This window comes from Typopeltis vanoorti, chromosome 9 (genome assembly GCF_054136105.1).
Source record: "Typopeltis vanoorti isolate ZY-2024b chromosome 9, IOZ_Tvanoo_1.0, whole genome shotgun sequence".
Classification (NCBI taxonomy): Eukaryota; Metazoa; Arthropoda; class Arachnida; order Uropygi; family Thelyphonidae; genus Typopeltis; species Typopeltis vanoorti.
In genome coordinates this window covers 127,267,555-127,391,459 of record NC_143557.1, presented here as the reverse complement: position 1 = coordinate 127,391,459, position 123,905 = coordinate 127,267,555, and the positions used below count along the sequence as shown (strand labels likewise).

The 123,905-nt window shown below is 34.9% G+C and overlaps 2 protein-coding genes and 1 pseudogene across 2 annotated transcripts; 2 read left to right on the top strand and 1 right to left on the bottom strand.

Annotated features, from left to right (window-relative positions):
- The first annotated feature begins 5,753 nt into the window (after positions 1 to 5,753).
- On the top strand, positions 5,754 to 8,900 carry LOC150103522 (WD repeat-containing protein 36). The gene has a single exon (XM_090397779.1). It carries the CDS (start codon positions 5,856 to 5,858, stop codon positions 8,526 to 8,528), a length of 2,673 nt encoding a protein of 890 aa, XP_090253905.1. The 5' UTR covers positions 5,754 to 5,855; the 3' UTR covers positions 8,529 to 8,900.
- A 25,090-nt stretch (positions 8,901 to 33,990) lies between these two features.
- LOC150103521 (exosome complex component RRP42-like) lies at positions 33,991 to 98,654 on the bottom strand. Its single transcript, XM_090397763.1, has 8 exons — positions 98,479 to 98,654; positions 90,974 to 91,075; positions 84,429 to 84,523; positions 82,623 to 82,788; positions 71,528 to 71,598; positions 47,660 to 47,783; positions 45,083 to 45,238; positions 33,991 to 34,222 (listed from the first exon to the last, which is right to left on the bottom strand). The coding sequence occupies exons 1-8, from the start codon at positions 98,533 to 98,535 to the stop codon at positions 34,124 to 34,126; spliced, it is 870 nt and encodes a 289-aa protein (XP_090253889.1). The 5' UTR covers positions 98,536 to 98,654; the 3' UTR covers positions 33,991 to 34,123.
- Positions 98,655 to 98,967: 313 nt separating this feature from the next.
- LOC150103520 (prefoldin subunit 2 pseudogene) lies at positions 98,968 to 99,396 on the top strand (annotated as a pseudogene).
- Positions 99,397 to 123,905: the final 24,509 nt, after the last annotated feature.

Genomic DNA, 123,905 nt, shown 5'->3' with positions numbered 1-123,905 from the left:
TAGCTTTTATGAAGAGAGTGGGATTAGCCTTCACTATTTATGTTGTTGTTACTGTTTATGAATGGGATGTTGGCATTCGATGCTGGTGATTTGTGATGTGTATATTAGTATTAATGGTATATTAACTTTGTTGGTATATTTCCCAGAGTTCGTGTTTTAATGTTCTGTAGTTATCTGTGTATTTTAAATTTCTTAGGTTGTTGAGTTGCGTGGGTATCTGACGTGATCTCACAAAAGAACCGTATGAGTAGTTGAAGGATGTAGGGATGTGAAGTGTTATTGTAGGATATGATAATAATAATAATATTTAGCAAGAACAATTATTTTTCATGTGTTATTTAAAAAAGTTTTTTTATTGTGATATAATCTACATGGGAATACTTTGCTTTCATTTTCTTTAGAAAGGATTATATATTTGAAAATAGTTTTCAATGGAATTGTTTTATATATCTATGAATATAATGATGAGTCTTTGGAGTCCCTATAGGTGTGACGTAGTAATAATAAATATAATAATAATAATGGAACCGAGTGAAGACGAGGAAGTGCTATGCTTTCAAATTTTAAAATCTGCTTACCATAAAAAAATATCAATATTCAGTTAATAAATAAATGTTTCAAAACATTACATAATTTTAATTACTTTTAGCTTCACCTCCAGTAGGTGACTTTACTCGAACTTAAGTCTATCTTTCGACGGCCTAGTGCAGAGGATGCAAATGTCACTTCCACTGAGCTGTACACTTTTTAAGTTCTCAAGTCGATCTCGGCATGGAAAAACGGATTTTTTCTTCTGGAAACTGGGGTTTTACATCCCATAAACTCAAGAAAATGCACCATACAACCCACATTATTTCAGACAGTAACATATCCTGTTAAGGTGAGGTCCCAAGAGATAGCAGCACTTCTTTGCCCATCTTTTCATCGGTTGCCGCTTATAATTAGTGGTAGTCATGGTCAGCGGTGGAGGCTGAACTGCGCACTCGGTCTCCAAAAGCTAGATAGGGTTAAAAATGCCTCGTCTACTCGCTTTAAGGCTAAAACGGTATTAGCTGATATTATGATTGCTATTCTAGTCCAATCCCCTATCTCAAAAATTTCCCAGTTTGGATGATGTAAAACAAAATCAGCTAATGCCTTTTATTCCTGTATAGGGAATAGGTGAGGCCGTTTGATCCCTCTAACGTTTGGAGACTAAGGAGAAGTTCAATCTTCACATGAAGCCAATCAGAGACTGGTCCAAGATTAGCACTTATTAGACATGGTGTCCAGTGAAGACTTTCAAGTACTGCTATTTCATGGTTCCTATTTCTAATACTATATTTAGTGTCTGAAAATAGTGTGGATTCTACGGTCAATTTTCTTTTGGTTTATAGGACGAAAAATCCATGTTTCCGGGAGAAAAACCCGCTTAAATGTCAAAGATCGACTAACTCGGGAACCAGTCGAACAACGGGTTAGTGAAAGTTCAGCTAGTTGGCGACTAGAATCGAACTAAAGACGTTCTCTCTTCTGGCGATGTAGCGCCATGGAAGGCACGTGCCACTTCCACTGAGCTACACAGGTGCTTGGATGATCTATTATATCCTATCTCTACACCATGACGAGGTACAGTAGAGGCAATAATATTATTATTATCAAATAAATAAAATAAAACAAAAAATTGATACTGAGAGGCATTTTAAGATCCCGGGGATGAGGCAAAATGTAGTGCTAACATTTTTAAGGTTGCTAGTGACATTACTTGTCACTGACAACTAGCTATAAAAAATAAAATCTTCTTTTCAACTAAAGAACTTGTGTAGCTTAGTAGAAGTGGGTTTGGACTCTATGGTGCTCAGCCGCCATAAGAAAGACCTAGGTTCAATTCTATTGGCCGACTAGAGAAACATTTTCTAAGTCTTTGTTCTACCGGTTCCCGAGTTAGTCGATCTCTGGCAATGGCAAGCGGGATTTTTCTCCGGGATCGCGGGTTTTTCGTCCGTAAATGTGAAACATATTCTTAGCTTTAGCATCATCGTTGTTCCTGCTCCTAACACTATATATTTATTGTCAGAAATAGTAGACTTTTCTTGATGGTAAGATGAAAATCTTTAGTTTTCTAAAAGAAGTCTGCTATTCGATTGCAACAAAGATCGAGTGACTTGAAAATATCTGGAGAAAAAAAAAGGTAAAAACAGTTTCATTCTAGTGAGAGACTAGAATCATTTGTAACACGCTGTTTCATTTAAAACGATAGAAGCGTTTCCATAGGCACAGGTACCTTTGTTGTTGTTGTTATTATTACAACATTCATGACAACACAATACCTTTGCATTTTTATAATTTCAATATGTCGATAAAAGCTGACAATATGCCTCAGTGCAGGTATTGCAATTAACAACAAGATGTACTTTAGAAATGCAAGTCCATCTCCAGTGGAGGACTAATACTACTGACAAAACTTTATTTTTTTTAGTTTTTAACACTTCCGTCGATTTTTGGAAAAAAGATGAAATATTGCCATTAGAATGGAAAATACCAGAATTGATTCTCATCTCGATGGATAGAATCTTTATATAGGCTCGTGTCATTGACGGAGATAGCCAATTCCAATGGAGGGGTCTTCCAGTCGATATTTGCATTTACTTGGTTTTCGCAACTATCTTCCAGACTTTCATAAAATCTCCTTATTCACTGTCACTCTTAGATTGGTTTTGTTTCATGTATCAGGCTGAGGTTCGTTTTGTTCCATTAGTAAGCAAATTATTATCGATTCGAGAAGAATATATTTAATTGAAATTCAGTATTTTGCATCTTTACAAAAATATGTTCGGGTAATTTCAATCCGATGTTTAACAGTAAAGCAAAGGGGAGAAAATGTCGAAATTATATATTCTAATATGTGTTATATGTTTTAGGTTTGAGCATTGCAGATTTCATCAAGCTAAAGTATAGATGAAATTTTATCACATTTTGAATTTATGATTGACACAAAAGACCAGCTTGATAATCATTTTTGATTCAACTGTATAGTTTATAATTTCAAAATTATGGAAGCTGTATCTGCGTGTGGAAGAAACAATAAAAGGAATGAAAAAAGTAAGTAGACTTAATTCATGGGAATTTAAAACGAATAAAACTTTAAAATATTGAGTAACATAAAAATAAAATATCATTGAATCTGTTTTGTGAGAATTGTGATATGAGTACTCGCATGCAGAAGTGGATCAAACGGGTATCAGAAATGTCTACCGACAGGGGACCAGAGCTCATTTGCACATGGAACGAGAAGTATTAAATAATATCGATACTTCGAAAATAATTGATGAATTGGCAACAGACCGATCGAGGAATAAATTTATTTAACTTTTTATTTAAAAAGTTTAATGAATGTGAGGTTCATATACTTCACATTCATGGCTCTTACTGGTGTAAAAGAAACCATAAGATCTTGAAACAAAAATATTATATGTGTTTAATTTTTTGTTATGGTTAAGCCATAGTATTTGTAGCATATTCAAATATGAACACTTTTAGGGGCTCTTATAAATTTTACTGCCAAGGGCCCCCAGCCGGTTTAATCCATACCTGGTCACATAACGGTGTAAGCATGTATATAATTTTGCCAGGTGGGTGGAGATGGTGAAATCGAATTCAGACTATGAATAGATTGGGCGAAAAGAAATCAAAACGAAAGAATTTTGCTATATGGCGAGTGCAAAAATGAAAAATCAGAGTATGATAACCTCAGTAAACAGTGTTTACTAAACACATATGGAGAAAAGTGTTGAATGCACTGGAAATAACTGAATTACTAAATAATACAGTAGAGAGACAATTATTTACAGATCCATTGCTGTTTATGAAGCTGAGATGAACCTTAATGAAAAGACGGAGATAGAAGAGGTTGGGGTATTAAAAACACTGCAAGAGCTGAATGCATCAGAGACAGAGTGATCTTGTTGGGTATATCAGCATGTGGCATAGAACAATGTGCTACACATTTAACGATGTACCACTATGGTTGTTTAACCTGAATCTTAATAAAAACACTATTCTTAGTGAGTGAAGCAGAGAATGATACACTATCATATCAAAAATTTCTATGCTTCCCCTCCATAGTAGTGGATATGACATATATCTCACATTCATGGCTCTTACTGGTGTAAAAGAAACCACACGATCTTGCAATCCTCAGAGACACATTAACAATAAAATGGACCTGTTTAAAGAGCCTTGTAACTTTCAATTTAGCACTCTCATAGAATACCACCTTGGATAGTGCGGTTGTCGCGCCTTGTCCGACTTGTTAGGTCACAAAATCACAAAGTAGGAGCCTAGTGCTGAAGTACCTTGTGCGAAATATTGCCTGTACTCAGTACAAACACTTGCCATCGAGTTCTGAAATACCTCTGCAAGCAACAGCTGCACCACACCTGTCCTCCCCTCTCCTCGGGAGCTGAAGAAAATCTTCCATGGCCGCACAGCTGTACACAAATCTACCATCATTAAGAGTAATGTACGTCAGGTGGAATAGTGTAAGGCTCGCCGCCATTATATTCAGGAGCAGTGAAAATGTGTTCCATGAAGATATCAATTACGTTTTATCATCTGGTAGCTCTACGTAACTGGTCTGAGTTTCATGGACGCCAAGCGAACTTCATTTGTCCAAATGTATTATGCCATCTGTGCAGTTTGGTGAAGGAGGCATAAAGTGATGTGAACTTTCATGGGTCAGTTGGGTCCCTTAGGTCTACTAATGGGAAATCTTAATGTTGTAGCTTATGTAATGCTATTCTAGAGAGTTCTGTGATTCCAACTTTATGGCAACATCGGCGAAGGCACTTTCCTTTATCAACACAACAACGATATCATATACAAAGCGATGTTGTGCAGAAATAGTTTGACGAGATCGGTGTTAAAGAACTTGAATGGACTGAACAGAGCCTTAATCTCAACATGAAAGAACGCGTGTGTGATGGATTAAAACGTCGATTGCGAGCTAGGCCGAATGGCCCGCCGTTACAAATGCTTTTCTTGAAGAATGAAGGGAATTTTCACAGGGATGTACCAAAATCTAGTGGAACTCAAAGAATTTCAAAGTCTGTTATAGGCAGCAAAGCGTGGACCAAAATCGAGGGAAGGTACCTGCTCTATAACTCTCCGTCTCCACCAACCATAACTACCTTCATCATCTACACCAATCCCATTTACCGCCGACCACCAACACTAGTATCTTTACAGACAATCACAGACATCCATGCCCACAGCGGGATTCGAACCCGCAGCCTTTTGGCTGGAGAGCGGATATGCTAACCACTCGGCCAACCAGGCTGGCTATTGAAATATTTTTGTTCACATAGCGTAATTCCATATGCTAGAACATATATCGGGCATTATAGACTATTCTGTAGCATACCATTATCATTAGTAGTAGGAGCAGTATTATAAACTGCAAACATCACGTCCTATGGCAGCTTCAAACATTTTGTGTGAGCTATGACTTATACTTTCTTTATGAGTTTTACTTAAATGAATGCTTCAGAATTAGCATAGTTCTCTAAAACACATAAAAAGTCACTCTAGAGTATGTTTAGAGATGTTTATTTGAAAATTTTGACAGGTTTTAGAAAAACGTTTGTAATTTTTTTTTTAATGTAACAAATGGGCGAATTAGGGCGATTTGTTTTGAATTTTAGAACTTTGGATTTTGTTTCCAGATGTCAGTTATGCTTACACGTCGTGGTGTGTTATGGTGGTGTTTTGAATGTGCTGGTTGTTTTTAAGTATTTTTTTATTCTACACAATTTACTCGTAATATACGAGGTAATGGATAAGTAATATATTATGGTATACTTCCTCTGCTGTTAACGATGACGAAATCTAGTAGGATTTTTTCTGGCTTTCAAGCTCTAGGATTTGTAAGTAACCACGTGCCACTTACTTTGCGTTATATTCAAAGGCGATCTGAAAATTTAGCAATTACAGTTGTCGGAAGATGTTTCCACACCTTTGGATGTGGAAAATTTCAGCTACTTAGTATCAGCGATCCTCATCCTGAAGATATATCCTGCATGACAGCTGATGCTTATTTAGTGTTTACCGCTTGTAAAAATAGTATTTATGCATGGAGAAGAGGAACAGAATTACAACATGTATATAAAGGACATGAAAGTGATGTTCATCTTATGTTACCGTTTGGACCTCATCTTCTTTCAGTTGATGAAGAAAGCAATTTAAGAGTATGGGATATCGCATCAGAGGACTTGTTTTTAGAATTAAATTTAGACAAGAAAAGTTTTGCTATTAGTGCAATGATGCACCCTAGTACTTACCTAAATAAAGTGTTGTTTGGTAGCAAGCAGGGTAATATGCAACTATGGAATTTGAAAACATGCAAATTAATATTTACATTTCCGGGTTGGGGAAGTTCTGTTACAGTGCTTGAGCAAGCTCCTTCAGTTGATGTAGTAGCAGTAGGACTTTCAAGTGGTGATATTTATATTCATAATATAAAATATGATGAAACTATAATGAAATTTTCTCAGGAATGGGGGCCAGTGACAGCACTTTCTTTTCGAACTGATGGTTGTCCAGTGATGACATCAGCTAGTAACATAGGTCATATTGCAATTTGGAATTTAGAAGAAAAACAACTCCACAGCCAGATTAGAAATGCACATTGTGGTGCTGTAACTGGCATGAAATTTCTACCACAAGAACCACTTATGGTTACTTCGTCTCCTGATAATAGCTTAAAAATGTGGATATTTGATATGCCAGATGGTGGTGGCAGACTTCTGCGTATTAGAGAAGGCCACAGTGCTCCACCAAATAAAATTCGCTTTCATGGAGCCAAAGGACAAAACATACTCAGTGCTGGGATAGACAGCACTCTACGTTCATTTTCTACTATTGTAGATAATCTAAATAAAAATCTTGGTCAGGCTTCATATAATAGGAAATTGGCTAAGAAGAAAGGTGTGCGAAATGACCCAGGAAAAATGCCTGCTATTACAGACTTTACAACTGAAATAACCCGTGAAAAGGAATGGGATAACATTGCTGCTTGTCACCATGGTTTGGCTTTAGTTACAACGTGGTCTTATGATAGGTGTTGTATGGGACAACATAAGTTACTGCATGAACGTTTTCATGGTGAGAGAAATGTAGTAGCTCTCTGTGTTGCTTTAAGTGCATGTGGAAATTTTGTTTTAATTGGTTATAATTGTGGTTATGTAGACAAGTACAATATTCAATCAGGAATATTTAGAGGAACTTATGGTGAGGAAAAAGCTCATTCAGGCGCTGTTAGAGGTGTAGTAATTGATGGCTTGAATCTGATTACGATAACTGGTGGAAGTGATAAAGAATTAAAGTTTTGGAAGTTTAAAGATTGTAAATTTCTTTCTTCCATAGAATTAGATAGTCCCATTTCACAAATGCTTATGCATCGAGAAAGTGCTTTAATGGCCATAGCTTTGGATAACTTTACAGTGGCTGTTGTTGATGAAGAAGCAAAGCAAATAATTCGAAGGTTTGATCACACAAGCCGTATTACAGATATGTCATTTAGTTCTGATGCTAGGTGGCTATTAACAGCAACAATGGATGCAGGTATTCGTGTCTGGGATTTACCAACTGGTGCACTCATTGATTATTTCCAAGTTTCCTCAGTGTGCAAAAGTCTTGCAATATCACCAACAGGAGAGTACCTGGCAACTATACACTCTGATGACCTTGGGATTTATCTCTGGTCTAATACAACACTTTATTCTCATGTTTCTCTACAACCTCTGCATTCCGATTTTGAACCTCATCTCCTTGAACTTCCATCTGTTTCCACAGAACAAGATAAAGAGAAGAATGAAGAAACTGATTTTGAGACCTCAGAAGAAAAAGATGGTTATGAATTTAAGTCACCTCAACAGATTTCTGATGAACTTGTTACTTTGTCGTTGTTGCCAAGTTCTCGTTGGCAAAATTTACTGCTACTTGATGTGATAAAACAAAGGAATAAGCCTAAAGAACCTCCTGCCAAACCAAAAAATGCTCCTTTCTTTTTACCAACTGTTACAGGATTGGATCCAGTGTTTGCCATCGAACATGATGTGCCCGTTAAAGAAAATAAATCAAAACTGACAGCAGTATTTAATAAACTGTCACCATTTGCAAAATTTATTTTACAGTGTTGTGAAAAAGAAGATTATGAACCAGTTTTAATTAAACTTAAGGAAATGAATGTATCAACCATAGATGTTGAAATACGGTCACTTTCTCCAGAAAACGGAGGCTCAGTTCCATTAATGTTACACTTTTTAAAAGTTCTTAATTTTGGACTGAGTTTAAATCGTGATTTTGAATTAATACAGTCTTATTTAGGTTTGTTTCTGAAAGTACACGGAGAAATAATATTATCAGAATCTGAACTTTATGAATTTTGTAAAACACTCAAAGAAAATCAGTTTAAGGCTTGGGAAAGTTTGCAGTTGAAATTTAAAACTGCTTTATGCTTAGTGAGCTATTTTAAAAGTGCTGTTTTATAATTTATGTATGTATTTATACAATGTGTAAATATAAATATGTATATATATGCATGTTTTAAATACCTATGGTATATTCAAGTTGATTGTTCCAAAGTAATATTTTAAACTTGTGATATAAATACTTGGCCCAAAAGTGCAAAATTTGTAGATGTGTATATGTGTGTATTAAGTTTTTTTTTAATTGATCTCATATGTGAGAACTCAAGATACCTATAAGCACGATGACAGCAAAAATTTATTAGCAAGAATGAAACATATTTACAGTTGTATTTAGTGAAAAAATGCATGATACTATTTTAGTATCTTGAAATAGATTCATCAGATATTCAACTTCAGAAAATAAAAAGAAAAGTATGTTGTGGGGGGGGGAGTCATATATATATATATATATATATATATATATATATATATATATATATATATATTTTAACCAGAGATATCAGTAGTTGTATGAAATTTGCATAGTCAAGAAAATTTGTGCATTCTACTTTGTCTTCATCATCATTGCTTTGACACAATTCTAATCGTTTGCTTATTTCAAAGTGAACTATTGAGACCTATTCCATGTTTGCTTTTCTCCTCCCAAGCTGTTACTGATTTCCACATGTTAATACAAATAGACATGAAATTATCTATGATTAATGCTTTGGGATTTATAAACTTATAATCGATTTACTGGTAGTTTTGTGAGATTTTTGTTTTCTCTTCTTTCTAGTGGCAGTCATTAATTGTAGGATTATTTTTGCAGCTTTCCCTCCTACTTACCTATCCACCCACGTAATTCTTTATATAATCCCTTTTAGTTGGACTTGCTTTTTCTGAATAAAACTAAACATATTTAGCCAGTGATAGAGTGAAGATTTTTCCCTCTTCAAGAAACTTGTTTTTTAATCCCTATAAAACCAGATGCATCAGCCAAAGAACACAAATGCAATATAGTATATCTTACCTTTCAGGCATTTTGACATTTAGTTTATCTGTTTATATAAAGTAAGTCAAAAATACTGGAAATAGTGTTACAAGTATTTTTAATTTTGTAATTTTTGATTCAATTAAATTCATATAACTATAAGATGAGCTGATCTTAATTCTTTTATCTCTGCATACTCACTAAAACAAATACTTTGTCTTGTTACCCAGAGTTTTTTTTTTTAAGGGGGGGGGGGGAAGGGATTCATTACTTATTTATAGATAAGATATAAACTAAGTATCATCTGTATTGCATATTTTCTGAGAATTTTGTTTCCAATTTGGAGTAGTCATGTTTAGCTTATACCTAACTGGATAAAGAGAAGTACTGCTTACTTTCCAAGATTTTCTCCTAATTTACCATGCAAACTTATATTAAAGATTTCTTTTCATATTTACACATCTACCAATCTCTTCTCTCATGAAAAGATTGCTCCTTGGGGAGGGAACGTGGAATTTTCTTTCTGTATAACTACCCTTGGGCAGTCTTATAGCATCTCTCTCACTGTATGTTTACACTAATTGAAATATTCCAAATCACATATTAAGCTATATAGTTTTCTTATGTCATTTAACTAACCTGTGCATGTCTAAATATGGTATATAACTTTCTCTGAACTTTAGTTTGTATAGTGTGGCATGAATGTATCTGGAAATGACAAGCATGTAATTTATATTCCTCCCCTCCCCCCAAAACAAAAATATATATTTCTTTTTCAAATTTCTCTGATCATTAGGATCTGATTTGGTTTTGAGAAGTCTTTCAATAATCATGTTATACTGACTTCATAATTATTCTCTTGCATAGGTTTACTTTGATGTTGAAAGCTTTTCCACTTGGTTATACTATAAATTTTAATTTATAGTATAACTTGTATTAACATATTTATACATTATTAATGTTACTAATGTACATTATTAATGTACTTATAGTATTAGCATAATAAAAGTATAGTATAACTATAGTATTAAAGATGTTTATAGTATAACCAAGTGGAAAGACTTTCGACATCTGTCTCTAATCTACAGTATTTTAGTTATAAGGTGTGATACCTTTTGACTACTCTTATCTGGCTTTCACACTGATGAGATCTCAATAAAGGTTGAAACCGGTCTAGGAAGTGGCCCTTCCCATAATGCATAGCATTATACGTGTCCGTATGAATATGTGCATTGCATTATGGGAAACTAAGGCAATTGATGCGAAGTCATTGGCCTCTATATACAAGTAGCCCAGTCTGTGAAGTGATTTCATATGCAAACTTTGTTTGCTTACACTTGGATAAAGGATGAAACCAAGAATATAACTTCTTGGCATCTTTAATTTAAGGTTTACTTTGAGGATATGGAATTCGCTAGTCAGCAGAAATGAAAGTGGTATAAAATCCTAATTATGCAAGTAATTTCTTTTAAAATAAAATATCATGTATAGACCCTGCCTTTTGTCTAAAATTAATAATATACAAAAGAAGAGAATACAATTTAAAAATACAATATTACATTTATTGACTTTGAAAAAGCATTTGATAAAGTTAAAAGAAGTATTTTATTTAACATATTAAAGCAAAGCCAAAGACCAAATAATATTCTAAAAGCTCTCATAAATATATATGAAAATAATGAAATACAAATAATATTAAATTATGAACTATCATATCTCACAGTGATAAACCTAGGAGTCCGACAGCGATGTCCCCTTTCAGCAACCCTTTTAATATTTATCTAAATTAAATAATAATAAAATGGAATAAAAATTTCCATCACGGTATTAAACTTTCTCCCACTGTGAACTTAAGCACTCTTCTTTTTGCTGATGACCAAATAATAATTACAAATTCTGAAGATAACTTACAGAAAGATAATTTAAATGAAAAAGCCAAAGATTATGAAATGATAATATCAACAGAAAAATCAAAAACGATGGCCTTTAAAGGACAAGATCCAGTAAGAACTAAAATAGTAATAGATAAGATTTTAGAACAGGTGAATTCATTTAACTACTTGGGATGCATGATTACATATGAAAATGAAAAAAATATAAACCTAAAAATTGCAAAATATTTAAAAATAACAGCTGTAATTAACTCTATATTTAAAACAAACCAGACTAAAAATATACAATACAATACATTAGCCCTACTAGTCCTATTGTATGGAAGTGAAATCTGGACAATAAAACAAAAAGACAAATGAAGATTAATAACAGCTGAAGTTTGAGACAAACTGCAAAGTACACTCTATTCGATCACAAAAGAAATGAAGAATATATGAAAGAATTAAACCAGGAATCAGTAATAGAAAAATTAAAAAATATAAACATAATGGATGTAATTTGTTGAAAGAATGAAAGAAGATTACCAAAACAAGCCTTAAATTACAAACGATTAGGAAAAAGAAAATGGACATTCTCTTAAGAAATTCGGTGATGACTTCTAAGGCTGGAACAGGCCTAAATCCTTGTAAAGCAGATGATGAAAATAAAATATCACAGAACAATATTTGGATTTGAAAATATTTGCGAACTAAAATTTGATGAACTGATAAAGTGTGAAAACCACAGAACCATGATAGAAATTGAAATAAATCTTGGATCAATAAAATAAAATAAAAAATAATTAAAAAAAAAACCCACTGGAGTTGATTAACTGTGTGTTAACTAATATTCTAAATTAATAATCTTTCTTATATATATATATATATATATAATTGGTTACTGAAATGTACTGTTAATCACCATACTAGCCATAATATGTTTATTCATCGTGTAAAACATGGATGTAATGTATGCAATTGAATTTTTTTAAAATGTGAATCCCACTCATTAAAGGCAAAGGGGACATGATAGAAACTTATAAGATATAGAAGGGATTCAAAGAAATTTTTCAATACACGATGACCAGGAAAAGAGTGTTCACCCCTGGAAGTAGTGCATGGTGAATGAGTGGAATGGATTGCCAGAGGTATATGTGAGCGCTGTGACAGTGAATTAATTTATGGAAAGGTATTATATGAATAATGGTTAGTGCAGATCTCCTGCAATAGTTTTTTCACTCCATGGAGATATCCTGTGTTTTCCTGGCCAGTTGATCTTTTATTTTTAGGCAATGAAATTCATCTCTCACCCAAGGATAATTACAAATATTTGTACCCACATGGGATTCAAAGTCACTTCTCGTTAATTGGAGAGTGAGTACATTAACCACTTGGCCAGCTAGGTTGTCAGTTGAAATAACATGGAGTTAAAGATATTTGATATCCATTATGGTTGGTTGAGCGGTTAATAATTAGCGATAATTATCTTATTGCAATAGTTATTTGTGAAAATTATATAATGGAAAGCGAGGGGTGGGGGACAATCTTTCTGAGGTGGGGGAACATGCATAAAACTGGAATTTTTTAATCTGAAGTCTTCCAGAGAAATTATGCATTTTTTTAATTATGAAACAAACCTTATCTGCTAGAATTTATTGCCCTAATAATATTTAATTATTAATAGTTCATAAGCAAAATATCCTCTCACACAGATACCCATGAAAATGTGTGAAATTCATTCCATACTGTTTATTATAATAATAACGGCCTCATTAAAAGGTATAAATGTTCTTAATTTTGCTTTTTTCTTGTACTTGTATTAGATGACCTAAACAAATTATGAAGCTTGTTTAGGTCTTATTTAATACAAATAAGGCCCTGACCAGACCACACATGGACATGTGACCAGTGTATTATGTCTTATAATTGCATGTTTTTCTTTTGGCTAGTTTGCCTGATTTCCAGGGAGAAAAAACATGAGATTTGAAGACGAAAAAATCTTGACCCCTCCATATGAGACCAACTAACTGACCTTTGTTTCTTTTTCTCTTCAAATACTCGATGGGATTCAAGCCCAGGTTTCCACCTGTTGTGATGATGGAAGGAGGCTGGAGAAGGTCCAGTACCAGGATTCTGGAATGTTGTATATGAAATAGGTTGAGAAAGTATAAATTGCAGAATTTAGTGGAATAGATAGCAAAGAGGTGATGTGATGGAAATGTAAGTTGGTGAGGGGATTTTACAGGATTAATACACAAGAATGGAAACCAAAATTGTTTATTATATTGCAGTAGCGCACTCAGGATTTAATCTTGGAGGGGGCCCAAGTTGAGTAGACGATTTGAGAATACACTACGCACTGCACTACGACCTATGACTGAGCATCTGCAATGATCACTAATTCATAAGTAGTATAGAAATAGAAGATGCGACACAACATAAATTTTTTAAAAAAATTAATTTTAATTAGGGAAAGATTTTCAGAAAATTTTCTAGTGTTTTTTTCCTTTTTCTTTGGAGGGGGCCAGGACCCCCCCCCCTTTGGGTGTACTACTGTTATATTGCAATATCTCAGTTAAAGGACCCAACTGGCAAATATTCTCAAAGAATGGTCCAATAGAAAATGAACTGTAAATTTGCACCAACCAGAATGAAGGGAAATTTTGCATGTCCATCTTTTTTCAATCCTGGTACTTGCTGAGTTGTGAGATATGCAAACCCTATGCATTTGGTGTTTACAACACCCCTGGTGATGAATTTTGGAACTATTTTTTCTCAGATATCACTCCACAAGATGCACAATGTTGTCCTACAAAGTTCTGCAGTATTTGGATCACTAGATAATGCTTCACAAATCCTTAAACAGGGATCACCTTGTATAATAAATAGAGTTAGCAGTGAATGCAAACAAATGAATAGTCTAATAAAAAAAAAAGCCCAGATGGGGCAATTTTAGCCCAAACTTTTTTTTTTTTTTTTTGAAGATCAAGAGGCAGGCAATCTCAGAAATCAATGACTGCTAACCCAAGGCTCTCGGCAATTTCAGTCATACAAGGGGGGGGGGATATACGGACAAATGCAATCCTTTCGTTTGCCTGACAACATTCGTATTATCTCCGAGATAGTATGAGTCAAGCAATCGATTTTGTTGGTTGAGGGTTAAATCTTCGTTTCAAAGAGAAATCCCTCCTTGCCTGAGCTGACGATTGCTTAGTGAATTTATTAAAATAAAATATTAGTCTATACATACGAGTATAATAACACAAACACATAATGCTTTATACCTCCTATTCTCAAATTTCTTAATATTTATACCACCAAAAATTTTTTCGGTTCTACTATTAAAATGTGTACAATCAAAATGAACTATAAAATAGTATATTAAGATGTAATTTCATTGTACTTAAATGCATCTGTAATTAAAATGTAAATATAATTAAAGTATTTGGGCCTCCATATCGACATCAATCTAAAATGGAAATCCCATACCAATTTCCTAACAAATAACTTGATATTCATAATTAATAGAAAATAGAATATGTTAAAAAATTGTGAAATCAGCATTTTTAAGATGCTTTTACTATTGGGTAAATTCCTCACTGTAATATGGTATCACCTGTTTGAGTGAAGATTATATCAATATGCTTCATCTTATTCGAAATACAAAATCAAATAATCAGAACTATAGCCATTACTAATTTCTTTGCATATTCAACTGGTAACCTGTTTGCCATTCTTAACATTTTGCTAGTACAGAAATTTCATCTATATAATTGTGTACTATATGTAAGAAAATGCACTGAAATTTTTTTTGTATATATAATGTAGACTGGTTTACACTGTGGGCAGAACTTACTGGTAGTTTCCAAAGCAAACAGAGATTGTTCACAGATCTTTTGCATACTTTGCAACAAGCAGAATATGCAGTAAATTTGCTGAATGTGATAAAGTCTGTAACTTCAGGAGAATCTTTTAGAAAAAAGTTGATACTACCTCACTGGACTAAATAACGTTGACTTATTTTAAATGCATATTTAAACCTGCTCAGACTAAATAACAGCAATCATCCTCACAGGAATTTCATCCCTTATTCCATTCCAAATTCTCAGCCACTATCCAAACATTGGTTCTCAAAAAAGTATGTCAACAGTGTAAAAGAAAACCCTCTGCTTACCACAATTGGTTCAAGACCAAAACTCCAGCTGCACTCTTTCGTATACTGCAGCTCACAACAGTTATAAAAGAACCATCACCAAGTCAGACTTTGAAAGGGCCAAATTTGCAGCATTTGGCCCTTTCCAACTCGCCTCCTGCCCAAATGGTAGTCGCTCCTTCTGGTCCTTGTCAAGGCCATTGGGTGCAACTTCTGCCCACTCAGATTTCCACCATTCTAACATCCCAATGGTACTGTAGTCACCTCACCAAAAGACAAGGTCAAATTACTTGCATCACTCTTCTCTCCCAATTTCTACATTGATGATTGGGCAAAGTTCCCTCCACGATTCCCTTCATGTCTCCTATAGTCTTCCAATAGAAAGAAATCTAACGAATATCGAATAACCTAAACACAAACAAGGCATCTGGTCCTGATGGTATCCCACCTGTTGTGTGAAAGATTGTGCCCCAAAACTAACACCTATCTTGTATTGCCTCTTCAATCTATCTTATTCTATTGGCATCTACCCTAATACATGCCAGTAGAATAAGATAGATCCTGGCCATCCCAGAGAAAGGTGATAAAAGTCAACCAAGGAACTACTGCCCAATTGCTCTTCTGTTCTTTCAAAAATTATGGAGATGATCAACCAACTCTTGAACCATCTAGATACATACCAACTAATCAATGACCTGCAGTATAGATTCCGCCACTCGCGATCTACAGCTGATCTTGTTTTCACCACCCACTTATGACCTCAGGCCATAGAGAAATTTGGTGAAACTCATGTGGTTGCCCTTGACATTTATAATACATTTGATCAGGTTTGGCACAGGGGTCTATTTAACAAAGTGCCATCCTATGGTCTGCCTTCCTCACTCTGCAACTAGGTCGTCAACTTTCTCAGTTGTCACTCACTGCATATCATGGTGGACAGTTTACTCTCCTTAGATTTCCCCACCAATGCAGTAATATCCCAGGGTTTTGCTCATTCATCCACACTCTTCCGCTTGTATATCAATTACCTGCTGTCAGACTTCCAATCTTATCCATAGATTTGCTGATGACAGTACACTCCATTTTTCTTTTCTACAAACTGGTGTTCAAGTATTAGAATCCTTGAGATCTACCACAATCAGACACCTGAACTCAGATCTCCTAGCTACATCCCAGTGGGGAAAGGGCAACCTTGTAAACTTGAATGCCAACAAAACTCAGTTCTGTCTGACCTCTAGCAAGAAAGAGCTTGCATTCCAACCCTTTACCATCAGTAATACTGAGATATCCAAACATGATCCGGTTTCTCTACTTGTACTGACCTGCACCGACCTTTCCTGGCACAACCATATTTCAACTATAGCTTCTGTAGCCACCAAAAACTTGTACTTTTTCGCAAAAGACTACTCCACATCTGCTAACTCTACAAAACCCAAATCCGCCCAGCATTGAAATAGTGCTCCGATATTTGGGATGGTGCACCAAATTCCTCTAAAATTGCTCAATTTGATCTAGAACAGGGTTTCCCAAACTGTGTTCAACGAGAAGTTCTGGAATTTGTCATTTTAGTTTTCTAAGCATTTTTCATGAATAAATATTTTATAGTGGAAATATTCTGAGGAGAATAATATTCGTGAATATGTCGAAATGCTCAGACTCAGAACGCCTAATAACATGTTTAGCAAATGTTAGTGACCAAACCGTGTATTTTTAAATGTGGAAGTATTAATGAAAAAAAAAAATCAGCTAACGCCTTTTTATTCCCGTATACGGGAGTAGGCGAGGCCATTTAGCCCTATCTAACTTTTGGAGACTAAGTGGGCAGTTCAATCTCCACTGGTACCCAATCAGAGACAGATGGCCCAAAGCTATCACTAATTAAGCGGTACGCAGTGAAGAGAGACGGCTCAAATGTGCCGCCATCTCGTGGTCCCTAACCTTAACACAATATATTTAATGTCTGAAATAATGTGGATTCTACACCGGTCGATTTTCTTGAGTTTACAGGACGAAAAACCCGAGTTTCCGGGAGGAAAAACCTGCTTGCCCGTGCCAGAGATAGACTAACTCGGGAACCGGTCGAAAAAAGGCTTAGAAAAATTTCCTCTAGTCGCCGACTAGACTCGAAATGAAGTCTTCCTTCGTGCGGCCAAGTGCGGTGGTGTGCAAACGCCACATCCACTGAGCTACACAGGCTCGGAAGTATTAATGAATTATCGTTAATTTTCACACATTAAAATCTTTCAACAATCGGGAAAGAAAATACCGCTGTTTATGACCGATCATAAAATTTGACTACAAGCCGATTACAACAATGGGCGGCGTATCCTCTGTTCTCAAAGCTGAAAGAAATAACTGTTGCAAATGTTAGTAGTGACCAATCAGCAAGGAAGTATAAAGAACATTTTTCCACTAAAATTCAAGATCAAGGAAGTCTGTATCCAGTTCTCACATCCAGTAATACTGAATACTTTCTTTGCAAGTTCGTACTGTAGGGTGAAAGTGCTTGTTTCGAAAACCGTAGTGATAGTGATAGATTTTTTAAAAGTAATAGGCCTACAGATTTAAATTTTGATATGAATAAGAGACAAGGGGCTTTGTTTAATTTTGGTATTAAGAAATCTCTTATTGAAGGTGTTTGTGATGCAACAGATAGTAGGTCTTCCACTACCAGCCTGCAAAGCGATCTCCAGGATCTGCAAAAGGAGGGGAAAACTACCAGCACACAGAAGAAAAAGTCTGCATTCACTCATAAGTACTTATAATGTAAATGTTTGGTGATCAGAATGGGAGACGTCAATGAAAATCAGCACAAATTAATTTAATGATGTTTAATTAATTAATAATTAATGACCAATTATTCATTAATAATAAAAATCAGCTAAATTAACGATTAATTATTGATACATTACAAAATAACCAAGGTGTTCTGCGAAAATTTCAGGATTTGTGAAGTGTTCCGTCGTAGGAAAAGTTTGGGAAACGCTGATCTAGAAGATGGCAATCTGGCTAATTAATGATCTCTCACACAGACGTTTGGTTTCTTCCACTTGTACAGATACTTTCATGGGACAGTGCTCTACTGAATTAGCCACTATTATTTCTCCACTCGCCTCCAAAATCATTAAAACGAGTCACTGCTAACCAACTCTTTTACAGTTCATCTTGAAACTCACTGAAACAACTTCACTGCCTCCTCTTTTATTCCATCTGCTTCTGTCCTTTGGAACAGTCTCTCCCCACCTCTGCCTTCACTAAAGATTACAACCGTCAGCTGTTCAAGCAAAATGGGAATGGACTCCTCTTTTCTATTCCTCTTACCCACACATGGCACTAACGTGCTACAGGTCCCATGGATTTTTGTATGTGAATGAGATATTAAAAAAATTATGTCTCAATTATATGGTGTATGTACATACACATGTGCCCTCATAGATACAGTCATTTAATTTTTTTAATGACCAAGGAACTACCGAAGAACGAACACTATTTCTGAAGATTACAACCGCAAATTCAAAGGAATCAGCTTGGGGCAATTTGTATAAGTGACATTTTCGAGTACAAAGCAGGTACACATTCAAATTTTCGAATCGCGCGCAATGTGGTCACATAGTAGCACTCAAGTATAAAAGGCAAAAGGCTACGCTAAATGAATTCTGTTTGAAGGAAACTCTTTTCATGAAGGAGTAAAGTTGCAAGATTGGATATCATGCAATGTCTCAAAGATATCGTTTCGTAGATGATTTCACATAATTGCTCATATTGCCAGAGTTTGAAATCGTAGAGAGTTGTATCTAGCAGCATTTCAAACCATTGGAATGTGTCCCAGACGTTTGCTGAGAAGTCGCCCTTGTTCTACGACGGAGCATGAAGGCAGATTTTTTTTATTATAAGAGCAAAACGCAATCGATGCACAACAGCAGGTCAGATTGCAAATCGGTTCGATTCATGCAAATGTACGGATATCCTGACAAACTGTGGCAAGACGTCTGCAACAACTAGGCCTATACGCCCGGAAGCCTGTAGTCTGCATCTTTTTATCCACAGCTCATCGTAGAGCACGTTTTTAGTGGTGTTGTATCCATAAAAATCGAACAAGGCACCAATGAGCTAATGTACTCTTTACAGATGAGAGTAGTTTCACTCTTTCCTCCGATTCTAGACGACATTTGATCTGGCGTGAAAGTGGCACTGCTGAACATCGCAAGAATGTTCTTCAAAGGGATATATACAGGGTGTCTCAAAAAATGTATACACACTTCAACAGCTGATAACTCACTTAATTTTCATTATTTTGCAGGTTTAACGAACTGAAAATAATGGCTGAAACCAAAGTAAGCTTTGAGGAAAGAAAATTTATCCTAAAATGCTACTGCAAGTATGAAAACGTACTGGAAGTGCAAAGAGAGTTTGCAAGAGAATTTTAATGAGATATTTCCTACGAGACTTACTATCACTCGAATAAGAGATAAATTTGAAGATGGAACTGTTCAAAATGTCCACAAGCAACGTTCAGGAACACCACGAAGAGCTATGAGACTCGCAACAGAAGAAATGTTGATTGAAACGTATCGTTAAAGTTCAAGAAAATCTGTGCGACAAGCGTCTCGTGAGATAGGAGTATCAAAATCAAGCGTCCCTCGCATGTTGAAGGGCAGTCATTGGAAAAGTTACATTCCAAGAAGAGTACATGCTCTCACCGAAGATGATCCGGATAGAAGAATGCAATCTTGTGAGTGGTACTTGAAAAAATATGAAGAGGACGCACAATTTCCAAGTCGAATTGTGTGGAGTGATGAGGCCACATTTAACCACCTTACCGGCCATTATGGATCAAATATGCATCCTCATACGCTTCGTATCCATCATATATTTCAATGTAATATCAATATTATTGCAATTTTAATATGCACTTCGCATCCATGTTTATTTCGACGTGTATATATATATATATATATATATATATATATATACGTCCTGGCCGGTAGCGTGTTTAAATTAAATGAGTCAATTAACTGGGACAATTGCACTTACTGAGCACCTGAGAATCCGCATGTTATGGAGGAACATCATGTAAATTTACCAGGAGTGAAGGTATGGTGTGAAGCTTATCAGCACATGGATTAATTGGACCATTCTTTTTCGACGGCACTGTAATTGGTGCCAATTACTTGAACTTGCTGCATGAAGCTATCATACCACGTGTTCAAGAGGACTTTGAGGATGAGGACTTTTATTTTCAACAAGATGTGGCACCCTCACACTACCATGGAGATGTGAGGGCCTATCTTGATGAGATTCTACCCAACAGATGGAATGGAAGAAGTTCTATAGAATACTCCCCCCCCCGCGTTCTCCAGACGTCACGCCAATGGACTTCTTCTTATGGGGATTTATCAAGGATAAAGTTTACACTTCAAAGCTGGCAACAGTCAATGACTTGAAAGCAGCAATCGAAAGAGAATGCGCCCAGCTACAAGACGAAATGATTCTGTGTTTGCAATTCCATTGCTGCACGTTATCAGCGGTGCCTGAAAAAGGACGGTCATCAGTTTGAATACAGATGTTGAGGGATGAAAAGCACATTTTTTTGAGACACCCTGTAATACACGGCATCTGGGGTAATGATATGGAGAGGCATTATGCTTAATTGACGCACTGAGCTACAAGTGCTGGAAAAAGGTACCGACTGGTGAACGATGTTGCAATGAAGTTCATCAACGTCATGTTTGATTGTTCTGTAGCGTACTGCTGTAGGCGAATAATTCATTTTATGGATTACAATGCCGTACCAGATTGTATACGAGCAGTGGAGGTAATTATGGAGATCGAGAATATTAATTGAATCGAGTGGCCATCATATTCCCCAGATCTCAACCCCGTATAACAATCCTAGAAGCAATAGGCAGCACACTGCTGCTCGAAATTCCCCTCCAGAAAACAAGGCATTATCCTTGTTATCCTTGCTCTGAAGGAGTGGGCCGGTTTACCTTAAGAATTGCTAGATCACTTGGTGCTAAGCATAATACATTATGAGAGTTGCATCTCACTTCGAGGTGGATATATTCCATATGGAAATGTCTTTCCGCATAGCTTTGTACATCAATTCCTTAACTGCGTCCGTTTAGAATTTGTAAATTTTGCCAAAAATGTATTATAATTTAATTTAATGCCAGTATGCCGACTATTAATCGAATCGAGTTTGGTTCAGAACCAAAACGTTGAAGAAGATGCTGGCTATAAATTTATGTCTACATTTGGCTGTAGTCATGAAACTTTTATTCATGTACATGTAAAAATGCAGTTGGTACTTAGCTTTTGGACAGAAGCATATCCTGATCTACGAATTTGCAAATAAAAGTAATAGTGGTGGATTAATAACATTAATAAAGTGTTAGAAGTTGATATTGTATTTTCGCTTCAACCTTATGGTTGGTGGGTTGCAAAATATGCTACTATACTCGGGAGACTGATTATGAAACAGGGTGGTTTCCCGTTGCTTCCTTGTTGCACCGTATTTATGACTGTAGCCACATCTTCACGGGACCGGTTTGCCTGTTTCGAGGGATGAAAAACCAGAGTTACCGGGAGAAAAAAAAATCCTCCTCCGTACGAGATAGATTAACTCACCTTTAGCCGAAAATATCTGATAAAGGTTCCTCACATGATGGACGGGAATCGAACCCAGGTCTTATCGACCAAAGGGCTATGTCTAGAAGTTGATATAATGCTGGAAAGTAAAGTATGTGATCTCATTAATTTATATAGCCAGCAAAGGTTGGTCGAGCCTCTGCTACTAATGGCTCACGCAAAAAGTTAAGCAAGTTTGAGCGCGGTTAGTAGTTGGAAGGGTGTTGGCATACTCTCTCTAGATGAGTCTTTGGAAGTGTAACATAATATGGATCAACATACCTAAAAAAACAGAACACGTTCTGGGAACAAATAAAATGTAATGTACTGTAAAAAAAAGAAAACAAAAAAAAATATACATTGCCAATAGTAGCAAGGCAAGAATTTCACAGAAAATAAGATAAAAAACAAAGCAAAAAATAACTGAACTTCACACAAAGAACACACTAGCATCTTTAAAGACTGCAGACTTACTGATGGTATCAGGTTTTTATATCCAATAAAAAAGGAATTCACTCATTTCGCTTCAGGCAATGCATCTAGAATAGACAGAATTTACATCCGTCTATCGAGGTATAACTGTTAAACCTATTCCAGTCGTCTTCAGTGATCACCACATCGAAAGCTCTTATCCCAAAAAAGGAAAATTGAAAATATTTATTAATCAGAGCTTTCCATGAGCGCCTGCGTATCTCAATGGAAGTGTTGTTTGCACTCCTTAGCGCTCGATTCTAATCGCCAACTAGAGGAACTTTTTCTAAGCTTTTTTTGACCGGTTCCCGAGTTAGTCGATCTCTAGCAAGGGCAAGCGGGATTTTCTCCCAGAAACCCCAAAAAATCGACCGAAGAACCCACACTATTTTCAGACCTTAAAAAAATGTTAGCGACCACGAGATGGCGGCACTTGTTAGCAGTCTCTTCACTGCGTGCGCTTAAATTAGAGACAGCCTTGGGCCAGCTATATCTGATTAGCTGCCAGTTGAGACTGAACTGCCTACTCAGTCTAGAAAAGTTAGATGGGACTAAAACGTCTCGTTTACTCCCTATATGGGATTAAAAGGCGTTAGCTTTTTTGTGGAAATTCAATCAAAAGCTAAGGAAAGTGAATTTAGTAAAGAAGTGGAAAAAATAATAGCAGAAACAAACAAACAAAAAAAAACTTGAAAATGCAATATGCGCATGGGAAATATTAAAATTAAATATCGAAAAGCTCAGCTATCGAAATAGGAAGTAAAATAAAGGACCGGCGGAAGAGAAAACAGGATCTAGAAAAAAAAAAAAAAAATGTAAGCCTATTCAGACAGTACAAACACAAATAAAACCAAAATATATATCAGTAGCTGATATATACTTTGCCAGTTAAAAGACAATTTATGTAAAAGCGTTTTTTATATTAAAAGACAATAAAATCCTTAAATAATAAGTTTCTTTCTTTATTTATGATTATTTATTTATCTAGTTAGTATTAAAACTTAGTGTTATTGTGCATGCTTTTAAATCTGCGAATTGACAATGTTATCATAATTTAACATATTAACTACATCGTTTTCTATAAACACTATAGATAAATCATTTAAATGAGCCTGCCCTAAACTATTTCTTAAATAATTTTTTATTCTTTTTAAGACCGTTCGCAACTAGCATTGCTTTTTGGTAAAAAAAATTTTTTTAAAGATTGTCTCTACGTTAGGCTTTTACTTTACATACTTTACTTTACAGACTCATACTTTACAAACCATCTATTATTGTTTTATACATTTGAAGACACGATATACCTTCTATGATAAATTTTATAAAATGAAATTTTATAAAAACCTAAAAATAAAAATAAATATAAACGTTCACTAAATTTTTTGAGGCCTCTCGAGACGACGAGGCCCTGGGCGCGCGCCTATTGGTTAATCCACTACTGTAGATGTGTTTAAAAAATACTGTGTGTGTATATATATATATATATATATATATATATTATTATTATTATTATTATTCCTGATACCTCCAAGGAGTCCGAAGACTCATCGCGGGAGGACACCTACAACTGTCTCTACACCTAACCTCTACTACGAATCATCTCCATCAACGCCATCTACCGCCCACCTCCAACACCACCACAACTAGTAATTTTTGTCTGTAAATTGCGTGTTCTGAAGGGCCGATTTGTATGTATGCGGGATGAAAAACCCGAGTTTCCGGGAGAAAAAACCCTGCTACCTCCGTATGAGATCAGCTAACTCACCTTCGATTGAAATCGACCAGATAAAGATTCCTCCCGTCGCGACGAGAATCGAACTTAGGCCTATTCCAATCGAAGGGCGCAATGTACCATCGTTCTTCCAATTGCGCTACGGAGGCGCAATTTATATAACAACTACAATACAAGGAAATAGAAGGTGCACGACAACAGGCACGTTTAAAAGCTGTAGGGAAGGCAAGACATCCACTGCTTGAAAGAAATAACAATTAAAAGGATGAACTGCATTATCAAGGGGAAATATTACGAAGACGCTGACTTAGTGAAGGTGTCTCACTAACAGTTTATAGCTCTTATCCACAAAAAAAAAAAAAAAAGAGCGAAACTACAACATAATAAATTGAGGTAATTTTTATCCAAATTAACTCGGAGGGCGGCAGAAGAAATTGACCTCATTAAAACTACAGAATGCAAGAATACAATAAAGCATCTCTCAACAGTTGCCTCACGGAGCAGATGGTCTAACCAGTGAATTTTATAAAAGGAAGAAATATATAACAGATACCATAACACGTCTGAGATGTGTACATAAATACTATCAATTTATCAACAGGCCATGCATATTGCACGAGCTAACAAAATAGCTCAGAGGATTACTTGGATGTTGAAGAACATATTGACAAGATAGGTAGAATTATTATCCCTCTTCATAAGGCTATGATTTGGATGCATCTTTACTCGTGTGCACAGATTTGGTCACCTGCATTTCCTGGGAATGGGAGGTGGTGGAGTATTCAGAATTCAGAAACGAGTGACCAAGCTGGTGACAGGTCTGTATGTTTCCTATGGGGTTAGATTGAGGCTGCATGGGTTGCAGCATTTAGCTGATGGGCAGTGGAGAGGAGATAAAGGGATTCTATAAGATTGACACAAAAGTAATTTTTTAATACATGGGAAGTGGAGGAGAAAAGAGATAATATTTGGAAGTTATCTAAGATCTAAGTGCCCAGGCTGGATTCTTTACTTAGAATGGTGAATGAGTGGAATGGATTGCCGAGGTGGTTGTGAGTGCCCCAACAGAAAAGGTTTAAGATGTATGACAGGTATTGTGTTATTGGATAGGGTGAGTCTTCCACAATGAGTCTTTTGACTCCATGGAGTACCCATATAAATAATAATAAACATGCATGCATTTCATGCAAAGAGTTGTATGAAAGTCTAGACATCGATAGAGCATTTGACACTGCGAGCCGTGAGTACATCTTTGAAGTAGTAAAGGAAATGGGTTTTGGAGCAAATTTTAAGAGTTGGCTGAAAGTTTTTTTATGAGAATGCAGAAAGCCGTGTAATAAATAACCCTCAACACCTTTCTAAATCAACTGCTTCATACAACAAGATGACCCTCTCTGAATGGTCCTCATCGTATTAGCACTTGAATCACAAAGTAGAGCAACACACACAAATAAATTAATTCGAGGAATATTCATGGCAAAAGTAAAGCAAAACTGTTAGCTTATGCCGATGATATAACACACCCTAGAAAGTAAAAAATCCATGGGGGAAACAATGAGAATATTGGATTCATTTGGAAAAGCCTCACCTCTTAAATTAAACCTGACAAAATATTACTGAATTATCATTCAGTATTGCAATTGGCAACTGGAAAAACACAACCTTAAAAAAAACGGCAGGAATGTCGAGAAAAAATTACTTATCAGTATTATGAATCAAAATTGTAGGCCTGGATACTTATGTAGATCAGTGGAAAGATTTGTATGAAGCAATATCCAAAAAAATTAGCAATATGCAAAGAAGATATCTTTCTATGAGAGGAAAAGCAAGATTTGTAATATGTACTTAGCCTCTTGATTGTGGTACAAAATACATATCTCATATAGTTCGCCCAGAGATTAGAGACCCTTCGACAGTTCTGCGCATGTCCCAAGAAAGGAGAATCCCAAATGGATTCTCCTTTTTTGGGAGAATCCCAAATGGATAATATATCCGTCTTCTGGGATGAGTTTATTATTACAGGTCGGAAAATTTAGCTTTTCTTTTACGACATTGTTTTTAAAGTGTAACTATTTTGCTTGTATAACAGTTGGGAAAATGTACGTAGCGTATTAACAAAATTAAAAAAAGGTATAGCATAAAACAAAAATTTAACGAAATTTATTTTTAAAAAAGTTTTCTATAAAATAAAAATAATTATACAGAAAAAAAGAAATTTTTTCAAATGAACTTAGATATTCTAAACTTACAGTTGAGAGGACTGAGACACTTTAACCGATTAATTATTTATGACTTGTGACTCTTTTAACAAACCCATACAAAAAAAAAAAAAAAAAAAAAAAAATGTTGGGAAAAAATACCATTATCAAATCCTTTTAATCTTCAGTCATCTGAATCGGTGTCCGAATCGCCATCACTTTCACTTTAACTGATCACCAAAGGTTCGCATAATTCTTCGATAATTCCGTCTCTGTCCCGATACATATTTTCCAATGAGGTGACATGAGAGCAATATTTTCTCCAGTTTTGAACTGTAATACTTGCAATCGCTTGTTCTGAAAGCTTAAAAAGTTTCGACGTGTCAATATCCCCAGTTACGTTGCGAATGAAACTTTTCACTTCTGCCCAAACATACTCAATAGCATTAAAACAAAATCAGATTTTATGAAGTATTTTCCTTAAAGTTTCTCTTTTCCAAGGAAAATTAATTTTTTCATTAAGCACAGGAATCAATTTCGGAACAGTTGGCACGCTTTTCTCGACCACGTAAAATTTGTGAATAGTTCTTATAACGTCTACATCAAAATCATTCAAAGCTACGGTTTCGATGGAATATTCTTTTGCAAGTGCTACTGAAACGTTTAACAACAGAACTTGTTGACTGTATTGGATCCATCATACAAATTAATAAAAATAAATAATGCAAAAAAAGCGACAACAAAAATCAAGCTACTAGTACAGCGACAGACAAGCACGTGATTTCGCATGTTGGCGACCAATTCTTACATCCTTCATTTCTTTCTCCCCTTCAGCATAAATCGACTATTCTTGGCAAAACGCCAAGCAGAGATCTATAAACGGTGGGTAAACTATACCACAGACAATGGGCAGATAAAATTCATAGGCTCTTTGCGACATATATATGGGATTCGTAATATGAACACCAATGTGCCGTACAAGTCTTCCACAAAACAGAACTGGAGTTCTAGGCCTAGTCAATATACAACTGCAGCAAAAGCACACAAGTCATATCACAGATATCCAATTGCTTTTCTACAAAAATGCCTTCCTGACAAAGTCATCAGCTCTCTTCCTTCAATTAAACAAACACCACCTAGAATGTTCATTGAAATGGCTGAGGGATAGCAGTTTGTGGAAGAAATTTACAGCATAGAGAAGTTACTAAATACCAAATCACTAGCAATAAAGACAAAGCTTACTAGATCCACTTTCCCTATATCTCAACACCGAGAACAAAGAAGAGGAGAGAGATCATTCCTAGTCCAGTTTTAAACAATGTATTCCGACTTCCAATGTTTCTACAAAACATTTTTCTTCAGAGTACATCATGCATATTTGTCGGCCAAAATGTGGGTTGTGGCAAAAGGCATACTGTTGGACCCTGTAACCTGTCACATTGGATTCCAATAATAAATGAAAATGTGCTATTTTGGTTACATGAGAAGTTAAGTAGAATACAAATAATCATAATAATTGTGATTATATATATATATACTATTTGGTCATACAGGTGTGACCACATGTATGAAAGAAAACATAAAATTTCATATATCACATAAAATTTTAACTAGTAGTATAAACTGGCATGTTTCGTAGCATTTAATCTTTTTTTTATTGGAAATAGTGATTCATGAATACTATTTTATTAAACTAGCAATAACCAGTGTTATCTTACTAAAACATCATTCCTCCTGTTATGAGTGTGATTCCATGAAACACAAAAACAAGGGCGAAAAATGCTGTTAATTAAATCTTTTGATTTTTTACATAAAGTGAGGTTTACTCTATTACTTTTAGCTAGTATATGTCTACCTATGCTCCAAGTTTCTGTGCTAGGAATTTTTTTCTTGTCTCAAGTTACAGAAAAACAGCTCGAGACCTTTAATAAATAACAAAGATCTGTATTTAAGTTTTGTCGATCTGGAAAAGGCATATGACAAAGTGTCAAGAGAGAAGCTATTCAATACACTACAGTTACATGGTGTCAATGTGGCATTATATCAAGCAATACTTAGTCTTTATTTGAGTTGTAAGTCAGCAGTTAGAATTAAAGGAAGTACAGGAAGATGGTTTAATGTTAAATCTGGTGTGAGAAAAGGATGTACATTATCCCCTCTGTTATTCATTATCTATTATGGATCACATTATGAAGAAAGGTGATATTAAACATCATATCAAAATTGGAGATGTTAATGTCAGCTCTTTGCTTTATGCGGACGATGTTATACTTCTAAATAAATCCGCTACAAGTCTGCATAGATATGGTATGAAGGTCATCAATAAAAAGACAAAGATAATGAAAATAGGCAGAATCGTTGAAAATGTCAACTGTGTTTTGAATGGAAAACCTGTAGAACAAGTAGAACCTGTAAAACATTTCAGCTACTTTGGCACGATTTTTAGTGAAGATGGTAAATTAAATATGGAAATAGACAACAGAATCAACAAAGCTGGTATGGTAGGAAGTCAATTGAATAAATTTATATGAAATAAGAGAAAAATTAGTCGGAACACTAAAACTGTATACAAGACGGTGTTCAAACCAGTTTTAACTTATGGATCTGAGAGCTGGGTCAGAAGTAAAACACTTGACCAAAGACTAGAGACCGCAGATATGAGAGTCCTGAGAAAGATTAGAGGCATGAACAGATGGGCATCAATGGCAATATCATATTAAAAATGAGGATGTTAGGAAAGAACGTGATATTGTCAGCAACCAGGAATGCGTTAGCAGAGCTAATTTCAGGTGGTATGGTCACTTAAACAGAATGGGAGAGGAAAGATTAGCAAAAAAGTGTTCTGTGCCAGGTTGGCAGGAAAATGACCCAGAAGAAGACCAAGATATAGGTGGATTGATACGGTACAAAGTGCCTTAGATGATAGAAATATAAGATCGATTAATGTTGGAGTCTTGACAAGTAACAGATTGATTTGGAGGAAAATTGTAGATAGGAAGTTAGCAATGATAAAAAATTTTTCATGTAGTACTATCATATTCTGTACATCCCCTTGAGGGTACATGGCAGGAATTTGATAATGACGACCTTTAATAAACAAGTGTGAAACAGAAAGATCTAATTTGTCAAAATTTCTACGTTAGAAAAATAAGTATTGTATCAAATAGATTATAGAAGATGATTAGAATTTTATTAAGGATTAATGAAATGATTTAATAATTGCAATAAGCATAGTGGTATTTTATACATCTATTTGTTTCTCTTAAATATAAAGATCAGCTAACATCTTTTATTCCCTTCAAAACATAATTATAAATTAAATAAATATATAATAAAAATAATATATTAGTTATATAATAACCATAAGTCATGCATGTGCAATGAAACGGCCACATGTAATACTTTTTTTTTATATATTAAACTTAGCCCATTCGAGTCTGTTTGCAGAATGACTCCAGGTAGTTTGTTAGTTTAACAAAATATAATGATAAATGAATAAAATAAATCACTACCAGTAGCATACAGAATTTCATGATGTAATGCATGACAAAGTTATTATTTTTCATTTTTATTTTTTAAATTTGGATCTCATTTAAATAACTTGTTGGTAAGTTAAGAATCAGACAGTTATTTCACTTTAGACCTAACTACTCCCTATAAGAGAGTAGCTAAGTCTAAAAGTGGAACGATGAGGCATTTAAAAGGTATGTGAATCAGGGGTGAGGAAAATATGGAACTTTTAAGTGTAAAAAAACAATCAAACAAACAAAAAAAAGGATGTAATTACTCTGAACAATTATTAAATTAGGTAAAACCGATGGCATAAAATTAGATGGAAGACTGCAATCAAGTGTATTTCAAAAAGGTGACATACAGCTGAGCTAGATTAGTTATTTTGGATTTATGACTGCAGCAACTCAGACTGAGGCTAGTGTTTTATGTCTATTAATTGGGTGTGCCCTAATATTGGTTTGTTTTGCAGGATGAGGCAGCTATATCATTTAGACAAAATTCTTAAACATGTAGCTAAATAACTGACGCTATTGCATAATTTAGTAAACTTCATGAAAAACAGTCAAATCCAATCAGACAACTGAAGTAGAGCCTTCATATACCAATCTAAAAAGAGAAATAAAAATGAACAAAAATTATAGAGGAATTTCTATACATAATCCCAGGGTTCCAAAAATACTCGCCCACTTGCTCCTGCAAAGTAGCATTAGAGTGAACCATCCTGTTTTACACTTTTGCATAGATCCATATCATATCATGCAAGCATTCAAAACCAAATCAGACAGAACAGATTAGTCATTCCTTATTTCCATGATATCCTATTGCTTGTATATTGTGAATGTTATTCTGGCCCATTTATGGAGTGAAAAACTTACGTTTCTGGTAGGGAAAAAAAAAAATCCTTCCACCTCTATATGAGACTGGCTAACAAACCAACAGATGAAATGCCTTGATAAGGGTTCTTTGCACTCCAGTCAGGATTTGAATGTGGGTCTTTCCAAGCAAAAGACAGTGTCAAAACTCAGAATTAGAATATTTTGTTTATTTAATAAAAAAACCTCTCTAAACAAAATATTTTAAAGAAAACATGGATGTAGTATGCCTGGTCTCTTGATGAAACTCCTATGACTTTCTGGGACATATATTAGAAGATCTTGGGCAACTAAATTTTTTGCATGGCAAGCACGGTTTTGCAAAATTTGTCATGCTCTGCATAATCTCCCAGGAAAGATTTGTGTATATTGGAGAAGAAAATAAACTTATTGTAAAAACTTGTTCTTTTCTAAACAGAGATTCACAGGAAGCTTTCAGTCTTCACTGAGATATCCTTTTATTTCATATAGAACTATTATGCCTCACCTTAAGTTCTGTCAATGTTGGCATAATGGTTATCCAGTTTGGCAATGAATTCATCTCCATGCAAAGATTAAAAAAATAAGTAAAACAAAACAAAATCTCATTAATCCATGAAATAATAATTTTCAGAGGAAAGTTGGTTTGTTCAAGATAGTCTTCATTCAACTAAATTCAATTTCATAATAGGATATTTATGCTTTCTCCCACTACCCTGTATGTTTTGTCTATCTGATAAACTTCTCTCAAAAATCTTCTTGTAATGGACAGTGCTCCTGCTCACCCCAAGGCTTGGAGAACGAGTTGGTGGAGGAGTTTGATTTTATCACAGTGAAGTTCCTATCCCCTAACATGACTCCTCTAATCCAGCCCATGGACAAGCAGGTCATTTTGAACTTTAAGAAACTCTACACCAAAGCACTGTTTCAAAGGTTTTTTTGAAGTGACCTCTGACACAGAATTCATCCTTAGACAATTCTGGAAAAATCACTTCAATATCCTCCATTGCTTAATATTCTTGACAAAGCCTAGGTGCAAGTGACTTACAGGACCATAAACTCGGTCTGGAGGAAATTGTGGCCAGAGTATGTAGCAGACAGAGACATTCAGGGCTTTGAGGCTGAGTATGTTGCTGTTGTTGTGTCTCTGGGCAAAAACATTGGCAATGCTGATGTGGAGGACCACAGGAATGAGCTCACCACAGAAGAACTAGAATTCAGAGAGCAGTAAAAGATGGTGATTGAAGAAATGTCTTCAGACAGGAAGGATTCTTAGTTCTTTGATCAAAGAAATGTGTGTGAAATGGGGAGAGTTGCAAAATTTTGTGGAAAGAGATCACCCTTTTTCGTCCATATTTTATCTATTTATTGTGTTTATTCTTTTTATGTAAGATTTTATGCATGGAGTACTGTTGTAAAGATTTAAATAAGCAATGTCTTCAGACAGGAAGGAAGGGAGGATTCTTAGTTCTTTGATCAAAGAAATGTGTGTGAAATGGGGAGAGCTGCAAAATTTTGTGGAAAGAGATCACTCTTTTTCATCCATATTTTATCTATTTATTGTGTTTATTCTTTTTATGTAAGATTTTATGCATGGAGTACTGTTGTAAAGATTTAAATAAGCAATCATCCGGGGTTTGAGAACGGATTATCCCATTTTACATTAATTCTTATGGGAAAATGATTTGTTTTCAAAAAAAATCGGTTTCTAAACAGCCTTTAGGAACAAATTATATTCGACAACTGATGTTCCACTGTAATAATAATATTCTTTATGCTTCAAGACAGATATTAATGACTGAGTTGTTTTGGAATTATGGATTAAAGGTTCCACTGTAATAATAATTTTCTTTGTGCTTCAAGACAGATATTAATGGTTGAGTTGTTTTGGAATTATGGATTAAAGCAACTAATGCTACAGCCAATGCATTAACTGCACTCCAATTTGGATAAGTCCCAAATTGCCAGCACATTCTCATTCATTCAGAAGATACCTATGAAACAGGGAGCACCATTTGAAGGTGCCAACTGGATATTAGGTGAAAAGGACTCCCAACCATATTTTGAATGGAGAAATAGAACAGCAAAACATTTCAGTTATTCATTTCTTTGCATTCCTTAAAGGCTATATGGATTCTCTTCCGAGTTATGTAGATTGAACCCTTAACCAATTCTACTATAAGAAAATAAATTAATATGAAAAACAAAAATAAAACTACAAATGCTATGAACATGAGGACTCCCAACCATATTTTGAATGGAGAAACAGAATAGCAAAACATTTCAGTTATTCAGGCACAAGTTTTAGCAAAATAGCAAACTACATATGAGAATTGATAATAGCACAAGCAATTGAGCCAGTCTAAATAAATTTCGATGGAATAATAGAGAAATTAGGTTTTATCTAACTGTATTGTTTGCTTAAACGAACAGTATACAAGACTGTGTTCGAATCAATTTTAACTTAAAGGATCTGAAAGCTGGGCTGAAAATAAAACATTTGACCAGCCCACAAATGAGAGTTCTGAGGAAACTTAAAAAGTTCTGAATAGATGACATGAACGATCAAGTTATATCAACCTTCCATCAATAACATTCAAGAAAGTGAGCAGGCCTAATTTAATCTAATGCTATCTTAATATCCTGTACATTCTCTGAGGATACATAATCAGAAATTTGTTGATAATATTTCTTCTCCTTTTTTGTTTCTGTATCCATGATTATATACAAATTGCACATTATTTTAAAATAAATAAAAAAATATATATTTTAACGATTCAATGTTTACTCAACTGAACACATTAAAATAAACAGAATTGGACAGAAGTTAGCAAGCCAAGGATTTGATGCTAGGAAAAAGATTCAGAGGAATAACAAGATGACCATACTGGAGAGAAGACAAATAACAGATTATTCTGAAAGAAAGTAGTTCATAAGAAGCAAAGTAATAATGTAAACTTAATCTGCAGCATTATCTAGTATTCTATTATATCCCCTCAAGGGTACATACATATCAGTGAAATTTTGAAACTGTGTGCATTCTTGAGTTGTTTTCTGGAACAAAATACAGTTTCTATGAGAACATGACTATTAATTCCAGATATTTTGGCCTGAAAAGACAAAATTTCTATCATGATGTGCAGAATTTCTATTTAGCACCTGAAAGAATTGCTTTATAACATGTTTATGAGATATCAAATTTTTATATAAATATTAATGAAATAACACAGTGCAACAGAAATTAATATTTTTTTTTAATTTCATTTCTATGTGAGAAATCCAATTCTTTCTTCTTTTTTTGAAGATTCCAAGTTTAACTTTTCATTCAGTATTGTATGAAGATCCATTCCAATTTCCTGTCCAGTCTAGAAATATATATAAATTACATACACTAATAAAATACAGATCTTAAAATAATCTTAAGTTTCAAATAGAATCAACTCTCACTATAGCAAACAATCAAAAAGTCCCATGGGAAAATGCAATTCTAAAAGAAATTCACTGTAACAAAGTGTTTCTGTGATCCATACAAGTTTGCTATAGCAAAAGTCAACTCCAATATTGTTTATATAACATAAGAGCCACAGAAAAAACAAAAATTTAGCTAATTAATCATCTATCAAGGTTGCACGTTATCAAGAATGGTAAAGTTGTGGTACGTTAATACTGGAGATGCATTAAGGGTTATATAATCTGGGAATGCTTATATGGTACAAAGGATCAAACCTGTACAACTTAGATCTCCAATAATCAGGCTGGTGGTCTTACAACAAAAACTGTTTACCACTTAAGAATATGGGCTAATAATAATAATAAAATTCATTGTTGGATTTCTGTTCAGATGGACTACTCATTACTAAGAAAAATTTCACTGACTATTGATAGATGAAGACAAATTGCACTGACATTTTCAGCCTGATCAAAGATACAAGAGTATACAGGAGATCTAAAATAGAAATTTTTATCATTGGTGTTGAGTTGAGTAAAAAATGAATATCTCATTGAAAAGAAAATTAATGAATAAGAACATTTTCAAAAGAATTAAATTCGAGTAACTTTCTGATAAAACCAATTGACACAGAAAATACCGACCCTGTGAAGAAGAAAGTACAGGATGAACTGTTATGATAGGTTTCACGGTATAAAAGAACACAGATGGTTAAGCAAATAACTATTTATTAACTTAAGGCTAATATTTCGCTGGTCTTACATCCAGCATCTTCAGAGCACACAACACAAAGTTTGTTACAAAGGCAAGACAACCACAATCCGGTGTAACAGTGGGGACAGTATAAGTGATTGCAGCGTGCAACACAAGACTAAAGTCCTAATATCGGGCCATCTAGGTTTAAAAAAAAAAAAAAAAAAAAAAAAAAAAAATTCCAAGTTTTGAAATAGAGTCCAAATGATAAAACATAAAAGTAATAAATATTAATTTGGTCTTAGGATGACTGTCTCCCAAATCTTTGGTAGATTTATACAGCCATACTTGTTAAGGTTTGGGGTATGTTTCAAGGCTTCTGTTGATTCCAGGAACAACCTCTCTGACTTGTAGAAGCTTCTGTGCATTACTTTTGTTTCTTTCCAATTGATCCTGTGTGCAGGGGTATCCAGAGCATGGTCTTCCAGACCCGACTTACCATAGCGAAAGTGTCGGATATATTTTTTGTGTTCACTGAGGCGGATGTCCACATTTCTTCCTGTCTGTCCGTAGTAGGCTTGATGGCAAGAACAGGGCAATTCATAGACACCAGGATGTGATAAAGGAGTGCATCTGTCCTTGGGTGAACGGATGAGAGTTGCTAATTTTTTTATAAGGCTTAAATACTGCGCGTAATTGGTGTTTGTTAAGCACCCTAGATATCTTTTCAGATGTGCCTTTAATGTATGGGATGGTGATTGTTTTGTTGTAGTCTTCTGTGGTAGATAGAGGGGATTTATGGGTAGCATTTAGTATGTTATCTATTTTACGGGGATTATAACCATTGTTTAAGAAGGTTTGACGTAGGTGAGAAAGTTCAGCAGTGAGAGCACTGTCATTGGAACAGATTGCTCTAGCTCTATGGGTTAGTGTTTTTAAGATACCATATTGTTGAGAAGGGCGATGGTGTGATTGTGTAAGTATAGAATCTCCGACTCTACAGCCAATAAAGAATTTGCTAAAGTTAAAAACCGACACCAGAAAAAATTTGAAATCCTCCAGCAACACAACGTTACACAGCGGCCGCATTTTCATCAAGATGGCGTCGTTGTGAACCTATAATCGACTACCTTATCCAAAGAGGCCACCAGTGCATTAAGTCTTGGACACAATTTTGCCGTTACTCCAAAAGATGTGCCTAAAACCAAAATAATGGCTTCCCTTGAACGTGGGATTCACGACTTGCCTCCAGCCATAGCCAATAATATTAGGCTAGACGTGGCCAATATCCTTATCCATTCTAAGCCTCCCAAAAATAACATCCCGCATAAAGAAATAATAGCTCTAAAAGAACTACGCAATAATAACCACATTACAATAACCAAATCAGACAAAGGAAACGCCACGGTAGTTATGGATACAACAGAATATGAAAGCAAACTGCATGCACTGCTCCAAGACCGGTCTACATATCAAATCACAGATCGAGATCCCACCAACTCACAAAAGAATAAGGTGTGCAAGTTACTGAACAAAATCACTTCCTGGCCTAAAGAAATTATCAAAAAACTTAAACCCATACACGTTAAAGCACCCAGAATATATGGTGCTCCAAAAATACACAAACAAGGTACACCTTTACGTCCTATTGTAGATAGTATAAACAGTCCTACATATAAACTAGCCAAACATTTAGCAAAATTACTAACCACTCACACAAACAATTCTCCCTCTTTTGTTAAAAATTCTACCCACCTAAAAAGTATTTTAGAAAACCACACCTTAAATAGTTCAGACCTAATAGTGAGTTTTGATATCACCTCATTATTCACTAATGTACCACTGATTGAAACACTTAACTTACTAAATTCACAATTTCCCCCAGATATATCCCAGCTATTTAAATTCACAGTACAGGCAGGTTATTTTACATGGAAAGGGAAAATATACAAACAGTTAGATGGGACAGCTATGGGTTCACCTCTTTCTCCCCCCTTAGCCAACTTCTACATAGAACATCTGGAAAAATTAGCTATCAACACAGACACTCTCAAACCCAGCCTCTGGCTACGCTATGTTGACGATGTGTTTGCCATTTGGCCACATGGCCCAGACACATTGAATACATTTTTAGTGCACCTAAATAGCCAGCATCCTAAAATCCACTTTACAATGAAACGAGAAGCCAATGACTGCCTGCCTTTCTTGGACACACTGATCACACGTCTTCCAGAAGGTACCTTATCATTTTCTGTTTACAGAAAACCCACACATACAGGAAGATACTTACACAAACAATCACACCATCGCCCTTCTCAACAATATGGTATCTCAAAAACACTAACCCATAGAGCTAGAGCAATCTGTTCCAATGACAGTGCTCTCACTGCTGAACTTTCTCACCTACGTCAAACCTTCTTAAAACAATGGTTATAATCCCCGTAAATTAGATAACATACTAAATGCTACCCATAAATCCCCTCTATCTACCACAGAAGACTACAACAAAACAATCACCATCCCATACATTAAAGGCACATCTGAAAATATATCTAGGGTGCTTAACAAATACCAATTACGCACAGTATTTAAACCTTATAAAAAATTAGCAACTCTCATCCGTTCACCCAAGGACAGATGCACTCCTTTATCACATCCTGGTGTCTATGAAGTGCCCTGTTCTTGCCATCAAGCCTACTACGGACAGACAGGAAGAAATGTGGACATCCGCCTCAGTGAACACAAAAAATATATCCGACACTTTCGCTATGGTAAGTCGGGTCTGGCAGACCATGCTCTGGATACCCCTGCACACAGGATCAATTGGAAAGAAACAAAAGTAATGCACAGAAGCTTCTACAAGTCAGAGAGGTTGTTCCTGGAATCAACAGAAGCCTTGAAACATACCCCAAACCTTAACAAGTACGGCTGTATAAATCTACCAAAGATTTGGGAGACAGTCATCCTAAGACCAAATTAATATTTATTACTTTTATTTTTTATCATTTGGACTCTATTTCAAAACTTGAAAAAAAATTTTTTTTTTTTTTTTTAACCTAGATGGCGCCATATTAGGACTTTTAGTCTTGTGTTGCACGCTGCAATCACTTATATTGTCCCCAGTGTTACACCAGATTGTGGTTGTCTTGCCTTTGTAACAAACTTTGTGTTGTGTGCTCTGAAGATGCTGGATATAAGACCAGCGAAATATTAGCCTTAAGTTAATAAATAGTTATTTGCTTATGTGTTCGTCCGACGTGCATTCTTTTATACCGTGAAACCTATCATAACATGTCGGACGAACACATAAGCCTATCCACGCGTACAGGATGAACTATCTGCAAGAATGGAACAATCAGAACTTCATGGTGGACAAATGGAAGTTAAAAGACATTGCATGAAAGGAAGAATAGAAATATCCTGGATATAAAATAAGCATGTCTTAGATTTCTTCTCTAGAATATAGAGAAAAAAATTTAGGAGGAGGGTCAAAGTTATGTGCAATAGTAGGTAAATAAAATTCACAGGAGGATTTGGAAAGAATATGTGGAAGATAACTATCATAAAACAGCAAAATGTTTTGAGGATTTTGTTTATTTTGCAGTCACTTTTTGCTCTGAAAATGCTAGTATTAAACTAGAGAAAATAAGCTGTTTTTAATAAACTTTGATTTATTCTTCAATGCATCTCCATGACCCCGAATTAAAATTTATTGTGCTACTTTCACTATTAGGAACAAGAGTACAAATACTGATGTGCACATCTACGTATGCATGAGAAAGATATGTCATTATCATCAATTTCCTGATAAATCTTCAAGGAGCAGGGAGGGGAAGGACTACAGAATGCTGTAGGATAATATATGAAAGTTTACATTATTATAACTTCCTGTTGACAATTTTCCTCCAAATTAATCTTATTTGTCATGACTCCAATACCATCAGATTATGACACTCCTAACTGCATCAATCCACCTAGAACTTGCTATTTTCCTGCCTTTCTGGCATCAAATACTTGTGGAAACAATGCGCAATCATGCCATCTTAGACTAGTTCAGCTCAAACATTCCTCGATGCTAACAACATTAAGTTCTTTCTTAATATCTTCACTTTTAATACGATTCTGCAGTTGACACAATCTGTTCATTCTCTTAATTAAGCAGCAGATCAAAAATTAGAAACGACAGATAATATGACATATCTGTGGTCTCTAGTTTTTGATCAAGTGCTTTATTTTTAAACCCAATTATCTATCTATCCCAATGGCTTTAACAGGCCTTTAAGGCCCACAACCTTCCAAGCATGCTTGGATTTTGTAACCGAAATACGAGGATAGAATGGTCACTCCTATGCCTCAAGGTATTCTTGGCTGTATCCCTGTGTGTTCACGGGGCCGGTTTGCCTGCTTGCAGGATGAAAAACACCAGATAAACTGGCGGGAAAAACCCTACTGCCCGCGCCCAAGACCGGCTAACTTGGCTATGGCTGAGGAAGATCCTTCAGTTCCTCACGTCTCCAACGGGAATCGAACCTAGGACACTCCTTCCCCAAGCATATGGTTGCGAAGCACAAAGCCACTAGGCTAACCGCGTGGACTTTTAACCCAATTATAGGATTCATAAATTATAGGAGGCAAGCTAGCCTCAATAGGTGCCAGTCCCAAGCCCGGATAAATGTGAGGGTTGATGTCAGGAAGGGCATCCGGTCAGAAAACTTCAGTGCCAACTCAAACTATGATTATGAGTCAAAGAGAAAATGATATAAGGGCTTACCCCTTAAGTGACGCGCAGCCGCATCGCCCTACAGCTGAGAGAAGTGGACGACGGCTACCGCATCAAGGGCGGGTGCGGTTAAAGAAGTGGCAGAATGAAGGGTGAAGTACTGGACGTGGGTAGAAGGAACGACAGGATCATGCTAATGAAACTGGGTCTTGGAGAAGAGCGGGTGGTCGTATTATGTGTATATGTCCCGCAAGTTGGTTGTACAGCAGAAGAAAAAGATGAGTTCTGGAACGTGTTAGATGAAGAAATGAGGGAATTGGAAGAAAATGAGATGGTGATTGTCGGAGGAGACTTGAACGGGCACACAGGAAGAGAGAATAGAGACTGTGAAAGGTGCATGGTGGCCACGGAGTGGGAATGATGAATGATGAGTGGTGACAGCCCAAGACAGGAAGGTGTGGAGGAGACTCATTACAAACAGTGACCCCACTTAAGTGGGAGAAGCTGCAGAAGAAGATAGGATTCATAAATTAAATTGATTTGAACAGTGTCTTCTCTATAGCTAGCTAGTATTTTGAATAAATTTTGTCTTATATATCATATGTCTTCAGTTCACTTCCCTTCATACTAGCTTTGCTTATTCTGTTCTCTATTCATATTTATTTTGCCATCTTCATTAAAAATTGTGCCTAAATAGCTGAAATGTTTTACTTGTTTGTATAGGTTTTCCACATTCCTGGCTGCATCCATAGTATAGGTCTTTTAACACATGTAAAGTTAACAAAGGCAGTCGAGTAAGAAAAAAAAAAAAAAGAAAAAAAAACGAAAGTAATAATAATAAATTTATCGAAATAGAAATAGACACTCATAAAAAAAATTTACAATAGTATGAACAATGCTAAGAGATGAAAAAATGTATTTATTAAAGTCACTAATATTTTTCTGGTTTTCTAACCAGCATCATCATCATCAAATTCCTGCCATGTACCCTCAAGGGGTGTACAGGATATGATAGTACTACATTGAAAAAAATTACATCATCATTAATTTCCTATTTACAATTTTCCTCCAAATCAGTCTGTTACTCGTCAAGACTCCAACATTATCAGATCTTATATTTCTATCGTCTAAAACACTTCAAACCAGCATCATCAAAGCACAATTATGACTGTGATAGGGACACGGCACTACACTACATAACTGAGGAAAAACTGACAACAGAACCAATGTCCTTACATAGTACCCCTCTATGAGTCAGATAAGCACAAAGTTAATTTAGAGAAGTCAGTTAAAATTTAACTTCATAGTTGATACTGATTCTGAAAATAGAATCAGTATCAGACCTCTAATAACTTCTATGAAATAAAGATGTTTTCCTCCATCTGATCCTATGTGAAGGAGTATTCAGAGCATGGTCTACAAATCCCGAATTGCCATACAGATGATTGCATATGCAATTTTTGTATACATTATCACGTATACACCTGTTAGTTCAAAATGTTTGGATTCCAACCTGAAATGTAGACTACATATTCTCTGTATAATATTCCATTTACCTCTTAAAATTATAATGTTTGAAAATCCTTTTTTTTTTCTTCTTTTGCTGGTGCTTTGTCATGGATCTTTTGCAAACTGAACACACTGAACTTGCTTCTTCTCTTCCTCTTTTATTCCATTTACCTCTGTCCTCTGGAACAACCCCATAAAGAATTTCCAAAGGGGGATGCTGTTTCCAAAGGGTCAAAGCTGTGTAACTGAGAGGAGACCTCCACATAGCCTTTAAAGGAATGTGGAGAACTGACCAGGGCTTCTGACCTAATGTCCAATCCTCACCTTCTCATGGTGTACCCTGTTGGGCATCTACCTGGATACTGAACGAAAATTTTGGGCTGGCAATTGTGTTTCAATTTTAATGGTATTTTCATGGAAGTAATATCTGTTTGAATGCAAATTGATGTTTCTTAATTAGAGAAGTAGAAGCCCAAAGTTACTTTGAGTGAATTGCCTGATTACTAGAATTTGATATATCTTGTAGTGTGTATTCTAAAGTGAAATAAATGTCCTTTGTTTTATGCATAATCACGTCCTTGCCTGAATTCAATTCACTGTACCATTCATAAAATTATTCGGATCTTAGCGGGAACCCAAGGTGATAGGAAAGATTGAGTAACCTCGGCCACTTCTGTATGAAGGAAAATTATTGGGATATTTAAGGAATCCTTAGCTTAAAGAGACTAAAGTGTTATTGTACTTATTGATTGATTTTTCCATAAGGTTATTTATCATAGCATCTAGGCATAGAGTGGAGCAGGATAATATAAATTTTCTCTATGTTAATAATGGAACAAATTAATTAGTGAGAATCTGTAGACTAATACAAATTAATAAGATGTTTTTTTTCTACTAACTTCTGCTAAGTGCAATACCACTGGGATAAGTATAGACTGCTGCTTAATTAAGACTAGCTACAAGGATTGAGATATAAGAGTAACTGAGGATCAATAAGACTCCCCAAGTATTTGATATTGTTTAAGTATATTAATATTGGAGTTACCAGCATATTACACATGTAAAGAAAAAAAAGCAGGGGGAAGGGGTACAACAGTATCGTGACTTAAACAGAATCGGCGAGGAAAGATTAGCAAAACAAGTGTTCTCTGCCAGGAAAACGACCCAGAGGAAGACCAAGATATAGGTGAATTGATATAGTACAATGTGCCTTAGACGACAGAAATATAAGATCTGATAATGATAATATTGGAGTCTTGACAAGTAATAGACTGATTTGGAGGAAAATTGTAGATAGGAAGTTAGTAATGATGTAAATTTTTCATGTAGTACTATCATATCCTGTACACCCCTTGAGGGTACATGGCAGGAATTTGACGATGATGATGATGGTGAAATACAGATCTTTGTTATATCCCCATGGTTTCTCAAGTATGTGTCTTAAAGTAAAAATCTGATCTCGACAATCATTTTACCTTAATTCGGCTTGTTCTTTACCAAATTTCTCTTTTGCAATTTTTCTTAGCCTCTTCCCAAGTATGCTTTATGCTTGCTTAAATCTCACTTGAATATTCATTAGGGAAATTCCTCTGTAATTGTTGCATTTAATTTTATTTCCCATTTTATAAATGAATATTATTAGAGCTTTAACCTACTCACCAGGAATTAAACCTTTTGAATCATGCAGTACAGCCACTGTGGCTTTTTCTATTTCAAGTATTATTATGTATTCTTGACTGTATTTCTGCTGATTATTTTCTACTACTGTTATGTCACTTCTTGTGTCATTTAATAATCTTTCAAAGTAATTACTCCAGACATCTAGGACATTTTTCTCTTTCTTCGTTTTTTTTTTTTTTTTTTTTTTTTATCACCTTTATCATATGATTCTTTTTATGCTGTTTCCTCCATTTCTAAGCTTTTTCAATAGATCACAGAACATTTTGCCACCATTCTACCACTACCCTAATATTTATTTTGTATATTCTCACCTGTCTTACCATGACTTTTGGTTAACTACTATGATACACTTTCTTCTTTTCCAGGACTGTCTCTAGTTCTGATTTTTCTATTTTTGAAACAAATTCGAACTCACAGCCTTTTAGCTGTGAGTTCGAATCCTGCCGTGGGCATGGATGCTTGTTTGTGAAAATACTATTGGTGGTGGTCGGCGGTAGATGATGAAGGTAGTTGCGGCTGGTGGAGACAGAGAGTTGTAGAGTAGGTATCCTCCCTCGATGAGTCTTTGGACTCCCTGGAGGTGTTATGTAATAATAATAATATTTGTATATTTGAGTCTACAGTTCATTTCTGAAAGCTGCTTGACTAACTCTTTTTAAAATTTTGGTATATCTTTTCAATTTTTTTTTTTTCTGTTGTAAATCTTTGCACAATATGAAATTCATATCTTCCTGCTGAAGACTAATTTATAATCACTTTATCTTTCAAATGTCCAGTATATTCATATTTCCTGAACCAGCACAATAAGACTTTTCTTTTTCTTGTATTTTCTCTCCATGTGAATTTGTTCACAAAAATTATGTTGAAAGGCAGCATCAATGGTCTGTATTCTAAATCAGCAGGTGCTTACAATTATCATTAGCTACACCTTTTTCTCCAAATTTTCCTCAAACATTTCTGTAAGTCAGGATTAATTTCCTACTTTGCTATTAGATCTCCAAGTATCAGCTTTTCCTTTTTCTTAATGTCAGCCACCTTCTCTAATGACGAAAAAAATTTCTCTGCTTCTTTTGTAGTAGAAATTTCTATGAGACCAAAGCTACAAATAAATCTAATTTCCCATTTTGATGTTAACCCACATCACTTTATTTGAAACTGCCTACCATTCAAGATTATTTTTGTGTTTAGTGTTGAATACTAAAGCTATTCTTTCTTTTTCCTGATCATTTGATATGTAATAGTTGTTATATAGAAGAATTTTGCCCATTTTCTCCTTTGTTTCAATAACACCGATGATGGCAACATGGTATGATTATTTCTGCCAATTCCACTTCTTTTCTGTTGATACTTTTCATGATGGTGTCTTGAATTCTGCTGATGACCTTGATCCAGTAGTTTCACTGTTCACTTTGGCTTCATAACAAAAACAGCAAGTGTACTGTTTAATCAAACTGAGCTCCACATGGCAGGACATTTCAGTGTTTTGCTGGCATTGTCTTTTGAACAATGCATCGCACACCAAATTGTAAATAAGTTATATAAAATATAACATTTGCAAAATTTTATATAAAGTTATAAAGCTTGTTTGACAATCAAATGTCTTTATTAATATTTCTGGATGCAAATTTCCTTCTTCAAAGGTCCATCTTTCCTGACAGATGTAACAGAGCCATTTTCTATTACAACCATTACTAAACTGCCTGAACTACAAGTTTCCTCTCTCTCACACACAAACACGGCCAGTCTATCTTCAGTGCAGGCATATCCCACTGCACCCTCAGTTATTCAAGTTTTGAGATTTAGGAACACAGGATGATGGTGGTTATCTGCAGTTTTTTTGTCACCCATTACAAATCATCAGTTGAAATGAACATAACTACTGAATGAAGACAAATGGTGGAAACAGGCTGTTTGCCAATTTTCAAAAGTTGGGCTGAAACAGTTCTGCCTACTTCCTTTTGGAAAGAAGGTATTAGAATATTTCTTTTATTTTTATCATAGTGTGTGTGTGTGTGTGTGTGTGTGTGTGTGTGTGTGTGTGTGTGTGTGTGTGTGTGTGTGTGTGTGTGTGTGTGTATAACCCTCCTCCCCACCTTTTTTTTTTTTTATAAGACAAAATCTATTGCTAGTAAATTAAAAATATATGTGATAATTAATTTGTCAAGTTTTGCATACCTCTAAAACATCTAGAATGCTCTCTGGATGCAAACTTCCAGGTCCAACTTTTCTTACTGATGTAACAGAACCACTTTCTGTTACAGCCATTACTAAACTGCCTAAACTACAAGCCTCTTCATTCCTAGTTGCATCCACAATAAACTGATAGCCAACCTATAAGAATATATTTATTATGATTATATTTTATCTGATTAAGTATAATTTAGTTATATAAGTATATGTAACAGATATATTCTAAATATAGTTACATAACATTTGTTCCTCTTGGAATGAGAAATTAATGTTAAGTAACTCGAGGGAATGGAAGTATAAAAAATAAAAAACAATGCATTTTGTATTACTGTAATTCATGAATATTATGGATCCATAATTTCATACTGTTAATAAAATACTGTACTGCACTGTTTCTAACCTACTGGCCCAAACGTATGTACTGAATTTGTCGCTGAAATAATCTTCGTATGTATGGAAACAATTATTCTCCATTCTGCTGTACGTTCTCAGTCACTAACTAAACTCTGGTTCTTCAAAAGGTGTGCCAAAGCTGTGAAGAATTAAGCATATTGCAACTGGCTCTCATCCAAAACTCCATTTTCCTTTACCTACCTATAATAAAGCATGGAACAGCAAGAAAATTATTTTCTTTTCTTCCAAGCCAGATTTCGAAGGAGCTGAAAGCAATCTCCAGCCTTTTTACTTCTTCTCCAATTTCTGTATGATGGGCGCAGGCAAATACCTACCCAAACATTCCACTGACCACAAAATGCCCTCTGTGATATTTCACCAGAAAGAAATTAGAAGAATTTTGTCCAAATTAGATACAAAAATGTCTCCAATCATCCTAAAGGTGTTAAATTTTTATATTTTCACATTCCACCAGTATCTATACTGCAGCTGGAAATTAGCCCACACACAACCCATTCCTTGACAAATCCTTATGAAATACTGCAAATTTTTCCCTTAGTTCTCTTCAAAATGGTGGAGAGAGCCATCAACTCCTATGCTACAGTGAAAGCACAACTAATAAATGATTGTCTCAAGTAATTGCTCTCGATATCTCTAAATCTTTCAATAGCTCTGGAATAAGGGCCTATTAAGTAAGCTGCATTCATTTGGTCTATCCCATGACTTCTGCAACCAACTGGATTGCCAGCATTCTGACTGGATGCACACTACATGTGATAGCTGAGGGTTCTGTTCTCTCATCTACTATCTTTGTTCTATATATCAATGGCTTACATTAACTACAAACCCAATACACAGCTTTTGTGCTGGCATCTGCTCCTCATTTGACAAACCATGTGCTAAACAAATAACCACAACCTCCAGAACAACAACTTCTACTATCCTAAATTCTGTTCTCCAAACCATTCTTGGATGGGCCTCTGACAACTTATCCCTATACAAATCATAAATCTGCCAAACCCCTAAATACTGTTCTCACATTTGGGGCAGTGTTCCTTAAAAATACATGACTCAACACAGAAGAGAGCAATTAGGTTGATTAATAACCCATCTTTCGCTGATTCACTACACAAAGTATTCAATTTCTGCTGCTTGCATCTTCTATGAACACTATCATGGCCAACATTCATCTGAACTGGCATCAATAATTCCTTTATTTTCTGTTAAATACATTGAAACATGTGCAACAACTACTCAACACTCCTTCATAGTGCAAACCCCACAGAACAACCCACTTCCTTGTTTGTCCATTCTATTGCTGTCTTCTGGAACAGTCTACCATCTTATGTGTTTCCCATAGAATATAATCTGCAGTTCTTCAAACTAAATGAACAAGTGAACAAGTTCCATCTCACCGATTGATGGTACTACCATGCTACAGATTGCCCAACCTCTCGTATATGGGATTATTAGTAAAAAAGTTGGTGATTAGCAACTTGTTCGTTAGTTTGAAAAACTGCATATTATATTCTTAGAACTAGTTAACTTCATCTTTCTAGTTCTAAGCATATTTTCAGAAGAAAGTTTACATATAAGATAATTCTTATTCGCATACTTTAACCTAGTTACACAACTGCTATTTGGTAACAAGGTACATTTCAATAGCAGGGTAATTTAGGTAGCTTTATTCTTTCATGTGTGTCAATGATGATGCTTCCTGTCATTCACTAGTCAATTTTTATTATAACATTGCTACTTCCCTCTTCCTCGCTGGAATACTCTTTCAGTTCTTTCTGGGTGGAATAATCACTTTATTGCTTTTAATTTTTTTATTTCTACACAACTGAATATTTTTTCCAACTTTTTTCTTTTTTTTTTTAAATAATTGATAAATATTTTTCCAAATAATACTATTCTGGAAAAATTTATTCCAGAAATTAAAAGTTTAAAAGGCAGTTCAGCCTGATGATAACCATATACAATAAAACACTCATTAGATTCATGATGAAAATTGAGCATATCAACTAGTTTCTGCTAGCATTAGTTGTAAAGATGGATAGTTCAGAGGAGTATAAGCCAGATAATAAGTTGCTATGAGTGGATTGATAATATGTGATTTACTGTATATGAAAATTCAACAGACAGGCAAAAAAAAAAAAATAAGCATACCCTAGACAATGTAACTATGCAGGGTACCCGCGAAACATCTAGCCGAATAACATCATATGGATCATCTGATACTTCGATATCTGGCTCCTGTTCTCCATCCATTCTTACATGTACCACAGGAATTCTGAAACAGAAAAATGGACTTAATTCTCTCTCTCTTTTTGTTTAAAATCCTCTGAGACAAACAACAGGCCTATGAAGAATTATAATGTACTTATGAAGCGAAAATTATTTTAAATACTCATAAAATAAATTTACAGTTATATTTATAAAATAAATGTCTTCAGACAATTACAGCGTATTTAGTATTCATTGTATTGAATACCAAAAAAAAAACTATCTACTATGATTGCTAAAGGGTCAAAGCTGTATAAATAAGAGGAGACCTCCACATAGCCTTTAAAGGAATGAGGAGAACAGACCTGGGCTTCTGACCTAATGTCCAATCCTCACCTTCTCGTGGTGCACCCTGTTGGGTATCTACCTGGATACTGAACGAATGAGGATGGCAATTTGGGATTTAGCCGACCAAATTGTATTCTTATTGGCTTAAACCAATATACAAAATGATGGTACAATATTACAAAATTTCATGCTGGCTGGGGCGTCGCTCGGTTAAACAAGGCCCCCGTTGTTTTCACAAGGGAACTGGGGCGAACAGCAAAAAGTCAGCTACTGGAACAAATCTGAAAGCACACCTGAACTCAATATCACCAGAGTTAAAGATCGGTACCATCAACATTAGAAGCCTGAATGGCAAAGAAATTGAGCTAGCTGAGGAATTAGATACATACCAGATCGACATAATAGGAGTGACTGAAACAAAAAAGACAAAAACTGGTGAGATCTTTCTGAGCAATTAAATACAAAATGTCATATTCAGGCAATGACAATCAAGGAAAAGAAGGAGTAAGCGTAGTATTTGACACTAAATAAGAGGCTAATCTTCTTGAATTTCAGGTAGTCTAAAGTAGAGTGATGTGGGCAAATATCAGAATGGGGAATTGGATAATGAGACTTATTTGTACCTATGGTCCCACAGAAGGTTCTACTAAGGTAGAAGTGGAGAAATTTTTTGATGCTTAAGGATCAAAGCTGTATAACTGAGAGGAGACCGCCACATAGCCTTTAAAGGAATGTAGAGAACCAACCAGTGCTTCTGACCTAATGTCCAATCCTCACCTTCTCGTGGTGCACCCTGTTGGGTATCTACTTGGAAACTGAACTAACGAGGATGGGCTGGAAACTTGGATTTAGACCAAAATGTATTCTTATTGGTTAAACCAAAATAAAAAATGATAGTACAACATGACAAAATTTCATGCTGGCTGGGGCAACGCCTGGTGTTAAACAAGGCTCTTGTTGTTTTCGCCAGGGAACCAGGGCGAACAGCGAAAAGTCAGCTACTGGAACAAATCTGAAAGCAGACCCCCAACTCAACATCACCAGAGTTAAAGATTGGTACTATCAATATAAGAAGCCTGAATGGCAAAGAAATGGAGCTAGCTGTGGAATTAGATAAGTACCAGATCGACATAATAGGGATGACTGAAACAAAAAAGACAAAAACCGGTGAGATCTTTCTGAGCAATAAATACAAAATGTTATATTCAGGCAATGACAATCAATGAAAAGAAGGAGTAGGAATTGTATTCAACAGTAAAGACGAGGCTAATCTTCTTCAATGGCAGACGAGACTGTCTGTATAGTGATGTCAGCAAATATCAGAATGTGAAACTGGACAATGACACTTATTTGTGCCTATGGTCCAACAGAAGGTTCTACAAGGTAGAAGTGGAAGAATTGTTTGAGGCTTTAGAAAAAGCAACTGACACAATGAAAAAGGAAAAGCTGGTCCTTGTTGGGGATTTAAATAGCAGAGTAGGAAATGATTATCAGACACAAAAATATTTTGGGAAAATTTGGAGAAAAGAGCAAAGCTAATAATAATGGGAAATATCTGTTGGATTTCTGGTCAGGACATGGAGTAGTTATTATTAACACTGTTCCAACATAAAAATGTGCACAAATTCACATGGAGAGAAGAGGCAAGGAATAAAAAAAGTCTCAATGACTATGTTATTGTTGATAGTGATGTTTTCTCCCTGGTGCAGGTTACCAAAGTGTACAGAGGATTTGAAATTGAAAGTGATCACTATTTAGTCTTGAGCAGGATAAAATTGAATTTCATATTGAAAATAATAACATGTAAGAAAGTTTTAAAGCGAATAAAAGTTGAGCAGCTCTCAGATGTGAACTGTAAACTAAAATACACAAAGATTATTGAAGAAAAAATGAAAGAGTTTGAGAACAGAATCAAATCTTGGAGATTCAGTGGCAAGCCTTGAAGAAAGTCCTGATTGATTCAGCTAGAGAGGCATATGATGTAGTTGTGTGCAAGGACAGAAAAATTAGAACTCCATGGTGGAAAAAGGAAGTTAAAGAGGCAGTGAAGGAAAAGAAGAAAGCATATCAAAAGTTCCTGGCAAATAAGTCAGCTTGTGCTCTTAGAGAATACAGAGACAAATGCAATAATGCTAAACACTGTGTAAAACTAGCTAAATAAAAGTCATGGGAAGTCATGGAAAGAGTGCTGTAAAAGGAGTTAGAGATGATAAAGGTGACATGAAAACAGAAGAAAAAGATATCCTTGAAGTATGGAGTAATTACTTTGAAAAACTGCTAAATGATAAAAGCAGTGATGACAGCATAGTGGTAAAAAACACCGACCAGGCATGAAGTCAGGAACACATATCCATACTTGAAGTAGAAAAAGCCATCAAAGGCTTAAAATGTGGAAAGGCAGCAGGAGTAGATGATATTCAACCAGAAATGCTGAAGTATGGTGGTATAAAAGTCTTACAGTGTATGCACTGTAGTTCAGAGAGGCTGGACAGAGGGACGAATTCCCAATGATTGGAGTAGAGCTCTCATAGTACCCATATATAAAAAGGGAAATAAAACTGAATGTGAGAATTACAGAGGTATTTCCCTACTGAGTTTTCCTGGTAAGATATATGCAAGTATACTTGAGAAACGGCTGAGAAGAATTGTAGAAGAAAAGCTTAGTGAAGAACAAGCTGGATTCAGGCCGAATAGAGGCTGTTAGGATCAGATCTTCACATTACGACAAATAGTGGAAAAACCATGGGAATATAACAAAGATCTCTATTTGAGTTTTGTAGATCTGGAAAAGGCATATGATAAGGTGCCAAGAGAGAAGCTATTCAATACCCTACAGTTATATGGTGTCAAAGGGATATTATATCAAGCAATACTTAGTCTTTATTTGAGTTGTAAGTCAGCAGTTAGAATTGAAGTAAGTACAGGAAGATGGCTTAATGTTAAATCTGGTGTGAGACAGGGATGTACATTATCCCTTCTGTTATTCATTATCTATATGGATCACATTATGATGGAAAGTGGTATTAAACATGATATCAAAATTGGAGATGTTAATGTCAGCTCTTTGCTTTATGTGGATGACGTTTAAATAGATCCGCTACAAGTCTGCAAGATTCTCTGACTAAATTGAATAACTGTTATAATAGATATGGTATGCAGTTCAGCAATAAAAAGACAAAGACAATGAAAATAGGCAGAATCATTGAAAATGTCAACTGTGTTGTGAATGGAGAACCTGTGGAACAAGTAAAACATTTCAGCTACTTAGGCACGATTTTTAGTGAAGATGGTAAATTAAATATGGAAATAGACAACAGAATCAACAAAGCTGGTATGGTAGGAAGTCAACTGAATAAATTCATATGGAATAAGAGAGAAATTAGTCAGAACACTAAATTTTAACTTATGGATCTGAGAGCTGGGTCAGAAGTAAAACACTGGACCAAAGCCTAGAGACCACAGACATGAGAGTCCTGAGAAAGATTAGAGGCGTGAACAGATATTTTAATATGATATTGCATCAATGGCAATATCATATTAAAAACGAGGATATTAGGAAAGAACTAGACATTGTCAACTTCCAGGAATGCGTTAGCAGAGCTAATCTCAGGTGGTATGGTCACTTAAACAGAATGGGCGAGGAAAATTAGCAAAGCAAGTGTTCTCTCAGGTTGGCAGGAAAACGACCCAGAGGAAGACCAAGATATAGGTGGATTGATACCGTACAAAGTGCCTTAGACGATAGAAATATAAGATCTGATAACGTTGGAGTCTTGACAAGTAACTGATTGATTTGGAGGAAAATTGTAGATAGGAAATCAGTAATGATGTAATTTTTCATGTAGTACTATCATATCCTGTACACCCCTTGAGGGTACATGTCAGGAATTTGATGATGATGATATGATTGCTGGGCATTAACAACATTAATTTTAAAGCAGGACAGCATTTCAAAACCAGATATGCATGTACAAGATTATGCAGAATTCATTTATTAATGAATCAGAAAGATATCTGCTGTGAGCTAGTTATATTCCTTTAGCACTTCCCTAGATTAAGAGATGAGGGAAATCATCTACCTACTCTCTGAGTGGGCAACATATTTACATATGTATACATCCCTGGCTTATATTTATATCTTAGAACAAAAATTATTTTCTACAAGACCTGCATTTGGAAAAAGTAACTATTAATACAGATCACTTAGCAGATAAAATGAATAAAACATATCAGCATTTATAATTTCAGCTCATCTTTTTCTTTCCTTTTATGGATGTATGTTATGTGTATTAAATGCATAAAAATATAAAAAGAGCAAACTGTTTCTTATGTTTCTATTACAAATTTCCATTAACTGCATAATGCTGATTTGTATATAATACTTTTATCCAAGCTGAGATGAACTTTACATTTCATGCATTTTGTAACAGTTAATTAAATAGCAGTTTTTCTGAAAAACATATTTAAATAACATTCATGCAATTCTTATCAGTCAAACACATGCCAACAGTTTTTCATTTCTATGGTTCTTGAAGATGTTGTCCACACAGACATAAATACTATACATAAAACATTCAGAGTACAATGTGTCCATATTGCCATGTTATAACAAGATTTGTTCCTTGAGCTATTACTATTGTTATTAGATCTCCAGGGAACCAAGGACTCATCAAGGGAGGCCACATATCGCCCACACCAGTTGTCATGCTTTTTCTAAAATTCATTCATACTAGTTACTCACTACTTCAACAGGCAGACTATTGAAGTAGTGTTGTTCCACTCACTTATGGTTCAATGAGAGAAATAGCTTCCACCCTTTACTTAACAGCATAAAAAATTAACTTCTACAGAATCTCCCCCTCCCTACTTTCATCTTCCATTTAATTAAATAATTTTATCAACTGATATCCTATAATGTCCTCTCAAAAGTTTATAGACATCATATCACCCATCTTTCTCTGTCTACCAGTGTCTGCAGTCCACATACATTCAATCTATCTTTATAATTTGCTGGCCTGGTTATAATATGCTTTCTCCAACAAACAGGCTGCAGTTTCGAATCCTGAGGTGGGCATGGATGTTTGTGATTGTCTTCAGGTAGGTGATGCATTTCATCGCCTGGTGTGTGAGATCACCACCACCCTGCTTATTAGAGGTCTGAAGTGGTTTGAAAAAGTTCCAGATTTAGCATATAGAGCAGGGTTTCCCGAGTATGTAAAAATAAAAATTGTGATGAAATGGCTTCTATTACTGTGCCCTCCTGGACAGTGGTCTTGTGTTCACAAATGATAAACCACCTGAAATCAAGGTGAGAAAGAAAGAAAAAGAACAAGAGTACTCATTGCATGCACAGACAGGAATGGATAAGAGAAAGCTGTTCACCACTGGAAAAATCATCTAATCCAGTAGGCCTGTGTAAAGAAAAGTCAATACCAGTGAAGGACTTGTCCAACTGCAGCACTTTGATGATCTTTTCTAAATTTAAAGTGGCTTCATAGAATTCAACAAAGAAATGGCTAAACAGAAGTGTACATTCTTGTCTACTGCTAGACAAGATCCCACAAAACTCAAAAATCTGCTTCTCCCCCAAACATGCTCAGCTTTATACAGTCATTAGATCAAGGAATTATTAAAAATTTAAAACACTATTAATTATCATAATAGCATGATGAGAGAGTTTAATTTACCAGATTGACATCAGAAGATTCAAGAGTTCATCAAAACTTGCAAGGTCCATTATAATGCTTGATACTGTTTATCTCCTGTCCAATGCATGGACACTAGTTGAATCCAAAACATTTTGAATTAGTTTGATATCCAGCTTTAGTAGCAATGTGTTTGAAGTTTCTGAGATATTTTTAAAGAAGGACATGCCACAGATCAATGTTTCCCAAGATGGTATGCATACCCCACAGAGGCCTCTTTTTAAAACTTTGATTTACTTTTTATTTTATTTTTTTAATGTTTGTTGCTGTACTGACAATACAGCAACAAACATTTAAAAAAATAAATTGAAAAGTAATCAAAATTCGAATTTTTCAATAACAAGTTTCAAACAAATGTGTTCTTGGCATATATCAGCTGATCAATCATCTCAGTGATGGCACAACATTGTTCCAACCACATGGTTTAAACTGTTTGCAATAAAAGTTTAAATGTACACTTGTTTGAACCATATGGTCAGAACTCTCTGCTAAATTTCAGAATCATTTGTATCTTTAATTGTAATGGTCCTCCTCAGCAACTGTGTCATCACCCATGCAAGCATTTATACATGTTTAATCAAATTTATCTCACAAGTTATGAAAAATGTACACATTATGTGTGCAGATAATACTCTCACTTTATTTTAAATCTTATAGGAGTAGCCAATAGTATTCAACACAAAATACGAGGCTAATCTTCTTGAATGGCAGTCAGTCTCAAGTAGAGTAATGTGGGCAAATATGAGAATGGGGAACTGGACAATGAGACTTATTTGTGCCTATGGTCCCACAGAAGGTTCTACTAAGGTAGAAGTGGAGGAATTTTTTGAGGCTTTAGAAAAAGCAACTGACACAATGAAAAAGGAAAAGTTGGTCCTTGTTGGGGATCTAAATAGTAGAGTAGGAAATGATTGTGAGACATACAAAAATATTTTGGGAAAATTTGGAGAAAAGAGCAAAGCTAATAATAATGGCAAATATCTGTTGGATTTCTGCTCAGGACATGGACTGGTTATTACTAACACCATGTTCCAACATAAAAATGTGCACAAATTCACATGGAGAGAAGAGGCTAGGAATAAGAAAAGTCTCATTGACTATGTTATTGTTGATAGTGATGTTTTCTCCCTGGTGCAGGACACCAGAGTGTACAGAGGATTTGAAATTGGAAGTGATCACTATTTAGTCTTGAGCAGGATAAAATTGAATTTCATATTGAAAAGAATAACATGTAAGAAAGTTTTAAAGCGAATAAAAGTTGAGCAGCTCTCAGATGTAAACTGTAGACTAAAATACAGAAATATTATTGAAAAGAAAATGAAAGAGTTTGAGAACAGGAATCAAACCTTGGAGATTCAGTGGCAAACTCTGAAGGAAACATTGATTGATTCTGCCAGAGAGGCATGTGGTGAGGTTGTATGCAAAGATAAAAAAATCAGAACTCCCTGGTGGACACAGGAAGTTAAAGAGGCAGTGAAGGAAAAGAAGAAAGCATATCAAAAGTTCCTGGCAAATAAGTCAGCTTTTACTCTTACAGAATACAGAGACAAATGTAAGAAAGCTAAGCAGTGTGTAAAACTAGCTAAACAAAAGTCATGGGAGGACTTTGGCAAGAACATAGAAAATAAATATCAAGAAGGTGGTAAGATATTCTGGAGGTTGTTGAAGAAGCTTAGGAATGGAGGAAAGAGTGCTGTAAAAGGAATTAGAGATGATAAAGGTGAAATGAAAACAGGAGAAAAAGATATCCTTGAAGTATGGAGTAATTACTTTGAAAAACTGCTAAATGAAACAAGCAGTGATGACAGCACAGTGATAAAAAACACTGACCAGGCATGCAGTCAGGAATACATATCCATACTTGAAGTCGAAAAAGCCATCAAAGGCTTGAAATGTGGAAAGGCAGCAGGAGTAGATGATATTCGACCAGAAATGCTGAAGTATGGTGGTATAAGAGTCTTACAGTGGCTGCACTGCATAGTTCAGAAAGCCTGGACAGAGGGACGAATTCCCGATGATTGGAGTAGAGCTCTCATAGTACCCATATATAAAAAGGGAAATAAAACTGCATGTGAGAATTACAGAGGTATTTCCCTACTGAGTGTTCCTGGCAAGATCTATGCAAGTATACTTGAGAAACGGTTGAGAAGAATTGTGGAAGAAAAGCTTGGTGAAGAACAAGCTGGATTCAGGCCAAATAGAGGCTGTCAGGATCAGATCTTCACTTTACGACAAATAGTCGAGAAAGCATGGGAATGTAACAAAGATCTGTATTTAAGTTTTGTCGATTTGGAAAAGGCATATGACAAAGTGCCAAGAGAGAAACTATTCAATACGCTGCAGTTATATGGTGTCAATGGGGCATTATATCAAGCAATACTTAGTCTTTATTTGAGTTGTGAGTCAGTAGTTAGAATTGAAGGAAGTACAGGAAGATGGTTTAATGTTAAATCTGGTGTGAGACAAGGATGTACATTATCCCCTCTGTTATTCATTATCTATATGGATCACATTATGAAGGAATGTGGTATTAAACCTGATATCAAAATTGGAGATGTTAATGTCAGCTCTTTGCTTTATGCGGATGATGTTATACTTCTAAATAAATCCAATACAAATCTGCAAGATTCTCTGACTAAATTGAATAGCTGTTGTAATAGATATGGTATGAAGGTCAGCAATAAAAAGACAAAGACAATGAAAATAGGCAGAATCATTGAAAATGTCAACTGTGTTGTGAATGGAGAACCTGTGGAACAAGTAAAACATTTCAGCTACTTAGGCACAATTTTTAGTGAAGATGGTAAACTAAATATAGAAATAGACAACAGAATCAGCAAAGCTGGTATCGTGGGAAGTCAATTGAATAAATTCATATGGAATAAGAAAGAAATTAGTCGGAACACTAAATTAGCTGTATACAAGACTGTGTTCAAACCAATTTTAACTTTTGGATCTGAGAGCTGGGTCAGAAGTAAAACACTTGACCAAAGACTAGAGACCGCAGATATGAGAGTCCTGAGAAAGATTAGAGGCGTGAACAGATGGCATCAATGGCAATATCATATTAAAAACGAGGATATTAGGAAAGAACTTGACATTGTCAGCATCCAGGAATGCGTTAGCAGAGCTAATCTCAGATGGTATGGTCACTTAAATAGAATGGGAGAGGAAAGATTAGCAAAACAAGTGTTCTCTGCCAGGTTTGCAGGAAAACGACCCAGAGGAAGACCAAGATATAGGTGGATTGATACGGTACAAAGTGCCTTAGACGATAGAAATATAAGATCTGATAATGTTGGAGTCTTGACAAGTAACAGACTGATTTGGAGGAAAATTGTAGATAGGAAGTTAGTAATGATGTAATTTTTTCATGTAGTACTGTCATATCCTGTACACCCCTTGAGGGTACATGGCAGGAATTTGATGATGATGATGATGATGATCTTGGTTATCAACAAGTAAATGCACTCTAATATTTTTTTTTTAAAAATTTATTAGAGTACATGCAACTTGGAGATTTTTGGCGACACTGGAAAACAGTATGCAAGACAAGAAATATGCAAACCACTAAGCAAATATTTTATTTTTTAAAAAAAAGTCCATAAAAGAAACCATCAGATATTTTTACAATGATAATATTAACATTCTAATTTCAATATAGTACACGTTCATTAGGGAAACTGATTAATGCATGTCATTTAGCCACTTTTTCAGACAATGCAGACAATTTACTTATATTGTAAACTAATTGCATTTTTGCATTTTTTCTTCAATAAATTAAAAGATAAAAAAAATATTTATTTATACTATATGTTTATTAATATATCATTACATGAATAATTTATGTACACTGAATATGAAAGCTTTCATACTGCTAACACATTGTATCTTTCAAGTTATGTTAATTCTATGCCCATGATCCTATAAGGTCTGTCCTAATAATTGCATATTTTTGAAAAAGATCTCTAAGCATTATAATTCATATTTATATTACATTATAAATGGATGCATTAATCATCATCATCATCAAATTCCTGCCATGTACCCACAAGGGGTGTAGAGGATATGATAGTACTACATGAAAAAAATTACATCATTACTAATTTCCTATCTACAATTTTCCTCCAAATCAGTCTGTTACTTGTCAAGACTCCAAGCATTATCAGATCTTATATTTCTATCGTCTAAGGCACTTTGTACCCTATCAATCCACCTATATCTTGGTCTTCCTCTGGGTCGTTTTCCTGCCAACCTGGCAGAGAACACTTCTTTTGCTAATCTTTCTTCACCCATTCTGTTTAAGTGACCATACCAACTGAGATTAGCTCTGCTAATGCATTCCTGGATGCTGACAATGTCAAGTTCTTTCCTAATATCCTCATTTTTAATATGATATTGCCATTGATGCCATCTGTTCACACCTATAATCTTTCTCAGGACTCTCATATCTGCGGTCTCTAGTCTTTGGTCAAGTGTTTTACTTCTGACCCAGCTCTCAGATCCATAAGTTAAAACTGGTTTGAACACTGTCTTGTATACAGCTAATTTAGTATTCTGACTAATTTCTTTCTTATTCCATATGCATTTATTCAATTAACTTCCCACCATACCAGTTTTGCTGATTCTGTTGTCTATTTCTATATTTAATTTACCATCTTCACTAAAAATCGTGCCTAAGTAGCTGAAATGTTTTACTTGTTCCACAGGTTCTCCATTCACAACACATTTTCAGTGATTCTACCTACTTTCATTGTTTTTGTCTTTTTATTGCTGACCTTCGTACCATGTCTATTACAACAGTTATTCAATTTAGTCAGAGAATCTTGCAGACTTGTAGTGGATTTATTTAGAAGTATAACATCATCTGCATAAAGCAAAGAGCTGACATTAACATCTCCACTTTTGATATCATGTTTAATACCACTTTCCTTCATAATGTGATCCATATAGATAATGAATAACAGAAGGGATAATGCACATCCTTGTCTCACACCAGATTTAACATTAAACCATCTTCCTGTACTTCCTTCAATTCTATCTGCTGACTTACAACTCAATGGTGTCAATGGGGCATTATATCAAATATTGCTTGATATAATGCCTCATTGACACCATATAACTGTAGTGTATCGAATAGCTTCTCTCTTGGTACCTTGTCATATGCCTTTTCCAAATCGACAAATAAATAAAATAAAATAAATGATGGATGCATTAATTAGTGAGAAAAATAATTTGCGTTCTGCAATCTTTTTTCCAAAATATGAAGACAAATTTGTACATGATACAAGTAACCAAATGCAAATATTTTCAGTTAGCAGGGATTAAAACTTTTTTTATTTTTATTTTTTTATTTTATGAAGCTCATGTTTGCAAATGCCGAACTGCAACACTGTACACAACCAAGTACTCGGTGACGTGAAGAAAGGTATTATCACTAACTGACTGACTTAAAGATGCAAAGCACTTTTTAAATGTGATATATTAAAATAAAGAGATTCGCAGATCATCATTATCAAATTTCTGACATGCACCCTCAAGAGATGTACAGGATATTATGACAGTACTACATAAAAAAAGATACACCATTACCAACTTTCGATGAAAAATTTTTCACGAAATTAATCTGTTATCTGTCAAAATTCTAACATTATTAGATCTTATATTCTTAAAGCATTTTTTTACTGTATCAATCTACCTACATCTTGGTCTTCCTTTGGGTCTTTTTCCTGCCAACTTGGCAAAAAAAAAAAGTTTTGCTAATCTTTCCTCTCCCATTCTGTTTAAATGACCATGCTATCTGAGATTAGCTCTGCTGACCTCATAGTATGGTCACTTAAGGGTCAGAGCAGCATAACTGGGAGGAGACCTACACAGAGCATTTTAAGGAATGCAGGAAACCGATCAGGGCTTCTGATCTGATGTCCAATCCTCCCCTTCTCCTGGTGCACCCAATTAGGTATTTATGTGGATACAGAACAAACGAGGACAAGCTCACAGTTTAGCTGACCAAATTATATTTTTACTAGCACAATGTAAAATGATAGCAAAACATGACAGAGACTTACAGATGTAAAATAAAATAATTACTTTTAAACAATTTTTCAGTTTAGCTGAAACCACTCATGGTGTATGAAAGAATCCTTGGGTGGTATTCATTTAGAGATCCTCATTCTACATTATGAAATGGATCAACCTTGCAATAAGAAACCAAACATATCTGACAAAAAAACCTTCAACACTGTCATGCAGGAAACTCATTTCAAATTGTGCTCATTTTCTAAAGTATGTACTTTGATGTGCAAAAATGAAAAATTTTAACTTTATGGAGGGGTGGGGTTATCATCAAACTCTGATGCTCTAGTCCCATAAACTACTGTAATCTCATGTGTGACATGGAGTGAAAGGAGGACTGTACATACAGTTTGAATGTACGGTTCTGACAATTAAGCAAGTGTTACATTTTCAGCTATAGAGTTTAATGCTACAAAATTACATTTTTATTTTTCACTTGAACTAGAAGTATCAAACAATTAAATAGCACAAAAAAAGCACATGCAATTAACACGAAGGAAAAAAAAAAAAAGATTTTATGTTATTTTGATACATATCAAAGCTATGTGTGGAAGATGTTATGTTATATTCAGGCAATGACAATCAAGGAAAAGAAGGAGTAGCCATAGTATTCAACACAAAATACGAGGCTAATCTTCTTGAATGGCAGTCAGTCTCAAGTAGAGTAATGTGGGCAAATATGAGAATGGGGAACTGGACAATGAGACTTATTTGTGCCTATGGTCCCACAGAAGGTTCTACTAAGGTAGAAGAGGAGGAATTTTTTGAGGCTTTAGAAAAAGCAACTGACACAATGAAAAAGGAAAAGTTGGTCCTTGTTGGGGATCTAAATAGTAGAGTAGGAAATGATTGTGAGACATACAAAAATATTTTGGGAAAATTTGGAGAAAAGAGCAAAGCTAATAATAATGGCAAATATCTGTTGGATTTCTGCTCAGGACATGGACTGGTTATTACTAACACCATGTTCCAACATAAAAATGTGCACAAATTCACATGGAGAGAAGAAGCTAGGAATAAGAAAAGTCTCATTGACTATGTTATTGTTGATAGTGATGTTTTCTCCCTGGTGCAGGACACCAGAGTGTACAGAGGATTTGAAATTGGAAGTGATCACTATTTAGTCTTGAGCAGGATAAAATTGAATTTCATATTGAAAAGAATAACATGTAAGAAAGTTTTAAAGCGAATAAAAGTTGAGCAGCTCTCAGATGTAAACTGTAGACTAAAATACAGAAATATTATTGAAAAGAAAATGAAAGAGTTTGAGAACAGGAATCAAACCTTGGAGATTCAGTGGCAAACTCTGAAGGAAACATTGATTGATTCTGCCAGAGAGGCATGTGGTAAGGTTGTGTGCAAAGATAAAAAAATCAGAACTCCCTGGTGGACACAGGAAGTTAAAGTGGCAGTGAAGGAAAAGAAGAAAGCATATCAAAAGTTCCTGTCAAATAAGTCAGCTTTTACTCTTACAGAATATAGAGACAAATGTAAGAAAGCTAAACAGTGTGTAAAACTAGCTAAACAAAAGTCATGGGAGGACTTTGGCAAGAATATAGAAAATAAATATCAAGAAGGTGGCAAAATATATTCTGGAGGTTGTTGAAGAAGCTTAGGAATGGAGGAAAGAGTTCTGTAAAAGGAATTAGAGATGATAAAGGTGAAATGAAAACAGCAGAAAAAGATATCCTTGAAGTATGGAGTAATTACTTTGAAAAACTGCTAAATGAAACAAGCAGTGATGACAGCACAGTGATAAAAAACACTGACCAGGCATGCAGTCAGGAATACATATCCATACTTGAAGTAGAAAAAGCCATCAAAGGCTTGAAATGTGGAAAGGCAGCAGGAGTAGATGATATTCGAACAGAAATGCTGAAGTATGGTGGTATAAGAGTCTTACAGTGGCTGCACTGCATAGTTCAGAAAGCCTGGACAGAGGGACGAATTCCCGATGATTGGAGTAGAGCTCTCATAGTACCCATATATAAAAAGGGAAATAAAACTGAATGTGAGAATTACAGAGGTATTTCCCTACTCAGTGTTCCTGGCAAGATCTATGCAAGTATACTTGAGAAACGGTTGAGAAGAATTGTGGAAGAAAAGCTTGGTGAAGAACAAGCTGGATTCAGGCCAAATAGAGGCTGTCAGGATCAGATCTTCACTTTACGACAAATAGTCGAGAAAGCATGGGAATATAACAAAGATCTGTATTTAAGTTTTGTCGATTTGGAAAAGGCATATGACAAGGTGCCAAGAGAGAAGCTATTCAATATGCTGCAGTTATATGGTGTCAATGGGGCATTATATCAAGCAATACTTAGTCTTTATTTGAGCTGTGAGTCAGCAGTTAGAATTGAAGGAAGTACAGGAAGATGGTTTAATGTTAAATCTGGTGTGAGACAAGGATGTACATTATCACCTCTGTTATTCATTATCTATATGGATCACATTATGAAGGAATGTGGTATTAAACCTGATATCAAAATTGGAGATGTTAATGTCAGCTCTTTGCTTTATGCGGATGATGTTATACTTCTAAATAAATCCAATACAAATCTGCAAGATTCTCTGACTAAATTGAATAGCTGTTGTAATAGATATGGTATGAAGGTCAGCAATAAAAAGACAAAGACAATGAAAATAGGCAGAATCATTGAAAATGTCAACTGTGTTGTGAATGGAGAACCTGTGGAACAAGTAAAACATTTCAGCTACTTAGGCACAATTTTTAGTGAAGATGGTAAACTAAATATAGAAATAGACAACAGAATCAGCAAAGCTGGTATCGTGGGAAGTCAATTGAATAAATTCATATGGAATAAGAAAGAAATTAGTCGGAACACTAAATTAGCTGTATACAAGACTGTGTTCAAACCAATTTTAACTTTTGGATCTGAGAGCTGGGTCAGAAGTAAAACACTTGACCAAAGACTAGAGACCGCAGATATGAGAGTCCTGAGAAAGATTAGAGGCGTGAACAGATGGCATCAATGGCAATATCATATTAAAAACGAGGATATTAGGAAAGAACTTGACATTGTCAGCATCCAGGAATGCGTTAGCAGAGCTAATCTCAGATGGTATGGTCACTTAAATAGAATGGGAGAGGAAAGATTAGCAAAACAAGTGTTCTCTGCCAGGTTTGCAGGAAAACGACCCAGAGGAAGACCAAGATATAGGTGGATTGATACGGTACAAAGTGCCTTAGACGATAGAAATATAAGATCTGATAATGTTGGAGTCTTGACAAGTAACAGACTGATTTGGAGGAAAATTGTAGATAGGAAGTTAGTAATGATGTAATTTTTTCATGTAGTACTGTCATATCCTGTACACCCCTTGAGGGTACATGGCAGGAATTTGATGATGATGATGATGATGATCTTGGTTATCAACAAGTAAATGCACTCTAATATTTTTTTTTTAAAAATTTATTAGAGTACATGCAACTTGGAGATTTTTGGCGACACTGGAAAACAGTATGCAAGACAAGAAATATGCAAACCACTAAGCAAATATTTTATTTTTTAAAAAAAAGTCCATAAAAGAAACCATCAGATATTTTTACAATGATAATATTAACATTCTAATTTCAATATAGTACACGTTCATTAGGGAAACTGATTAATGCATGTCATTTAGCCACTTTTTCAGACAATGCAGACAATTTACTTATATTGTAAACTAATTGCATTTTTGCATTTTTTCTTCAATAAATTAAAAGATAAAAAAAATATTTATTTATACTATATGTTTATTAATATATCATTACATGAATAATTTATGTACACTGAATATGAAAGCTTTCATACTGCTAACACATTGTATCTTTCAAGTTATGTTAATTCTATGCCCATGATCCTATAAGGTCTGTCCTAATAATTGCATATTTTTGAAAAAGATCTCTAAGCATTATAATTCATATTTATATTACATTATAAATGGATGCATTAATCATCATCATCATCAAATTCCTGCCATGTACCCACAAGGGGTGTAGAGGATATGATAGTACTACATGAAAAAAATTACATCATTACTAATTTCCTATCTACAATTTTCCTCCAAATCAGTCTGTTACTTGTCAAGACTCCAAGCATTATCAGATCTTATATTTCTATCGTCTAAGGCACTTTGTACCCTATCAATCCACCTATATCTTGGTCTTCCTCTGGGTCGTTTTCCTGCCAACCTGGCAGAGAACACTTCTTTTGCTAATCTTTCTTCACCCATTCTGTTTAAGTGACCATACCAACTGAGATTAGCTCTGCTAATGCATTCCTGGATGCTGACAATGTCAAGTTCTTTCCTAATATCCTCATTTTTAATATGATATTGCCATTGATGCCATCTGTTCACACCTATAATCTTTCTCAGGACTCTCATATCTGCGGTCTCTAGTCTTTGGTCAAGTGTTTTACTTCTGACCCAGCTCTCAGATCCATAAGTTAAAACTGGTTTGAACACTGTCTTGTATACAGCTAATTTAGTATTCTGACTAATTTCTTTCTTATTCCATATGCATTTATTCAATTAACTTCCCACCATACCAGTTTTGCTGATTCTGTTGTCTATTTCTATATTTAATTTACCATCTTCACTAAAAATCGTGCCTAAGTAGCTGAAATGTTTTACTTGTTCCACAGGTTCTCCATTCACAACACATTTTCAGTGATTCTACCTACTTTCATTGTTTTTGTCTTTTTATTGCTGACCTTCGTACCATGTCTATTACAACAGTTATTCAATTTAGTCAGAGAATCTTGCAGACTTGTAGTGGATTTATTTAGAAGTATAACATCATCTGCATAAAGCAAAGAGCTGACATTAACATCTCCACTTTTGATATCATGTTTAATACCACTTTCCTTCATAATGTGATCCATATAGATAATGAATAACAGAAGGGATAATGCACATCCTTGTCTCACACCAGATTTAACATTAAACCATCTTCCTGTACTTCCTTCAATTCTATCTGCTGACTTACAACTCAATGGTGTCAATGGGGCATTATATCAAATATTGCTTGATATAATGCCTCATTGACACCATATAACTGTAGTGTATCGAATAGCTTCTCTCTTGGTACCTTGTCATATGCCTTTTCCAAATCGACAAATAAATAAAATAAAATAAATGATGGATGCATTAATTAGTGAGAAAAATAATTTGCGTTCTGCAATCTTTTTTCCAAAATATGAAGACAAATTTGTACATGATACAAGTAACCAAATGCAAATATTTTCAGTTAGCAGGGATTAAAACTTTTTTTATTTTTATTTTTTTATTTTATGAAGCTCATGTTTGCAAATGCCGAACTGCAACACTGTACACAACCAAGTACTCGGTGACGTGAAGAAAGGTATTATCACTAACTGACTGACTTAAAGATGCAAAGCACTTTTTAAATGTGATATATTAAAATAAAGAGATTCGCAGATCATCATTATCAAATTTCTGACATGCACCCTCAAGAGATGTACAGGATATTATGACAGTACTACATAAAAAAAGATACACCATTACCAACTTTCGATGAAAAATTTTTCACGAAATTAATCTGTTATCTGTCAAAATTCTAACATTATTAGATCTTATATTCTTAAAGCATTTTTTTACTGTATCAATCTACCTACATCTTGGTCTTCCTTTGGGTCTTTTTCCTGCCAACTTGGCAAAAAAAAAAAGTTTTGCTAATCTTTCCTCTCCCATTCTGTTTAAATGACCATGCTATCTGAGATTAGCTCTGCTGACCTCATAGTATGGTCACTTAAGGGTCAGAGCATTTTAAGGAATGCAGGAAACCGATCAGGGCTTCTGATCTGATGTCCAATCCTCCCCTTCTCCTGGTGCACCCAATTAGGTATTTATGTGGATACAGAACAAACGAGGACAAGCTCACAGTTTAGCTGACCAAATTATATTTTTACTAGCACAATGTAAAATGATAGCAAAACATGACAGAGACTTACAGATGTAAAATAAAATAATTACTTTTAAACAATTTTTCAGTTTAGCTGAAACCACTCATGGTGTATGAAAGAATCCTTGGGTGGTATTCATTTAGAGATCCTCATTCTACATTATGAAATGGATCAACCTTGCAATAAGAAACCAAACATATCTGACAAAAAAACCTTCAACACTGTCATGCAGGAAACTCATTTCAAATTGTGCTCATTTTCTAAAGTATGTACTTTGATGTGCAAAAATGAAAAATTTTAACTTTATGGAGGGGTGGGGTTATCATCAAACTCTGATGCTCTAGTCCCATAAACTACTGTAATCTCATGTGTGACATGGAGTGAAAGGAGGACTGTACATACAGTTTGAATGTACGGTTCTGACAATTAAGCAAGTGTTACATTTTCAGCTATAGAGTTTAATGCTACAAAATTACATTTTTATTTTTCACTTGAACTAGAAGTATCAAACAATTAAATAGCACAAAAAAAGCACATGCAATTAACACGAAGGAAAAAAAAAAAAAGATTTTATGTTATTTTGATACATATCAAAGCTATGTGTGGAAGATGTTATGTTATATTCAGGCAATGACAATCAAGGAAAAGAAGGAGTAGCCATAGTATTCAACACAAAATACGAGGCTAATCTTCTTGAATGGCAGTCAGTCTCAAGTAGAGTAATGTGGGCAAATATGAGAATGGGGAACTGGACAATGAGACTTATTTGTGCCTATGGTCCCACAGAAGGTTCTACTAAGGTAGAAGAGGAGGAATTTTTTGAGGCTTTAGAAAAAGCAACTGACACAATGAAAAAGGAAAAGTTGGTCCTTGTTGGGGATCTAAATAGTAGAGTAGGAAATGATTGTGAGACATACAAAAATATTTTGGGAAAATTTGGAGAAAAGAGCAAAGCTAATAATAATGGCAAATATCTGTTGGATTTCTGCTCAGGACATGGACTGGTTATTACTAACACCATGTTCCAACATAAAAATGTGCACAAATTCACATGGAGAGAAGAAGCTAGGAATAAGAAAAGTCTCATTGACTATGTTATTGTTGATAGTGATGTTTTCTCCCTGGTGCAGGACACCAGAGTGTACAGAGGATTTGAAATTGGAAGTGATCACTATTTAGTCTTGAGCAGGATAAAATTGAATTTCATATTGAAAAGAATAACATGTAAGAAAGTTTTAAAGCGAATAAAAGTTGAGCAGCTCTCAGATGTAAACTGTAGACTAAAATACAGAAATATTATTGAAAAGAAAATGAAAGAGTTTGAGAACAGGAATCAAACCTTGGAGATTCAGTGGCAAACTCTGAAGGAAACATTGATTGATTCTGCCAGAGAGGCATGTGGTAAGGTTGTGTGCAAAGATAAAAAAATCAGAACTCCCTGGTGGACACAGGAAGTTAAAGTGGCAGTGAAGGAAAAGAAGAAAGCATATCAAAAGTTCCTGTCAAATAAGTCAGCTTTTACTCTTACAGAATATAGAGACAAATGTAAGAAAGCTAAACAGTGTGTAAAACTAGCTAAACAAAAGTCATGGGAGGACTTTGGCAAGAATATAGAAAATAAATATCAAGAAGGTGGCAAAATATTCTGGAGGTTGTTGAAGAAGCTTAGGAATGGAGGAAAGAGTGCTGTAAAAGGAATTAGAGATGATAAAGGTGAAATGAAAACAGCAGAAAAAGATATCCTTGAAGTATGGAGTAATTACTTTGAAAAACTGCTAAATGAAACAAGCAGTGATGACAGCACAGTGATAAAAAACACTGACCAGGCATGCAGTCAGGAATACATATCCATACTTGAAGTAGAAAAAGCCATCAAAGGCTTGAAATGTGGAAAGGCAGCAGGAGTAGATGATATTCGAACAGAAATGCTGAAGTATGGTGGTATAAGAGTCTTACAGTGGCTGCACTGCATAGTTCAGAAAGCCTGGACAGAGGGACGAATTCCCGATGATTGGAGTAGAGCTCTCATAGTACCCATATATAAAAAGGGAAATAAAACTGAATGTGAGAATTACAGAGGTATTTCCCTACTCAGTGTTCCTGGCAAGATCTATGCAAGTATACTTGAGAAACGGTTGAGAAGAATTGTGGAAGAAAAGCTTGGTGAAGAACAAGCTGGATTCAGGCCAAATAGAGGCTGTCAGGATCAGATCTTCACTTTACGACAAATAGTCGAGAAAGCATGGGAATATAACAAAGATCTGTATTTAAGTTTTGTCGATTTGGAAAAGGCATATGACAAGGTGCCAAGAGAGAAGCTATTCAATATGCTGCAGTTATATGGTGTCAATGGGGCATTATATCAAGCAATACTTAGTCTTTATTTGAGCTGTGAGTCAGCAGTTAGAATTGAAGGAAGTACAGGAAGATGGTTTAATGTTAAATCTGGTGTGAGACAAGGATGTACATTATCACCTCTGTTATTCATTATCTATATGGATCACATTATGAAGGAATGTGGTATTAAACCTGATATCAAAATTGGAGATGTTAATGTCAGCTCTTTGCTTTATGCGGATGATGTTATACTTCTAAATAAATCCGCTACAAGTCTGCAAGATTCTCTGACTAAATTGAATAGCTGTTGTAATAGATATGGTATGAAGGTCAGCAATAAAAAGACAAAGACAATGAAAATAGGCAGAATCATTGAAAATGTCAACTGTGTTGTGAATGGAGAACCTGTGGAACAAGTAAAACATTTCAGCTACTTAGGCACAATTTTTACTGAAGATGGTAAACTAAATATAGAAATAGACAACAGAATCAGCAAAGCTGGTGTCGTGGGAAGTCAATTGAATAAATTCATATGGAATAAGAAAGAAATTAGTCGGAACACTAAATTAGCTGTATACAAGACTGTGTTCAAACCAATTTTAACTTATGGATCTGAGAGCTGGGTCAGAAGTAAAACACTTGACCAAAGACTAGAGACCGCAGATATGAGAGTCCTGAGAAAGATTAGAGGCGTGAACAGATGGCATCAATGGCAATATCATATTAAAAATGAGGATATTAGGAAAGAACTTGACATTGTCAGCATCCAGGAATGCGTTAGCAGAGCTAATCTCAGATGGTATGGTCACTTAAATAGAATGGGAGAGGAAAGATTAGCAAAACAAGTGTTCTCTGCCAGGTTGGCAGGAAAACGACCCAGAGGAAGACCAAGATATAGGTGGATTGATACGGTACAAAGTGCCTTAGACGATAGAAATATAAGATCTGATAATGTTGGAGTCTTGACAAGTAACAGACTGATTTGGAGGAAAATTGTAGATAGGAAGTTAGTAATGATGTAATTTTTTCATGTAGTACTGTCATATCCTGTACACCCCTTGAGGGTACATGGCAGGAATTTGATGATGATGATGATGTGTGGAAGATAAATTTATAATTTGTGCTATGAACACATAAGTGCCATATTTTTGATCATACAGTTCACCTACTCTTTCTCTGACAGCAGCCCAAAATTTGTGCAATTTCAAGATGCTATCCTGTCAAAAAACATCAACAAGAATAATTTTGTAGTTAATTATGTTAACTATTACACACTGGGAGAGCACGTTTCACTAACAAAAAGAAATTTCTGTTCAGTGGTTAAATTATTAAATGTTTGGACTTCACCAGTCCAAACATTTGGACTGGTGAAGTCGTAGAAATTTTCAGACAACCATTTTTGACTTTTCCCAGAGGTGTGGCAAGGGGCCGAATCCTGCTGCCATACATACGGCCTACCCTTGTTATCCAGGGCTTGACTACAGTTAGCAACTCCACGAACAAAGCCCGAATTTCAATGCCAGGGTTCTTCATCACCTGTTCCTGCAGATTTGCGAGGAATTCTGCTGTACGAACGCAATCAGATCGTCTGCTAGGGATCTTTCTTCTTGCTACATCCTCGTAGTCACCATTGCAAGAGTCTAGTTCATGCCTGATTGTTTTTACTGTATTCAGGGAGCATTGGGCAGCAGTCGTAATATCCTTATTTTGATGGCGGGCACGAATCATCATGATACAAGTTATTCTCTTCCATGATTCAGGTGGGTTCCAGCTATCCATCCTTTCTGACATCTTGTATGTGAATGAAGAAGGGTCCAAACTTTTAAATGAAGAGAAGTGTGTGTTAATACATGTAACTTACGGAAAAATATAATTAATTATAAATATGTCAAATTTATCCCGAACACCCTGTACATGTGTTACTAGCATAAGTTTATAGAAATTAATTAAAGCATAAATTGGTTAAGCTGCTGCCAGTCCTCATGTACATTTATTTGTCTCACAAATGATACTGAATACTTAACATGTATTTCATTTTAAAAACTTGATTGGTCAGCATTCTAAACAGTAGGCATCAATAAATTCATAAATTACTGATAGATTTGGTAACTACATGAAAATCATGCAAAGTCTGGTAACTGTTTCATTTCATATATATGCATCTTTTTAAAGACAAATTTTGTGATTTTCCTACTTCCACATGAGTACCTAATTAAAGACGCTCCAATATGCTAAAGACAGGAACCCAATCACAAGAATTACTATGATATAGTGAATATGTTTTGCCTGACCTTAATAATATGCAACACATGCAGCCACTTGTAAAACAGAAGACTTGGTTTTTGATTGGGAGCATTTCTTCCCCCCCCCCCCCAAAAAAAAAAAAATTTGTTCACTTTGATTTAGTGATATGGCTCTAAGGCCAGTAAATTATGTCTATTAACTGTGTGTACTCATTGGCATACTTTTGCTGTGAGATTAAAAAAAAGTTTCTGGAGAAGGGGGGAAAATCTTGTGATCTCCACATGAAATGAATTAAGTAATTAAACTCACAACCAGTTTTATTTATTTTAAATGTAAACCTGCAGTACTTCTGTAATTAGTACTGTGGCCAGGCAGAGTTTAGATGATCAATTACATTAGAATCCCCTCTTCTTAAATGCAACCAGTGAGGTATATCTTATAGACTGGCAAGGATTTCCCATTGATTCAGACAGGTTGATATCAAGCCTACTAATTTTTCGTTAGTGAAATACGTATTGGCCTGGAAAAACTACAAAAGATTAATTTGATTACAGAAATCATGTAGTAACAGCATACAGAAAGTTGAGATATCTTCAAACGTAAAATTTTGGCATAATTCAAAAATCTCTTTTAAAGGTAATTATTTCATTTTACATGTGCAAGTCAGTCTGTCAGTGATAACACCTTTCTTCACATCACTGACAAAACCTGGGTTATGCATGTTTGTGAGCTCTATAAAGTAGATGGGAAATTTAAAGATTTCAAATCAACAATGCCCTTTGGCTGGAAAGATCTGGGTTTGAATCCCATCTAGAATGTAAAGAAATTTTTCATGGCTTTTCAAGATGAAGGTGAATTAACCAGACTTCACTACTGATGGCAGGGTTTTTTCTATCAGAAACTCTGGTTTTTCACCCCACAAAACAAGTAAAAGAACACGCATAATTTGTAGACAATACAGAAAGGATTAGGCAGTAATCAGGTTTCTAAAATGCCAATTTCTTGTTCATGACAGATCACAGAGTCTAAAACAAAAATGGAAGATGGGGTGGAATGTTTGGCTATAATTATAACATAGTTGGTATAATAAAATCAAATGATATTTTTTATATTAAAAAAAATAAAACTATAGTTGCATCTAAAAAATAGTCAAATTAATGTTAAAAGCATACTTAGTGTCATATAAAGCAGCCTTTATTGCCAATGATGAAGCGTCTGATAGACTTCCACCACATTCTAGAATCTGAGTATCAAAAATAAAATAAATAGTAAGAATGGTAAGACTAATTAAATAATCAGTGTTAAATAACTTGATTTAAAGTTTCTGAAAGGACAAAATTTTACTAGACACAACTGAGGAAAATATTAAACAAGGGTTATGTAAAAAACTTACATTATTATTCACTATTACTGTTTATCATTCATTAGTTACAAAATATTGTATTGATTAAAGTTTTTAATTAATATTCTAGTATATGTTGTCATTTCCTGAAAAAAAAATTAAAAGCTATGTATAACCAAAGTATAAGTTTATCTACAAGAATTAGTTACAAAATAAAACAAATATTTGAAAAATATTAGACTGGCTAAGTGGATAGAAGTTCTCTATTGCAATCAGCCGCTTGTGAGTTTGAATCCCATTGTGCATGGATGTTTGTAAATATCTAGATTTTAGGTGGTAGATAAATCTCCTTACTCACTGTGATATCACCATCCCACTTATTGGAGGCCTGAAGTGGCTTGAAAACCATTCCATGTTTGGGTCTCTAAAGAAATGTGTCCAGATATTATCTAACCATTAGTATACTCATGGTATTAAGTAAAATTAGCTAACAACCTTTCATGGGAGGGATTAATTTAAACATACACAAACACACAAGTTAATTTTAATAACATCACTATCCATGTTCATAAAAATTTGAACAAATTCACATGGAGAAAGCATACATAAAACAAGAAAATCTTGATCACCTTACTGACGATAGTGTTATCTTCACACTGGTCCAGGATATGTGTGTACAAGGAATTTAAAAATGGAGGTGATAAATAAATATCAGTGCAAGCCTACTTCGGTGAGTGAATAACATCTGCTAACAGGCTGTGAGTTCAAATCCTACAATGATTAAGGATGTTTGTGAATATCTTTAGGTGAAAGATGAATTTCATAGTCCAATAAGACTACTACTATGCTTACTAGAGACCAAGTGGCTCAAAAAAGTTCTGTTCACTACTAGAGAAGGGTTTCCAAATGATCTAATCCTCAGTTCACCTTCAGTATGAATATTAATGTATGCACTACAGATTTTACAACTATTATAGGATAAGAGTCACCTTAAAAAAAATTATATATATATATATATATATATATTTTTTTTTAATTTTTATTTTATTATACCAACAATGTTATAATTATGGCCAGTGTAGCTCAGTGGAAGTGGCACTTGCGTCCTCTGCACTTGGTCGCTCGAAGTTTGACTTAAGTTCAAGTCTGGTCGCCGACCGGAGGAACTTTTTCTAAGCCTTTCTTCGATCGGTTCCTGAGTTAGTCGATCTCTGGCATGGACAAGTGGGTTTTTCCTCCCAGAAACTCTGGTTTTTCACCCTGTGAACTCAAGAAAATCAACTGTAGTACCCACATTATTTCAGACAGTGACATATCTTGTTAAGGTTAGGTACCAAGAGATGGTAGCACTTGTTTGCCAGCCTCTTCATCGGTGGCTGCTTTAATTAGTGATAGACATGGGCCAGCTATCTCTGGCTACCGGTGGAGATTGAACTGCCCATTCAGTCTCCAAAAGCTAGATAGGATATAAAGGCCTCGCATACTCCCTATAAGGAAATAAAAGGCGTTAGCGGAAAATAAATAAATAATAAAAAAAAAAATATACATATATATATAAAATTCAGGATATACATAAGCAATCTACTGAAAAGAAAAACCTTTGGAAAGTTCTGAACAAGATTAAAATTTAAGTAAACCTTCAGATTCAAAGATAAAAACTTAATGCAATTTGTCCAAGTCTGATAAGATCTGCCTGAGTGTATATGACAACCAGATCAGTAAAAACTGCATTCCTTTCTAGAATGAAATACTGGTGGTGGTGGCGCTCCACCAGACCATGTCAAATAGTAAACAAGTGTTGCATTGTTCACACATAAGTGAGAGGTCATCAACCTTCAATAGATTAGGTGGCATATAATCCTCTCTTCTCTTTCTACATTAACTACATGGCCAGTGTTTATAAATTTCAGGTTTAATCTCATGTAATTATTTGTTGGTGCTTCCTCTCACAATGACTGCCACCCATTGATTAATTACCTTTGCTCTTATTAACTGTCTGTAGTTTCATTTCCTTTGATTCCAATGCAGAGAATTCAGCACAGATGAACATCAAAATTTAGTCTTCATTTTATACAATAATTGCAGAATGTCATAATGCACTGGATATGGATTATGCATAGGAGAGGAAATGGCCTGTAAAGAGCTCAATGAATCTGTATGAATTATACATTTTTGTAGCAGTCTTCTTTTATATGTACAAGTGTAAAGTGAACTGCAATGCAACTCAGCAGTATACTTACTGCATTTGAGTGGAATCCAACTGGACACAATGCAGTCAGGAAAACAGCAGTACAACTAACAGAAGTCTCAGATCTTGAGCTGTTCAGTCTCTACTTTGTGTGTATTATGAATATATGACTTCCCTAACTGCCACAAGAGACTACATGATGGGTTACAAACTTCCCATGGAGGAATGCTATCATGTTCAGTTGAGGTAATGTCAATATTCATGCTAATAGCTTGCATAATCTCTTTTGCATGCATACTGAATGGGTAAATAGCAGTCTGATGTGTGTGACACTGATCTTCCCCAATGGAAGATAAAAATAAACAGTACTTCATGTAGGATGCTTAGGCAAATTTTATTTTTAGGACACAGTTAAGTGATAACTGTCTCCTTCAAAGCAAGAGAACAGGTTTATTTGCTTCGACATAAAGACTGAGTTAACTGCATGTGAAGTGCACTAGTAGCTGTTCATATACCATGATGATGGACAAAATTCCACCAGTGCAGGGTACTCTTCCTTATAGAAATATAGACATGTGACCCATAATCAAGATTTGAGTGAACATGTGCATGATAAAGGTGAAACAAGGAACATTCATCAGTAACTCATTCTCTGTGAAAGTTATGCACTGCTCTTTGCACTTAGTTGACAAATATGTGCAAGGAATGCAAGCTTTCTGTCAAAATGAGTCCTAAGAACTTTGCTACTGGAATAACAGTCTGTCCTACATGAAACTTTTAGCCTGAGTGAAAAGTGCATTTTCAGCAGAAGAATATGCGAATATGTTTTCAAGGTCAGAGTGATAGGTTAATAATTGTTTGTTTGTGTTGGATCTTTTCCTCTTTTGAAAAGGCAATGAATCCAGAAATTCCTGCTGGGTACTGCTGTGTAGTAAGAGAAGGAGATTAGAAGATGGTGGAAGATGTTTTATCAGTGCATAATGGATGTCACCAGGTCTCACAGCACTGGCATGAGAGAGAAAATAAAAGTGATCTTTTCAGTTGTTCCTTAATGAATGGCTCTAGCTTATTTGCAAAAAAAGTTAAAGCTGCTGTTTTCCTTGTTCTTTCAATATCAAAAATTCATCATCAGATACAAAATTGATGTTGAGATTCTAGCAGAGATTTCTCCTCGATTGCCTGCAATTGCTTTTAATTATGGATGTGTATTTTAAATAATGGATGTGTAGTTGCTGAACCCAATTGCTTTGGGTTCAGCAACTACACATCCATTACATTCCAGGATGAACAAATAGCATGTTCTATATCTGATTCCTTCATTTTCTGGAATTTATTCCATATAACTTTCAAACTGGTTGCATAATTGATAGATAATGTAAACTCAATCCATGTTTGTTTCTGACTCTGACATCTAATGTAATGCATTTAGGCTGAACACATTTAAAAAGCTATGGGATCTGATGTGGGAGGGTAATTCTGAAATATACCCCTTGCTCTGTCTTCATTTTTTTCGGCTGTTTGGCACTGAGACAATGTTTTTGGAACTGCAGTTGATGCTGCCTGGATAAGATAAACTCTGTTAGATACATTACTTTCACTGACAGGTGTTTGGCTGACTGCTTCAGCATTTAATTTTGCAAGATGGGAAAACGTATTTCAGTCAGCATGATCAATTTTCAATATGGGTATCCCTGCTAGAGAACATAATTTTTGTGAAGATATAGTACATCTCAGAGAGAAATTATTGCTTCATTATATATTCTCTTTGAAAGCCCATATGGACAATGGAAGAGGAAGTAGACCGTAAGATATACTGCACAATATAAGTGGGCATATGAAAGATATTGCATCCATTATTAAGAACAGAAGGAGAGAGAGAGAGAGAGAGGTCATTATTATCAAGCATATGCTCAAATGATATGGCTTTTTCCATTCATGTTAGCACTACCCACACAGTGTTGAGTCCACTGAAGTCGATCATAAGAAGTATGGGCTGAGGTAGTTGAAATAGGATAATCTAGTTTAATCTGAGTTAGCTCAGAAGCTGGTAGTAAATAAATGGAACATACTGTAATAAAAAAATCCCACTGACAGGCAGATGGTAACCAATTCTAGTGTTAAGATGTCCACAACAAAAAAGAATGAGGTTGACTACAAGGGTGGCAAACTCTTCCATGAACAGGTCCATCAGAGGTATTTGTCATAATGCATACAATTTTAACATGTAAATGATAAAATGTCAGAATGAAGGATTTATGGACCAAAAGATTTTCTGGTTCAGTGCCAGAAATCCCTACCCTCATGATGTTGCACATGGATGTCCACTATCTGGCAATACCAGGTTATCCTAGATGCTAAACAAGCACTGTTGCAAACTTAGGTCCTGTCTCCAGACTATGAGGAGAAAGATTTATTACAACACTCTAGACTCCTGCAGGCAATCCCACAAACCTAACTGATCCATCCAGGACTGCCTGTCTTGTTGAAGCAGGGGCCAGAGTAATGCAAGATTACTAGGATTTCCCCTTTCCTGATTCCCATGGATTGCACTGCAAAGCAAACATAGCAGATCCCAGTGAAAGTGGTCAGGAAGACAGAAAAGTAAAAGAAAATTAGCATATATGGACTGCTGGAAAGACAAAGACAACTGAGAATGCTGACATATCATGATGATGGTAGTAGGATACAATAAGCCAAAATACCCAGCTCTTAAAAAGGAAAACAGCTTTTACAGGATGCCTTTTAAGAGGTTCTAGCACAGGCATATGCCAAAATTAAGTCAATCATTCGAAGGATTTGGACTGGCTACAGAATCTATCCACTTATTTGCTATGAACAAATAATTGCATTGCAAGTTATTTTAGATCAAATTAAAAATGTATCTGCAAGTCTCTAAGCAGACATGTTTTTATAATTAAGCATTCATTTCATAAGTTCACTTGTGATAGATAAAAGCAATTTTGAAGAACAATAAACCTTAGTTCTTTTTTTATCTTCTTTGAATAAAATGACTACCAACTTTATTAAATGTAACAACTAAGTTAACTTTGTAAACTATATGTGAATATATGTTATTGGTCTGTTATTTATATACACCACTCATCTTACAGGCTTCAGACTATTATGCTACATCTATGTTCTCTACAGCTTATACACAGAACATTCCTGATTTGACCACAGGCACTTTTTTTTTTTTATCATGAATGAAAAAGCATTAACTAATCTTTCTCATTGCTCTCATATCTTGAATTTGTCATCTTCATTAAAAGTTGCACTTAAATAGCTGAAATATTTTACCTGTTCTATAGGCTCTCAATTCAGGATGTAGTTGATGCTTTTAATGTTCCTGTCTGTATTCACTGTCTTTGTCTTTTTTATTGCTGATTTCTTCATACCAAATTTATCACAACAGTTATTCAATTTAATCAGGGATTCTTGCAGTCTTGTACTGGACTTATTTAGGAGTATAATATAATCTGCATAAAGTAGAGAGCTGGGATTAACATCTCCTATTTTGATATCAGATTCAATACCACTTTCCTCCATAAGGTGATCCATATAGATGATGAATAACAGGGGAGATAATATCAAACTGTACTAACTGATATGTCCCATTTACACCATATAACTGCATCATTTTGAACAGTCTTTTTCACATTGTCTTTTTCAGATCTACAAAACTTAAATACAGATCCTTGTTATATTTCCAAGATTTCTTAACTACCTGCATTAAAGTGAAAATCTGATCCTGATAACCTTTATTTTAAGTATACTTGCATAAATGTTACTAGGAGCAATAGTATAAAAATTCCCCTGTAATTCTTACATTCAGTTTTATTTTCTTTTTACAGATGGATAATATGACATCTCTACTTCAATCATCTGGAATTCGAATCTCTCACCAGGCCTTCTGAATTATGCACAGTGAAACTTTTATATCTCTATATCTGAGCATTTCTGGTCAAATATCATCTATTCCAGCTCCCTTTTCAGGTTTTTAGTGGCTTTTTCTACTTCAAATACTGATTACACACACGTTCCAGATTGCATTTCTGTTGAGTGTTTTCTATCACCATACTGTCACTGTTTGTTTCATTAAGCAATCTTTCACAGCAAACATATAGAATGTCCTCAGTTTGCATGTCACCTTTGTTATCTTCGATTTCTTGTATAGTACTCTTTCCTTGATTTTTAAGCTTTTCAATAGCCTACAGAATATTTTACCACTTCCTGATATTTATTTAGATGATGTGCAAAATATGCCTATTCATCGCATCCAAATAACTCTTACCAGTCGTAATGTTCCCAGTCCTGAAAATGTATGTGCTGACTTGATAAAAGGTGCAAAAGACAAAGAATTGAGGGTTAAAGGCCCTGTACGTATGCCTACCAAAGTGCTTCGTATTACTACTCGCAAAACTCCTTGTGGAGAAGGATCAAAAACCTGGGATTGTTATCAAATGCACATCCACAAGCGTATCATTGATTTGCACAGTCCATCAGAAACTGTGAAGCAGATTAGATGTTGAAGCTGTGTAATCCCATGGACTTTGAACATAAAATAAGCTTTTATGAAGAGAGCAGGATTAACATAGTTATGTTTAGTTTTTGTGGATGGTTTCATCCTTGGTTATTGTGGTTTTGTGGTGCTTAAGCGTCAAAGCTGTATAACTGAGAGGAGACCTCCACATAGCTTTAAAGGAATGTGAAGAACCGATCAGGGCTTCTGACCTAATGTCCAATTCTCACCTTCTCTTGGTGCATCCTGTTGGGTATCAACCTGGATACTGAACGAACGAGGATGGGCTGGCAATTTGGGAATTAGCCGACCAAATTGTAATTGTTATTGGCTTAAACCAAATTACAAAATGATGGTACAACATGACAAAATTTCATGCCGGCTGGGGCATTGCCTGGTTAAACAAGGCCCCCACTGTTTTCACCAGGGAACTGGGGCAAACAAAAAGTCAGCTACCGGAACAAATCTGAAAGCACACCCGAACTCAATATCACCAGAGTTAAAGATCGGTACTATCAACATAAGAAGCTTGAATGGCAAAGAAATGGAGCTAGCTGAGGAATTAGATAAGTACCAGATCGACATAATAGGGGTGAATGAAACAAAAAAGACAAAAACTGGTGAGATCTTTGAGCAATAAATACAAAATGTTATATTCAGGCAATGACAATCAAGGAAAAAGAAGGAGTAGCCATTGTATTCAGCAATAAATACAAGGCTAATCTTCTTGAATGGAAGGCAGTCTCAAGTAGAGTGATTTGGGCAAATATCAGAATGGGGAACTGGACAATGACACTTATTTATGCCTATGGTCCCACAGAAGGTTCTACTAAGGTAGAAGTGGAGGAATTTTTTGATGCTTTAGAGAAAGCAACTAACACAATAAAAAAATGAAAAGGTGGACCTTGTTGAAATATATTAGGAAAATTTGGAGAAAAGAACAAAGCTAATAATAATGGCAAATATTTCTTGGATTTCTGCTCAGGACATGGACTGGTTATTACTAATACCATGCTCCAACATAAAAATGTGCACAAATTCACATGGAGAGAAGAGGCAAGAAATAAGAAAAGTCTCATTGACTATGTTATTGTTGATAGTGATGTTTTCTCCCTGGTGCAGGACACCAGAGTGTACAGAGGATTTGAAATTGGAAGTGATCACTATTTAGTCTTGAGCAGGATAAAATTGAATTTCATATTGAAAAGAATAACATGTAAGAAAGTTTTAAAGTGAATAAAAGTCGAGCAGCTTTCAGATGTGAACTGTAAACTAAAATACACAAAGATTATTGAAGAAAAAATGAAAGAGTTTGAGAACAAGAATCAAACCTTGGAGATTCAGTGGCAAACCTTGAAGAAAGCCCTGATTGATTCAGCTAGAGAGGCATGTGGTGAAATTGTCTGCAAGGATAGAAAAATTAGAACTCCATGGTGGAAACAGGAAGTTAAAGAGGCAGTGAAAGAAAAGAAGAAAGCATATCAAAAGTTCCTGGCAAATAAGTCAGCTTGTGCTCTTAGAGAATACAGAGACAAATGTAAGAAAGCTAAACACTGTATAAAACTAGCTAAACAAAAGTCATGGGAGGACTTTGGCAAGAACATAGAAAATAAATATCAAGAAGGTGGCAAAATATTTTGGAGGTTGTTGCAGAAGCTTAGAAATGGAGGAAAGAGTACTGTAAAAGAAGTTAGAGATGATAAAGGTGACATGAAAACAGGAGAAAAAGATATCCTTGAAGTATGGACTAATTACTTCAAGAAATTGCTAAATGAAACAAGCAGTGACAGCACAGTGGTAAAAAAACACTGAACAGGCATACAGTCAGAAATACATATCCATACTTGAAGTAGAAAAAGCCATCAAAGGCTTAAAATGTGGAAAGGCAGCAGAAGTAGATGATATTCAACCAGAAATGCTGAAATGCTGAAGTATGGTGGTATAAAAGTCTTACAATGACTGCACTGCATGGTTCAGAAGGCCTGGACAGAGGGACGAATTCCTGATGATTGGAGTAGAGCTCTCAATAGTACCCATATATAAAAAGGGAAATAAAACAATGTGAGAATTACAGAGGTATTTCCCTACTGAGTGTTCCTGGTAAGATATATGCAAGTATACTTGAGAAACGGTTGAGAAGAATTGTAGAAGAAAAGCTTGGTGAAGAACAAGCTGGATTCAGGCTAAACAGAGGCTGTCAGGATCAGATCTTCACTTTATGACATATTGTGGAGAAATCATGGGAATATAACAAAGATCTCTATTTGAGTTTTGTAGATCTGGAAAAGGCATATGATAAGGTGCCAAGAGAGAAGCTATTCAATACACTACAGTTATATGGTGTCAATGGGGCATTATATCAAGCAATACTCGGTTGTTTTGATACATTTGTGTAAAAATAATTTAATGACTGAAACCAAGAATAATTGTAAGGTTTTAATGGTATAACACACTACTAGTTTCAGCTTTTGACAGCCTTCTTCAGGTGTCTTTTAAATAATAGGAAACAGCATTAAAAACACCGAAGTTTAAAAAAACTGAGAAACAAGGAAAAAATTCTTTGTACATAATTAACATGAAAAAATATTGTAGTTACATTTAAGTTGTTCTTTCAATCGTGGCATTGTTTGGTGAGTGCGTGCTTGCAGTCTCTCGTGAACGCCAGTACTGAACAACAGCAGAATGGCTATCTGGGAGGTTGTAGCTCAAATTGTTATTTAAATGTTCATGATTAAGGATGATTTCTCTGGACTCCACAATTTTTCTTTCTAACTCATCATGGCAACGAAAGATGTTTTTGGATCCATCTCAGTAGACTGAATGAACCTGGTGTTCATCATCAGGATTGTTTGAGAAAACAACATGACTAGACAAGGCATTGGCACGTGTTCTTTTGTAAGAGATGTCTCTCTTATGCTCCTCTATACATAATTCAATAGATTTATCTGTTTGACCAAAATAAGGGATATTACAGTCGCACCATATCTTGCACACCAGGATATTTCAGATTATGATGATGAGGCTTCAGATGGCTTACTAGAGAGCGGATTTTTGGAAGTGTAGTAAATAAAGTCCTGATGTTGTATTTCCTAAGAACTCTAGCTAATTTTTGAGAAACTGAACGGATGTATGGGATAGAGATATTACTTTTAATATTGGTTATTTCTTCAGTGCAGTGGCTAGGAGGATCAAGAAAGAATTTTTTAATGGTTCTATCAGAATATCCATTTTGTCTAAAGACATATGAGAGGTAATTAATATCTTTTTGTAGTTCATCCGGGTCATTTAGAAGAGAGCATGCTCTACGTCCTAAGGTAGAAATAGTTCCAAGTTTTCATGGAGGAAAATGATGGGACTGACTATGAAGATATCTATTAGTGTGTGTAGGTTTTCTATACATTGAAATTCTAAATTTTCCAGAGCAGTGGGACAGTTTTATATCCAGGAAAGGTAGGGAATTGTCATATTCAAGTTCAGTTGTGAATTTTATATTAGGATGTTGATTATTGAGATGATCAAGAAAATCCATGAGAGAATTGCGGGTGCAGCTCCAAATAATAAAAATATCATCCACATATCATTTCCAAAGTTTAGGTTTAAACGAGAAGGATGATATAGCTTTTGTTTCAAAATCCTCTAAATAAATGTTTGCAAGAACAGGGGATCAAGGATTGCCCATCGCTAGACCTTGGTTTTGTTTGTAGATGGTGTCTTGATATCGAAAGTAACTAGACTTAATGCAATGGGTCAGTAAAACAAACATTTTTTTGGATAATTTGTCTTTTAGTAATATCAGTACTTCTTCCGTAGGGACATTTGTAAATAAGGAAACTATGTCAAAACTAGCTATGATGTCATTCTCGTTGATAGTTATATATGTGTGATACAAAGTCCATGGTTTTGTTGATAAAAGATGAAGACTTGTTAGAAAAACACTTGAGGTATTTAGCAAGATGTTTAGAAAGTTTGTAAGTCGGAAAATCAATACCTTCCACAATTGGATGAAAAGGGATGTTTTCTTTGTGGATTTTAGGAACTCCATAAATACGTGGGATAAGTGGATGAAGAGAGCGTAGAGTAAGGCGAATGTTGTGAGATAGTTCAGTTGTTTTTTTTAATAAATCATTGGTGTGATTTTCTAGTTCTCGAGTTGGATCTTCCTGAAGTATTGAATAGGTATTATTTTCAAGCAATATATATATATATAAAAACACTTACCACAACGTCCACATACAACACCCAAACTTGTTGTCCAGGTATAACACACAGAGATTTGAAATCCAAACAGTTAGAATTACTGTATGCACGTGTTAATGTTGCAGATATTTCTGCAGCTATTTCTTCCCCACCACGACCTTGAAAACGTGGATCAGCATGTGCAATACTAAAGATTTGAAACATTTAAAATGAATACACTTAATATAAATTCTTATTACAAATATTTTTCAATTAACATAAAAGTTACAGAAATCTAAAATGTAGGCCAATTTAATATCCATTTCTAAAACAGTAAAATGATTCTGATATCATAAAAGGTAATAAAAAATTTATACAGTTTTTGGAAAGTTAATTTTTTGATAAAAATTATGTGGAGGACATTTGATGAAATTTATACAATTACACTTTGAAAATATAAGGGATGTTAAGTCAGTTGATATCTAGAAAGCAAAAAGAGTTGTGTAGTAAAATAGTGAAAAGTGATTAAAAAAAAACTACTCCGATTAGTTAATCAAACATATTTATTTTAAGACCAAATTGGACAGAAAATTCTAGATAAATAACAAGATATGCATGACATTCAGATTATACAATGGAGATGCACAGCTTAAAAATGGTTTAAAAAATATCAGGTGAGAGTGACTTGACAAAATGTGAGGAATGACTGATATTGATAATGGACTGAACTGAAGACTGCCACAGGTCTGATTCAAGTCAATCATGCTAGTTGCTTGGAAAGATGTAAAAACTTTGTTAATGAGTTTCACAACAACTCAAAAGGTGACAACTTCAGAAACTATATGTTTCTACTTTTTACATCACAATAATGAGCCTTTTTTTTTTTTGACACGATGCAAAAACAGATTGTGTGATGAACCAAACAATCACATTATTGGTTATCATCCAGCAAACTTGTGCTGCACGTACTGAGATCAACAATTCACCAACAGAAGGTTTGGTGTGCATATAGTGAAATATAACTGAATTCGTGCATTATAGGAGTCTACTCTCTGGGAAAACCATCACAGGATGTATTTGGTACAACTACAGTAGATTTATTCTGTGTTACACAAGTTATCTGTAAAAGCAATGGGTTCTTTCAGGACAATGTGAAGCCTCACATGATGTGAATGATCCAGGAAAAGTTGATAGAATCAAGCCTTAGGTAGGAAATTCTATCTCCTATCCTCTACATTCACTAGACATCTCCCTAATCATCACTTCTTATTGATAATTATACATACAGCCAACAATTTTGAAACTGAAGATGCTTGAAATGGGAATGAATAATTTTCACTTCTAAAAATGGAAGGTAAAAATCTTTCATTACCATTTTGAGTTATTAGAAAAATGCTACTGGCTGTGAAAGTACACTTCTCTGAATAAAATGTTTTTGTACCTTTTTTTCAAATGTCTTAATTCTATCATAAAAAACCTACACAAACTTTTTTTATCACTAGATACAAACACAGCACTGAAAGTTAATATAAATAATCAATTCTGCAAAATTCCATTATAATAACTGCATGATGAGAACCTATATTAAAAACTTTAATAAACATACACAACAGTTCAACTAGTTTCATGTGATGACAGGTACTTTATCAGGAGCATACTTATAAAAATAAATAGCTAGAGACATATAATGTATAACAGTAAGCAATAAAAAAGAATACAGAATTTGTGACTGTAAAGACATTAAAAAACATCTTTGCAATAATCACAGAAACCTAAAACTTTCATAAATTATCAATTGCAGAAATTTTAATAGAATTTAATATTGAACAAAACTATCAATATACTCACCAGTCCACAAAAATTTCAAGCCGTCCTTCACTTGGTGTTAAAGGATTTGGACTGTCTAATTCAGCCTTTACACCCACTAAGACATCAGTATTTGCCTGAAAGAAATTAGATATTTAAATAGACAAATCCATAATATACTGCTCATAACATTCCAAAAAAATGCTACTATCAAGATTTGTTAAGTAAATCATTAATACAGGAAAACAGAGTATTAATTTGCATTATTTATGTCACTTATCAAACCTATCTCAAAAGTGTAGCATCTTTCTACAATGAGATTGTAGTGAAACACAAGCATTTAGATCAGTATTTCGTAATCTATACTAGACTATAGAAGTAAAAAATTTCCACTACAGATCATTAAGATTTAAAATTACGTATATATACTATATATAAACTTATATATATTATTTTATTTGTTTCTTTTATCACCATAAGAAAACAAATCTACAATACGTTTGGCATCTCACATCCAAGTAGTCAAATTGACAAGTTACATACTATACAAACATTACTGAAGAAAAATGAAACAACTTGAAAACAAGAACCAAACCTTGAAGTCTTGGCAACAAACTTTGAATAAATCATTGACTGATTCAGCTAGGAAGGCATGCAGTGAAACTGTCTGCAAGAACAGAAAAATAAGAATACCATAGTAGACACACATTAAACCTCCAACATAATAACATAGTAGACACAAGATGTTAAAGAAGCAGATCTGGAACAAAAGAAAGCATATTGAAAGTTGCTAGCAAATAAGTTTGCAGATGTCCTAAAAGAATACAGAGAAAAATGTAAGAGAGAAGTTATGTGTAAAAGCAGCTAAACAAAAGTCATGGGACAACTTTGGTAATAATATAGAAAATAAATATCAAGAAGGTGCAAAATGTTCTAGAGGCTATTGAAAAAGCTTAGAAATGGAGGAACAAGCACTGTAAAAGGAATCAAAGATGATAGAGGCACCATGAAAACTGAAGATAAGAATATCCTAGATGTCTGGAATAATTATCTTGGTGCCCCAGGTGAGGACCTGGGGCACCAAGAATTTTTCCAACAAAGGTTGGTTGAATGATAGAGCCTCTGCTACTAATGGCTCATGCAAAAAGTTAAGCAAAGCTTGAGCACGGTTAGTAGTTGGAAGGGGATCAATTGTTCGATGTTGTTGGCACACTCTCTCTCTTGACAAGTCTTTGGATTCCCTGGAGGTGTCACATAATAATAATAATAATAATAATAATTATTATTATTTTGAAAGACTTAAATGAAACAAGCACTGACAGAACAGTAGTAGAAAATTTTAGAAAAAGAAAAAGGTAGAAAAAGCCATCAAAAGCATGAAATGTAAAAAGGCAGCTAGAGTAGATGATATTCAATTAGAAATGCTTAAATATGGAGGCATAAATTTTCCTGCATAATGAAACCTGTGGAGTATCCATAACTAGAGAATCACACATGTGCCACAGTAAAAATTAAATTTATTATGTAGATATTTTGTCTTATACACTGTACGACATCACCAGTACAAACGGTGAAAAACAATAAGGAATTTGAATAAAGAAACTATAACTATTGGGCTGAAAATAAATTAAACTAGATCAGTTTAAAATAAAATAGGAGATTACAAATTTATTTAACCATCCTGAAGTGAATGAAATACTCAAGCTTTTTCATGGATCAAAACATCATCAACATTCTGCTATTCATCATGTAATTACACTCCTTTGCCATTAATCCTTTCATGGTGATTGAGAGACCGGATTAACTAACCAAACAACCTTTTATGTCACTTGACTTAACCTCTGGAGTATCTATAACTTGGAATTCCAATGTGCTACTTGGAATTTCCTTGATTGTCCATTGATATTTGTACTTTCTTGTAACAATTTATTTTCTGTTCTCAAAGATAAAAATGAATTGCATATGAATGAAAATATACAAATAATCAATCCTGAAATGAATTTATTTAATAGTAGTAGTAAATTTACAGTCTTATTTATCAAATTACTGCAATGGAACAAGACAATTTATGTTCTTTCACTTTATGATAATATTACAGAATTATTTTTACAATTTGCAAATGCTTGTAATGATAATCATTATATTAAATATTTATAATTTTTTTTCAAACAACGTATTAAAATAAATACTAACTTTTGTTTTTATCCCTTGAAAAATAACATTATATGCACCATGATGTTTCATTTTTAGAAAAGTTTTTCTGAACAACAAATAGTGTTAAATTGCATTACTCAGTTTCTGATTCTGAGACTTTTTTAATATCAAAAATTTATATCCAATGATATTTTAGCATGAACTCGTTCATTTTCTGCTTAAAATTGCAACAGATATTCTTTTGTTTTTTAGTGTTTTTTTTTTTTTTTTTTTTTTTTTTTTTCGGGGTGCACATTCCTATACCATCTAGTGCTTAATCACTGTAGATATAATGAAAATAGATGAAAGATACTGGCTGATTCAAAATGTATGCTTATTATGAATATTTCCAATTGCATCTTTCTTTCTCTGCTCCTGGAAGATGTGAATTATAAATAACTACTCTGTCCAATTTTCTACTGGTTTGAAAGTTTTCACAGATGGTATTCAAAATGTATTAATGTAAAAGACTAAAAAAGTCACCCAGTAACACTCATTTACAAACATTATACAAAAACAGAAGAAATCAACTAACAACAAAAATTCATAGGGCAAAAAGGCACCACCACCACCACTACTACTATCAAATATTTATGGAATATAATGACAATATGAAGCAAACATGGGCTACACTTAATTACTAACTCAAAAAAAGAAAACTTCACCACAAGACTTTATGGCAAACAGCTTCAGTGAGGATATGAACCAAGAACAGGCTCATTCAACCATGCCTTCAAAAACAACAACATCACACAACTCAAAAAGGATAATATACCATCAACAAAAAGTTACCAACAGAAAGTCAACAGTAAACCATATATTTTCCATCCATTATAAAACAGGAACTGAAGGAAGTGCATTTACAGCTAAAATCAAAGACCACTCCAGGAATAGACAAAATAAGATTCACAAGCCTTTTAGCACACTTTGAACAAATAAATCCTATACTTCTGGGACTCGTGAACATAATTTTCCATGCGTATTTATTTATTTATTCTTATGATAAAAGGAATACAGAACAGCTACAGGTCAATGATGTCCGGTCTGGAATGCCAATCCAAGCGTCATCTGTCACCTTGTGGATGTCCTGTAGACCACCACCATGAAATTGGCACCTTGGGCAGTCGTTCACAATATGAGTAATTGTCTGAGTCATGGGATATATCACAATAAGGATGGTCTAACAGCCCCCATTTATGTAGTACGTAGCCACATCTACCCTGGTTAGTTCTGATCCTGTTGATTGATGACCAAATCTTCCTAGGAAGAGCAAAACCAGGGGCTGCAGAGCACAGGGATCTTCTACCAGGAAGTCTTTTGTTGGGAGATTGTTGGACCAGTATCCTCTCCACATATCAGGCAGGGCAGCTGAAGAGAGTTTGTCCATGGACCAGAAAGGCTTTCTAGATTTTAGGTGAAGACCGGGTGGATTTATGAGAGTCTGGCACAGGGGCAGGAGTGGGTTGCTCATTTCTTTATTAAATTCTTTAATCGAGGCTTGTCTTCTCCGTATGTTTGGTGGAGCAATGTTAGATAGGACAGGCAGTCAAGAGAGAGGGGTGCTTCTCACTGTCCCACTAATTGTGTGCATGGTAGAGTATAGCTGGGTGTCTATAATGTTAGTGTGTGCACTTCTTTCCCAGACAGGGGCACAATATTCTGCTGCAGAGAATGCACAGGCTAGTGCAGATGACCTTAGGACTTCTACACCACAACCCCAGGTTGTTCCAGCAAGCCTTGAAATGATATGTTTCTCGTTTTAATTTTGTTGGACAGGTTGGTGATGTGTCTTTTATAGGTTAGGCTTCTGTCCAAGCTCACTCCAAGGTATTTCAAGTGAGGCTTATGTTCTACCATTTTTCCACAGAAAGAAAGGTTGAGGTGTCGGTTTGACTCTGCATTGTTTAGGTGAAATACTATGGACATAGTTTTTGTTGGATTTGGCTTAGTAGCACTGCTTGAAGTACTCTTCTAGGATGTTCAGGTCTGTGTTCAAGGTTGGCAAAGGAGATAGATTGATGTAGGATCACTAGGTTATTGGCGTACATATACTTGCTTGAGCTGGTATGTTGTAAGTCATACACATAGATGTTAAAAAGTAAAGGGGGATAACACAGAGCCCTGAGGGAGATAGTTGTGAAGGAATCTGGGCCTGCTCTTTTTTCCGCCATTTTCCATCATCATCATCAAATTCCTGCCAGGTACCCTCAACGGGTGTACAAGATACGATAGTACTACAAAAAATTTAATCATTAATAACTTCCTATTTACAATTTTCCTCCAAATCAGTCTGTTACTTGTCAAGACTCCAACATCATCAGATCTTATATTTCAATCGTCTAATGCACTTTGTACCGTATCAATCCACCTATATCTTGGTCTTCCGCTGGGTCGTTTTCCTGCCAACCTGGCAGAGAACATTTGCTATGCTAATCTTTCATTGCCCATTCTGTTTAAATGACCATACCACCTGAGATTAGCTCTGCTAATGCATTCCTGGATGCTGACAACATCAGGTTCTTTCCTAATATCCTCGTTTTTAATATGATATTGCCATTGATGCCATCTGTTCGTGCCTATAATCTTTCTCAGGACTCTCATATCTGCGGTCTCTAGTCTTTGGTCAAGTGTTTTACTTCTGACCCAGCTCTCAGATCCATAAGTTAAAACTGGTTTGAACACTGTCTTGCATACAGCTAATTTAGTGTTCCGACTAATTTCTCTCTTATTCCATATGAATTTATTCAATTGACTTCCTACCATACCAGCTTTGCTGATTCTGTTGTCTATTTCTATATTTAATTTACCATCTTCACTAAAAATCGTGCCTAAGTAGCTGAAATGTTTTACTTGTTCCACAGGTTCTCCATTCACAACACAGTTGACATTTTCAATGATTCTGCCCATTTTCATTGTCTTTGTCTTTTTATTGCTGACCTTCATACCATATCTATTACAACACTTATTCAATTTAATCAGTGAATCTTGCAGACTTGTAGCGGATTTATTTAGAAGTATAACATCGTCCGCATAAAGCAAAGAGCTGACATTAACATCTCCAATTTTGATATCAGGTTTAATACCACTTTCCTTCATAATGTGATCCATATAGATAATGAATAACAGAGGGGATAATGTACATTCTTGTCTCACACCAGATTTAACATTAAACCATCTTCCTGTACTTCCTTCAATTGTAACTGCTGACTAACAACTCAAATAAAGACTAAGTATTGCTTGATATAATGCCCCATTGACATCATATAACTGTAGCGTATTGAATAGCTTCACTCTTGGCACCTTGTTATATGCCTTTTCCAAATCAACAAAACTTAAATACAGATCTTTGTTATGTTCCCATGATTTCTCCACTATTTGTCGTAATGTGCTGATCTGATCCCTACAGCAGCCTCTATTTGACCTGAATCAAGCTTGTTCTTTACCAACCTTTTCTTCCACAATTCTTATCAACCGTTTCTCAAGTATACTTGCATATATCTTACCGGGAACACTCAGTAGGGAAATACCTCTGTAATTCTCACATTCAGTTTTATTTCCCTTTTTATATATGGGTACTATGGGAGTTCTACTCCAATCATCGGGAATTCGTCCCTCTGTACAAGCTTTCTGAACTATGCAGTGCAGCCACTGTAAGACTCTTATACCACCATACTTCAGCATTTCAGGTCGAATATCATCTACTCCTGCTGCCTTTCTACATTTCAAGCCTTTGATGGCTTTTTCTACTTCAAGTATGGATATGTATTCCTGACTGCATGATTGGTCAGTGTTTTTTTACCACTGTGCTGTCATCACTGCTTGTTTCATTTAGCAGTTTTTCAAAGTAACTACTCCATTTTCCATGCCTGTATTAATCCACAACAACTAAAAGCTGCGGTAATCATGCCAATTTAGAAACATGACAAAAGAAATGATACACAGAACTACAGACCAATAGCTAACTTACCAGTCATCTCCAAAGTTCTTGAAAAAGTAACACATACTAGACTACAGAACTATTTACAGAATTACAAGATTCAAAGACCATGATTTTTCTTTAGTCAAATGAAGATTATGTAAAATTTGGTGATTGTAGATCCAATGAAGCAAATCTATATAACATTTTTATATCATTAGATTCTGCAATGAACTGCAGTCTTAATTTTGCATGTAGTGAACAAAATTGAACTTCAAATTGAAATTCAGAATAAATTAAACATCAAAGAAGTGTATAACTAAAAGAAGAAGTAATAAAATCTTGAATAAAAATGACAATATAGCATATATTTTAGCTTCACTTTTAAAGTCCAGTTATTAAGGAAGTTTACAATATAAAATATAAGCTTAAATTCATACAGCACCAATCAGGAAATGAAGGAAATATTATTCCTTACCAACCGCACATGAGCAGAACCACTACAATTAGTAATAATATCAGTTTCTATAACCCCAATTCTGTAATCACGACAACCACGTCCATCTGCACGAAAGCTGTCCTATAAGAATAATGGTATATAAGAACAATGTAAAGATGAAATCAAAGAAAAATATATTGAAATTATAATTAAATGTTCTATTGAATTTTAATGGTAAACAAATTGATTTTAAATGAGACTTTACAAAAGTGGGCCGTATACTAATATATCTATCTATCTTTCTGTATATATATATATATATATATATATATATATATCGGCGTTCATATTTACTCGGTAGATAATGTTATGAAAAATAAATTAGTTTGAAGTTATAATATAAAAAAGAATAAAATTTAATGCTGAGATACTACTAGTTTCGTTGAAAAAATCATCAAAGATAAAGAATTATATAAAATATAACAGTGATATTATAAAATTACATCAACAGATCTAATATAAAAGACCTACTACAGTTTAAACAGGAATGCATGTTGGAGTTCCAATCTTTGTTTTCAATCAAAGTTGATTATGTGCGTGAGTTATCATGACAGCACCAATACTGGACAGTGGCAAAGTGTGCATCAGAAAGATTGTAGCTAAGGCTGCTGTTTATATCGGATGAATTGAGGGATATTTCTTTAGATTCGATTATCTTTCTTTCGATCTCATCATAACACATATGTATATTAGAAGTTTGTGGCCAGTCTACGAGGTGTTGGTGGCCTTCATCTGATTTAATAGAGAAGAGAACGTGACTCGAGAGAGCGCTGGCTCTGGTCCTATTGTAGAATGTCACTTTTGTGTTCCTCAATACGTAAAAGGATAGATTTAGCCATCTGACCGTAACATGATTTGCCACATTCACACATGATCTTGTAGACTCCTGGATACTGAAGAGGGAGATGTTTTACTTTAGGTCTTCTTAGTATGGAGTGAAGTTTTGGAAACATAGTGAAACAAGTTCTAATGTTGAATTTCTTAAGAATTTTTGCCAGTTTTGGGGAGAGAAAGCTGATGTATGGCAAAGATATAAATGCTCTTTGGGAAGAAGAATCTTCAATAGTAGGTGAATGACGGTGAGAGATAAATTTATCAATCTTCTTAAGAGAGAAACCATTGTTGACAAAAGTCCTTTTTAGTAAATTAAGTTCATTTTTAATCTCTGTTTTGTCTGTTAATAAAAATCTGGCTCGATGTGCCAGGGTTGAAATAATACCAAATTTTGTGGAGGACAGTGATGGGAAGAAACATGAAGGTATCTTCATGTTTCTTCCCATCTTCCCGTCTGTGTGTGTGGGGGGGTTTTCTAAAAATAGAGATTTTGATATTTTCAGCACATTTTTTAAGTTTTAAGTCCAAAAAGGGAAGACAGTTGTTGGATTCCAGTTCACAGGTGAAACTGATTTTCTCATGGAACTTGTTGAGATGGTCTAGAAAAATATTGAGGTTGTTTAAACTGTGTTCCCAAATGAGGAATACATCATCTATATAACGGTACCAGATTTTGGGTTTTAGTGTTGAGGAATTAATCGCCTTTTCTTCAAAGTCCTTAAGAAATATATCAGCAAGAATCGGAGAGAGCGGACTGCACATTGCCAATCCTGAGTTCTGTTTGTAAATCTTATTTTCAAATTTGAAGTAACCTGAATTTACACAGTGAGAGAGTAAGGAAAAGAATTTCTTGGATGGTTTGTTCTGGAGAAGATGGAGGACCTCTTGAGTAGGTACATTCGTGAAGAGAGAAACTATATCGAAACTTGCTATTAAATCTGATTTGTTGAGTTTGACTTTGATTTTGGACACTTCGACTTTGGAAAATACTAACTGGACAACATACTCTGAACTCTGCAAGCCACTGAGTAAGGGAGGTCAAGGCCTGATTTCCCTTGAAAACAAGATTAGATACTTCAGGATGATCTTTCTCCTAAAGACACTTTAGTCCCATCACATGTAACCACCTTCAATTACATCATGAAATCATCAACCAGAGGACTCACACTTTCCACAATCCTCCGAATGGCCAGATCTGCACCATCACCTCCTAAGCTATCTTATTTTTACAGAGATGCACTACAGCTGTGGAAAAAAATACAGAACTTCATCACACACTGACAGGATCAACAGTCAGCTGTCCTTACAGAACCTCTATTTTCGAACAGAAACATAAGAAGTCTCGCAACTGCCAACTCTTGATTTTCCCTATATGGAACCAGGCAGGAATAAGAATCATAGGGGATCTCCAGATCCTAAAGTGGAAAACATTAATATGCCTACCACTGAAAAACCCAAAAACTGAAAAGCAATATCAACAGATGCAAGCTGCTATTATAAAAGCCTATCCAGATATCGCTATTCCCAGACACCTCAGGTAATCCGTATTCTTTCTAGAAACTGCGCGGAGCTGATCTTGTATCACCTGAAGTCTCACTTCCAATGCTTCCCTCCAACTACAAGAAAATATACCACCTCCTGATGTCAGGGTCTCCAACTTTGCTCTTCGTGTATTCATCCTTAACCCTCTCATCCACAAAGCTGTACATACTACCTGAATTTCAGTGGGATCTTCCATATAAATCGAAGTGTGCCAAACCAGATTTCGACATACAGAGACTATGCCATAACATCTTGCCAACCCATTCTAAGCTCTACAAATTTCAACTTAGAAAAATGGATCTGTGTCTATTCTGTGAAGTTTCAGGTACCTTGGAACACACATACCTAATCTATCCTGCTAACAAAGCAATGATCACCTATGCTCTTAATACTGCCTCTAGCACTTGTAACTACACACACAGCCAAGAAGACTACTGGAATTTAGTCCATACGAAAGAAAACAGACACAGAATATACAATTTCCTCTTCATCTGCACTAAGGCCGTCATCTACAGCTTCTACCTAAAACACACAAGAAATAACCAGCACCCATCCATCACCGAATCGGCACAAACCCTCATATATAGCTTATCGGAAATAACAAAGCAGGCTTTCACTGGAACTTGATTACTACAAAGAAACAAGAACTGTCACAAAATTCATAGAGGAGTGGAATCCACTGGTATTCTGTTCTGGATTGCCAACGACAATACACTTCATCTGAAAGATAACTAACAGTGAAACTGAACTGTAATGTTGATTGATTCATTTATTGCATTTTCTATTGTATATCCAAAAAGAAAATCTTTCTTTCTCTGTAATATACAGGGTGATTCAGAACTCTTGAGCCAAACTTTAAGTGGTGATAGAACACACCTAAAAGCACTTTTCTTCATACAATGCATGGTCTGAACTCAAGCAGTGAAGCATTAGGGGTTAGTAACTACTGTGTCAGGAAATGAAAAAACACAAGAATGACAGAGATTTGAAATTACAGAACATAAATCAAAGAACTTTATTGAACAAATTACAGAAACTGCTCAAAAGAGCGACTACCAACATTAATGCAGGTTTCACACCTTCGCCGTAGTGATTGGCATACATTGGCGAAAACAGCAGGCATTTCTTGTACAGCGGTGGAAGAAATCTGGCTATAAGGTCCTCATTGGAATCAATGGGGCTATCATAGATCAGGCTTTTCATATGGCACCATAGGAAAAAGTCCAGACACGAGAAATCGGGTGATCGTGGCAGCCAAGCGATGGGACCATCCCACCAATTCATCATCCTACCATGGAAACATATGCTGTGAGCCTGGGTTCTGAATGTTTTTGTGCAGATTCATATTCCAGTCGATGCTTGGAACTCCATGTTCATCATGTTGGTCAATGAATGGCAGTTTTCACATATCCTTCGCAGCACCCTACGGTCATGTTCACTGAGTGCAGCGGGTCATTCACTGCAGGTAGTACTTGCAGTTGATTCCCTGTGCTTCAATCTCAGTATGGTATCATTGATTGTTGACCTTGGATGTCCAATTTGTGAAGCGTTTTCTGAACAGATAGGCCTGTAACTGAGCATCCTATCACAAGATGCCTCTTTCAAATTCCATCTATTCCATTCTCACAGCCATTCCAAAGAGACAAACTTGAACTGACTTCGGCATCATATTCCTCCAATTTATACTTGCTACAAATACCTGTCTCGGAACATGACGTATTGTGTCATGTAGCGAGTCAGGTGTTTGTAGCAGGTATAATATATATATTTTTTTTTTCTTACATAATCTGGAAACTCCATTCTACAGACCAAACATGGAACTTTTTCATGCCTCCTGTAGGCAGTATAGTGGTCTCACACCAGAGAATTAAATTAGTATTATTATTATTGCACAGGCACATCCATGGGGTTCTAAGACTGATAGTAGGAGACTCAAACTAGCAACACATTATCTATTGTACCTCTTCTTGAAACTATTAACATACAAAGCACTTACAACTGACTTAGGCAATCCATTTCATTCATTCACCACTCTCCAAGCAAAAAATCTAGTCCTCATGCCCTTTCTAACCACTTTCTTACCTAACTTCCAGAGATGACCTCATGTTTTGCTTTCTCTAGCCAAGTGCTGATATTTCCCCTGCATGAATCCTATAAAATCCTTTATCATACTTTCCCTTTTTTTACCTATCAACCAACTTTTGTAATCCATAAATCCTCAATCTATCCTCATAGGGAGCATTCTAGTATGCTCCCTATGATGTCGTATACAGCTTGAACTCTTTGTATCCCATAACTTTACACTCTTCCAGATTAAATCAACATCCGTTATATGTTTTGCCCATACTGTTAGCATATTTACTGCATCATATTCATTATTCATCCTATTCAAGTGAATCATCCTGTAACTTCATCTCCCATCCTGACACATTCATAAATGTTCAAGCTCACGGTGGGACTCAATTCTGATTTCTGCAGATTGGAGTAGGTGTGCTATTCACTTGGCCAATCCAACCAAGCTGGAAGACCACCAGAGCATTACTCATGCTAATTACACAAGTAATGTAATGTGGTCTGTGGATAATTTTAACATTTAAAAAAAAAAAAAAAAAAAAACTAATGAATAGATAATGCATATTTTCTTCTCCCTCTCTGTCTCTCGCTCTTCTTCCAATAACTCTCATAGAATTCTGTTTCTGCTTTTTTTGATAACATTTTCATGATTACTGTTCCACTAAACTCTTAAGTATTTAAAAACACAGTAAGTTAATTGCTCGCCAACATCCGTTTACTGTCCAATTTCAAATCTAATGAAAAAAATTCTAGTCTTCTTTCACTCCCAAATGCCTCAATTCTTTGAAACAGACTTTCTCATAAATCTCATACAAGAAATAATTCCTTTTATCTCCTTATTACCTGTCCCCCATTATTATTATTATTATTATTATTATTATTATTCAGGCCTCCATGGAATCAAAACTCATCTTGGAAGGTCCTTCCTAAGAAACACAAAGTTTATCAAGACTCATCGAGGGGAGGTCCCCCCTAAGAAACACAAAGTAACACAAACACATGCACCAATATGTATAGGTTTTGCAATCCACTGTATGTAGAGCTGATAAAAAAAAAAAAAAAAAGTGACACATATATAATTTCAATTATAACTTTAATAATCTGACTAAAGGTAAATGCTGTAAAGGCAAATGTTGCAGTGAATCTGTTAATTTCTTGAGTGATAAACATTAGAATTTCTCATCCTTACACATTATTCACTCTAATTAAATACAAACTTTGGGAAAGGGTTCAAGAATACACCCAAATAGTGTATTCTCAAACCATTCTAGGACTTAAAAATTGTAAAACATTCAAGAATGAAACAATTTGCAAATATTGCTCACTGAATGCAGAATATGCTACTGCTTCACAGTCATCTGTATTATGTTGGACTTGGGATACAACTGAATCAGCTAATTTTATGAGGACTGTGTCTTATATCTGGCAACTGTGAGTGTGCACTCTTATGGCTAGTCATCTTTTTTTTTTTTTTTTGGTATATCCAAAAATTCCTGCCAACTACACATGATTATCTGCACTGCAAGCAAAAACTGTAATAGTTGCAATTAAGAAGAACAGAATAACAATTAAAATAACTAACAATATATATGCATGCTGTAAAAGAAAAAAATCTCTATCAGGAAATGTATTAAATATATGAAGCATAATTAATAAAATTATTTCTGAAAACTGGAACAGTTTAAGACAGTTCTTATTTATTATTGCACCAGCACCTGCATGGAGTCGGAACACTCGTCATGGAAAATGACTAACCTGATACTTTCAAAGCATTTCAGCTCTTGAAAGCTTGTGAGCAGGTATTACAAACATCCATACTTCACATGGGATTTGAACCTGCTGCCTATCAGGTGGAATGTGTGTGGTTGTAAAGCCACTGTCTACTGCTTTAACCAAGCTTACAGACCATTGATCCTACCAATGACTCTGTCAAGGCTGGCATTTATTTATTTAGATTCAATTGGTAAATCAGAGCTATATAGTTTTTTTTTAGCCTTTTTTAATAGAAAACAGCTTTTACATAAACTTCAGGTTTTTTTTTTCTTCCTCTCTCTCTGCATGGAACCCTGTATTTGGGAAAATAGCATAATAGACAGGACAGCAATTGCCAGACTACCAGAAAACACTGCAACAAAGCTGTTGTTCTAACTATAAACTCACTGGTATTTCCATCTGACCATAATATGAAAGACTAAGAAAAGAATATGGAGAATGATAGAACTTCTGGTATATTTGGTCCAATCCAATAAAACTATTCCAGAGTATGTTATTGAGGAAGTCCAAAAATGAAGAATGCTAACAGCCTTTAGTGAATGTCTGCAAATTAACTAATGATCATAATCCCAGTATGGCATGAATGTTTGTGAGGCTTTAATTAGTAGACAATTTTTATCACCTGTTTAAGATTACCACTCTGCTTACTGGAAGCCTAAAATACTATGAAAAATTATAATGTTTGACTTCTTGAGTTGATATTCCAGATAATGTACCCATAATACTAATAGAACTATGGGTTTACAACCTTTTGTTTTACTTTCGAATCTCTTCTATTAATACAAAGGCAGCAGCCGATGAACACTTACATTACACATTTATATACAGCCTAATTTAATGTTTATCAATCAACTAGCTTGGTAGGTCTGAAGTTATCAAATTAACAGATGTCAAGAATTAACGAGTTCCTTTATTTCTCTGCCATCCCTCTCATTTGTGTGTAGTATTAATACTGTGTGTGTATATATTAATATCTTTACACTAAAATAAAATTACCATGAAAACATTGTGAATACCAAAGACACGAAAATCATGTCTTTGGTATTAAGTTGCTGAAGGAAACTGGCTTCTGCCTTTACACTAAAATAAACATTACGGACGAATGAAAATGAAATGAAACTGAAACAAATCAAACGGCGTAAGTAACATAACCAAAACAGAAATTTATTTCACTGTTAAGTGTTCACAAAATAAACTACATGTTCTCTTTAATCACTATAGGCATAATAAAATTATTTATTCTCGACTATTTTTTTTTTTACCTGAATACCATGAATTATGGCTATCTTCTCTGCTTCACTAAGTTTTACCTTAGCCATCAAAAAAAATTACCGTACTATAAAACCTCTACAAAGAAAAAATATATTTTTCAAAATTTAAGTAAACACTGCTGTCCCCAGGTTAGAAATAAACAAATCAACGTGCCAAATATCACAGTGCTGCCGGCTTGAGTAACGAACATAAAAGCCTCCTAAAGTGCAACTAAAACCGCCAATTTCAGTTTTGTGTACGTTTATGTTTTCAAATTAACATTTTAACATGTGACATGTTACATGAATTTAATAATTTTAATTAAATTGTGTCCGAACAATTTGTGAGGAGCTTCAAGTTGCTTATAAAACTTCCAGCACTGATCAGATCTTTATTATTATTATTATTATTATTATTATTATTATTATTATTATTATTATTATTATTATTATTATTATTATTATTATTATTATTATTCAGAATTTAAGTAGCGTTTAAAGATGGCTGCTAATCCCCAAAGATCGATGAAACAAGAAAAGGGGAAACGCTTATCCCAGGAAAGTATTGTGTCGGGATTTTATCAGTTACGACAAGAGCAAAGATTATTGGTTACAAAAATAGCAGAATTGGAAATGGATTTAAATGAACATAATTTAGTTGCTGTTGCACTAAAGCAAGTCAGTGAATACAGAAAATGCTTCAGAATGATTAGTGTATTAGTGGAGAGAACAGTTAAAGAGATTCTTCCAGCAGTGGAATCTAACAAAGTATCGCTTGCCATATTTATTGAAACATTGAATCAACAAATTAAGCTAAAAGGTAAAGAAATTAATGAATATAGAGAAAAATATAACACCCAGTTGAGAGGTGAACCATTGACTTCGTCATCATTACCAAATAAAACAGAATCTACAGCGAAGCCTGTCTAAGCTTTGTAGAGAACAAATCTTAGCTTTGATTGATGTCAAACTTTACTTCGTCTCTTTTCCCCACAGTAAATAAATACTATTGCCGGCCTGGTTGGCCGAGTTATCGTATCTGCTCTCCAGCCAAAAGACTACGGGTTCGAATCCCGCCGTGGGCATGAATGTCTGTAATTGTTTGTAGAAATACTAGTGGTGGTCGGCGATAGATGGCGCTGGTGTAGTTGTGGTTAGTTGAAGTTGGTGGAGAAGAATAGTTGTGGAGTGGGTGCCGTCCCTCGATGTGTCTTTGGACTCCCTGGAGATGTCACAATAATAATAATAATTATTATTATTACCACATTGCTTGGTGAACCCATTATGGTTCAGGAAAATAAAATGCACTCTTTAAGGCTTCATGAAAGTTTTAATATGTATGTGACTTTGCATTTTAGTTTTGAAATGTATTTCATATATTCATATAACACGATAGCATGACTGAGAGCCTGTGTAACTCAGTGAATGTGGCGTTTGCACACCACTGCTCTTGACCGAACGAAGGAAGACTTGCTTTCGAATCTAATCGTCGACTAGGAGAAATTTTTCTAAGCCTTTTTTCGACCGGTTCCCTAGTTAGTCGATAGTTATTTGGTAATGATGACGAAGTCAATGGTTCACCTCTCAACTGGATGTTATATTTTTCTCTATATTCATTAATTTCTTTACCTTTTAGCTGAATTTGTTGATTCAATGTTTCAATAAATATGGCAAGCGATACTTTGTTAGATTCCACTGAGAGATTCCTTTGTTAGAAGAATCTCTGTCACGTGCAAGTGGGTTTTTTCTCCCAGAAACTCGGGTTTTTCGTCCCATAAACTCAAAAAACCGACCGTAGAACCCACATTATTTCATACATTAAATATATTGTGTTAAGGTTAGGGACCATGAAGAGATGGCGGCACTTGTCGAGCCGTCTCTCTTCACTACATGCTGCTTAATTAGTGATAGCCTTGGGCCAGCTATCTCTGATTGGCTGCCAGTGGAGATTGAACTGCCCACTCAGTCTCCAAAAGTTAGATAGGGCTAAACGCCCTCGTTTACTCCCTCTACGGGAATAAAAAGGCGTTAGCTGATTTTTTTGTCTTGTCTGTCTGTTTCGACTGTAGGGTTTGTGCATAAACAAAACTGAAATTCCAAATTTATAACATGGAAATATTGCTACTGTGTGAACTGAGAGATAGGTTTTAGAACAAAACACTTGTTTAATACTCACTTGTTATATTTAGTTGATTAAGCTGCACTTTTAAATGATGATTTTTGCATTTTAAGGAATTTCATGTTAGGACAGGGAATAGTATTACTATCAACTAATTTGTGCAAGCTAGACATAATAGAAAAATATTGAATTTATGCAATCTACATTTTTTCCTTTTTTTTCTGTAAGTTCATTATTAAAATAAAGAAAGTCTGAAATGGCATTCTTTTAGATTTGCTTAAAAATAACTTGAAATTAGCACATCAAAATAGCATTTACTAATATTAAAGTAATGAAGACTGTTTGTGTCATGATATGTGAATATTATGTCTGTCATGAATTATCTGTAAAGTTTTATCGTCTGGATGTAAATTTATCATATCATTATCAGCTTTAATATCATAATTTAGAAATATTATATTATCTGTCAGCTTGTTGCAGTTTATCTCCATTGTGTTAAAAAAACTTTCAGTTTAAATTGTACAGAGCATTTTAACGGCATTCATTTCCTTAACTCCCTGGAAATGCTGTTGTTGAAAAAATTTGCAGAAGTAATTAGCTGTGCAGTTGCAGTAAATATATATATATATATATCACCTTAATACTTGAGGTTACTGTTTTGTATCATTACTAAAATGTTAGTTGTTTTTCTTTACATTAGAATATATAGATAAATAATGCAGTAAGTAAGAGAGAGAGAAAGAGAATTTGAGTTTGTGTCTTGCAGATTAATGTAGTTACAAGATGTTCAGTTATAGCAAACAAGTTGTTTGAATGTTTATTGATTTGTTAAAAATTACATTAATATGTACACAATTAATATAATTTATAGAATTATTTGATAGCATAACACTATGTGCTCTTGCCTTAATATGTCTGAGAAGTGATATATATCTAACAGATTATAGTATCTGTTTCTGAAGACATATTATTCTCACATAAAAAAAAATTATTATTATTATTATTATTATTATTAGTAGTAGTAGTAGTAGTAGTAGTAGTAGTAGGGTAGTAAGAGAGGCCGTTTTACCTCTGTCTAACTTTTGGAGGACGAATGAGTAATTCAATCTCCACTAGTAGCCAATCGGAAATAGCTGTTCCAAAATATCACAAAATTATTAGAGGCATACGATGAAAACGACGACTGCTTTGTGTCAACATCTCGCGATTTTAGCCCTACTTCAATATGCTATTGTCTGAAACAGTGTGGATTCTATTCGCTCACATTGGAAAATGAATGTAGGGCTCTATTCGCCTACTCCTTATACGAGAATAAAAGAATAAAAGGCGTTAACTATTATTATTATTATTATTATTATTATTATTATTATTATTATTATTATTATTATTATTGCATTTAACAAAATATATAACAAAGCATTAACAAAAATAAAAATACTCCCCCAAACGAAACAAAATCCATGAATAACAGACAACATACTAACAGACATACAAAGAAAAGATGCCCTATGGAAACAACTTAAGAAGTCGCCAAACAATATCGCTTTAAAAGCTGAATACAAAAGAAAACGGAATCTCCTAACAACCCAGATCCGAATGGCAAAAAGAAACTATTACAGCAACAAATTAACAACAGCACAGAATGATATAAAGGAAACCTGGCACCTGATTAATGAAATGCTGGACAATATACACAGAACCACTGCCACAGAAACAATAAAACACAGCTTTGCCTGCGATCCCAAATCCCTCAAACAGTTGGCAAACAACTTTAATCAGCACTTCGTGAACTCTGTCCAAAAGCTACAAGAAACACCCTTTCCTCACACAAACCAACATTCTCCACTAGGTCCACGAGCAACCCAGTCGATGTGGTTCCCCACAGTAACAAAAGAAGAACTATCACTGGCAATTCAACAAATTAATCCTAACAAAGGACCGGGGATAGACGGAATCAGACCAAAAGACACCAAGAAACACTCAACCAACCTACTTCCAGTTATACAAAAACTGTTAAAAAAATTTTCGAAACGGGACACATACCTGAAACACTGAAGACTGCATTAATCACACCCATACACAAACAGGGAAAAAGAAACATCATAAGTAATTACAGACCTATCGCCACGCTGCCTGTAATCAATCAAATCATGGAGCGCATTGTACATCAGAAACTCTCCACATACGTTGAAAAATTTCAAATCATACCCAAAACACAATATGGCTTTCAAAAAAATAAAGGAACAGCAACACTCCTGGAAGATTTCACAGATCTAATAAACGCTGCATTGGATAAAAACAGAATAACATTAGTGGTATTCATTGACCTAACAAAAGCATTTGACACACTAACACATAAAACCTTGTTAACAAAACTTACCCATATCGGAATTGGTGGTCGTCTACTCCAATGGTTTAAAGCATACACGAAAAACAGAAAGCACATCACACGTATAGGATCAGCACACAGCAAAGAGGTACATGTAACCTGCGGAGTACCGCAAGGAGCTGTCCTATCTCCCATTCTATTTAACATATACACACACACGACATAAGTCAACTCTTCCTAAAAAGTAAAATCTTCCAGTACGCAGATGACACGGTCATAGTATCCATTCACAACAATGCAAATATCGCTTACAAAAATATGCAACACGACATCAATCAAATCACTAACTGGTTAACCAAAAACGGCATATATATAAACCCTGGAAAAACAAAGCTAATGATATTCAAAAACCCCCAAACCCTGCCATTGAAACTAAATATCTCACTATCAAACATTCATCCTCCTATACACAAAGTGCAGAACCTAAAATCACAACCATCACACAGGTGAAAACAACACGCTACCTTGGACTTCACTTCGATGCTGATCAAAGTTGGAATAGCCATACAAACTACCTACATACCAATCTTAGGATAATAGCAAGCAAACTATACAGATTAAAAGACATTGCCCCAACCCACATAAAAATACTAATCTATAAAGCATTATGTGAAAACATTTTAAGATATGCAATCATATCATACGCATTCTGCGCAGACTACAGACTTAACAGGCTACAATGGTTGCAAGATAAAATGATAAAACATATTCTGGGAACAACCCACTCTTATGCAGGAAGCACGGACAAAACACAAAATATTTAAGGTGAAACACTTACGCCACTACACAGTCATGTTAAAACATTACTACAGTCCAACATATAGAGTAACTAGAACAACATATCAAATAAGAAGACTACAGTCAACAAACTACATAACATATAAGTACAACAATCACTACGGCAAAGCCATCCGAAACTTCTACGTACCTGACATGATAAACAAACTGCCGTTCGACAACAGAAACCTAGGAACATACAGAGAGCTGAAACAGGCACTATATAAATATTATAGCGAGAATGAAAATTAGAGCAATTCCTGTTTCTCTCTCCCCCACCACAGATACACACACACAAACCTATGACAACCCCCCCTCTCAAAAACTATCACTACAAGAACACATAGAAACAAACACACCATGTCTAAATCCAACCCTATTTGCACAAAAAAAAGTTAAACTGTAATAGCAGTCGAAGTCTTTCAAGCACGTACCAACAAACAGTAAAATCAACACCTGGCCTGTGACCAGTATAGGAACACAACCATGAAACCACCACCCTCGTTCATCTATTATCTTCCTCAGATAAGCTCTGCTAAGCTTCGAGGAAGAAAATTACTAATCTTGCAAGTATCTGTTATACACACTTTTAATGCGTTATAAATATTATATACATATAATTACTACAGCAACTATGTATGCAATTCATCTGAGACATAAAAAAAAATTCTGTATAATCCTTATTGTAAATACTGTAAATATTATTATTGTATGTAACTTATACTGAGACATTTACATACTGAGACATTATTATTATTATTATTATTATTATTATTATTATTATTATTATTATTATTATTATTATTATTATTATAACTTGATTCACACAACTGAAACACAGTCAAAACAAGATATCATTGAAGCAATCTTCCAAGTGGTAATACAGAGCAATTCAGATTTTACCCAAGAATCTAAGAACAATCTGTCAGGTAGCGTGGTATAATATGGACTGTTCCACGTAGTCCAGTTTTTGGTAGATCAAATATGGTCACTTCGTTGATGTTTAATTCTTGTAAATAGTTGGATAGCTTCTTTCAAATTGCACAAGCACACAGATAACAATTGGGATAACTTTGGTATGTTTAAGCCATAGCCAACCAATTTGGATTGTCAGATATCGATATTTAGTGATTCCTTCCCCCAGTCCTTTGTTGATGTTGTTATGAGTGGATAATGCAACATCAATTAAAGCCTGTATAGCTCAGCGTATGTGGCGTTTGAACACCAAGGCACTTGACCGCATGAAGGAAGACTTCTTGGTTTCGAATCTAGTCGGTGACTAGAAGAAATTTTTCCAAGTCTTTTTTTCGACCGGTTCCCGAGTTAGTCGATCTCTAGCAGAGGCAAGCAGTTTTTTCTCCTGGACACTCGGGTTTTTCGTCCCGTAAACTCAAGAAAATCAACCGTAAAACCCACATTATTTCAGACAGTAGATATATTGGTTTAGGGTTAGCGACCACGAGATGGCAGCACTTTTTGAGCCGTCTCCTGCGTGCCGCTTAATTACTGATAGCCTTGGGCCAGCTATCTCTGACTGGTTACCACTGGAGATTGAACTGCTCACTCAGTCTCCAAAAAAGTTAGATAGGGCTAAACGGTCTCGCCTACTCGCCTATATATGAGGGAATAAAAAGGCGCTAGCTGATTGATTTTTTGATAATCCAAAGTTCAATGATTTCGATATTAAGTCTATTGTGTTCCAAATGCCGATCAGTTTGTATTCTAAATCGAGATAATTTTTGTTGTTTCGTTTTCCTATACTGTCTCTATTTTATGCTGCCGCCAGTTATCAGATGTAGGAAAGCTATATTTTGTGCATACACAGTCTCATCTTTCTGATCGCAAAATCCGCATTTACTGTTATTATTGATTTTTTAATTTTTGCTTGGATTTCATTAGTTTGTAATGCCTTATTTTGAGCAGCTAGAATACTTCCTTTTCTTTCTTATTTAATATAACTATAATGTACCATTGCCAGGTCTTGATCATGTCAAATCTTTCTTCAATGTCTCGAAGAAAGTGGCCATGCAAAGGTTTAACTTTCCAGCGCACATATCGCTTATTTTGATATTCTTTTTTGTGATAGGATTTATTTCCTATTGCTTGAAAAGTTTGCTCAGCTCTTTTACCTATGTAATTTTTCAAAGTAATTTCTTCTTCTTTCACAGCCTGTTTCACTTGCAGCATGTCCACCTACTCTTGTTGGTAGATAGAGTCGGTGAACATCACTTCGCGGATGTAAAGCATGATTCATAGTCATTACGTTTCGACTTTTATGATCCAGTTTGTTCCATTCTTCTTTTGTCCAATCTATTATGCCAACTGTATATCGAATTAATGGTATAGCCCAAGAATTTTGCTCGAATTGTGTTTAGTCCATTAAGTTTTGTTTTTAGAATATTTCTGACTCTTTTGGTGTATTCCTTGCTGACTGTTGTTTAAAATTCGAGGAGAGAATATCACTAGCTTCTAATGTTCTTAGCTATTTATTGTTCGTAGGCTGAAATTGCTTTGATAAATTTTTCCTTATGAAAATTATCTACATAATAGGTAAAATTTCACATTTTTCCAAACCGAACTCCATTAAGATGCTCTGACTGTAAATTATGAACTGCATTTAGGAATCAGTGTCTATTTGTTGTGCCGATTGTTCATGTAACTTCAAGTCCTTCATGTAGAGCAGATTGAAAATTTTAATATTATATTTAGGAATTTCATATTCAAGATTTATTTTCTTTAAAATCGTAGACAAAGTTATCAAAGTAATGTTGAAGAGCAATAGTCACAAGGAATCACATCAAAAAATTTACATTTCATGCTAATATCCCCGAATCGTTCATTACTGACTATTAAAATTGTTTTCAATGTTACCATATCAGTAGCCAGAAACGAACACATATTTTTATTGATTCTGAATATTTGTAGTAATTTTTGGATTCAAAAGTGGGGAAAGAGTTAAATGTTTTCTTGTAGTCTATTCATGCCATGTTTAAACTCGTTTTTCATCTTTTTTGGGTTACTTTATCAATAAGGATCTGATCTTTTGTTACTTTAGATCTTATAAAATTGTTTTTTTTTTTTGTTAAATAGGATATATTTGATAATCCGATAAGCAGTGATATATAGAAATTGGTATGAGTGCAGTAAACAGCTTAAGCGTAGTTGGTAGGCATGTCATTGGATGATAGTTTCTTTGGTCCATACCCATATCCTTATCTTTCATGAAGAGAAAAGTATGACCAGATACCATCTAATGTTCCACTAAGCCTGACTGCAATAAATAATTAATTGTTCTACCGCCCACACTATTTTCAGACGGTAAAACACAGATGTTAGGATTAGGACCTACGAGATTGCGGCAATTCTCAACTGCCTGTCTTTCCCAGATGCCATGTATAGTTAGTTATAGTCTTGGGTCAGTTATCTATGATTCTCTCCAGGAGGAGATCGAACTGTCCACTCATTCTCCCAAAGTTAGCTAGGGCTAAACGCCCACGCCTACACCCTATACAGGAATAAAGGCATTTCCTGATTTTTTTTTGTTGTTCTGGCATTCGACTATGTAGACTGGTTAGATGCGTTAGCCAAAATCCATATAGTTCCTCTTTTCTAGGTGTGCTACAATGTCTTTTTAACTTTTTTAGCTTGTGCACTGACTATATCTTTAGTAAAAATGACATTTTGCATTTGTTTTTGTTTCATTTTTTATTCTATTTCCTTAATCCATGAAACATCTTTATTATGTTCCATAGGCTTGTCTCAGATTGACTTCCAAAATTCGGCTGTTTCTTCTTTTTCTGGAGAATAATTGTTTGCATTTCCCTACAATAATTAAACGAATTGACGTTAGTTCAGTCGAAATTGAATATTTGATACATATTGGTTAATTCTTGCTTCATATCTTTTAATTATCTGTGCAGTCGCAATAGTTCTTTGCTTGAGTTTTCTAGTTACTTCAGCAATTGTTTTGTTGACCAAATTATATGTATTTATGAGTTTGTTTCTGATGGTATTATTTATCAGTCATCCTTCTTGAAGACTGCTTAACTTGCTTAAATCAGGCTCGAAGTTAAGGTCGATCACATGTTCCAATATGATCGACTTTATGTTACACTGTATTTCTGACAAAACATTCTGAGATGTATGATTATCTCGATGATCACTGAGTTGAAATTTGAAGTTAGATACTACTATCTCCTGATGATTCGATTATTACGTAGCTCTTGAAGCTCAAGTTCAGTAAATATTTCGTTGCAGAAAATGAAATTGTTTTTGGTCCATCGGTCTTTGTTGTTATTGCAGATTCTGGAAATTTTTTTCCCAAAACATATGGATATGCTTTCTAAAACCCTGATGTTTAGAAACATTTCACAACTTACCTGTTTTCTTATACAGTCCACTTTTTACGTGGTTTCTTCCAGACGCCTTTCTGTTTCCTGCCCTGGTTTCCCAGTAATGGGAGCTGGGTCCTATAGCACACTTGTCGCCTGATGCCTAGGACCATCAACATCCGACGCAGTCCATGATGACCGGGGCGCCGACTGATCGGGTATGGATTTCTTCTTGCTTTTCACCATTAAATTAAGGGCTGGAACCCTGTTAATCTGGTTCATCATGAGACCTGTCTGACAAGGGTGGCCTCAATGGTAGATATGCTACAGCCACCATAGCTCTCAACATCATGAAAGCACGCAAGCCTCCCTCCATGACAAGACTTTGTTTCTAGGGGATTATTATTATTATTATTATTATATACATAAAAGTGGTTCTTACTTCATATAAGATAACAAGGATGATCAGTAGTGTTTCAAACATAACCAAGTTCAAAAGAATACAAGAATAAGATACAGTTTTGGCACACTCTCTACTGTACCAAAGGGAATTATGGACCCTAAAAAATCGCAGAATCAACAAGAATAGAAACCGGGAAAATGAAATTAGTACGATGGAAACAGGCTATATATTCTCTGGGATAAATAAAAGCAAATAAATATATAGTATAAAGAACTAAAACTAAAAGAAGTAGAGAATGAACATTTCAAGATTACCTAAAAGAGATACTTTGATATCATCGCTTTGGAAGACGCAGAAATCAGTGCTGACAAACAAAATATGAAATAAGATCAGAACAGGCCACTCTTTCTAAATCCCTGAAAGGATGATAATGATAGAACTGCTTCCTAAGCTCTTCTGATTCATGAAGATCATCAAGTAGTAGCATTGGATTTTTTTAAATACTTAGTCAACTTATGAACTGTTTAGACATTTCATTGAAAATGTTTTGAATAAATTGATCACTTTTTGATGAATGAAGGTACTGTTTGTCGTATTGAAAAATTGATTAGTTTCCCATATTTACTCAAATTATAGTGTTTCTATTTGGGTAACTATGTTATTCAAACCCCTGCAGAACTTTAATTATGCACGTCAAGAATATTAATCCTCGTTTATTTAAAATGACTGAATATGACAAATCTACTTCGTTTAATAAAGACAACATTATTTGGAAGATTGTTGCAGTAACACCACTGTGTTATATGAGACGGCATTATTTGAAACATTATGTAGTAATTAAGAATTATAAACACGTCAACACAAGAATATTTTAATGTTTGCCAAATATTTCGAAACCAATTAGAAATATCTGTTTGAGAGTAAGGTGGAAAGTCTTACGCAAACTGTGTATATCAAAAAGGAAAAATGGAAAACATGCATTTGTCAAAGCAAAGAATTTTATAGCTTGCCTTTTCTATACTATTTTCTTCAATTTATCCTTACCTTTTAGTACACAAAACGTTTTCTAGATCTACCTACACATTTAATAATTTCTCGGCAGAGCGAGACGTACCATTATTTCGTTTCCTACAGTTCATTTTATATTTGGGAATCAGCAGCTGCAGTGGGATGCAAATATCCTCTTGTGGTTTCATTGTCGTGTTGTCAATAAAGAGACATCTAATTGCATTGTATAATAATTTGTACATGAACAGATTTCATTCTTAAATGATCACAAACACTATGAGACTTTTTCTGAAATTATATTAAGCAGATGTCAAGTGAGTGAGAAGCTTCGTGTCAATGGAGTTACTGATAAACGCATTTTGTCCGCAATGACTGTATCGCTCTTTTCTTTTTGTGATACTCCAATGATTGACAACACAAGATATGCTATACTGGGACATGGACAAATCAACTGATGGATTCCTTTAAATATACTTGTAATTAAGAATACTGGTTCTGATATTAGTGAAGGTTACTGTGAATACATGAATTTACCTTAAGTGGAATCTGCGACGTAAACTTTCATTTTATCTGAACTATTTAATGACAAAATCAGAACAACTAACTAGGTCTGGCTACTCACTGATGAGACCTCAATAAAGGTCGAAACCGGTCTGGGTCGTGACCTTCTCTCATAATGTGAACAAAAATACAGTTCATAGGAGCTAAGTTCACATTATGGGCAAATATCAAGAATAGTGATCGGAGCTCGCTCCACCTCTACCACGAGTTGCCCCAGCTTGCACTACCCTTTGGGATCAGTGCTGCAGTATCCAAGTATATCCAGGTATTTGCTTACGCTTGGAATCGCCGAACTTTATATATAGTTTTTACTATATTCGGCATGAAACTCTTTGAGTTTCTTATTCGGCTAAGAAACTATATGGGATGTAATATCCCTTAACTTAAACAACAACTATATTTTGCTGAAAAAATCATTAAGATGAAAGAAAAAGTGCCATCATTATAGATGAAAATTTTTGTACGATGTTCGAAAGAATATCGCACAAAAATTTTCCTTAAGACGGGATAAATGGTCATCTTGAAGAGTCTTAAAGAATGATTCTTAAAGGGTCCTAAAATACCGTTTCTGCACCATTTAAATAAAACACATTCCAATGCCAAATCTGTGTGATTATTCCCATCAGTTCAGACGTAGACTTCCTCACAAGTCGGGCAGTCTGTGATAGCAATTGAAGCCGAGTAATGTTTTTCTTTTTTTCGAACCTTAATTTTAACAACAGGAGTTGAATTAAAAATGGACGTCATCGCAGTCGGATTTAATCTAAATTACAATTTCATCTTCTATGACACTAATAGAAAAGCTTACATAGTTACTCACATGTAGCAATATTGACGAATTAGGAATCTTCGAAAACCCAATCCAGTGAAGTGAATTAGCTGGTCTCATGGGGATGCAGTAAAATTTTCGTCCGGAAAACGCGTCCTTTTCCCCTTCTTTCTTTCGCAAACTGCATTCAGCAGACACCATTACGATTCAATGGCGTTAATTCAAACCAATAACAACAGCAAATGCAATTGTCACACCAAACTATCGTTGCAGTGATCTCGATATGTGTCTGCCATTATTGCATGGAAGCCTACCGTTGAATAAATTACCATCAGTATGAATTCTCCGCTGTTAATCAAGAATTTTTTTTCTCATATTACACAACAGTTGAAAATATTTAATGGAACTCAAGGGGTTGTTCTTGTATTGTTCGGAATGCCTTTTTAATAAAATTCTAATCTTAAAGACCGAAAAAATGTTCGGCTTCTTCTGTGTGGTCGAAGAAAATCATGTGACGAAACTCAAAATTGTGTGACGAGTCCATATTTGTTTCTAAAGTACTGCGGATATTTTCTTCATAAAATCGAAATCAGAATCAATCTAAGAACGTCATAATATTTCAACAGAGATCAAGGATTAACAAATTATCAATAGGATAATGGCAAAACTCAAAACAGATTGGAAGATCTATTGGGAAAGAAAATCCTTTACTGCATCATGTTGCCGTGAAGACTGTCCAGTTCTGAGAGACAGAATACAAGAACCGGTGACGATGGAAAACAGAATATGGAGACTTCTCTAAGAAAGATTTGCAACAACTTCTCTTCCTCTACTTGCTGATGGTACTCGAGATTACTATGTATGATCCTCGAGGAATTGCCAAAATTAGCATAACCGATTGATATTAACAATGTTAACTATTTGTCGGAGAATTCCTTTTGACAACAAAAGCCATCGTTGTGATGGATTTGAATAATGAAATATTCGTCCTGTTAACAAGGAGATCAAAGGATCTGAGAGGGCTCGTTTGAACCTCACAGAAAACGAAACAAAGAAGATGAAAGTCGATTCCAGAAATTCTTCCATTCTCCCTGTAAACCTTCACTTCAACCTTTTAAGCTCGGCTTGAAATTTGAGTCTTGTAAAGTGAAACCATTAAAACTTATCTGCATTCCTCAGCAAAAAAGTAAATAAATAAATAAAAATAAAATACAAATTTTAATAATAAGAATGAGAGATATAAGATGATTAAGTAGTAATAATAATAATTTTTTTAATGATTCTTTTTTTTTAAAAAAAAATCAGCTAACGCCTTTTTATTCCCGTATACGGGGAGTAGGCGAGGCCATTTAGCCCTAACTTTTGGAGACTGAGTGGGCAGTTCAATCTCCACTGGTACCAATCAGAGATAGATGGCCCAAGGCTATCACTAATTAAGCGGTACTCAGTGAAGAGAGACGGCTCAAATGTGCCGCCATCTCGTGGTCCCTAACCCTAACACAATATATTTAATGTCTGAAATAATGTGGGTTCTACGGTCGATTTTCTTGAGTTTACAGGACGAAAAACCCGAGTTTCCGGGAGGAAAAACCTGCTTGCCCGTGCCAGAGATCGACTAACTCGGGAACCGGTCGTAAAAAGGCTTAGAAAAATTTCCTCTAGTCGCCGAATAGACTCGAAACCAAGTCTTCCTTCGTGCGGCCAAGCGCCGTGGTTGGCAAACGCCACATCCACTGAGCTACACAATGATAATAATGATAATTTATTGATTGCTAATATATTTATACATACAATAAACATCTTGTGTGGCATTGCACCTTATAATTATACAGAGTTCAGCACTAAGTGCTGCAATTCCTACATTGGATTTCAATTAAAATATTTAATAATACTTTTTTGCCTTTATATTATGTATTTACAACACACGTTCTTCTAATATTAACAATGAAGACTATGGAGAATTTTTTGTATATATACAGTATATATATTTTTTTTCAAAGTTTGAGAAAGAGTGATTATACATACAATTTCTGCATTTGCTTATAAGGATTACTTGTAGTTGAGTGAGGCAAGTTAATTCCACCTACTTCGAAGCTTGGGTTAGCTTTTATGAAGAGAGTGGGATTTAGCCTTCACTATTTATGTTGTTGCTACTGTTTACATATGAGATGTAGGCATTGGATGCTAGTGATTTGTGATGTGTATATTAGTGTTAATGGTATCTTAAGTTTGTTGGTATATTTATCAGAGTTCATTTTTTAATGTTCTGTAGTTATCTATGTGTTTTAAATTTCTTGGTAGGTTGTTGAGTCGTGGGTATCTGATGTGATCTCATAAAAGAATCGTATGAGTTGTTGAAGGGTGTGGGGATGTAAAGAGTTGTAGGTCGTGTTATACGATATGTGTCTCTGTTGTTTCGATAGGTGATGTTGAAGTAATTCCTTTTTAATGTCATGTAGTGTTTCAGGTTTTTAATGCTCAGAATTCTGTGTATCGCCATGTGCTTGTCGGATATTGGCTGTTGCGTGTAAGGTGTCCAGATCACTGTTGACACGATTTTCCTGTGTAGTGTTTCTAATTTTGTTAGGTGGCTTTTTGATGTATTTGTATAGACTGTTATTCCGTATCTGAGTAGGGATTCGCAGATACCGTGATATAGGAGTTTTTTTATGTTGGTTGGAATAATGTCTTTAACATGGAAGAATTTTGCTGCAATGATCCGGAATTTGGTGTGTAGGTATTCTATATGTTTTGTCCATTTAAGGTGGGAATCTATAGAGACCGAGGTATTTTGCGTGCATTACAGGTTTGATTTCGGAACATTGGCAGGTATTTTTGTTATGTTATGTTATTAATGCAGCGGTATGTGTGACAATATATCGATAGTGATGCGGGGCGTATGATTCTTGGGTTGTGTATTATCAACATCTGTGTTTTGGTGCCGTTGATTAGAAATGCGTTTTGGTGAAGTATGTTGTGATTTCATTTAAGTCTTGTTTTCATTTAGGTTAATATGGCACCTTGAGGTACACCGTGTTTTATTTGTATACTCCGACTGTGACATGTACCTATTTTTGTTATTTATGTTCTGTTTGAGAGGTAGTTCTTGAACCATGTATGCAGTGTTCCTCTTATACCTATTGAGTACAGTTTGGTGAGTAGTATGTGATGTTCAAGTGTATTAGATCCTTTGGTTAAGTCAAGCAGTATAAGGACGGCGTACTTGTTTTTGTCTAGAGCTTTGTTTATTGGGTCGGCGATGTCTTCTAATAAAGTAATGGTGCTTTTTGTTTACTGAAAGCCGTATTGGTTTCGTGAGATGATGTTGTACTTCTGTAAATAGTTCTGTAGTCTGATGTGTGTTATTTTTTCTATAATTTTTGAGATGACTGGTAGTGTAGCTATTAGTCTGTAGTTCTGAGTATCGTTTCTTTTGCCGTGTTTGTATATTGGCGTAATTACTGCAGGTTTTAGTTGTTGTGGAATAATGGCTGTGTCGAATATTATGTTCACGAGTTTCAAAAGTATTGGATTTATTTGTTCAAAGTGTGTTATAAGGTCTGTGAGTCTTATTGTGTCTATTCCTGGAGTGGTCTTTGGTTTTAGTTGTAGGAGTGCTTCTTTCAGTTCCTGCTTTGTTACGGGTGGAAAATCCATCGTTTGTTGTTGACTTTGTGTCGGTAGTTTTTCGTTGATCGTCGGTAGTCTGTCTTTTTTGAGTTGTGTGATGTTGTTTGTGAAAGCATGGTTGAATGAGTCTGCTAGTTCCTCTTGGTTTGTGTCTTGACCGAAGCTTTTTGTAATAAAATCTTGTACTGAAGTTTTCTTTTTTCGAGTTACTAATTCGTTGAGTGTAGCCCATGTTTGATTAATGTTGTCGTTATATTCCATGAATATTTGGAAATAGCAGCGTCTTTTTGTCCTACGAATTTTTGTTGTTAGTTGATTTCTTGTGTTTTTGTTTAAGGTTTGTAAATGTGTGTTACTAGGTGACTTTTAAGCTTTTTCAATAGATTTTCTTTTTCAGTAATAGTATTTAGTATGTCGAGATTTATCCATTGTCTGTTTATCGCCTCGTTTGTGTTGGTTTTGTTGCTTTTTTGTATATTTCTGTGAACTTTTGTTGAAAATTCTCGTATAATGTTACAGGATCATTTATTTTAAGTAGGAAATTCCAGTCTGTATTTTTTACTTGGTTATCGGCAATGCTCTTTAGTATGATCGAGTTTTATCGACTTTTGTGGTGGTGGGAAGGGAAGGGGGGGCGGTAGGAAACGTAATAAAACGAAGTTGAGATAAAGTAGTGATCGGCAATTTTGACGTTAATTACTGATGATGTATATGTATGGATGGGAGCCCGTATGTCGATATGATCAATGCATGATTGTGTTAGTGAGTTATTGAGTATTTCTTCTCTTGTTGGGGAGTTAATGGTTTTTATGTTATACTGACTTAGTATATCAAGATATGCGTTAGTGGTTGAGGAAGCGTGGGCAAGAGTATTTATATTAATGTCTCCTATTAGGATGAGCCTGTGTGTTGTACGCGGTTCGATGCCGCTTAGCCATGTTTCTAATTCGTGAAGAAAACTGAGTGGGTGATTATATGGGGTCTGTATATGTGTTTATTGTGTATTTGATACTATTGTGGCTATTTGTGATTTCCAAAATTAGTGTTTCCGCATGTTCGAAGTGAGTTTGTTTTTCTGTCACATTGTATTTTTCTTTGATATATGCAGGATGCCACCTCCTCATTTGTTTGGTCTACATAAGTTGTAAGTTTGGTAATTATTTATGTTCTATGCGTAAATTTCTGCGTCGTTTATTGCAACTTCGGCCAGTATTAGCGCATCTATGTTTATCATGGTATAATTGAGCTGTGTTACGATTTTATTTAAAACTGTCGTAATTTCGTCTTGTATTACAACAATAGATTGTTAGTAATGAGTTAGAATATGAGACACTGTTATTGGTGACTATTACTAAATTGCTAACAACCTCGAACAGAACAATTAGCTTTTATTTGTTGCGGTTTTAATTCCGTGCAGAATTGTGTCCATCAAACATATACGAAAAAATCTAAGAACTGTTCATGTTTGACTACATGAACAGTTCCTTAATTCTCCAGAAATTAGACTTGAAAGATAGTGAGTATATTATTTATTTTGTTGTTCATTACTCGTGTAGAATATAAAAAAAAAAAAAAAAAAAAACGCCATAATTTTCATAATTTATGAAGCACCGTATTTGAGATGCAAAATATAAAAAAATTAATGGGACGAGATTATAAGAACTTTTATATTATTATAATATATCCAAATCATTCGACAAAATTTGAACTTTAAACATAATTTTTTCTCCCGTACTCTCAAGTTTGATAAAGTATCGTATCACCAAAAATGTGTTTCTTAACTCGAATATTTCCAAATTAACACCTTGGCGATACCACGAGAAGAAATTCTGTGATGTATGTATGCTGATGGGTCGCAGTCCTCGAAGGTAGAGATTAAAAATGATACGGATAGGGCCAATTATACAGATATTAGTACTGTTTGTTGGAAAACTGATGTTTACGGCAAAATAGGTAGTTAGCCGCTGTTGCTGTATTCACCTGGTCAACGAATATCACTTGGAAATGCACTCTGGTAGAAGAAACAGCTTCGTGGATACAAGAAGGGCTATCATCAGAAGACACAGTCCTAACTGCATTTATTATGCATAAATCTATAAAATATCTTATTACAAACATTGTTTAAGATTTCATAAAATTTAAAATCATTTATAGAATAAAGCATTTCTAAAGATTAGGATATTGGAAATATTCATTAAAATACTCATAAAACACTAACTATATTAAAACACCTTTTCTTTTTTTACAAAAGAAAACTATAATAAATAAATATTGAGGTAATTACATGTATCTATCTATCTACATCTACATGTATATAGTTTTAACACAATTCAATATGATGCCAGAATTTAAACGTATTCCTTTTTGTTTTTAATCTAAGGGTGCTCAATTGGTGTATGCTAAGATGACGATCTCATTCCTAGTTGACAAGTTGTATATGTATATATATATATATATATATATATATATATATATATATATATATATATAGAAAGTATTTTACCTTGGGTATAATAAATGTTAAAGATACCAAGCTATTTTAAACCTGGTTTTACTCCGTTTCCCAAGTAAGCAAACAGACAAACAAGTCAAGTTTGCGCCTGCAAGTGTTGCAAGTCTAGCTGATGCTGCACGTAGTGCAAGACCACGGCAACTCATGGTAAAAGTAGAATAAGCTCTGATCACTAATCTTAATATTTACCCTTAATGCAAAGAACATCTCCTGAAGGAGATGTATGATGCTTTGTATTATATGCAAGGGGCCACTACCCAGACCGGTTTCGACCTTTATGAAGGTCTCATCAGTGAGAGCCAGGCTAGAAATGCCAAGATTTTAGTAATACAGAGCTTATAAGTATTTTACCAGAATAACTTACCATAAGGTGTTTTAACCTTATTAAATAAAATTCTCATGATGACAGATAAATGTAGAAAGTATTTTACCTTGGGTATAATAAATGTTAAAAATACCAAGCAATTTTAAACCTGGTTTTACTCCATTTCCCAAGTAAGCAAACAGATAAACAAGTCAAGTTTGCGCCTGCAAGTGTTGCAAGTCTAGCTGATGCTGCACGTAGTGCAAAACCACTGCAACTCATGGTAAAAGTAGAATAATATGGTATAGAAAAATAGAATGGTAAAAGTGGAATATATAAGACTTATTGTTAAATTGATCATATATTTAATACGTACGTATGTTCGTACAAATTGCCCACTGGTTTCGCTAGTAACTGACTAGCTTTTTCAAGGCTTGCACAGTACAAAAATGGTAAATGCAAAAAGGTTTAAGAGTACAAAAAAAAAAAAAACGTTAGTACCTGTTAGGTAGCTAAGGAAACACGTTCGCGTGACATTTCTACTCACATCATGAACTCGCGTTACATGCAAACGTGTAATATGATTTTTCGCGTACTGTAGTTCTGTTGAACTGAGGGAATTAATTAGATTTTTCCAAGTATGGCCCCTTGATTTCTGACTGCTGCTTCTTTAAATAATCGATGTCTTTAATCTTCGTCTACGTAGGGCATGGAGCTGTTATTCCAGTCTACAGTGTGATTTGAAGTTGAAAAGTGATGTGCCAATCCGGAGGTGATCGTTCTGTTGTGATTAACATCGCCAACATGTTCTTTCTGTCTTGTTTCCAGGCTTCTCGAAGTTTGTCCAATGTAGGAAAGACCGCACCTGTATGGAATATTATACACACCTGGATATTTATAAAATGGAACACTGTCTTTAGGAGATCTTAGAACCTGTCTTATGCTATTAGTTGGTTTAAATACAACCCTGATGTTATGGGTCTTTAACAATCTCGCAATTTTTGTGGAAATTGAACCTATAAAGGGGATGTCTGCTGTTGAAATTTGCTGGGAGACTGTTCTTTCTTGTTGGTTATCTTTGTATAGAAATTTTTTGATGATGTTTCGAGGATAACCATTTTGTGATAATGTTATAGCTATTTGAGACAGTTCTGTTTGAACTTCTTCCTCGTCAGAGATAAATTTTCTAGCTCGATTTCTCAACATGTGGATGATGCTATGTTTTGACCTATGATGGTTTGAAGAGTAATGTGGATATCGTCCAGTGTCCGTTGGTTTTTTTGTAAATTGATATTTTGATGTTATCAATTTACAGTTTGATACTGTTTTTTCTCTCCGGGTTTTTTCTCCCGGAAACTCGGGTTTTTCGTCCCGTAAACTCAAGAAAATCGACCGTAGAACCCACATTATTTCAGACATTATATATATTGGTTTAGGGTTAGGGACCACGAGATGGCGGCACTTGTTGAGTCGTCTCTCTTCACTGCGTCCCGCTTAATTAGTGACAGCCTTGGGCCAGCTATCTCTGTTTGGCTGCCAGTGGAGATTGAACTGCTCACTCGGTCTCCAAAAGTTAGACAGGGCTAAACGGCCTCGCCTACTCCCTATAACTCCCTATATGGGAATAAAAAGGCGTTAACTGATTTATTTTACTTTTTTATATATGGTATACGAACTATATATATTATATAATATATACATCAATATTATAATAACTTTAGAATGCTTGTTGTGTTTTATTGAATCCCATTGTAGTCTTAAATTTGTGTTTTGTTGCTGCTTCTTGCTTTTGTTGCTGCTTATTGTCATATACTTGGTTTTAGCTGTGTTATCATTAGTATAAATATTGTAAATGTAATGATTAATTCTGTATACAATTTATACGTTTATAAGCACATAAAATATTGATATATTTCATACCCTTATGGAGCACCGAAGTGATAAGTCTTGGGTTAATTTTGCATATATGCGCCTTAATTGTATTCTGTTCTGTTGAAGTTTTTACGCATGCGTTGATTGTGATGCAGCCATCGCAACAGGATTATTTAGCGTTAGTAACGAAAATTAATATTTATTGCTTAAGGATATAATAACTTTCAAAAGAGCAGTTTGTTTAACAGTTTTTTTTTTATTAATGATTTCCCTTTCATTCGATGAACTCATTTATAGCAAAGTATAAGTTTTATGATATGTTAAAGGATCTTATTGTTTTTTTCTTAAGCGGATTAATACATTTTAGATGCGATATTCTTGCATTCGCTTTGGAAATCATTTTCCAGTCTGGAAATAACATTTATTTTTTTCCGATTAGTGATTTTAAATGGATCCATTTAAGTGGATTGATATGTGTATGTATATATAAAAAAAAGTTAACGGACCAGCACTGTAGATTGTCTAAATGAGAAATTTAAGGAATTTTGATTTAAATCCCGGATATTCTTTCTCTTGAGGAAATCATGATTTTTTTATATATATTTGAATATATTCATTATATATTTCATTGTATTATATATCTAATATTCATTCACATAATAATGTCAACATTATAATAGTTAAGAAAATTAATTATATATAATATGATGTTTATAATTGTTATACTGTAATAATTATGCTCATGGTTAGGATCTATTTTCATCGCTAACCAAAATAACTTCGCTACTTCTGTGATTTATCGTCGCTAGATGGCAGGACTGTAAATCGGCATGGGAAGTTGTGATTTGCCACTACGCACAAACACTGAGATGATTAGCGTTAGAATTAGAATTACATAAAAACGCTGTCATTTTATCACTCCTTCCTCTAACTTTTATATATTTTATGAAATAGGCCTTTATTTTTATTTTTCTAATCAAATCACTTCATTCTGATGTTGAATTTTGTTTTATCAATCCGGCTTCCAAATACACCAAATTGTCTTCGTATAGTCGCCTTTTACAAATATTCTTCCCCAAAGCATCTTGATTGAATGTTGCTGGTCTCCAACTTTAGAACTGTATCATTCCCCCCCCCTCCCCCCCTTCGGAATGGATGAGTGTGTCACTTTTTAGTATTGCTTGCTTTGATTTACTCGTCTTCTGTATAAATGTATGATTTATACATTTAACGCACTAAATGCATAATTTTGAAATTATCTTTACCAATTAAATGACGCAGAAATTCATGTTATTGTTCTTACAGTATAAAAATTTTGGAACTGAATTCTTTGTACAGTTATAAACTATCTCTTCAATTGCTAAATAAGTGTACTATATCTAAGACAGTGGTTTTTAACCTTTACGAAGTCACGGAACACTTTTGATTATAAGAAAAATTTGAGGAACATCAAAAGCATTAGGGTCATAAAACTAACAATAAAAATATGCATGGGCTTGCCTTTTATAAAAATGGAAACCTATTTTAATGGGTTACTTGAGCTTTTCGGCTTTTGCAGATTTCAGCAATATCAGTTTCAGCAATATCTAATATGTGATATAGCTACCCTCATTTCTTTGTCTGTATTAGTAAGTCATTCATGCTTTTTAGTTTTTATATTGCACACTAAAATAAGATGGAAAACCATCTTATTTTAGTGTGCAAAAGCAAAGATTCGTACTTGGCTTCCAGAGATATGCAAAGTTTTTTTTAAAAAAAAGGAGTGCTTTTAAAAGGTCTTGACTTGATGTAATTACCATATTTACAACTTGTAAATATGGTAATTACATCAAGGATGTAATTACCATATGTGAAGGATGTGAAGGATGTCATGTGACATCTTTCACCCGCGGAACACTTTTAACCAATTCACGGAACACAAGTGTTCCGGGGAACACCAGTTAAGAACCACTGATTTAAGACAAAATTTTAATTATTATTATTATTATTATTTAAACTTAAATAATTATTTAGTTTAAATTTATTTGCAATTTGGTTTAAAATTTATTGAAAAACGTTTATTCTCATTTGTATGGATCGCACATTATACTTTATGGTTTCTTCATTAATTAATCACATCAGCTGTACATTATTTTCTTCCTTTTTCTGTTAAATTTCATCAAATATTTCTTTCTCTGAATACGTTCATGTCTTTCGTTTTTCCATTATTATTTTTTAATCAATTAATTCCATCATTATTGTCATTCTAACTTCTTTTACGATTTTATTCTCTTTTTCATTTATTGTTTTAATATGATTCTGTTATATTATCATTTCTTTCATATTTTGCCTTTTATCCGCAAGTGGACCAAGGGATAGATAAGTCGAAGACACTGCTGTGACGAGTTTTCTTTTCTTTTCTTTTTCTTTTTTTTTTTTTTTGTTCGCAAACAAGCTATCTTGAGCACTTTACCAAGATCTTATCCATAATGCCTTCGTTATGGATAAGAAATTAAAAAACTTGAGTATTATTTTTTAATCCAGCATATTTTCTCCGAAGTACAGATTTTCTCAATTTATTTGTGAAATTCCCCTCTTCTGTATTTTCCAGTTCTGTTCAATCAGAAAGGGCTTCTTTACAAGAACGTATTTCATTCTTGAACAGATTTCTCACGTTAGTGAATGGTTGCAATCGCCTAAAAGAAAATCTGGATAATTATAAAAAAAAAAATAAATAAGTAAAATAAATAAAGAAAAATAAAGAAAGTCCGTGCTGGGTTAAAGAGAATCGGATGACCATCGGTAGTCATTAATCCGTGATATTCTGGGAACTATTTCAGATCAACAGATGCTCTTTGTTTTAAAAGAACAAACACTTTCTTAAGAATATTATAAGAATTTCCCAATAGAATTAGTGACGAAGTAGGGTGATATATATAAAACAACTTTTAAGATTCTCGATTGTTCAACTCAGCGGTTTCGCAAAATCAGCATTTATTCATTTCCTTTCAACATTTTACATTTTCGTCATTTCTCAGATATTTCTATAATTTCTAAATTCTATCTTTCAACCATGCAAATGAAGTCGTAGAAGCTTGCGGAGAGTGAGCAAGTTTTGAGTCAAGTATTCAGTTAACCAATAATTCTTTTATTTCTTCGGAGTTTACCTTTGTATGTTTTCAAGATATATTTTAATAGGATGAAAATTACATTGAAGTTAGCTTGATCATTTTTTTTTTTTTTTAGAATTAATAAAGAAATCGATGTTATTTAATAATGAAAAGCAGCACAATGTGCTTAAAAAGAGAAAGAACTAATCACGCTTTTGGGGTCGAGGATATCTGGTGAACGTCGTTGGTTCGTAACACTGTTGAAAGATAAGTCATATTTTTCAATTATTTTGATTAATAATACTATGATCAGATCCGGCACTCTCAAACTTCGCGTCCTTCCCTTACATGCTGCTTCAGCAGTTAACTCTCAGCAGATGCATAAATTCCATTTTGTTGCCTTCCTATGACTATTCCTTCTCTCAATCTATGTCCCCATAGTTGAAATCCCCATAATAATTACTCGACCTGCACTCGTGATAATATGCTAGCGCATGTCATTTACATTCTCGTATATACCCACTGTATTATGGCAGCAGCCAATTGCCAATTTCGTCCTGTTGGCCTTTATCTCACACCAGATGGCCTCAAACGAACTTGCTCCTGCATTTCTGTCTCCATGATGTACTTCTCTTTTGACTTCAATTCATCCGCTGTTATTAAAACCCACCCCTCCCCTCCTTTCCCCATCTTGTTCTTTCTGTCCTCTCCGAAAATACTATATCTTTTGCATTCTTTTCCTATGACTATATCATCTTCGGTCAACCAAGTCTCACTGATGCCTATCACGGCCGGTTTTATCAATAGGCGAACCTAGGCAATCGCTTAGGGGCGCTAACTAAATATCCACATGTGTAGGTGTACGTGCGCTTGTGTATGACAAAATATATATGTAATAAACATACATAGAGAGAGACAATGTATAGGGACGCCTAAATGTTCTTTGCCTAGGGGCATCAGATACTCTCGGATCGGCCCTGATGCCTATAACTTTTGACCAACCAATGCCAAAAACTGCTCACCCTTATTTCGATTACTTCTGGCACTAGTGTACATAAACTGCAACACCCCTTAATCCCACACCCTTCTTTACACTTTGTGTTGCTTAGCCCATTAAAATTAAGAGCTCGGGTTGATACATTTGGCATCACGTGACCACTCTCCCACTTACTACTGTCAAGGTTGCCTGGACCGCTGCTAACCTACATCCCCCCCTTTAAATATTCTACTTCCCCCCTATAAACATTCTATTGGCACTTCTAGCCTGGCTCCCACTGATGAGACCTCAATAAAGGTCGAAACCGGTCTGGGTAGTGGCCCCTTGCCTTTAATACAAAGCATCATACATCTCCTCCAGGAGATGTGCTTTGCATTAAGGGTAAATATTAAGATTAGTGATCAGAGCTTATTCTACTTTTACGATGAGTTGCCTTGGTCTTGCACTACGTGCAGGGTCAGCTAGACTTGCAATACTTTGCAGGCGCAAACGTGACTTGTTTGTCTGTTTGCTTACTTGGGAAATGGAGTACCAGGTTTAAAATAGCTTGGTATCGTTAACATATATATATATATATCAAATGTCTTGAGAAAGTACTGTTCTGTGAGAGTACTTTCTGAGGCTACAAAATCTCATGAGGAGATATAAATGTAGAAAGTATTTTACCTTGGGTATAAT

Bases quoted from the DNA above. Each gene is read 5' to 3' on its own strand.
- LOC150103522 (XM_090397779.1), top strand. From the start codon at position 5,856: ATGACGAAATCTAGTAGGATTTTTTCTGGCTTTCAAGCTCTAGGATTT.
- LOC150103521 (XM_090397763.1), bottom strand. From the start codon at position 98,535: ATGGCTAAGGTAAAACTTAGTGAAGCAGAGAAGATAGCCATAATTCAT. The intron at 91,076-98,478 runs GTAAAAAAAAAA...TTATTCTTATAG, and splicing joins CCATAATTCATGGTATTCAG to GACAGCTTTCGTGCAGATGG. The intron at 71,599-82,622 runs GTAAGTGTTTTT...TTTGATACTCAG, and splicing joins TGTTGTATGTGGACGTTGTG to ATTCTAGAATGTGGTGGAAG.